Source organism: Drosophila tropicalis, unplaced genomic scaffold, assembly GCF_018151085.1.
Source record: "Drosophila tropicalis isolate 14030-0801.00 unplaced genomic scaffold, ASM1815108v1 contig_952, whole genome shotgun sequence".
In the NCBI taxonomy this organism is placed as follows: Eukaryota; Metazoa; Arthropoda; class Insecta; order Diptera; family Drosophilidae; genus Drosophila; species Drosophila tropicalis.
In genome coordinates this window covers 212,909-357,087 of record NW_027173453.1, presented here as the reverse complement: position 1 = coordinate 357,087, position 144,179 = coordinate 212,909, and the positions used below count along the sequence as shown (strand labels likewise).

General features: G+C 40.9%; 1 protein-coding gene across 2 annotated transcripts; it reads right to left on the bottom strand.

Moving 5' to 3' along the window:
• Positions 1-59,181: 59,181 nt before the first annotated feature.
• bi (T-box transcription factor bifid) lies at positions 59,182-119,056 on the bottom strand. 2 transcript variants are annotated; one of them, XM_068302255.1, is made up of 7 exons: positions 117,065-119,056; positions 92,812-92,925; positions 92,466-92,628; positions 67,003-67,149; positions 66,856-66,932; positions 63,056-63,312; positions 59,182-62,939 (listed from the first exon to the last, which is right to left on the bottom strand). In XM_068302255.1, exons 1-7 carry the CDS (start codon positions 118,150-118,152, stop codon positions 61,906-61,908), a joined length of 2,880 nt encoding a protein of 959 aa, XP_068158356.1. In that variant the 5' UTR covers positions 118,153-119,056; the 3' UTR covers positions 59,182-61,905. The 2 variants fall into 2 exon arrangements, with proteins under 2 accessions (XP_068158356.1, XP_068158357.1); XM_068302256.1 differs by having other exon boundaries at positions 92,475-92,628.
• Between the last annotated feature and the right edge of the window lie 25,123 nt (positions 119,057-144,179).

Here is a 144,179-nt window from a genome sequence, read left to right as displayed (position 1 = left end):
TCAAAGCCCTAGGCACGGGGCTTGCATATTGTTGGCTGCCTTTGTTTGGTGTTTGTTCAAAAGATTGTTTTGTTGTAAGGCACTGCAAAACAAAATGAGAAACAACAAAAAAATTGCCGCCATTTTGCAAGTGCATAAAGAGAAGTCAACCTCGGGGGGAGGTGGGAGGCTAGCATGCGCCCTTCGTGGCGTGAACATGGCACCGAGTCCTTAACAGCAATTCGATCGAAAAACGCAGTCCCTGAGCCACCCCTAGAAAGCCCAAACACGTGGCCATCATTGGAAATCAAAGGCGAAACAAACATAAAAGATTCATTCAAATATGTCGAACATGCAAAAAAAGGAATTCATCCTGCCGTACCCCTTAATACTGTCAAATTCTAGAACTTTTGCCAAGAGCAGTTACCAAAGGAAATAACTAAATGTGTATTTTAAATATATATTTCATGGAACAGATATTTATAGAATTGTATTCAGGAGTACCCAGAGTTTAGAATACATCTCAAGCACATCTTTTTTATACAACTCATTTATACTATCAGACTAATTAAGAAATGGCAAGAAATGGTGGTCTATCGACTTTACCTCTTCTCAACCCTCGTCGTTTACATGATCGGAACGATAGTAGTAACAATAACATCTGCGACAATACGGTTCTTATAAGGGACATCTCCATCAAGGACAATGTCGATATAGTTTTTAAATGACTCTAAAAGTATAAACATGTAATATTATTATCTATTGGGGTTTTGGCCGGCTTGAGGTCAACAAATTTTACTAATTTATACGATTTTTTATCATACGCAGCACAAAGTAAGAGTGATTATGGCTATTTCAAGAATTACAAAGTTCTATCATCAGCAGACTTGTCTTAAGAATCCAGAGTTGTAATGGCCATTCCATATATTCAACGCTAAAAGTAGTTGGGAATTCCCACTATATTAAAGGTGGAAATTACTTTTACATTGCACATTTCGATGTAATTATATCAAAGATGTCAGTGTGTCAGGTACCTGAAACTGTGTCCTAAGGTGTATTACGTCAAGTATAGTAGAGGTCCGGGGTTAACCTCGTCAATGTCAAAGTTTGTCCTTGCAAGTTTTTTGTTACTCTTTCCTTACCTATAGCCATCTATGTGGAAAAGAGTTTAATCTAAAAAGTCGAATGTTTTTGAAAGAACGGCCTACAATCTTTCCATAGCAAATAATGTTTAAAACAACGGCCATTGATTGTTCTTATGAAAGCTCTATGCTATAGTCACCCGATCCTGATCAAATTTGGTACAGTCATTGGCAGACATTTTAAACTGGCAAATGTTTTATTTTAAGCCAGTCGATTCTTCTGAACATTCACTTCTCATGAGGTTTGAGCCCAATACAATTCTAAACTGCCTCAAAGTCTAGTAAAATTTCGATATCCAAGAATGTTTTTCTTTAAAAAAAAAAAGGGGATTTTGTTGATTTTTGTATAAATAAAATTTCGAAGAATCTTAAAATTTGTAATTCTTATATACTCTTAACATACAACTGACAGTTGAAACCCTTCCCCTGCCATGTAGCCGATTATAATCTACTTTGCTTACAGGCAAATACCTCAAAATTTACTAAGCAAATACGTTTTTCATATTGCACTCCAGACTCGCTACCTCTTGACAGGATTGTTCCGTTTTTTATTAGGCACTCACTTGATGGCTTTTCATTCTTGCTCAATGGAATGCTCATTAATGAAGCTTTCCACTAGATACAAGGATTGCACACTGGTTGTTGGTAAGTGCCAATCAATATCCGGTAATGGTAAGTGCAAATCGAAATCCGCAACTAATCTTTCGTTAAACATTTCCCTAAATGGCAGCCCCAAAGTTCACAAATTAGATTGCAAATCAATGAGGATATTAACGCCACATAATAGTCATTAGTATCCTTTCGCTTCGTTTCTAAAAACAATGTCAAAACAAAAAAAGAGGAAAAAATTTAACTAGGAGAAAGTTAAACATATATACACACACACTCACACTCGCACTGAGGTGGAGAGGCAGCAATACGAATGCCATTGAGTTGGGAGTCGACGGGACTAATTAACAGGCATACATTATGCTCAAGTGTATTACAGGAGAAGGCCATCCATCATATGTTGGATGCAGTTGCCATTACCGCAAAAACTGGCCATGCGAGTTGAGAGAGAGTAACAGAAATCGACACTTGAGTTGAGTTGAGTCGAGTTGGGTTCAGAGTTGAAAGGGAAACATCGGGGGTGGTTGGATGGGGGCTTGGGTTAGAATATTCATTTCATTAAAAGTCAAAAAGGCGACGCTTTATGTTTTGCTCTCCCATACGGGTCTGCATACTACTAAACCTCCCAACCTACCTACCTACCTACCTATAGGCAGCTGTTGGCAGTTGCCAGTTGGCAGTTGCTTGTGTTGGCTACACGTGTCATGCCTCTTTTTCTGGTCGTCCTTATTCCTCTTTTTTGCCAGAGTTGCCAAGTCCTCGTCGTAGTCGAGTCGCAGTCGTCGGCATCATAATGGCGGCTTGGCCTGGCACTTCACTTTAGTGTTTTGTTGTTGTTTTGTTGCCCTTGTTTTTATTAATATATAATTCTCTCTCTCTGTCCGTCTCTGTCTGTTTATGTCGGTCTCTCTTCCACTCTCTCTCTCTTGCTCTTGCTTTCGCTCTGTCTTCTTTGTCCATGGGTGCGGGCCAGATTTCAACCCTGAAAGCTTCCCATACATATAGTGTATGCTGGCAACCCGGATGGGCGAGCATGGTGATGCCTTATGGTGATGGTGATGGTGATGCTGATGACGATGGTGATGGCGATGGTAGATGCGAATACGTACCCGGCGACACAACGAACGTGTTATTTACCAAACACTCGAGAACGCGGCACATAACACATAGTCAGGACCCAGAGTCATGTCACATACACACACACAGACACAGACACACACACACACACAGACATTCTTTTATATATTCAGATGTATGTACAGAGAGAGGAGAGAGCATGGGTACTTGGCAGTTCAACTGTGTTGTGAGACAGCCAACTTTCCGTCCGACTGTCGGTCCGTCGTCAGTTGTTGGTCCAACACGCGCCCTGGCACCCAATTGTATGGCACAGTGGAGCAAAAAGCAGTTAAATCTTTGCACTGTTTCATCCGCAAGATGTACGGATATATATATATATACACGTATATATGTATATCAATTAATGGAATAGTTAGAATCTCGCTTGGGACAGATTTCAAATAAAAGCTCTTTCAGTATATTACGATAAATCATTATCTCATTTACTTCCTCTTTGGATCGTTATCATCATCCCATATCATCTCATTACCTGTATGCCCTTACTTAAACTGAATTTTACTTACTTATACTGAAGTTTATTTATCTCTTTTATCTCTTTTACTATATCACTTAAAACGTAGGCGAATCCAAAGCTGTAGCATGGAGAATCTTTGCCCCCTAGAGTATGCAGCAAGCAGTGAAAAAAATGTCCTTTTAAAACAAATCGAGCAAATCCTTGAAGCAAATATTGATTATAGACAATTTAAAAGTTATAAGGTTTACGAAAAGTTATCCATTTTTCAAAATAATGAATACTTTTCTAGCCAATTGCATAGTTTAAGGGGCAAGCATGCCCCAAATTTATAGAATCTTATTCACTCAGTGTGTTTTTTATTTACAATTTTATTCTCTAAGTTATTTACTGATCTACATTTCTCTTGTTCTCTAGCTGGCTTTTCCCTTCCCCCCGATGACGCAATACTGAAAAGTAGTTCCGTCGGGGATGATGGAAACAATTGTGGTTAACGAATAAAGTCGCCAAAATGTATGTAACAGGCAGAAGGCAACTTTTCCGACCCCATAAAGAATATATATATTTTTGATCAGTATCAACAGCCGAGTCGATCTAGCCATGTCCGTCTGCCTGTCCGTGTGAATGCCTCGGAGACTATAAGATATAGAGCCACCAAATTTGGTATGTAGGCTCGTGTAGTATGCAAAGGGATTGAGTTTATTTCAAATGTTTGCCACGCCCCTTTCCGCCCCCTTAGTTTGAAAAATTTGAGTCGCGAGACGACTTACTTACTTGATTTCTTCTTTAATTGTTTTACTCCTTAATTTAGTATTTTGTTATCAATTTCTGCTTGTTTATCTCTCCCTATTTCATTCCTTGTTTTATTTAATGTTTAAATTACCATATGATTATTTATCACCATTGCTATCTCATTCCCTATTTCATTTCTTATTGCATTGACTTTAACATTTCTTATTTCATTCCCTATTTCAATTGCTGTCGCATTCCCTGCTTCATTCCTTATTTCTTTTCGTAATTTACTTTATACTTCAATCACTTTCTTATTATCTATCTAATGTATTATATCATTCCCTATTTCGTTCCTTGTGTCATTTCTTATATCGTCCCGAATTCATTCCTTATTTCACATAAAATATCAATTACTATCATTAGATAATAATTAATATCTTAATTAATCTTAATCTTATCATTTACCATCTATCCACTTCCCAATCACTATCTGATTATTTATCTCATTTACTAAATCATTCCCTATTGCATTCCTTATATCATTTAATGTTTCAATTACTATCTGATTATTTATCTCCATTCCTATTTCATTCCCTTTTTCATTCTTTACTTCATTCCTTATTGCATTCCTTATTTCATTTCATGGTTTCCATGTTTACTATCTCATTTACTTTCTTATCTTATCTTATCTTCACTCATTTGTTATCCCAATTACTCTTTCATCGACCATCTCATAATGGCATTACTTAACTAGAGAAACATTACTTTTGTACTTAAATTGACAAAGAAAAAGGTAATTTTGATATCTTAGTAATGCATTTTTGCCACACTGTGTTTGTGTCGAGCCGCTGCTGCTGGTGATGCTGGGTCCGTCCGGGTGTGATTAGCCAACGCTTCATGGCAAGAGCATTAAAAAAGGAAATTTGTAATGAATACAACAACGAAATGCGAATAAAAGGCAGCTAAGGTAAATGTCGAGAGCGGCAACAAAAAGTAAAGCACAAAAAGTTTGGTTTTTCTTTTTTTTTTTTGCATTCTTTTTCTTTCTTTCCATTCCCCCCCCCCCACTCTGCACCTCCGTTTGCCACCTTGTTCATGCTAGCAGACAGGCAACAACAAAGGTGTATGTGTGAGAGAGACAGAGAGAAAGGGGGTGAGTGTGTGGAGGGGTGAGAGATAAAAAAACAGACGGAGATACATACATCCAGCGGAAATTTGAAGAACGGAGAGGTGGCGGTGGTGAAGGGGGAACACATGTGCCATGTTGGACTAGAGCGAGAGAAAAGTTCTTTTTTTTTTTTTTTGCTTTTCCTTTTTCCTTTTCATTTGCCTTAACAACTACTCGTCCTGCTGCTGCTCATCATTTTGCCATGGGGGCAAACAATTTGGCGAGTGCTCAGCGCCAACTATGTCGCCAACATCAGCAAAGAGACACCATGAGAGAGAGAGAGAGAGAGAGAAAGAGCATGGTGGGTGGGCGAGGAGGCCTGCTCCACTCTGGTCCTGGTCTGGTCTTGTTGCCCATGTATATACACACACAGAATTTGTGCTGAAATGTCACCTCTGCCCATCCCATTCAATCTCTCTGTCCTTCATCCCATGTCTCATGCCTTCTGCCTTCTCCTGGCTTCATCTCCATTTTGGATGTGTGCTCCTTGTTTCTCCGCTCTTGAAAAATATAAGGGATCTTTTTGTGTAAATAGATTACAAACGACAAAACATTTTACGTCCTGTGCCTGCTCCCGTTCCCGATTCTGCTCCTGCGCCTGTGCCTTTTGCCTTTGTCCTTCTGCCGGGTGAGTGGGCGAATGTTTGGTACCCAAAACAGATAACAAATTGTAAGAATGAGCATACGGAATAATGGATAAATACCACGCTTAAGTGCAGACTTGACTTATCTCGATAGAACTTTGCCTTCTTACCCATATTAAAATATTTCCAAACTGAAATCGTAACTCTAGATTCGAATTTAAGACATATTTTATTAAACAACATTCGATGGTCATCCTCAATGAATCCATAGACTTAAATATACATAGACATGAAATCTTAACCAACTCAGAGCATCAAGAAAATAAGTTATCATCTGTCAGATGTACCACAAATGTTGTCAAGGTGGCTTAAGCTGAGCTAATTGAAAAAGTAGTTGTTTGTAAGAATCCTGGAGAATTCTCGACCTGAAATGACTCTTTAGCGCAGTTAGCGGCCAATTCTGAACATGCTCCAAAGAAAAGGACGAAGATAGCCATACAAAGGTTTTATATACTTGTCGAATCTCATAAAATAAGTAACTCGGTTAAGTGTCAATGCCTGGTAATGCACTAATGTACTTAAAGTACCTACTGTTATTATAATTTCAATGGTCAATACATCGGAAATTGTAATGCATACATACATTCCAATGAGAAAAGTATAATTATGAAGTAGGTTTGCCAGAAATACAGAAAACTTAAATGGGACTTAATATTATACTCCCCATTGTAACTACTTTTCGGTTTTGCCTCATCCGTTGGAAAAATAAATCATCTCCCTTCGGGCTTGAATCCGAAATCGTTCGAGTTTGAATACATCTTTACTAAGCCACCGACTAGACTATCTCTAGGATAAAGAACCCATAAATCAATACTAAAATCAGAAGTGGCATTCGAATGCATTCGAAACATAGGAGGAATTTACATTGTCTCGCACTCATAAACTCATTCGATTCATGATGAATTCATTCAAATTTGATTGTCATTTAATTCATATTTTTCATTTTAAGCATTGTCAACCCAAATTTATTATTATTATTATTAGATTGTTGTAAAATATCAACCTAACTTGGCGAAAACTACATCCATACACTAGCCCTAAGGATGCGAATCCAGATTCTCGTTGCTTAGGTTCCTAAATAACTAGGCATCATAGACACGGGCACTGGAAACAGCTTCCCAATCCATCTAATTATAATTTGAGGCGAATTTCTATTCAGTTGATAAATAAACTGCGACTTTTCCAAAAGTTTTTGTTTTTCTTTTGTAGGCCATGTTCTTATTGACTGCCCAAGGAGTATTCTTTGATTGGGTTTAGGTTTAGGATTAGGTTTTGAAAGCCAAAACATTTATTTATGTGGTATGAAGAACCAACCAAAATGAAAATTTGAATAATCCTTGTATTACTAAAGATAGTGAAAGTTTTCTTTTGTATATTAGGTACTTATATTTAGTATATAGATTAGATCCAATCACAAAACAAATTGTCTGAAATTCTTCAGTCTTTATTGTCTATCAGTGGCTTTGATAATTACTATTCAAATGATTGAAAAAAAACAGTGGTCAATATTGTCACGAAGTATTCTTTCCGGGCTAACTAGTTAGTAGCTCCTCTCTCCCTCTCTCTCCTGGGACGTAGAGGAACTTTCCTAATATGTGATTTAAAATTGGAAAATCGCAAAATAAATTGAATGGTTTGTTGTTTGAGTCTTCTATCCGATTGCAGGGTATCGTTTCGGAAACTCAAACACACACATGCACACACATCAGCACACACACACACACACACACACATAGTGCATTGAATGTTGTTCTGGTAAATCCCGTCAAAGCTTTAGTCATACATCGGTCTTTGGGGTGCAACAACAAGGCGAAAAGTGTTTACTTCCTTGAGGCCTATTGAGGACTTCTCTTTCGTGGCTGGAGTGGTGTACAGGGTGCCGGGCGCCGGGTGTCGGATGCAGGGTTGTTGTTGTTGTTGTTGTTGTTGTTGTTGTCGTTACTTGTTGAAAGAGGAAAATAAAAATAAGTAGATGTGGAAGGATGCTGCTATCCTGTATACTCCGAGGGTTGCAAATCGAAACTTGCTAACGTCAGCTTAGCGCTTTTTGTTGTTTCCTTCTTATTTTGCCCGTTGCCCGTTTATTGATAAAGGACTCTCCACCCAACTCTCTTGCATATCGATTTCAAGAGCCGTTGTCGCTGTCGTCGACGGTAACAACATCTCATCGTATTCGTCGACGTCGTCGTCGTCGTCGTCGTCATCATCATCATTATCCTCGAATGTTTTCATTATTTTTCCACTTGGCTCAACTCCTTGTCTGTTTGAATGCCGTCAATGGCCGTCGAGAGTCAGCCAAGGGGTGGTGAGGGTGGTGTAGTGGAGTGTGGTGTGGTTGCTGCTTGGTGGTTGGTTTTGTTGGTCTGGGTCACCATTTTGATCTAACTCCTGGGAATTCGACACAAGCGAAACGTGGTTGTAGTGTAATCTCTCGCCCATATCCATGACACATAAGTCCTTGGCGTGGCACATGTGCCAGCATTTGATTAAAAGCGCCTGCGAAATTAATTTCATGCCCGGCATTCAGCCAGGGTGGCTCAAGGGTGGTGGATGGTTGGATGGAGGCGTTTGAAATTGTCGTTGTCACCCTCCCACTTGAGCCCTAAATGGATGCCTTTGTTGTGCGTGGAGGGTGAATTAATTAGGGCGACAGTCTCTTCCCCCATCCACATCCATGGTTCACTCTGTGTTGAGTTTCTCGTCACAAGATGTCAGCCATTTTGGCATTTGTTGGGCTTTAGCCCTCAAGTGGTCGAGAAAATGTGGGTGGAAATTTCATTTGTAGCAGCATTTTATTACCTTTCATTCACCGACAAAACACTCTCGTCTCATCTCCCACTCACCCACACCATTCACCATTCCATTAAAGTGGACCGAACTCTTGTAATTAAAAAATAAAATGTTCAAAAAAAAAAAACTAAAACATCCCAGAATAATGGAATAAGTACATACCGTAGTAAAATAGGTGACCCCGACGCCGACATCGTCACATCGAACTGAAGCACTTGGAGTATATATGTACATATATATGTATATGTATTTTAATTAATGACCAAGTCTAAAAGGGAACTGTAGAAAAATAAGGATGAGTACTTCACTGGATTCTTGGCTTGGCTACGGTCCATTCCCGAATTGTCCTTTGATTCCGCAAAACCCCTCAGCAGTTCTACCTTAAACCTCGCCTACATCACGATGGAATGCATACTTATTCTCATTCTCATTAGACTTTTTGGTGGTGCTCATAATTTCAGTTCGAGTGGCACTTTCTGTGGCTGCAACTGCTGCAGCCCGGAGCAGCTGGAGCAGTCGAAGCAGAAGTTCGAGATGGAGCTGAAGCACAACCCGTCACCCGTCATTTATTCTCCAACATGCCAATGGCAGCCCACTTGTACCCAGTGCGGGCTTCATTTATGCCAATTTTTCAAACTAATTGGTCCTGTTGACATATTTTTTTACAAATTGTTTTCCCCTTTTTTCTCTCTCTCTCTTTACTTTTTTTAATTTTATTCAACTAAAGTTTTTTCCAGCAGGTACCACCCCACACGCGACATGGCGACATTTGCATGGTAATTGCCATTGGCTTTTTGAGTTGGGTGGCGATGCGACCATCCTTCTCCGCCTCCGCCTCCACCATCATCTTCATTTCCTTCTCCATCTGGCCGGATGCACCCAAACAACTAAAAGCACTTACCAATGAAATTAGTGCACATTGGTGTGCTTGGCTTTTTATGGAGCGACCGGTGATGGCGATGGGAATAAGAGAGGACGTCTTCTCAAGAAGATATGAAAGGAAGCCAGAAATCATACAAAATAGAATATATTCATCATTAAATCATAAATTTCTACACATTCGTAATGAAGAGAGACCATCTTAGCAACCTGGAAATGGAAATGGAAAAAATTATGGCATAAATAGGGAGTGCTCTTTGTCATCTTTGAAGGACTACAATTATGAAAATAGTGAATTATTTTACCATCCAAACAAATCCTCATTAATATCCCAAGATTAAAAACAAAATTAGAAGCGGACCCTTTTTGAAAAATATTTGTATAAAGTTATTCTTAAATGTTCGGAATATCAAAAGGAAAATGAAAAATTTTTAAATTTTCCAAGTTTTACATATTCCTAAAGATGCAGACATTGATCAGATATGTGTGTATACATATATACATATGTTTAAGCACAGGCAGCGTTAAAGCAACGAATTGGAGGGACTTTGCCCCTGAAAGTATGCAATAGACTAAAATTATGCTTTATATGCTTTATAATACTTAAAATTGTCTCTAAACAAAGAAATTCTTCGACTTTCTTTTTGAATAGTTTTTCAATCTGACAATCTACAATTTAAGAACCATCGGAATAAAACTTCTTATTACCAGAGATATCAAGTTTCAAAAATTCCTAAGATCGGATCGGTTCGCGATAGCTTTTTATACCATACACACATAATGGTATATGAAAGTCACCAATGTGGCAGAAAACATTTCAAAAACTCAGCTTTTTAAAGAAAGGCTGGAATGCTGGCGGCCAGGGGTCTCCGCTAGACAGGGGCGACAAAATCCCAAGTGTGGCCGTGCCGCTAAACTTATAAGGATGTGATTCATTCAGTATCTCCCATGATCCAGATACTTAAGACAACACCATTTTACGGGTTAATGTAAGTTATATTCCTTAACGAATCCTCTGAAAACCGTCGACAGAATAGATTATTACTGGGATTGAGTAGGGACTTTAAAGCCAAACATAGCTCATGGACGAATGTGGAAAATATTTTTGGGAAACGTCTGATCAAGAAACCCGAAATTGCACAATCTCTTCGAAAACTTTGATTTCGATGAAATGGATCTACGTCATGAGTATGAACTAAACTGTATTTAGCCAGATATACTTGAGTCCGTCCATTAACCTGTCCATAACCCCAAGGAAAGTCAGCTCAATGGAAGAATCGTCTTCGGTTTCTTTAAACCGAGCCGAACCGTGCCAATTGAAAGTCATTTGAGACCTGTCATGTCATGTAGTCCAGAATTGATGGTATTTTCGATTGTTATTAAAGTAAAGCGGCTAGAATCTAGAAAATTTAGCGAATCATTTTTTCATTTGCTTTGTTTTGTTTGGGCTTTTGCATAAAAGAAAAGGAAAAATCTGCATTGGAACCTGCGGCAATGTGGTGGAGTTGCAATCAGCTTTCAAATATTCCACACAATGCCCAAAAAGTAAACAATACGCGATATTTTTGTGTGCAACACACAGTATTGTGGGCCATGCGGGCCACAAAACGAATCACCGTGTATGCCTCGGTGCCTGTCCAATCAATTTTTGATGGACGTGCGAAATTTATGGTGAAAAATATTTGGCTATGCACAATGAACTTTGGGGCCAATGGAAATGAATATGTGGGAAGTGGGTTCCATCGAAGCGATGCAACCAAGGCGACCAATGTGGCTTGCCAATCTGTGTGTGCTCATCAATGGCATGTACCCGCCCACTTCCCCTCCATTTGCCACCGCCAACTCTATTCGCTACTCTGCCAATTCGCTAATACCATGCACCCCCACACACACACACACACACACACACACACACACACACACAGAGCATATTGGTGTAAAAGTGTGAGGTTTATACTCTTACTCCATTGTTAGTTAGTGATACGATCTTCACTTGAAATGATATTAATTTTCAAACAAATTTAGTTAAACGACTGCTCGGAGAGAGGGGTATTAACAAAATGCTGCTACATGCATATATGACTTCACGTCAGGGTATCAATCGTGTCTGAGTGAAAATTTGAAAAGTTATGCCAAAAAAAACCTTTTCGTTCACTTGTTGTTTAGCGCTCTATGGAGCGTTTTAAAGTGCTTCCAGGCAATTTGGCGATGAACAATCATCATCACCGAACGAAAATATACAAAAACATAAAATATTTAAAAAGTGTTCGAAAAATAGCCCCAACTTCTACCACCCACCTGCCTTTTACCCGGCGTCCGCATAGCATTCCATGAAGTTGGTGTTGCTGCCGCTTCGTTACCTTTAGCTGGCGCCCATTTGATTTGATTTATTTTGAATTTGCATTTTTGGCGCCCCAAAACGACCCGTCGTTTCTCTCTCTCTCTCTCTCACACGCTCCACACACTCTCTCACATCCATCTCTGTCATGCATCCAGTTTGGAGCCGTTGCATTGCGCCATGCGTTTGCATTTTTAAACATGTTGCATACTTTTGGGCACTCGGGGGCCCTCCATGCATACATACGTGAGTGAAGCGAATTCGGGATTAGAATTTAAATGGGCATTTTGATTAGATTTTTGCTTGAACTGATTGGGGCAAAAAAAAAAAACCCCAAACAAACTAGAGTATTCAGAGTATTCAGCATTGAGTTAATATATCCATCTGCCATACATTGCATAACTTGTTCAAAATTTGCAACTAGTTTATTCTGATCTAGATAGATAGCATGTTTGGATTAACTGCTTCTAGTTACTCACTTTTCGACATTAAAATTGATTTGGTTTCTGTCCCCCCCAATTTCGATTGATTGGCCAATTTATTTTCTTTCAGTTAGTTCCAGTTTGAGTCGTTAATTAACCAACCAACTCCAATCCATCCTTCCATCCATCCATCCATCTATCTATTCGTCCATCCAACCAAGTGCTATCAAGCATGAAAATCTACAATTATTTAAGCCATAGAAGGACAGCCTGAAACGTTTTTATCACTTCCCAATCAAATGGACTCCGGCAAATAGCATTCGAGCGACAGTTTAACTAAAACTCACTAAACAGAAAACATTGAAAAACAAACTGCAAATCAAATGAAAAAGAAAGAGAAACCAAATGCATGAATATCTATATCTATCTATGTATATGTACATATATAGAAAAACTAAAACTGCATACCTATGAAATAGATATATAAACAAGTTTATAAAATATTTGCACAGCTTTTGGGCATTGGATGGGAAAGGGGCCTGATGGATGGATGGAGGATGGAGGGGCAGCTTGTGGAGGCGGTCTTTCATATTGCATGCAGTTCGGAATTGGTTATTCGAATTGCATTGAATTGGATTTGAAACTAAAATATTAAAGAACATTTCGTTTGAGATCTGACAAAAGTTATTTACTTTGTACTTAGACACTTTGAATCAAGTGAGTGACCAAACCTAATAATGAGTACTTGTATTTATTCTGCGCGTTTTCACTTTCACAGGATTGAATCTTTTACCTGGCTGATGAGATATAGTATACATATATGTATGTGTGTGTGTGTGTGAATGTATTTCCAGTTCGTTGGGCTCTTGAAAAATTGCGCAATCAGGCGCAAATAACAAAAACAGAAAATGAAATGAAATAAAACGAAATAAATCTGAGTTTCCCCGCACCCCTGAACCATGGCCATGGCCATGGCTTGTCTGCTCTTAGATCATATCATGCTGCCCCCCCAGGGGCAGGCACATCAAACTGATAAAAGTATTTCAATTAGTGTCAGGAAATGGGCTCATCTTCGTCTGTTTTGGTCCTTCACTTCAATGTATGCTCGAATGATGAAAATGAAATCTTTTGAATAATTTGCAAGTCTCGCGCGGACCCGAAAAATGTGCCCAGTAGATGAACATTCATACATATGTATGTACCACTCTACTTATACACATACACATATAAGTATACATGTATGTATGTATAGATACTGTTTGTATGTCTGTAAAATAAATAAATGTGGGATGTGTCTCTCGCTCGAATGCCTTATTTTCACCCCCGGGGCGACAACGCCAACGCCAAAGCCAAAACAACATCATCAATAGCAACAGCAACAGCAACGGGAACAACAACAACAACAACAACAATGGCTGCCACTCCTCATGTAGCTACCTTTGCCACATCCACATCCAGTCGGCGACGGTTGACACGAGACCAAGCTGGAATTCGAGCAAAAAAAAAAAAAGAAAAAAGCCCGAGAAATGAGAAACAAGAAAGAACACAAGAAACCCCTGGTCTCTATGTGTTCACTAGGGTGTTCCTAATGTTTCGGTAGACAAACATCTTACACTTGAAAATCTCACCCATCCATCGAATCGTTTTCCTTTATGGGTATAAAGAAGTAGCCAATAATGTTTGATTACTACAAAAGATTAGATAAGAAACAATTACAACAAAAATTAATTTAATACTTTCAAAAGTTTTCCCAAATTTTAGTACTTTTTGTCAATTTAAACAACTTTTGGTTTAATAAAAGTACAAAATTTACGCTTATTTCCGTTTTCGATTCCAGAGAAATGATATCAAAGTTGAAATTAATATCTTCTATCTTCAAAATCTTTAGTTTTTTAGTCAAGGTATCACCTAATCCATATTTCGAAATCATTTTCTAAATCCAAAATGATTCAAAAATATCCAAATGGATTTGTATCTCAAATTGATTTGAGTTATTTTAGTACTAGTTAGATCAGTCAGCCCAAACATCCATACATACGTACTGTATATATTCTGATCTATAGATTAGATTAAATAATAATTTATACTTTTAAGCATTTCCATTACAAATCGATCAAGTCAATTTTAAAAAGGACTCTTTTATAATGATATTCTTGGGTGTTTCGGGATTTAAATATTTACGATAATAACACATTGATTAGGCCGATAAATTCATTCACTAAACAATGAATGCAAATAAAGTACAGTCTAAAAATGCAAAAACTTCTGGGGGAAGAACCCTCGAAAAAAAAAAAAAAAAAAAGAGAAAGAAACTCGCTCAAGCTGCTCACTGTCAGACTCTGGCTAGGCTGAGTGCGAAGGAAATGAATGAGAAGGAAATGCTATTGGGATGGTGGGGAGATGGGTAAGATAAGGACTGAAGGCGGGATGAGGGGGGAGGGTGATGACAGAAAGCCCCTTTAACTTGGATAGGGCACACGCTGCCATTTTATTAGAAAAACGCCATGTAAAACGACGGCGAAAGCAAATTCACCATTTTGTCACAAAGGCACACACACACACACACACACATGCAAGCATGCATGCAGAGGCAAGGGCCTTCTATCTTCTATCAACATCCAGTCAACGGCGCTGCCAAAACAACAACAAAACAGCAATAGTCGAAGTAGTAGATGAAAACGAAGAAGAAGCAGAACAAGACCTAACAGCAGAGGCACAGGCAGCGGCAGTGGCAGCGACAGCACCAACAGCAACACCACCAAGACCAGCAGCAGGACATGACAGAAGAGAAAAGGATACGAATGCGGATGAGGACAAATCGGCGGTGGTGACAAATCTAAAAACGTACGTCAACGTTAACGTCGGCAGAGCACAGAGAATGCTCTGCTGAGGATAGCGTAGGGCAGAGCAACCAACACGAAGGCAGCGGCAAAACTCACCACAGCAATCTCTCTCGCTTGCTCTCTCTGTTGTTCTCTCTGGTGGCGGGTGTCAAAACAACCCCCGCACTCTAACTTCACTCACTCACTGTCAGTCTGAGTCCGAATTTGATCTCCCTCTCTCTCGCTCACGCTCTTGCTCTTGCTCTGGTGTTGGCTCGCGCTGCCTCTTTCGCTCTAACTGTTCATGTGTGCGTGTGTGAGAGTCATGTTGTTGTTGTTTTTGCCGTCTTAGTTGTCCTTAGAATCGGCACTTAGCCAATGCTGACACATGACCACATTTGCTCAGGCCAGGGGTGGGCGGAGGTTGGTGATGTGTCTCTCTGGATTACGAATAGAGGAGAGTAGAATTGTGACAGAGATAAAGACAGACAGACAGACGGAGAGAGAGAGAGAGATACGCTAGTGTGTGTGTTTGTGTGTGCAGTTAACATACTTTCGTGCGTTTTATTTCCGTTTTACAATTAGTATAATTTAAATTCTTTTATTTGGGCCAAAACAAAACCATCAAAAAAAACACACACACACACAAGTTTGACCTCAACAAGTGGTTAAGATATTTCACCGAGGATTGAGCGACTGTAACTGAAGGGAATCGTAGGACCCACGATCGGACATCGATTTCAGCTAATCAGCTTAATACGTCGAGATCACTTTGACGTGACTTTCCACTCGTTTGAAGAGGCGCAGGAACAACCCTCTCACAATCCTCATTAACTTCAACCCTTAACAAGGGAAAAGGAGTTTCGTGGCAAAAGAAGGAGTCGGTTAAAAGAAACTTGTTAGTGCGAGTGCTTATCGGTAGATGGCGCCAGCTCTTGGTTAATCCACAGCTGTTAGATGGCGCCACGGTGGCGCAGGAAAAAAGTTTCCTTCGCCTTTGGTGTCCTTTGCTTTGCGCTACTTATAAGAAAAAGTCTTAACAATCCAACCAATTGAAGCTGTGAAAAAGTTAAAAGTCTTAACCAAGTTGACATGGCTGGGACTGTGTGTAAGGGATGGGCAACGGTAGATGGTTCTTGTTGTTGTTCTCGATTGGGGGTAGGGTTATGCACTAGTGCATAAAGTTCCCCAACTATGTGTGTTTGCGGCCATAACTGTGTGTGTGTGTGTGTGTGTGAGAGAGCACAACAAACAGCTGCCGGTCATATTTTCCAGTCAACAAGGCAACAACAAACATAACAAGGCACCAAGGCACATACAGAGATCCATCTCCTGCTATTCCCGCTTGCCCCCATATCCCTTCAACCAACCCAACAATTCAGCATGTCCTGCAGAGTTTTGGGCCATCCGGCTACTGGCTTTTAAGCAGAAAATCATACAACCTATATTGAAGCTGGGTAGGAGTACACACACGCACACCTAGCCTATGTGTGTGTGTGTGTGTGGGTATCCCTTGTTGGGTCTGGAACTGGAATTGGGAGCGACTGTTTATTAGACTGACCCGAAATGGAGCGCAATTCTTGTTAACATCTCATCTCTATGAACCTCACAGTGCACAGGGCAGTGGAAAAAGATATTTGGGTTCACTCTATACACGAACAACCAAAATGGCCGAACGAGTAGTGCCTCTAGCCCCAACACACACACACACACACGACACTCCCACATTCTGCAGCTCGTACGTTTTGGGGCTACCCACAATTTTCGCATGCGACACACACACACGTCGGTATATACACACATATCAGTATATATGTGTGTGTGTGTATGTGTCCGGTTCATAGCCAAAAGTTATGGATTCAACTTTTGGCCAATTTAATTTTCTCGCCTGAAACGGCTACACGAGAAACGGCCATAAGCCATTGAGGGTGGACCAAGGGGGTGGTCATTTTGGGGTTGCATCGCCACCCCTTTTATACGTTAACCTGAACGTAAATGTGGAGAATATGGGAAACGTTGTGGAGGGGAGGGAGCGGGGGCTGGCCCTACTCCGACCCGCATTTACAGATGATTTAGCTCATGTTTAAGGCCAGGACCAGAGCCAAAGCAGGCTTTCGGTCCACGTCTCCCACACTGTGGACACATTGTGCCCCATTAGTTTCTACGCCAACAACAAGAAAGCTGGCAAAATTTGCATGATTTTCCTCGATTGTTTGGTGCAGAGTGGTTGCGGAACGGTTGCCGGCGAGGAGAGGGGTGGTAAATATACATGTCCATGTTCATGTTCATGTGGGTGGGATGGTCTTGTTGTTGTTTTTGTAATAAGCTATGTTTTATGCACGCACTCGCATCCAGGACACATAGCAAACAGTCGAAACAGAGAAAGATAGAGAAAGGGCGAGAGATAGAGAGAGAGAGAGAGAGAGCGAGAAGGACCAAACGTCTGACTGTGTGACTGACCAACCAGTTTTCCAGTCCATTTAATTTTATACCAAGCCCGCAGAATTTTTCTTCTTTCTTCCTTTAGTTTCCTTTTCCTCTTTCCCTCTCTCTCTCTAGCTCTCTCTCTCTCCTTGTTTTTCCTTAGCTTTTCCTTTCTGACGTTTGCTTGATTTTGCACTTTGCCGGTCTTTGATGATGGCTTAATAAAATTAGTTAATGCCCATGTTCAAACTTCAGGATAGTGAGAATTGTGTGTGGCGGCTGTGGAGGAGTGGGCGGGGCTGATTGGGCGACTGGGGGACTGGGCGACTGCATTGGAAATTTTGCTAACAAATTGCATGCCAAACATCGTCTGCTTCTACCACTTTGGCCCAGATCCGAAATAGAAAAAAGGAATTTGCTTATGCATAGTTAAAAACTTTCAACTTGACATTTGGAAAATTGATTTTCAGATATATCCACTTACAGACAAATGAACATATCCACACACACATATGTATGTATATGTTTGTATGTGTGTACATATGTATGGATGGATACTTTTAGCCAAATTGTTTCAATTTTCCAATATTGGGAGGTAAATTCTTATGTTTTTGAGTTTTATGTTTATGTTTGCCGTTGGCAAATTTACAGAAAATGTCTTCTAAGTAAGTAAGAATTTTTGAACGATTTTGTTGGTAAATTCAATATTCAAAATGAAAATGTTCGATTTTCGTCTATATTAATCGGAAAATTTGCAACAATTTCTCATTCAATTAATGTGAAAAACAGAAATCAATGTGCTCGACATATTTTCACATGCTTGATTAAATTGTCACCAGGTTTGAGAGAGACGGACAAAGAGACAGAGAGAGAGAGGGAGAGAAACGAGAGTTAAGTGTCTCTACTTAAGGACATCCTGAGAAGGACACAAAGGTCGCTTTTCACTTTCGAGTGGGTGGTACTCGACGGCAATATAAATACACACACACACACACACACATACATACACGCATTTGTACGTATCTATGTGAAGTTCTCCATTCGCAATGATGATGTTTCACACCTGTGGACCTTTACATTGAAGACCTCCAAGAAATGGATGAAGAAGCAGAACCAGAAAGTGGCACTCATCCAGTGGCGTAGTAACGGGGGGGGTTTTGGGGATAAAACCCCCCCGAAAATTGGTTCATTTCTTATAAAATTGATTCAGCCAATTCAATATCTTTGATCCTAAAACATGTTAACCCCCCAAAAAATTTTCTGGCTACGCCACTGCACTCATCAAAAGATTATGGCTAAAAAGCGCAATAGCCCGGGCCAAGAGGTAAGGAAAATGTGTAACACACATGGCTATAGTCCTGTTTTTCCTTCGTCCTTCTGCCTCTGCTCCCATCCCTTGCATCTTCACATTCGACACACATCAAAGCAAGTGCACAAATTAAGCTAAACAAAACCAAACAACACCGAAGCGACCCCAACAAACACACACACACACACACACACTTACAATGTGTTGGCGGCATTCTTTGAATTGAAATTGAGAGAGCCAAGAGGGGGGATTGGCCAAGAAAGAGAAAAAAAGGCAAGAAATGGCGAAGCTTTCCCTGGCTAAAGTTTTCTCTCAAGTTGCAACCGGAGATGAAGTTGCCCCACTTGAGCGCAACCACTTGGGGAATGCTTGGTTACACATACATGCATACGAGTGTGTGTGTATGTATATATGTGTGTGTGTATGTGTGCCCAGCAAAACTTCAACTTGAATGTAGCAGTCAAATAAAAAAACGAAGAAAAATAGGGGAAAACAAAGGGCTTAGAACAACCATCAGCCGCATCCTAGGAAACATGCGGGCAACAAAAAAGTCTCGTCGAATATTCCAACAAAAACTATTTAGGAAAAAAAGTGAAACCGCCAAAAAGAGCGGTATCCAAAATTTCCCTGAAAATTTCTCAAAAAGTTATAAACCGTTTTTTTTTCAGTTTTTGTCTTATCAAATCTGTGTTTCAGGTCGATTGAGATCACTTCGAAGGCAGCACAAGGGGTAAGCAGGTTGTCTATAAGCTGGATTGAAATATCTCTTGTAATCCAAACTTGTAATGGCCATACCATATCTTGCACGCTAAAACTAGTTGGGAATTTTTACTACATGAAGCGAAAAGGGAATGGCAAAGCTTGAAACTACAGATTTCTAATGGGTTCTTTAAATACTTAAGGTAAAGACGTGATTTTACAATCAAGGACGTCGGTTTCACCGTTGACAAATAATCGTTATGGAATAGGAACAGTTGACTTCGAGGGCTGTTCGATTACCTTGCATGTGGATGTCGATTTTACAATTCACAACATTTTAAACAACACTTTTTAAGGAATTTTAAGAAGAAAACTAACAGCTAATTGCCTGAACGAGGTTTTAAAATCGTAATGATACATACGACGATGTAGATTTAATATGGTTTATGGTTTAACCATATTGGCTTCTAAAAATGATATGAAATTGGGGAATAAACATGGATTTACTTTACTATCTTATACTTCTTATACTTCGCGTTTTAGTTTGGTTATCTAAAATGACAGTTGTCCCTTCGATATAATCAACATTCTTTGTTTGAAAGATTCCCCAAAAAGCCATTTTCTAACTCTTTCATATATAAATAGATATATGTATCTATGATCAAAAGCGATATCAAGTCACCTTGATAAAACATTAAGTACCCGAGATGGTAATCTTCTTAGGATAGAGATATAAATTTCTCATATTTCCAAGTTTTCTTATCTTCTATTTTCATATAACTGCTTGAAGTGAATTTTGTGGTGAAAACACTTTTTCTACTCATATTTCCTTAAGCAATTACTCGCTCTTAACTTTTGACATCGAGCTGCTGTTGCTCTTGTTTAATTAATGCAAAAATCTTGTTGACAAACGGCCAGAGGCGAGTTTCATGGCCGGAACTTGAACAATTTCAGGCTATTTAACTTGGCTAGCAACAGGATTGTAAGAGAGATAGAGAGAGAGAGACACAGAGAGAGAGAGAGAGCGAGTCGGAAAGAGTGAGTGGGGAGTGGGAAAAGTTTGCCACGCTTAGTTGACAATAGTTTCACAGCAAATTAAGAAAAGGTTGGACCGCCGCAAACAGTTTCTCTCTCGTATGTGTCCTTTCATCCTCACTCCAACGTCCCGAAAATTTGTGGCGACACTTTCTATGCAAATTTCCACACACATACACACACACACACACAGAGACACACACATATGAATTTCGGTTACGGTCAGAGTGGGTGGTTGGATGGTTGTGGAGAGATTATCAAAAAGTACAGTCACCACTACCGGACGGAAGTACAGTCAGACACATACATAGATACAGATACATTTGCAGAGATACAGAGCAAGTTTTTTGAGGAGATGGTGGAGATGGAGGTGCAGGTGGAGGGAGGTGGCCAAAACTCTCATAAATCTTCGTTTTACACAATGTTGGCGGGTCAGTTTACAGTTTGCTCCTCTGCCTCTACCATGAAAAACACACATAAACTTTCGGCTGTATGTGTGTGTGTGCATGTGTGTGAGTAGTGTGTGGGCGGCAGGAAAGTTTTGCGTTTTCCCATTGAACATATTGTCTAAATAAGTACTCGATTGCACCAGCCGCGCCGCCACCCAAAACTAGCAAAACTTTTCGGACCAATTGAAATTAATTATGTTGGCGGTGGGCCCTTTGGAAATTTATGCGCCATAAGTTCAACCCACAAGTGTGCGGCATAGCTGGCAGCACTTTGTCCCCTCTCACACCACAGCCAACCCAATTGTCCGACTACCGAAGATGAAGGCAATTTTCATAATAAGCGCGGGGCCCAATTGCTGCCAAACGTTGACGCATTTCCAATGGCTCAGACATTGTGACAATTTAAACGGCAACGGATAAGAAAATTATCTGAAACTAACGAAAATTTCATGTGACACATTTAACTCAAAATACAAAAGAAAAGAAAAAGAAATCAAGTAAGTGAATCGTCTCGTCGACTTTGGTATACCTTGCATAACGTAAAGAAGACAATCGTTTTTTAGATGCCAAATTTGATGTATTTACCCAGAACCGTCTTTCAGAAACTCAGTTTCAATTAGTTTGAAGGGGTCGGAAGGGGGGCGAGGCAAAAATATGTAATACCCTTGGTCACCTTACATAGTAAACGGGGCAACTAAATGCCAAATTTGGTGTCTCTAGCCCTAATCGTCTTCGGACGGACGGTCAGACTGAAATGCCTAGATCGACTCGGCTGTAGATTCTGATCAAGAATAAGTTAAATACTTCGTAGGATTGGAAAAGCTTCCTTATGCCTGCTTCCAGAATACCAAAGAGGTCAACTAAAGTTTATATAATTCTGGATCCTTTGGCCTTTGGTAAATAGATACGTAACAACTTGAATACAAACTCTCATTCCAGAGTCGGCTTCTCATGCTGATTAAGAAGATACAGATGGGTCTTTCAAAAAGTCTTCTTCAATGGGTTTCAATTTTAGAATACCCTCTGCACAGGAAATAATAAGGACGGCTGCAGGAAGAATTGCTTCAGTCAGTAGATATTGAAAGAAATTCATGAACTGCGTTCTTTGTTGTTTTTTGAGGCGTCACTGCTTTTTATGAATGACAAAACCCCGTCGACGTGACATCCACGACCCGTGCCACTTCTTGGAGTTTTCAGATCGATTCTTATCAGCACGTTGTCGCTTTCACACCAAGACTCCTCTAGCCTGATTTTGTTAGCTACCCCGCCCCTTGTGATGATCGTGATTGGAACAAGTAGATACACTTGAGTCGAATGAGCCCATTCACAGTTTGCTTTCTTGGAATTATATCTGACACTCATAATTGCGCATAAATTTGAAGCCCCACATTGGGCGTGTCAGGGCGTTTGAATGAGTTTCACCTGGGATATATTAGTCAATACACTTTGATTCCATCAATCGAAGGTATTGGGTTATCTGAAATATTTGTGGATAAACTTTTGTCTGTCTCTCCTTCTCTCTCTCTCTCTCTCTCGTCCCGCAAGTGCTTTGTAAGCAATTAAAACATTTTCGTTTGCATTGCATGACTTGAAGGCATATTGTTCAACCCACACAAACACACACACCCACTCATACACACACACACAGACACATGCATGGATGTGAGACACACGTGGCTAGCTGATTAATCACGTAAATGCGTAGTGAAGTAGTTTTTGGAGACCCTTTCGTGGATGTTGTGATACGTGCAGCAAGGCAACATTTTTGCTCTAATGAACTAAATGGCGGCAAACTGTAACAGTAGCGGTAACAACAATAACGGTAACGATAACGGTTACATCCACGGACATCTCTATGGGGTCGAGTTCCGTTCCGTCCGGTTCCCTTCAGAGTAGAGAGCACAGAGTACAGGTCGGTTCGGTTGAGTTCAGCTCAGTTGGCACACGCATGCGAATGATGACCACTCTACAATTCCGCAAACTATACTATGGTACATCCATCTCCATTACCATTGCTCCATCTGGTGAGCTGGCTTACCCGGTAGCCGGCAATCTGGTACACCCGGCGGGGCTGCCAGTTCGTCAGTTGTGGCACAAAACCCCATTAATATGCCATGCGAACCCTCAAATTGCAAGCCATCCTTAAAATGTCTCGTCCTCTGCTCCATGTGTGTGTTGGTCTGTGTGTGTGTGTGTGTGTGTGTGTGTGTGTGTGTGTGTAGGCAACTGCAACGGAAATGTGTCCGGATTCTGGCCACTCCTACAATGCATACACAGACAGATACGCTGTCCCGTTCTACCTACCCATTATCATCATCATTATCATCATCATCATCGTCATGTGATGTGGCAAAAGTCCCTCAAATGTGCGTCAGTTGCACCATCAGAAGGCATTGGATGGCATCCTGGTTGCCGTGAATCGAGCAACGTGAATTGAGAGCTGAGCACAAATTTTTGGCAGCATGGCAAGTTAACTCTTGCCCATGGTCGCTCATCATTAACACATACACACAGGCAAACAGGCACTGAGACACACACAAGAGCACACACTTACTCGGTCGCTCACTAGCATTCGGACTACAATTCAAGTTGAACCAATTGAGTTGTTTTCCAGTGGACATGGATCAGAGATGGACATGCAAACTCCAAATGGTTTACGTGCTTCTTAACCAAAGACAACAACAGAATCGACCCGGGCAAAGGCGCAGGCACAGCATCCAAGGAATGGGACGGGATGGGATTGAAGGGAGAAGAAGAAAGACCTCTGGATGGGTGGGATGTAAGCACTCTGTGGTGTGTGAGTCATACGAATATTGGGCAAAGGAATGACAGATAAATGGATATAAGCCAAGGGACTCATTAATAAATCTGTTTGTCTGTCCATACAATACAATATATGCGCATATACTAACATACAATGTAGTAGGTTCAATCAATTCTCTGCGCTAAGCAGTTCGGAATTACAGGTAGCAAAAACAATTGAATATTTTTCGTTGCCTACTTTTTTGGAATTTCTTCTCTCTCTATTTCTCTCTCTGTGCTCGAAAAGCGCAACGTTTCATTGGGCACAGCATGTGCTCCATCCGCATCTGTTAGTGGATTTTGTGGGTGACAAAATGCCATGGTAATTGTTGTAAACGAGCCACCTCATCACTTGGTACAATCAGCTGCTTTTGTCCTTAGCGTTATTTGGTTAGGCTTTAACTTCATTATCTGAAGAAAGTTACCGACAAAGCGAATGAGAGTTGGCGATGAAGATGGAGAAGGAGCAAAGGGAAAAACGAAAGCTACTGCGGTTTTTGCGTCTCAACCGCAACAACCCCTTTTGTCCCTTCTTCCTCCTTTCCATTCTCGTCCACCTCGTCGACTTTGACTCCGAATCTGACTTTCAGTCCAAGTCTAACTGACTCTGTATGTGTGTGTGTGTGTTTGTGTGGGGTAGCTGTGATAATTTGGGTGCAGCTTCAGTCACCACGGGAAATGTAATAATACATCCGAAAATCAGTTGTTATTATTATTAAGCGTAAACGATACGCACACTGAGACACAGATTCCGGTATCCCAATATTCGCAGCAGCTCTCCCCATCTACGGAACGCACTTCTGACGGCGCATAATCACTGTAATCATGAGCCGCCAAAGCCAAAGCCAAAACAAGAGACAGAGACAGAAGCAACCCTCGGATTGCACCAGATAGCTCATACACATACAGCGAAGCCTGGACCACAGAGCACCCCATCGACTTAAGATTTGTTTTTTAAGCTGACTCAATAGAAATGTTTTGTGCAATTGCGGCTCATAAAATCACAGCGGGGTTGCGTCTGGGTTGGGTTTGGGTTTGGGTCTGGTTTTGATTTTGGCGCGATCCAACCAAGCCGAACACGACGCAACGCGACGCGATGAGTTGCGATGTGACGAGGGCAGCCACAAAGCGATGACAACAACAATAAAAACAATTCCATCCATCCAGAACTGAGGGGTGGAGCGGAGCACCCAATGCTGGGATGGTCGGATGGATGGGGAAAAAGTTTAAATCAATGTTATGCTAATTGAGTGCAAACGATTCAAAACAATAAGAAAAGTGAGGGGAAGGGCGCCATAGAAAAGCGTTCATAAAATGCTTTGAAGCTTCCTCTTTTTCACATAAATACATAGGTAGATACAATGTATTATATTATACACATACATATATATTCTAGCAAACACTTATTCCTTTCCTTATATTCTCAGATCAGTTTAGATGAAGTTAAGTTAAGTTAGGTGGACACCCAGCGGGATTTTTCCATGCGAGAAGTTAGTAGATTTACGTATGCCTCATCGATACCAAGGAGCATTCTTTACCTTCTCCTATAGCTGATGCAGTCCATTCGATTAAGTTTCCTCACATGAATTCCTGTCAGCATCCTGCAATCCTTGCGGTTTTGATGAATTGTTCATATGTTGTAGGATACCCCGTCTTTTGAAAGAAAGATATACATTTTCTCTGCACCTTGAAGATATTATGAAAGATGCTTTTGTGCAAATAAAAGCCTTTCTCTCGTCTCTCTGAATCAAACTTCCCGTTGCAGAATTGGTTACCCTCCCCAAGAATAGACAATTAAAGTATTAGGATGAGGGATATCAAATGGTTTTTCGGTTCCATACAAAAAAGTCATTAGTATGTCATGAGATGCTTGACGAAAAGAGAAAAAATGAGACTGGACAGACCCAGGGGTTCGACGATTTGAGGCAGGACTTTTAACTTTTTGAAGCACTCTTGTGATTTAACTTATAAATCAGCGATGATGTAGTTTTAAACGAGATTTATTAGAACAATATATAATAGGGCAGAGAATTATTCCACACAACTTCACAGCATAAGAGAATCGCTGATTCGCCAACCTAAAGTTCCATTTGTTAGCTAGGGGTTTTCCTCTGCTCATTTCGCACATTGCTGGAAGTTCTAGCTTTAACGAAAGTGATGCGAAGGAGGTTGGCGGACTTCCAACTACTCCGCTTTCTCCTCCAGGTACTTGTATGAGAGTTGGATAGGTGCTCCTTCCACTCATTATGGGTTTCTTGACCAGTCTCCCAGTCGTTGTTAAGATTTCACAGGAAGAATTTAATTATCGGAGTCTGTATTATTGTATATAATGTGTAACCTAGGTCCTTACTATGCAGATCGACCGCCTCCACTATCCCCCTGGATCCTTCTATTTCAAACGCAGGGTTAATGGGTTAACATGTTAATACTCTTATTTTATAGTCTTTTATCGAATTATGTTTGGTATTACTTTGAAGAAATGCTTAATCCTTAATTATATTGTGATTTCATGTTTATTCTGATGCTTCAACAAGAACAGCAACTCCTTCAGCTGGTCCCATCAATATTAATCAGCATAAGTTTCAGTTTAATGGTTGCTATATGGATGGGTGTTGACACCATGGCCAGGCTCTGACTTCAGTTTCAGTTCGAACTCCAAGTACAATTCCAACTTAAGCTTAAGTTTTGCAGTTCCAACCACAGTGTCACAGTGTCACAGTGTGTGAGTGTGTGTGTGTGTTTGGTGGAAGGAGGGAGGAGTTCCACCTACATGGAAAATATTTTGGAAGAACTTTTTGCTGCTGCTAAGTATGCGTGTTTGGTTACGGTTTCTGGTTTTTAGCTTTTTGGCGATGTCACCGCCGCTTTGCATGTTGCAGGCACACAAAGGACAAACCAAAAAGAAGGAAAAGGATTCATAGATACATGGATAGAGTGTGGGTAAGTGAGAGAGAAAAGAACACAGACGAAAGAGTTACAAAAGTTGTCAGAGTTGGGGGGTCCAGGGAAGAAGTTTCACAAAAATTAACGGAATAATAAACAGGCGCTGCTAACGACACGCGGTCCTAGTTGCTGTTGCTGTTGTTGTTGTCGTTGTCGTCGTCGCCATCACAGAAGGAAAACAAAAAGAAATGGGAAATGGGTATATGGAAATATGGGAATCACAATGTGAAAGGCTCCTGCACGAATCGTTGTGAATTAATTGTAATCCATGCGCCGCAATTATCACATGAAAGCCAAACAAGGCGAGCTGAGAGATACAAAAAGGACAACCGTCCCTCCATAACACCCAACCCTCCATAGAAAGTTGAAGGAGTTGGGGTTCAGTTTTGGTAGAAGTTTGAAGAGGATTTTGCGCTAAGGGGAAGGAGGAAGACGAGGAGGGTTATGAGAATGAATACGATTGGGGGAGATATTTGGAGGATCCACGTAATGTCGCTACGTTTCGAAGACAACTTGCCAACTGTTTTCGAGGTCATAGCCTAACAATTTATTTTGCCTGCGGTAACGCCACTGGAGACCAAAACGGGTGCCCTCCGCCCAACTACTCTACCCCCCACCCATCTGCGGAGCCATCGTTTTCTGATGAGTGGGCGTGGCAATAGCTATGAGCGTTAAAGTGAGCAGCGCCGGCGAGGCATGACATTTGTCAAAAGCTACGTAGCTATCATTTTTCGGGCGAGTTTTAATCAGGCAAAGACCCAGGCCCAGACCCTAACCCAGGCTAGGCTGCGGCCCCAGCCAAAGGGGGCTGGGGAGGCTCATTGCTTGGCTCGGTGCCTGGGCGTGGCATTGCTAAAAAGGAAAGGGAAAGGAGAGGAAAAAACTTTGCTCCCTCTTTACCACTTTCCTTTCTTTTTTTCAAAGAAAATTATGTTGATTGGCAGCAGTTTGTCATAACGTAAAATGAGTTTGTTGTCGTAACAAGCGCGGCGCGTTTAACGGCATCCAAGCCTACCTGCCCCCTCCACCCTCACCAGCCCCTATCACAAAGTAACCCCCCGCAGTAACTCGCAACAAGAATTTGTCGATAAAAACAAACAAATTAACATTAAATGAAAAGATTAAGTGTTTAAGTTTGCAATTTGTTGTGTTGCTTTCGCTGGTTTGCCCTTTTCTTGCCTGGCACGAATCCCACAGATCGCCCACATTGGCGTGCGCCCCGTGTGAGGTTATGTAAATAACAAAATGGCGACCGACTGCTTATGACGCGACTGTACTTAAACGGCTATATGTAGAAATATTCAAGTGGTGTTCTTTAGTGCTCACGAGAAATTATACCAATTAGGAACATTAAGTCAACATCTACATAGATTTAGAGCGGTATATGTATATACCTATGTACATATATATTTCTGATCATTTCTGAAAAGGTTAGAATAAAGTTAATGCCACAAAGTCGTAGTTTTAGCTATTTACATTATATGGGCATTCATATAGTTAGTTTCTTTGGTCGAACCCCTGAGTGCAATCGCTTCTTGGAGTTTTAGGATCTTGGGAACTTGAAAAAATATGATTCCATCCCCCCATTGGGTTTTGACTTAGGTTTAATAGTATTGCAAATATTTGAAAGGATCAAATCACATGTAGATAGTATGGAGGCACTACTAAAAACCTCCCATCTCATGCATTCTTTATCTCATACCCAAGATGTTTTTTAATTCCTCATGTAAAGATTTCTAAATATAACGTCTCATATCTCTGTTAGTTCTAATCGAGTTTGAATCTAAGAATATCGCATTTGACACAAAATTTCATTCACTAGTTATTTGTTGGTAAAGGAAATTATTATTTCCAATTGATTTGTGTTGTGAAACATCATTAATGTTAAAACGCGTGATAAAAACCGTTGGAGTTTTAATTTCAGAAAACATTGCATCTTTAAATAGAAATATCTTTTTGCATTCAAGCTAAATAATTAAACTGACCCTAGCCCAAAAGAACTTTTTTTGATTAAGGGTTTTTTCGAAATAATTTTAGTGATGTGAAAGAAAAACCAGAGGGCGGGGGCTAACTTCGACCGCGTCAAAGTGCAAGTTTTTTGTTACTCTTTCCTTACCATTGATCTTCAAAATGAAAAAACGATTTGAAGGGTTTCTTTATAGTCTAATGTTTGCGAAACGGTTTACATACGACAAAACGAAGTTATTTATCAGAGTCATTGTTTTCCGCCGATTGTTCCTATGGGAGCTATAAGATACTATATCTTATCACCCGATCTTGATCAAATTTGGCACAGTCGTTTACAAGTGTAAAAAGATTAATAATTTACATAGCTTTGCCTTTGTTTATATTAACCCTTAGAAGTGAGCATCTTTCGAGTCATCTCGGAGTAAATCAAACTCCTTACGATCGTAGACACACTCCTTCTCTCCCCTTCCGACCCAAATCTGAAGATAGTCAAGTTAGTTTCAGTTAACAATTTTTTTTTTTACGATTTTTTTACATTGCTCAAGTGTGATTAATAATTTTGAATGGATTCCAAATGTGTGGGGTAGTAAAATGAAAATTACACAATTACATACATAATTTACGTTAAATAATTTCAAAAGAAAAGAAAAATAATAATGATGATGATGGCTTCCGGTAAATTCTTAATAGAAACGTTTGATCTTCTTCGTCAATTTTATTTTGGGGTAAGTAGCCTCACGAACCATGACTGGAATACGCGAGTTCTGATCGTCCTTGGAGTTGCTCGACTTGCCCTTCGCATCAAAGAAATCAAAATCAGTCTTCATTCTAGTATAGGTCGGCTTGATTGTGGGATCCAACAAAGTCTCCCATTCGGTGTCGTCCAGCTGCTCCTCCGACTGTGGCGCATCGTTGTGAATGCACATTGAAAAGTGCTTCTCCTTCAATGAGACTGAAGTCTGGGCCGAAATCGTGCGTTGATTTCCGGCCGATACGGCATCCTGGTTCTCGTCAAGTTCCACTACGGACATACGGTTCATCTGGAACCAGAAGCTCCTCCTTATGTTGATTTGCTTCCCTGTCTGCAACAAATAACAAATTTGTGTCATCCCTCTCTGTCTCTCACTATCTCTATCTCTCTCTCTCTCTCTCGGTGACCGACAGCACTTTGCACTTACCCACTGCGTATATATCTCAAAGACGATCCAGCCAAATACGAATCCGAGTACGAATATGTATCCGAATACGTACCGAGTCGTCTCGCCATCAAAGTGTGCTAGTCCGAACCAGCATTTCTCCAGGATATCCTCAGCTTCTTCAACAAAGGACTCCCACCACGGTTTTGGTTCTGGCTCCACAGCGCTTCGAAAAATAGACAAAAGGTTAAACATTTTATAAAATATATATTTTAGTTTGTGTTTTTCAGATTTTTCTCTGCTGGTTCCTTAACTTAGAATGAATATTTTTTTCTGGCATGCCTTGGGGTAAACACTTTTTGGTCATAAACCAGCCTACTTGGATGATGTTTGGTTTTTTTTCGGTTTTAAAATTGTTTTTCCCTTTAGTCATCCGCCTACTTGAAATCCGAAGGAACAAAATTATACAGAGTTGGTGCCATGATCCATGGGTGTATGGGCGGAGATGCTTCCTTCTATGCGTAGCACACTTCTGACCAAACTAATATACCCTTTTTGCAAGGGTATAATTATATATAACGAATAATCGAAGGTGCGCGATTATTAATCACGATTAATCGAAGAAAAATTGAAGGAATCGATTAATCAAATGATTGTTTCTTCAATTTTTGTCCAATTTTTAATGTGTGACAATTTAAAGGAATAGCAATTGGAAAAGAAAATTTAGTTGTTCTGTTTACTAATCAAGCAAGAGTAGTATGGACAAGTGGGTAGTCCTTTATCAATTCTATTGTTATCAGTTGAAAAAGTGTGTAAAAAATTTTAGATAGTCACAAATTTAAGAAGTGTTATCGAACCTTCATTTGTGTGCCAGATGTAAATAGTAGTTGGTTAAATTAAGTTAAACCTGGTCAGTAGTTGAAGCATCTTTAAGACTTAAATTTGTTTTTGATAGTAAAATGACAGATGTCTTAGCCATCTTAGTTTAAGCTTAAACACAAAAATCGATTATTGTCGTAGCATTTTCATCAAAAAATAAACACGCCCTGTGAATAATGGTAAACAATGACTACAATATTTTGAATCTAATCAGATATTATACCGATTCCATTCTATAAAACCAGGGCCAGTTTTTAGATTCTGGTCAAAATACTTTTGTCCGTCACTCTTCATACTTTTGAGGCATATCAGCCTCTCCTTGAAAACCTCAAAGAGAAAATTGAAATTATTTATGTATGTAGAAATCATTTGGTGCCTGAATAAAACATATAGAGGAACCAACAACAAATAGGGAGATGAAGGTTTTGACCATCCCGACCCTTTGTGATTTTTATATTTTGGCTTTTGTTAATCATAACTTAAACTGTCGATGATGGGTCCCTTTTGCAAATTCGATCTGCGATCCCCACTCCCTTTCCGATATTAAACCAAACCAGTCTATGCCTTCACCCTCCCCTCCCCTGTTAGACCTTTTGTGATGCCTCAATGATTGCGATGAGCCCTGGCGGTTCTCTCCCTTCTCCGTTGTGAGGCCAAAGGCTTATCGCGTGATGCGATCGCATAGCCGAATGTCGTCTTTGTCTATATATTTCGCGCGCACATATGCGTCCGTTACGTGCGATCCTCGGAGCGGTGATCGGTGATCGGCAATCGACCATTTGGAACCGATCAATTAGTTCGAACATTCAAAGGCAAGGGCACGCAGGGGAAAAGGCAAAAATGTTGCGCCCGATCGACGATCGACGAACGACGCTTGAGTGACTGAAAGTGTTGGTCCTAATGGGAAAATTGGTTTGGTTAAATGCTTCACTGACTCTGCCACTCAGTTGCTCAGTTGGCTAGACATGGTCGACGGGCGGATGGGGGGAGAGGAAAGAGAACTCGAAGGTAGAGGCCTAGAGGTCAAAGTCTCCTACATAACTTTGACCGTGGCTGCACCTGACGTGGCCGTTCACACGCCCAATTCGAGAATACCTACTTGTTTTTGCGGTTATGTCAGTTGGCAAGGCCTGGCCTGGCCTGGCCCAGCCTGGCGTGGCTATAATTTTTGGCACGAAAGCCTTTTTTACCCAGGCGATTCAACTGTCAAAGTCTTTTGCATTCGCAGCTCTCTTTATTTGCCTTCTTGTGTTTTTCCTGTTTTTTTTTTTTTTTTTGTTTTTTAATCAGCCAAAGCCAAATAACAAGACCATTACACTCTCTCCTGCTCCCTCTCTCTCTCTCTCTCTCTCTCCATCTCTCTTTTTGTCGGGTGCGCGGTCCATTGAAATTGAATTGGTATTGGAATTTCTTGCAGTTGTTTGGTGTCAGTTTGATAGGTTGGCCGGCGCAAATATTTCGCAATGCTTCCAGAACAATGCCTCTCCGGCCAGGACACTGGACATAAGCTCTGCCTGCGAGTGTGTAGGAGGAGGTGGGGGAAAGTGCAGGGGTTAATAAATCAATCAATGGTCAGATTCGATTTCTTTTTTTGTCGGTGTTATTGTTTCTTCTTCTTGTCTCTCGTTTTTTTTTCTTTATTCTTTTATCTTTTTTCCTTCGTCTTCTAGTCCTAACGGGGGCTCAATTAGAAAATTGCTGGGCACATATTGAAAATGCATTAACTTGATGGCTTAATCCCATCCGAAATCGAATCGAAATCCTGGCAACCCCCGTATCGATATGCCATTCATCTCCCCTCGATGCCTTGGCCCTCTGTTTAACAGTTTTTCCTTGGCAAATCGTTGTAATTTACGAAATTGACACTCGAAAGATTCCAACCCCGTCAATTAAACTGTGTGGGCACATATGTAAGGTTTTTGGGCATTTCGATATCTAGGGTAAGGGTGCATACAGTTCTGCTGGCTGTGTGGGTGGGGGATGGTGCACAATTTGTCACACGAATCTCACATAAAAAGTGCCAATTGCAGTAACCTTCTGGTGGTCACTCGCTTCCTTTTTGGTCTCTGCTATCACAGGGTCAGCTGCTAAATTAAATAAACTCTAATGTCTTTAATTTGTTTGAGTTCTCTCCTCTGCCTCTTCAACGCGACCAAGTATGTGTGTGTGTGTGTGTGTATGCGTGGATCCAATGAAGTGTGTGAAGTCCCAAAAAAGAAGTCAGCAGTCAGCAGTGAGCAGTGAACAGTCGACAGTCAGCATGTCGTCGCTAAAGCTGGTCATAAATTTCGTATTAAATTGAGTGTTAAATGCTGGACGCTGCAGCAGCAACAACAACAACAACAACAACACCAACAAAGGGCACCACCAACAACATTGAACAGCGTTTCCCTTCTGCTTCTCTTCTTGGATTGTTCGGGGTTTTTGGGGTCTCGATTCGGTCTTAGCAACAAATGCGCCCAATGTGCATCCGTGCGCGTAGTTCTTTGCGCCGCTTCTGCCCTCTTCATTCTCCCCCATCCTCCTTCTTCTCCGTGTTTAGTGTGTGTGTGTGTGTGTGTTTGTCCACAATCCGTCAGTTGAAGCCAATTTATTATGCCCAATTCTTTGTGTCGTTATATCGGCCTTTATGGCTTGTACATATTTCTGTTTGGCCTCAAAATCAATAAGTTTGATACATCTATTTCAGATTTCCAGACAATGCCTTAAAGTTTAACATGAAACAAGATGAAATTGAACCAGGACCTTAAAGCAACAGTTAATTTCTTCTCTCTTTTCCTCACAGGTGTCTCTTGGATGTGACATCAATACAAGTTGGCCAAGTTAAGTGTTGGTTTTCTTTAGATTATTGTTGGGCCAATAACTTTTTACACTAATGAATAGTCATTATAAGTTTTCCACGCCATCATTTCTACGACTCAAGTATGGACAAATTTATCATTTCTTAGCCATCTGGAATCAGACTTTAACTTCCACACCGAAGGATGAGAGCATGTCAGAGCTAAGACTTCATTTTATTTCAAAACATGTAAATACTCTTGATCAGCACGACGGAATAAGTTAAAATAGTCCTGTTTATGTGTTATTAGATCAATGTCCTTCTAGAGCTATAAGCCTAAAGTTCTCAAATCTAAGAGTTGTATAATATACAGAAAGTGGGTGAGGAAGGGTTTTTCAATCCATTTCATTTTTATGAATTCAATGAACTTAAACTATTTCAATCCACTCAACGATCGCCGCAAAAGAAAGTTATAGTTAAATTCTATCAAGTCCATGGGAATCCCTATCTCGTCCTCATGGAAGTCCTACCGGTCGCAAATGAAGTCAGAAACCAAAACTAGAGCATATTTAGATTACTCCAACTTCATATCTGAAATTTCAGAAGGAACATTTTATACCCTTGCCTAAAGGGTATATTAATTTGGGTGAAAAGTGTGCAACGCCTAAAAAGAAGCACCTCCGACCGTATAAAGTATACATATATTCTTGATTAGTACGACAAGATTATATAGATACGTGTTGTATATTTCGGATTCAGCCTTATATATATAGCTCCAACGAACAGTGAATTTTTCCAATAACTTCATTACTTTTGACGCAATTGCATTAAAATTTAATATTTGTCCCCTCAATACATCTATTAATAACTATGCCAAATTTCATCAAGATCGAATGACTATATTTAATAGCTGTCATATAAATATACGATAAAAGGGACCTTATTGCTCCAGCCTAGAATTGTAGGCCGTTCTTTCGCGAACATTGGACTAAAGAGAGAGTAATAGACGAGCCCAGGCAACAAGGTAAATTTCATGGGTGTATAAGGCGGTTTCTCTTATTGTTACAAGTTTAATCCACATCTAGTGACATATGAGATTGTTTGAAGTCAAGGAATTTGTTAAAATTTCTAGTTTTGTCAGATATCTATAATATTGATAATACTTCTTTGAGTTAAAGTTTAGCTTGCAACATCGATTGTCCCTCGCGTGACATCTAGAGTCGATCAGATGCAGATGCAGATACAGATACACAATAAGCACTGTCCCACTTTCCACCAAGTCATCGAGACTTTGAGATCTCAATTTCCATCTCAATCTCAATTGCTTTAAGTCAAGTTGGCATTTGGCCAACAAGAAGAGGAGTTGCAGCAGCAGCAGCAGCCACAATTGCCGATTGCTGACAACACCCAATAAACAGCAAACCAATTACATATAAATGCAAGTAAGTATATATGTATGCACGTAGGAACAATCAGCCAAAAGGCTGACGAAATACCTCAGACATAGTTAAGACGACAATGACATTGGCAGCAGGAGCAGCAACAGCAGCGGGATGAGGACCAGGAGGTGGACAAGGCGTAATTTCCCACAGAAGTATTTGAATGTCGTGTAAAGTGTTAAATTGTTTTACATTTTTCCATAGTGTTTTCACGGTTTCTTAAGTTGTTGCTGTGCTGAAAAGCCTTGAGTCTCCATATACACACATATATATACATTTTTTTTTCGATTTTCTGTATGTGTATATATAGGCACATAAATCGCCACGGCAATGCGATAATTTGAATAAAATATGCAAACTCTTCGACTCCGACAGCAGCCCATCCCATAGAGAGCGAGATGACCAAGAAGGAGGAGCAAGAGGAGGGGAGAAGCTAAGGAGATTCAAAAAGATTTCGCCGACATTCGGGTGTCGATTGGAATTTTAAACGGAGTCACAGCGATAAAGTTCGATGAGGGTTTTTGTTGCGGATTTTGTATTTCACTTCCATGCTGGATCAATTAGATAAAGAGAGAAGGAAGTTGAACCAAAGACAAATGAAATAGAATTGAACTTGAAAGAGTCTTTCACATCCCAAAGGCAGTATCTCAGAGATCGTGATGACTTAGTATATTAAGATGAAAACAACTAAGTCTAGCAGCGCTCTTGACCTCTCACAATATATTCAGACATATTTAGGTTGAACTAATAGTGGACGTTGACGATACTATGCGCAGTACGTTCAAGTGGCCCCTACGACACCAGGACAAAGCCTGTTACGCGCGAGCCCAAGCAGATAACTGGCCACCTCCCACCCGACCGACCGAGGGGTGCAGCCGTATAACGCAAGGCAGGAATCGCGTGGACAAATACACAATAGAAACAACAGACAAACAAATAATACTATAGCTATCTATTAACTAAATGGGATAGGATAGACGTTTTAAGTATATTAATAAGTATATATCTGAGCCGATTACAGGGAATAGAAGGTTGTAATCAGAGCAGAGGACCCTAAAAGGTTCATTCATGGCATAGTTAGAAGAACAACGACTAATGGATAAAGGTATCAAAGGATGTCTACTCCGTCTACATGGTACCGACAGATTTACCTGAGCTAATAACTCAGGCGAGTCGATATCACCAATTAGGAGCTTGTGCATAAAAATAACACCAAGCATAATTCTACGGTTAGTTGGGGAAGGAAGGTAATCAAGAGAAGTCTACTAGAATACGAAGGCAAATCGATCCCCCATAAGTACGCCCAACATTTTCTAATACTTTGACCTCTATTGCTAAAGGTGCTAGGGATATTTACAATATTCCTTCTGTATTCCAAATACAAAGAGTTGATGAAACCAAAACTCCTTTAACCGCTTCCCAGCAACCGCATATAACTTCCAACTACATAGTTAGTTTTTTAAAATGAATTTTGATAAAAAACACTTAAATTGATCGTACACCTTCGGACCATAAGAAAAGGTAGTTGATCTACTAAAACTAAGATAAACTGTGTACCACAAAGTTTCAATTTGGTTCCAGGATCCAATTTGGAGTCAGTTAAGAAACTCAATTTTCTATATATTCTTTTGGTCTCTCTGCTTGGCGTCAATTTACGCCACTAATTCATTTCTAAGTAAAACTACTCTTGAACTACGAAAGATATTGAATTCAATTTCCCGTCGAGTGAGATATTGTTCATCAAAATCTGATCGTTGCCTCGCAGAAAAGATACTTTTACCTGCTCGTCCCTTTTACCATGCAAAAGAAAGAGAGGGAAATAGTTTGCCTGTTTTGCCAATTATACTATTAGACTTTTTAGATAAAACGCTTTTCCACTTTTCTCGGCTATAGGTGACTCCACAGTAGCCAAAAATACTTTCAAGGGTATTCAAATTTCGGCACAGTCGAAGATAGCCCTAGGTTTTCTTTGATTTTTCTTTACACGCAATAATTATATCTATGAAACTATTTCCTTAGTCGGTTTCTATATATAACACTATATAGAAACGTACATGAAGTTTTTTACTTTAAAAGTTACTAACTAGATCCGGGCGGGGGTTGAACCAGGATTTCTTGACTTTTAGGCAGGAACTCTACCCCCTTACACCGCCGTGCTGCTTAAAGACCACTCGGCGTTTTACCTATAAGTCACCGAAGCTATAACTTTAAACGCGATTTTACAGGAAAATATAGAATAGTGCGCCGAAATATTTCACACAGCTTCAAATGACGATGTATTCTACAACATATCCAAAATTCATCCAAATCGGTGATTCGCATACCTGTAGTTCCCCTTGTCAGTCATTTGCCAATTGTGTTCAATAACTGCACAGTGGGTCGAATCACCAAATATTTAAAATAAAATGCATAAATAAATTTCAAAAGTTTGTATTAAGTCAAAATTCAAATATCAAAATTGTTAAGTTGATTTGACGACAGAGCGTATACGCAATCTGCAATTAAAGTTTGAAACAAAGTGAAAAACTGAAAGGTAATGAAAAATTTCCTGTTGTTTTTCAAATATCGTAAGTAGTGAAAATTATTACATCATTTGTTTTACATATCTCGACATCCACCTAGACAGAAGGATAACACGGCATAAACATATCGCCGAAAGTAATCCCCCTTTTGAATTTGGTACATAAAACCGATCTGGATCCTGCAACGATTCCTAGAGCCTCTTGGTACATACGAAACGACAAAACGGAACGGCTTAAATGGGTTTAACGGGGTTTGACTTACATTTCAAAATGATGAAATGAATGCGCTAGCCATTTTCCTATGACAGACCAAACCAGGAGTAAGTGGTAAGGGCTGTTCACTTACATACGTCTCCAGGATTTGGAGATAATAACTTGTTATGAGAGAAGATTCAACACTTAAAAAAATGTTTGTTGCGAACTTCAAATACATATTTCTTAATTATATATAATATTATATATACATTTCGCTTCTCAGAGACACAATTTGAAATCTACAATCTACTTAATGTGTATTTTGGACTTTATGGCAAATATTTGACGTTTTGTCCCAGTGTGCAAGGAATTCGATGATCTGTTCACCAGCCACATCCTTTTTTATCACAATTCAATGCAGTTTCAGGCGCTTTTCTCTGATCACTGAGGATCGCACATGAACTGGCAAGTATCCTTGGAGTTGTGGAGCCTTTTGAAAACTGTTGGATCCTTTTGTTGTCACATTTGATTATCGTCTGAAGCGCAACCAACTAAATAAATAGAATGGGGAAAATGGCAATTGTCATCCAATACGTGGAAATTTCTTTTTTCAATTTTTCAGCCCACAATGGACATAAAAATACACACGCACACACACCTCTCTCTCTCCGTGTGTGTGTGTGTGTTTTGTGTGTTACCCCAAAGGGTTAACCATCAAAATGCAAATGCGCGACCATAAATAATGTGCCCACAGACTGAGCAGACACACACAAGGCAGCGGTCCCGGGCCCTAATAAAAACCACCCAGCGATTTAAATGCTGCCAAAAAATAAAAACAGACAAAAAAAGAAAAAACCAGACGAAAAATAAAAGACTGAAAGAAACCAACAAAATTTTAACAAACGACACAGTAAAAAAGGGGTTCTTGCGGGGGTGGGGTGACGATAGCTGAGCTGAGGTGAGGTGAGGGATATATCCAACATCCAATACCAAGCAACGCAATACAAACTCAACGCTTCAATGGACTCAAACTCAGACGTTGATGGCCCAAACGACGTAGATGACGGGCGTTAAAGGGTTGCACTATGGTCGCGTTTAAACGACGCGACAAATTAAAATTCCCTACATCCGGCATTGGCATTGGTGTAGGCGTTGCTCTACAAGTTTAACCAAAAGTCATGCTCGATTAAATTGCCTTTTGTTTAGTTTTAGTGCGGCGGCTGGTGCTGGTGCTGCTGCTGCCGGAAGTAGAGTTACCCAAAAAGCAATCGCAGTAACCGCTACCCAACAAAAACCAATACGCAATGGCCCCATCCACCCCCACCTCCATCTAAGCCATCCATCCACTGAGCTGTAACGCTTTCGAGTAGGTGCGGCAGCAACAGCAGCAGTTCAATTTCACAGCGAACTACCACTCGCTTGTTCAATGGTTTGGGGCGCAATTTGAAAATCAGTTAGCGGTCAATTTTGGTGGCTGGCCACAAAAGAGCCCCGAAAATAATGTGGTGTCCATGGTGTGGCATTGTGCCCGGTTGCCCACCCAATCTAGTTGGTAGTTGGCAGGCCCATCAACATCATCATGGTCGTCGTCATCGTTGACAGGCACATCCATTTACTTATTAACGTTAAAATTGGATGTCGAATGATGATATCTGAGCCACAGTCAAGTCCCAGACCGGACCGGGCCGTATTGAGCCGGAGCGGACCAGGTCAGAACTGTTTTGGTGCCTGGTGTTTGGTGACGGAGCCTACAGTTGCAGCCTGATTGGGTTTTCCATTCGGCAAATTGCTCTGCCTGCTGTGCTTTGAGCTCGCACCCCTCGCACCACATCCCTCACTGCTACACCATGACCATCAGTGAACGAGTGAGTGACCGTTGGGCTGCCGCTGCCATTATCCAATTTCCATATGCAAAGCCAGTTGACATTTTGCGGCAGCAGCAACAACAAATATCAACCTCCATCAGTTTCTGTCTCTCTATATCTCTCCCTCTCTCTCTTGGTCTCTCCATCTGCCTCTTTATCCCCATCCCTGGGTCACCCACTGTCCCACTTGCATAGCAATTTGGCCAGCGACGTTGTCGTCACTTTGATTGATTTGCGATTTTCGTGTCGATTGCAAATGGTTGGAGGAGGAGAAGAACGTTTTCTTGCAGACCTCATTCGATCGATGGATATTTGATTCTTTATTTAATTTATTTAACTTTTTTTTTTGCATACCAAGCACATACATACATTCAGTCGGCGAGTCGATTCGAGTAGACTTAGATTCGGCTGAGATTTGAAAATGTTTTACCCTTCCTATATGTTCCTTCAAGAACATTCTCTCTGGATGTGATATATCCAGCCATGTAAGTTTATGTTCTAGATCACAAGAAGACGACTTCTTATGGCCAAATCCGTTCGTCCATCTGTCTGGATCAAAGCCAGCTTTTTCTAGACCTGTGAAAATATGTTTTGTTTCTTTCAGGATAATCACCAAATTCTATTATATACATCAGTCCATATGTAATACAGAATCAGATGACATTGAAGGGCACACATGTTTAGTAGAAAAGGATATATTTTGCACTTGAAATAACAAAACTGAGGTAAGTAGGTCGTCTCGCCGACTTTGGTATTCCATGCACTAGGTGAAACAGGACCAAATGTATGTTCATTAAATTATTTTGCATGTCTCATCATATCATATGCTATCTCGCTCACTCTTGCAAACACAAGTGCACTCTAGCGCCACCACTAGCCTACGGCCAAATCCGGCCTTTTGGGCCGTCTAGTAATACTCGTTTATACGTATATCTCACGTGTTTCAAGTCCGATTTCAATAAAATTTGTTAGATCGGTAAATATGAATAAGACTAACTAAAGAGTAACAAAAGAGAGATATCCTGGTAATGACAAAGCGTTTTTTCGAAAAGAAAACTCACCTGGTAATCCATAGGCAGGGTCATCGAGAGGGAGGTGATGGGTGGGTTTTCCCCGGGCCCGCAGTTTTCAGAAGGGCCCGTGATACATCACAGTCGAAAATAGCGGACTTATTTGAAGGGAAGTAGAGCGCCCGAACATGGTTACCCCCGGGCCCTGATTTTCTCTCTGCGGCCCTGTCCATAAGGGCCGAATTGGCCGTTGGCGCTGATGTAAAGCTAATATACATGTAAGCGTGAGCGAGATACCTTATTCTTACCTTATTCTCCGACTAGTTCGAATAGCCATGTCCGCCGTCTGTCCGTTCGTCTGGATCAACGGAAACTCCTTCTAGACTGTAGGAGCTACAGAGCTTTAATTTTGCAAGTAGGCTTGTATATACTGCAGGGGTTGTATATTCCGGATTCGGCCGGATCGGACCACCATATCACATAGCTCCCATATAAACGCCAAAGTCACGAACAATGACTTTTCTCAATAACTTTGTTATTTTCTGTGCTTTTATCGTGAAACTTAATATTATACAGTTTATTACGCCTATAAACGAGTGTGCCAAATTTGATCAAGATCGGGTGACTATATCTCATAGCTCCCATAGGATTACGGCGAAAAACGGTGACTCTGATCAAAAATATATATACTTTATGTGGTCGGGAATGCTTCCTTCTATGCGTTGCACACTTCTGACCAAAATTAATATATTAATATATATAATATAAACAAAAGCAAAGCTAAGTAAATTATTAAACGATGTGTTTGTCTGTCGATATTTTTGATTTTTCTCAGTTATCTTTGGTGCGATTATTCATCTTGTCCAATAAGTACATACGGATTCAACCCTTAATAGACAGGATTGGGCCAGGAGTTGCCCTTCCCTGCATGGACCACCTCATGGATCATAAGACCAACTCTGTATAATTTTGTTCCATCGGATTTCAAGTAGGCGGATGACTAGAGGGAAAAACAATTCTAAAACCGATAAAAAACCAAACATCATCCAAGTAGGCTGGTTTATGACCAAAAAGTGTACCCAAGGCATGCCAGAAAAATATTCATTCATAGTCAAGGAACCAGCAGAGAAAAATCTGAAAAACACAAACTAAAATATATATTTTATAAAATGTTTAACCTTTTGTCTATTTTTCGAAGCGCTGTGGAGCCAGAACCAAAACCGTGGTGGGAGTCCTTTGTTGAAGAAGCTGAGGATATCCTGGAGAAATGCTGGTTCGGACTAGCACACTTTGATGGCGAGACGACTCGGTACGTTTTCGGGTACATATTCGTACTCGGATTCGTATTTGCCTGGATCGTCTTTGAGATATATACGCAGTGGGTAAGTGCAAAGTGCTGTCGGTCACCGAGAGAGAGAGAGAGAGATAGAGATAGTGAGAGACAGAGAGGGATGACACAAATTTGTTATTTGTTGCAGACAGGGGAACAAATCAACATAAGGAGGAGCTTCTGGTTTCAGATGAACCGTATGTCCGTAGTGGAACTTGACGAGAACCAGGATGCCGTATCGGCCGGAAATCAACGCACGATTTCGGCCCAGACTTCAGTCTCATTGAAGGAGAAGCACTTTTCAATGTGCATTCACAACGATGCGCCACAGTCGGAGGAGCAGCTGGACGACACCGAATGGGAGACTTTGTTGGATCCCACAATCAAGCCGACCTTTGCTAAAATGAAGACTGATTTTGATTTCTTTGATGCGAAGGGCAAGTCGACCAACTCCAAGGACGATCAGAACTCGCGTATTCCAGTCATGGTTCGTGAGGCTACTTACCCCAAAATAAAATTGACGAAGAAGATCAAACGTTTCTATTAAGAATGTGGGACTGGGGTATTGTATTACGAATAAACACAGTCCCGGTTATAGTTTTATATTAATTTTATTTAATGTTAAGATAAGTATTGATTTTTAGTTAATAGTAGATATAATTATAATTAATTGTTTAACTTCTTTCGCGTTTTCGTCGTGTGTACGTCTTACACTTTCGGCTTTTCGTCTTAAAACTCCGTCTTTTCGTCTTTAACTTTGTCTTCTTAATGCGTCTCTGTCTGACCGGCTTGCCAGATTGTCTTCCGCTTTTTCGAGTCAGCTGACTCAACTAGGGCTGGCTGAATAGGATTGCCAGACCATTCCCACAAATCGGCCATCCTACACTTCATTCGCCCCGAATGCATCGTCGTCGTCGTCGTATGGTACCCATGGTTTCATATACTCAGCGCAAGTGGTCGTCTGCCTTGGGCCTTCGCTGAATACTGAGTCTTTTGCCACGTCGTAGGTGTCGTTGAATTTTACCCTTATGATCCGGTATGGACCAAGATATTTCGGCTTTAGCTTTAACCCAGGACCAAGTTGGGTTCTCTTGATGGCAACTAAATCGCCTATCTTATACTTCGATGCTGGTCTTCGTCTTAAGTTGTACCTGTTTTTGTTTTCATCTTGAATTTGTAGAATATGTTGTTTTGCTTCTTTACGTTGTTTATCTCGTTCATCATTAAAGTGTTGAATCATTTCGTCTTCTATCATTTCCTTGATTTTGATATCAGACTTTAATCGCATCTTTGTTCCCGTAAGCAGCTCGAAAGGAGTTGTTCTTATACTTCTACTAAATGTTGAATTGATGACTTGCTGGACATTATTTACAAATTTGTACCATTTTCTTGGATCTTCGCTTGAGAGTTTAGAAAGAACTGCGATGATTGTTGTATTTAGCCTCTCTACTTGGCCGTTCGCTCGAGGAAGTCCCGTCGTGATGAGATGATGTTTTATGCCTTCGTTTTTGCAATACAAGTCAAATTCCTCCGAGGAAAAAGCTGATCCTTTGTCCGATATTATTTGGGATGGATTGCCAAAAACCTTGCTCTGCTCCTGTAGTCGTAAAACTGCATCTTTTGTAGAAGTCGACTTTGTTGGGTACAGCCAACAAAACTTGGTGAAACTATCGATGACTGCCAGGATATGTTTATACTGTTTATGCGTTGATTCCAGAGGTCCTAAAAAATCGATATGGTAGGTCATTAGCGGTTGTTCATCTTTGTATAATGGATGAAGCTCTCCTTCTTGTTTTCCTTGCTTGCGGTTAGTAACGATACATCTTATGCAACAGCTTATACATCTCTTTATTTTCTCTTCCAGATTCGGTATGAAATATTCTTTTCCAATGATCTCTCGTGTCTTCTTGATGGAAAAATGACCATGATCGTGGGCCTCTTTTATTAGTTCTCGTTGCATACTAGTTGGTACGACAATAAGTTCGTTGTCCGAGATAAGTTTGTGCAGAACTCCAGCCTTTAAAAAATAGTTATTGTGATTCGTCTTATCTACCAATACGTCTATAATAGCCTTCAGCTGGTCGTCCTGAGCTTGCAGATGCTTTATTCTGCTATGCATACTGGTTTCGCTGATCATCATCATTGGTACACGACTGAGTGCATCAGCATGGCGAATTCGAGTGCCCGCTCTGTGTTCGACGTCATATTGAAATTCTTGCATTTGGAGAATCCAACGAGCTACTCGTGTGCACAGATCCTTTTTCTGAATAGTTTTAGCTAGAGCATTGCAATCTGTAACAAGTTTGAAGCGGAGTCCAAGTAAATAAACTCGAAATTTCTTTAATGCTTCTACAACAGCTAAGATTTCTAACTCGTAACTGGTGAACTTCTTTTCGGCATCTGTCGTTTTCTTGCTCATGTAATACACCGGATGAAACTGCATGTCTTCTGGCGACTTCTGGAGAAGGACAGCGCCAAATCCGTCGATCGAGGCGTCTGTATGAAGCTCCGTTTCGTGTAGCTGATGAAAAATTTTCAAAACTGGCTTCTCTGTAATAAGCTTCTTTAATTTGTTAAACGCAGCTAGCTCTTTCTCACCAAAAATAATCAATGCATCATGTTTTGTCATATCCGTTAGAGGCTTTGCAATCAGAGAAAAATTTATTATAAACTTTCGAAAATATCCAACTAACCCCAAGAAACTCTGTAATTGTTTTAGATTAGACGGGATAGGAAACGATGACACGGCTTGCGTTTTCGATGTGGATGGACTTATACTTTGGTTTTCAATTACGTGTCCTAAATACTCAATTTTCGTTTTAAGGAACTGACATTTTTTGAAATTAATCACAAGCCCATATTCTTCGCAGTGTTTGAGTACTTCTTTTAAATTGGCTACAGCTTCGTCTTCAGTTTTTGCTGGTATTATTATATCGTCCACATATGGTATGGCTACTCCTTTCCTGGTTAGATCTCTGAATATAGCATTGACATGCCGTTGAAAGACGCTGGGAGAGTTCGAAAGACCAAATGGAACTCGAAGAAACTGGAATTGTCCATTATGTGTTACGAAAGAAGTATACTTGCGGCTCCCTTCTTCAATGCCAACATGAAAAAAACCATTTTTTAAATCAATGGAACTGAAAATACGTGCATTTTGAAGCCTGTCTAACTGATCTTCTATTAAGGGAAGTGGAAAATGATCTCTAATGATTACTTTATTAATACGTCTGTAATCGATGCATAACCGATTTGATCCGTCCCGTTTTTTCACAAGCACGACTGGGCTTGTATACTCAGACTCTGATATTTCAATTATGCCATCCTTCAGCCATTGATCGGTTTGATTGTCAATGATGCATCTCTCTGCATATGAGAATCGTCGAGGTCGTGAGTATATCGGTTTATCATCATTTAGAACTAGTCGCATTTGAATATTTGTTGACTTTTCGCTTACCGGATGGTAATTCTGTACCAAATTTTGAACTGCTTCTTTAGCCCTTTTACTTGCTGCTGGATCTATGTCGGCCTGCTGTTCACTGGAGTCATCCACATTGATTTTCAAAAAGGAACTTACTTCGGATTCTAAACATTGGGTTTTTGTCACCCTTAGACCTTTGTAGCTGATTGTAACCTCCGCTTGCTTACAGAAATCCTCGCCAAGAACAATTTCCACATCCATAAATTGTTGCTCCACTGAGAGAAATGTCAAACAGTATTTCTCACCGTTAATATCGACTGTATATTTAAATGAACCCGATGCTTTGATCTTGTCTGTGTCTTTTTTCTTTCCGAAACCGATTAAATAAATGTTAGAATCACTCAACATTGGATTATTCATGTTTTTCAGCATTGCTTCAGATATTAAATTGTACTTGCTACCAGTGTCTAAGAACGCGTTATAATTAATATTATTGATTTGAACTGGAATAGACATAAAATTTTGAGATGACGTAATTTTGCATATATTGGCTTTATCAGTTTTTGCACTGCTTGTTGGGCAATCTTTGGCAATATGTCCGAAATTATTACACTGAAAACATTTTCTACCCTTATTTTTATAATCGCAATTAACTGATGTATGGCCCTTGGCACCGCAATTAAAACATTTGAGTTCTTTGTTTGCACTTTTCTTTTGCACTGCTTGAAACTTATCGTCGTTTTTCGGATACTGCTTGCCCACACCATTGTTATATTTGTTTTCATTTTTCGATTTCTCGCGCATAACTTCAAAAATTTTTAGCTTCTGCTTGAATTCATTTATATTATTAGACCCGTATAAAATTGATTTGTTATTCACCGTATCGTCTATGCCATCGATCACATATTGTATCAGCGAAGAGTCTTCAATATTTCCGCGAGATGACATTTCTTTCATACACAAAAATACTCCTGCAGACTTTCGTTTTTCTTTATTTTTCTATCAGACATTGACTTATGTAACTGTGCGCTATTTGTTGTTGATTTAAATTCAGCAAGAAGTGCGACTTTTAGCTTAAACCAGGTCGTTACATTTCGCTCACTATTAGCAAACATTTTTGCTAGGCCTTTTAATGATCGTTTGGCAAAAATAAATTTTTGTAACTCGTTCCAACACATAACAGTTGCCATATCTTCAAAATCTTGGATCCATACTTCGATAGATAGATTATCTTCGCCACTAAACAAACGGATAGAGTCTTCTATATCGCGAAAGTTTAAAGCGAACCTCGGAACTTCGGAAAAACTGCTTGGATTTTGCACACTGCTTCTATTTTGCACACTGCATGAATTCTCGCTTCGCACGCTTTCATTTTCACACACTTCGTCGTTTTGTGACTCTTCGTCTTCACTTTCATCGTTATTTTCCGTTTGAAAATCGGCATCTTTCAGCAAAGAATTCTTTTTTAAATTGCAAAATATGTGTTTCGTTAAATCGTTTTTATTGTGAGGCAATCGAAGCAAATTACAAATTACAGCCAGGTCCATATCTGACAGATTTTCAGCAATATAATTTACTTTGTCATTATACAAATTGTCCGACTCAGCAAAATCATAGCCCTCGAACTCGCGCACCCGTTTTCTATTATTTCTATCTCCTTCTTTTCCAAAAATAAACTTGTGCAACAGAACGATATTCTCTCTCTTTTCCTGCCGAAGCATATCACTAATACACTGAAAGTCATTTAACTGTGCCATTTTTCGTTTCGTTTTTTTCCGTTGCTGTGTGTGTATGGGTAACCGACGCGGTAAAAACGCGGTAAAATGTGGCGTCTCTTTTTTGGCTGATGCAATTTCCAAGAAATTGTGAAATAAAATTGTTTTCTTTTATACCGATTCGACTGTTATTGAACTTTTAGCATTATTCACCATTTTCATTAAACTTTTAGAGAGACTCGTATTAGTTAATTTTGCACCTTTTTACACTCTATTTTAATTTTCCGTTACACTTTGTTTTAGGTTGAGTTCACTTATAGTTTTTTCACGTAAAGCCTCAATATGTCTGGGCTACTTCTTTACACTTTTAAAATCTTTTTCACTTTTACTTCTTTGTGTGTGTCACCTCTCTTTCACTTTTTATTCTTTTTTAAGTTGAGCCCAAATGTGTGGGTCACTTTTTTTTCACGTTTTTTTTTTTTTTTTTTTTAGGTTGAGCCCCCAAAATGTGTGGGACTGGGGTATTGTATTACGAATAAACACAGTCCCGGTTATAGTTTTATATTAATTTTATTTAATGTTAAGATAAGTATTGATTTTTAGTTAATAGTAGATATAATTATAATTAATTGTTTAACTTCTTTCGCGTTTTCGTCGTGTGTACGTCTTACACTTTCGGCTTTTCGTCTTAAAACTCCGTCTTTTCGTCTTTAACTTTGTCTTCTTAATGCGTCTCTGTCTGACCGGCTTGCCAGATTGTCTTCCGCTTTTTCGAGTCAGCTGACTCAACTAGGGCTGGCTGAATAGGATTGCCAGACCATTCCCACAAGAATTTACCAGAAGCCATCATCATTATTATTTTTCTTTTCTTTTGAAATTATTTAACGTAAATTATGTATGTAATTGTGTAATTTTCATTTTACTACCCCACACATTTGGAATCCATTCAAAATTATTAATCACACTTGAGCAATGTAACAAAATCGAAAAAAAAAAAAATTGTTAACTGAAATTAACTTGACTAACTTCAGATTTTGTTCGGAAGGGGAGAGAAAGACTGTGTCTACTATCGTAAGGAGTTTCATTTGCTCCGAGATGACTCGAAAGATGCTTACTTCTAAGGGTTAATATAAACAAAGGCAAAGCTAAGTAAATTATTATTCTTTTTACACTTGTAAACGACTGTGCCAAATTTGATCAAGATCGGGTGATAAGATATAGTATCTTATAGCTCCCATAGGAACAATCGGCGGAAAACAATGACTCTGATAAATAACTTCGTTTTGTCGCACATATGTAAACCGTTTCGCAAACATTGGACTATTAAGAAACCCTTCAAAACGTTTTTTCACTTTCAAGACCATAGGTAAGGAAATGCAAGGGTATACAAACTTTGACGCGGTCGACGTTTTTTTACAGGTGCGTTTGAACAAAAAGCCCCCTACCAATATTCGGTCAATAGTTTAGCCCAGTCTCTCCAAAATCGTTAGACATGTGAATTCTTTGAAGAAGTTATAGATCTAGGTAATCTAAGATAAACTGCATCCAAAAAATTTTCATTTTAGCCCCAGTTTATTTTTTGGTGTCCATCGAAATTTTGGGTTTTTGTATGAAATTCTTAAGGTCGTTTGGTTTGACGCCTTTTTACGATAACAATTTCAGCTAATATACTTTTTTCTTGATTAACATATGAAAGAAAATTAAATTTCTCGTCAAATGATACAAGTTTTATAAAATTCTGACTAAAATTAGATATGATTCATATCTATACGAGATGGCTTATGCTTACTATGCAAAACGTTAATTAAATTTGAAGTACATATACATAGGTACATATTTATGTATGTGCATATATTTGTTATTAAAAAGTAGTTTCAATTGGTACAAGGTATAACGAAGTCGGCGAGACGAGTTACTTACTTCATTTGTTTTAAAACTTTGGTTCTGATTTTCTCTGCCCCCAAGTAACTCATTGAAGATGTTTGTTTAGTAATTTATTAGTCATAACATTTAGATGATTTTTAAAACATTCTTTCTAAAATCAAACCGAGTTCAATCTTCCAAAGGGAGACACAGAATGGTGAGCAGGTAGTCCGTTCAAGAATCACCAAGTTCAATCGGCAGCAGACTTTGCTAAAGAACTCCTGAATTCGCAGAAGTTTGCGTTGTCTTCAACTCTTAAACTAGTTGGGAATTGCAACTTAATGAAGCGGAAAAAGAATGGCGAAGCCTACAATACCAAAGTCCACCTTTTTGTGCATACCCTAAGGGGCTATTTTTGTTGAACTAGGTATGAAAGTGAATCGAATTATCCGTCTCTACTGATGCTTTAAAATTAAAGAAGTGAAAGGGACAATTACGGAAAACTGTAAGTGCCTTTTGCCTTAAGAAATCCATCTTCTTTTGGTCTGACTAAGGGCGACTAATTTCAATTTCGGACTTTGTAAAAGGTAAGATAGAGTTGGAGTACCGAAATACCTATCGTGTGAGTTAACAGGAACAACATTGGTAAGTGACCCACGGAGTAGCCAGCTGCAACTGTTCCTGCGATGGTGTGATGGTGTCTGGTGAGTACCATAAAATTCAGATTCTGGATGTATCATATATAGTTGTATGTATGTGTGTGAATGAAATGCTGATCGATTATTTAAATTGTCACATTCGTGGACATATTGCTGTGCAATATTATTAAGATTTGTTTAAATTATGGCCAGGCAAAAGGCACAGACGAACCGTGTTTGAAAATTTCAAAGAATTTCATAATTGCCAGTCGCATTCCAGCGACAGACTGGTGACATTAGCATTCAAAAATGCACACGACATGTGCCAGGCTCGACTCGTCATCATCCTCTTCGTGGTGATGATCATCATCATCATCATTATCAATGCCATTGTCATCCATTTTTGGACTTTTGTTGCTCACAAATCAAAGTTTCGCAGGGTGGCAGGCTGGCGAACTGGCGGACTGGTGGGTTGTCGTGGCTGCTGGCGGTTGCAATGCGTTTGCGTTTGCTTGTTGACAAGTTGAGCATTTTAATTGCTGCCGTGCGGCCGCTTACGCCAAATGTCAACAGCAACTCCGCCCAGTTGAAACTCGTCTGGATACATGTGTCTCTCTCAGTCTCTGTGTGTGTGTGTGTGTGTGGGCTACAACCCTTTCTGTCAACGTCAACGACAACGACAACGACAACGCGTTGTTGCACGCAAAGAGTTAACTTCCTGTGCGTATCCACAAAATGCGCTAATAAAATATGCATAACAAACTCGAACCAAATCGACATACCCTACCCCCCCCGCACATACACACACTTACTCCCCCACCAACTCACTATACCTCTCACGCAATATACGCAGTGTCATGCGAAATATAAAAAGGGGTAACAAAATCGAAAGTATGAAAACAATTTCATCTATTTAACCCGAATGTTCTTGTTTTGGTCATAAGTTGTGGGAGCATTTTGTTGCCTGTTTGCTGAATTACCGTTCGTTCGTTTCATCGGGTCGTTGTCGCTGTCGCTGTGACTGTGACTTCTCTAACCCGTAAAACTATTATTATGATCATTATGGTTGCAACACACAAAACTTTCCCAACCCATCGAAGGCCCCACTCTCCGCCACTCCGTCCTCCTGAACGAAATGTATTCCAAGCCCTGGGAAAGGGAAGTCGGCGGAAGGAGGTCCTGTGTAAGAACTTTCAACACGCACTTTGCTGCGTTAGTGTCTTGTAAATGTTTTGGCAGCAAAAGTCGAGGTTATGATAATGCTTATTCATAACAGAAAATTGGAGTGGCGGGATTAAGGCGGAGTTGGGGGGAAGAGACGCATTCACAAGTAACAAGGGAACATCGGTAAAGGGTTAAACATATTTATTGACTTCAAATGACACAGGAAAAGCTTGTCAATTGTTTGATATCTTAAAAGTGATAATGTTACACAGTTAATCGTCAATTGGTGTTACTCTTCGTTACTCTTCGAAAGTGTCTTTAAAAAGTTGTCAATCGATTTAAGAATGTAGGGCATTTGTTGCAGCTACTCGTTGCTTTAACTCGTTACTTTTTACAAATGACATTTAATTAAGCAACATATTCCAAATCACATGAACTATAATTAGTTTAATGAAGTATAATTACTTACTCATCATTGTATGCACATGAACACTTTTTGCACAATGCTGTCAGGATAAGGATACTCACTACTTATAACAATGAGTATGGCTGGATGCATAGGCACTTGTCAGTCCACTAAATTTCCTTGCTGCCTGGCAATCGTTACTCGCTATTTGCTAATCGTTACTCGTTACCTTTTCCCAAATCGCACTTTTAACCTACAATTCATGAGATCATCTCGTTCGTTTGACATTTCTTTCGTTTGTTTTGCCAGGTGCATTGATCGAAAAGGTGTTGGCACTCGTCAGTCCACAACATTTTTCAAATCACATGAACTAATTATACTTACTTATCATTGTATGCACTTGCACACTTTTTGCACAATGCTGTGAGGATAGGGAAACTCGCTACTTTTAACAAAGAGTATGGCTGGATGCATGGGCACTGGTCATAGGCAATCGTTACTCGTTACTTTTTCGCATATCGCACTTTTAACCTACAATTCATGAGTTCCTCTCGTTCGTTTGACATTTCTTTCGTTTGTTTTGCCAGGTGCAATGATCGTTGTTGGTGGAAGGAGACGAAAAGGGGTTGTAACTATCAACAACTGGATACGACTTCTGTAACCCTTTATCGAGCGACTTAGTGGCAATAGTTTGGCGTTGCTGGTGACACTGGGCGACATTTGGTGATGGCAACGGGCGGCAGCAATTAATAATACGTAATTTATGTTCCCCATTTCTATTTGACTTTTGGGCCCAAACACTCCAACTTATTGACAGTGCGTGGCCATAAAACCAACAAAACTGAGACCAGACAAAAAGGGTTACGCTTTTTTTTACCCTTTTATTAGTGCACTTTAACTCTTTTGCGCCTTGCTAGTGAAGCGTTACAACTTACAACCGAAATCGTCAGTCAAGTGTAACAGAACTACACAGTTACCCCATCTCCCCCCTCTACCGAAAAATGCCAACGATTCGCTCTCCTTCGTCGAACGTTTGCCAGGCTAATCCACAATTCGTGCCAAATTCTATTAGACCAGGAGATAGAGACCAAAGTGCTTAACGCTTGGCTTAGCTACCGATAATCTTAATCCGCAATCCACAACAACCACAACAGGAACAACAAAAAATAAAGTGAACGTACACTTTATTACTTCCGTTTTTTCATTTCTTGTTTGCCCCAACAGATTACAAACAAAGTTTTTTATTGAATTAAATGTTACACCTACCATATCCGCCTGGCTCTGGGTCTGCTCTGTTGAGGGCTGGACAGCGGGCCAAAATTTATTAAAACCAAGTTAAGAAATTTGTTAATTAATAGATAACGAACTTACAACACCTACGATATAAAAAAAAAAAAATGGTATCTCATATTTAGATCAGCATCCACAGCAATAACAACATGGAACTCCGACTACCAAATCTGTTTAAGAGGCTTTGGCGGAATATGCGCCCTAAAATATGCAATATGCAATCCAAGAACTCACTCTTTGAAACATTTAACAAGATATTGGAATGTTTTGAAGAAATACTTTTTCCATAATTCGTAATTATAAGTTCATATGGATTAATCACAAGATGGAATAATCTGTAAGCTATAGCCAACTTAAGACGAATACATTTCCAGCCCATTGCATACTTTTAGGGACAAAGTTCTTCCGAACTTCATGTTTAAAGAACTTTTTTTTGAATGCTATAATAAGTCTTGACATGAAGTACTTGAAGATATGTTAGTGCCCAATTAGTTTGATCCGATTCCCAAACTGTTACTTCATCGTTTGACTGTGTATGCGCTTATGGTATACATGGACTGACCATTTTGGAAATTCAGAGACTGAAGACCCATCCGGGGGACAAATACCAAAATATTTCGTGTTTCGTGGATGCGTAGATAATAAATACTTTCAAGTTAGAGCAGAAATTGGATCTACCGATGAAAAAATTATATATTATCTCCTTACGAAAGACCTTTTTATTGGGTTTTGGGATTAGGATTTATCCCATAAGCCAAGTACAATTACCGAATGCTCTTTCTGTGTATAAATGCCTCATCTCAAGTCAACAAGTCGTGATCAACCAAGGAGTTTTTAAGGCCTTACGAGTAACCTTAAAAACTCATCAAGTAAAAAACAAGTCCTAAGAAAAGGATCAAGGAAAAATACAATAACTGAGAAGGCCTTACGAGTAACCTCTCAATTTTATCAGACAACAATAAGTCCTTAGAATAGGACTAGAACACCGTACCCAAGCAGTCATAAAGAGAGAAATGTCAAGCGCCTCCAGGACGATCCATAGCACATTGGAAGGCACGAGGACATATCCTAAGACAAATCGACGTTCAGGAGATATTCTGAAGAGGGAGGTACAAATCGAGTATCTACGTTACGAACCTGAAGTAGTAGCCAGCGGAGACACAAGTGACAAGAGAAGGACTGGAGCAAGCAACGAGGGACCCACACCGTAATCAACGCTGCCCAAGTTCGAGACTTCTCCAGAGAAGTTAATCATACCTAGCCGAGCCCAAGGGACGAGAAAGGATCGTTACAACTGAAGAAAACTTTTCCAGTGTCGTTTTATAATTTGAGTCTGCTGATCCCAAATCTGCGTTCAGTTTTATGCCAGATACAGGTACCATCTTGAATGTTGATGGGTAAGTAAACAACATTAAACCGATTTCAATTATTCTTTGGGTCAGAAAGATTGTCCTATTTTGTGATGTGCTCTGCTCTTATCACCCTGACCAAACAGTTAAACAACAACAGTGTGATAAAGATCTAGTATCTGTTCACTAGTAACTGGAATGGCTCAATGATTATTCAGCACCTCCATCTCATTTTGTCGTTCTTGGCTAGTCGGATTGTGCCAACTGGAAAGAAAGCATATCTGGATGCTTCAAAAATCTAAAGCCAAGCTCTTCAGAGGACGCCTACTCCTGGATCGGTCCATTATAAATCGTAAAATTTGTAAAGCTGCTATGGCTTTTTAATGATTATGCCAGACTCAAAAAAAAAAGTGTCTAAAAGCACAGAAAAGGCTTATAAATGGTTGCTTAGTGACCCTGAACAAAAGATGCGCCAATAACCCTTTATACTTCTACCTCAAAGACCAAATGCTCTCTCTGTTCGTATCAAATTAAAGCCAAACATATTTAAACATATTTGAGTTGCCAAATCTAACAACTAAAACATTCAAAATGACACTTTAAACGTTTTCAATGTTTCTTCAGTTCAAAAAAAAGTAAAAACAAACAAAAGCAGAAACAGTTTGAATCCATTTTAATATAAAAAATATCAAAGGAGCTATCTTTGGCTATGCCGAATCTGGAATATGAGTTTTTATATCCAATACTATCATAGTAGTAAATTTAATGGGGATACTCCAATTTTTATGAAACTGTTTCTTCTAGAGCTATATGATATAGGAGGCCGATCCTGACAATTTTTATACTATATCTGCTCCGGGCTATAAGTAGCTCAAATACCAAGTTTCATCTCGATAGCTCTTAAGATGGCGGCGTGAAGTTGATTTGCACAGACGGACGGTCGAACGGACAGACGGACATGGCTCAGCTTCTTATGCTGATCGAGAATATATATACTTTATGGGGTCGAAAACGTCTTCTTCTGTGCGTTACAAACATCTGACCAATTTTATAATACCCTCAGCAAGGGTATAATTAGATACATATGTACGCTTGACAGAGACCTTTTTAGAAAATTTTGGGTACTTTATTTTATCCTATTTTTATACCCTTGCAAAAAGGGTATAATAATTTTGGTCAGAAGTGTGCAACGCATAGAAGGAAGTATCTCCGCCAATACACCTCATGGATCATGGGACCAACTCTGTATAATTTTGTTCCTTCGGATCTCTCTCTATACATGAGCGTCAATAATGTGTGTATGCATCTGTTCAAGTAGGCGGATGACTAGAGGGAAAAAACAATTTTAAAACCGAAAAAAAACCAAACATCATCCAAGTAGGCTGGTTTATGACCAAAAAGTGTACCTCAAGGCATGACAGAAAAAAATATTCATTTAAATTAAAGCAAGGGGCAAAGAAACAGCGGAAAAAGACAAACTAAAATATATATTTTCTAAAATGCTTAACCTCTTGTCAATTTTTCGAAGCGCTGTGGAGCCAGAACCAAAACCGCGGTGGGAGTCCTTTGTTGAAGAAGCTGAGGATATCCTGGAGAAATGCTGGTTCGGACTAGCACACTGTGATGGCGAGACGACTCGGTACGTATTCGGGTACATATTCGTACTCGGATTCGTATTTGCCTGGATCGTCTTTGAGATATATACGCAGTGGGTAAGTGCAAAGTGCTGTCGGTCACCGAGAGAGAGAGATAGAGATAGTGAGAGACAGAGAGGGATGACACAAATTTGTTATTTGTTGCAGACAGGGAAGCAAATCAACATAAGGAGGAGCTTCTGGTTTCAGATGAACCGTATGTCCGTAGTGGAACTTGACGAGAACCAGGATGCCGTATCGGCCGGAAATCAACGCACGATTTCGGCCCAGACTTCAGTCTCATTGAAGGAGAAGCACTTTTCAATGTGCATTCACAACGATGCGCCACAGTCGGAGGAGCAGCTGGACGACACCGAATGGGAGACTCTGTCGGATACCACAACCAAGTCGACCTTTGCTAAAATGAAGACTGATTTTGATTTCTTTGATGCGAAGGGCAAGTCGAGCAACTCCATGGACGATCAGATCTCGCGTATTCCAGTCATGGTTCGTGAGGCTACTTACCCCAAAATAAAATTGACGAAGAAGATCAAACGTTTCTATTAAGAATTTACCAGAAGCCATCATCATCATTATTATTTTTCTTTTCTTTTGAAATTATTTAACGTAAATTATGTATGTAATTTTCATTTTACTACCCCACACATTTGGAATCCATTCAAAATTATTAATCACACTTGAGCAATGTAACAAAATCGTAAAAAAAAATATCAAAGAAGTTAAATTCGGCTATGCCGAAGTTTATATACCCTTGCAGTCCTTGACAATAATAATTTCACATGTTCAAAATTTCTTTTCTGCAACTCAATTCATTAATATACAAACAAAACAATTTTACTCTTCATACTATGTACAATTTGTTCTTCTTCTTCCCTCATTCCCTAAGCAAAGCAACGCACGCATACACATACAGTTTATGTAGCGTTGCGTCTGTGTGTGTATGCATGTGCTCTGTTAACAGATGGTGACGTAGTAGGCAGCAAGCAGAGCTGCCGGCAGCGATTGAACCGATTTATATAGACTGTAACTTGTGTTCTATTTATCCGATCAGGGTCAAATTTTGGGATCTGAGATTTTATATCAAATTCTATTATATGGGTAAATTTCATGGGGATACTCCAATTTTTGCAAAAATTTTTGTTCCAGAGCTATATGATATAGTAGTCCGATCCCAAAGATTTTCATACTTTATCTCACCCGGGTAAAAAAAAGCTCCCAAAAAAATTTCATCCCGATAGCTCTTAAGATGGCTGAGTAAAACGCGTACGCACCGACGGACAGACGGACAGACGGACATGGCTATATCGACTTAGCTTCTCATGCTGATCAAGAATATATATACTTTATGGGGTCGGAAACGTCTCTTCTGTGCGTTACAAACATCTCACCAATTTTATAATACCCTCTGCAAGGGTATAAAAATTGTTAACTGAAATTAACTTGACTAACTGCAGATTTTGTTCGGAAGGGGAGAGAAAGACTGTGTCTACGATCGTTAGGAGTTTCATTTGCTCCGAGATGACTCGAAAGATGCTCACTTTTAAGGGTTAATATAAACAAAGGCAAAGCTAAGTAAATTATTAATCTTTTTACACTTGTAAACGACTGTGCCAAATTTCATCAAGATCGGGTGATAAGATATAGTATCTTATAGCTCCCATAGGAACAATCGGCGGAAAACAATGACTCTAAAAAAATGACTTCGTTTTGTCGTATGTAAACCGTTTCGCAAACATTGGACTATTAAGAAACCCTTCAAAATGTTTTTTCACTTTCAAGCCCATTGGTAAGGATATGCAAGGGTATACAAACTTTGACGCGGTCGAAGTTAGCCCCCGCCCTCTGTTTATGTTTTAGATATAAGTTACGAGTCATGAATGCGAGTCTGGTCCCTAATCGGGAGCCAGCTATGAGTCTATCATACGTGTCTCCAAGTCGGGCTGTGGCATTACCATGATCCTTCGAATACGCATGGGAAATGACACATAAAACTCTTTCTTTGCCATGAAACCATGAAACTAATTACACAGAAGCTTCGATTTAAAGTTATAATTTGTTTATTAATCAATTGAATGTACTTCTGGTTCCGAGGCCAGACTAATATTAAAACTACTCCAGAGATCGGGGACTTAAATATACCTCAAGAGGTCTAATCAATGTCTATTGATCGTACTATAGCCGATGTTGAGAGTATGTCACTCTTCCGGTGAAGTCAGCAGGAATGGGTTGAATAGAAAAGTGCTTATGCTATGTGATAGGAAGTTAATATTGGGTCAAGCGTTAAAGTGCTTACTCTAGGTATAGGAAGTCATTAATAGAACAAGTGGATAGTGTGAATTAATATGGGTCACAATGTACTTCCTAGGGTTATGGGATGTGTGTGTTGTCAACGTGACTTTTAATGAGAAGGGGTATACTACCCGGAACTCATTCAGCAGTTTCTGGTATTGCGTCTCGTCTTGCTGCATCATAGTGGGTCGGTGTGCAGGGCATGGTTTTACTTGTTCTGTAGGAGTATATCATAGTAATAAACTCCTCTTTGATTTGAGGCTTTGTGAAATATTTCGGGACACTTGACTTGGCCCCGGATGTCTTCCTGGACAACAGCTCGAATCCTGTTACCGATACCGATGATTGAAAATGGAGTTTTGGCTCTGATTTTGATTTTGAAGTCGCGAACTAAACTAGTTGGACCCAACTCAGCTCGGGAATAAACATATTGTGAAGTGTCACAGTGCTCCGAAGATGAGTTATCCTTGCGCGAATCCGTGGCTAGTGTATGAAAGGATGGGCATTTTCACAAAATTCTCCGTTAAATATATTCCAGGATATCAAAATTTCCATTTCCATAAATGGAAATGTATAATTATTTATTGAAGCATGTTATGAATGCAAATACACACACACACACATACATCTGTGTATATGTGTCCATGTCCTGGTGATGACTTAATTACAACACGCGGCTGCGTTTTTGGTCTGCAAACTTTATTATTTACTCGAATTTATTTGCCTTCCTATATATAAATATATTGTGACACGTTTTGTGTTTGTTTTTTTTCTCTCTCTCTCTCTTTTTCTGGGTGTCAAAAACTGGAAATTTTATAGGTATATGTCATTTAATTGATTGATCAGACTACATACAGATAAACTCAGGCTCTTCCCCTTTTAAGAAAGTCTGCGAATTGAGATATAGAAGAATTGACATTGGGGCTAAGGAAACTATCTATTTGTAGAATTATCTCGACAGCCACAGCAGAAGATTCCCAGAGAAAGTGGCCAGCTTTCGGTGGATAGCTGTGTTCCCCATGTCCTCGATATGGCCTCATTCATGTCCTTAGACATAGAGTGTAGCCAGGTCGGTGTGGATCCCGCCAAGTGCACTCCTGTATTTGTATTTAAATTTATGCCATTTTGTTGCCAACCTTATAGACAAAATAATAAAACGCAAATTTCGGTTGCACATTTGTGTGTGTTGATTTTTGTTTTTGTTGGTTTTTTTTTTTGTTTTGTATTTTTTTTTTTTTAGTAATAATTTTTATTTAATTTCCTTTGTTTTGTTGTTGTTGTTGTTTAATTAATTTTAATATAATTGCAGTGACATGAGGTGTTGTTGCTTCTTCATTAATTTTATATATATATAAATGTAGATATATATATATATATATATATTGATCTATACATATACATATGTATATATATGTACATACATACATATATAGATTTGCTTTATATCTTGTTTTTGTTATATTTGTTCGCATTTTTGTTTTTTGTTTTTTTTTTTTTTTTTTTTTTATTTTTTGTTTGTATGTTTTTTATGACATTTGTTTAAATTTAATTAACTATAATTAATATTGCTTTTGCGTATAATTCATTCAAAAAACAGCTAAACAAACAAAAGAGAAAGGTATATGTAGTTGTGATGTATGTATGTATGTATGTATGTATTTGAGATGATGTTGATGTAATGTTGATGAAAACAAACTGCTACAAATATTATGATCTCTTTTTCGGTTTTCGTTTTGTTGTGGTTTTTGTTATCTTTATATATATTTTGTTTTGTTCAATCTTTAAATATTTTGTTTTTTTTTTTTTTTGTTACATATATATGTAGGGAGAGAGTAGGGAAAGGGCGGGGTGTGGTGGGGCGGAAAAAGGGATTTAGGGCTGATTTTTCTTTTCTGTCATTTGCCGCGCTGCTTTTGTTTTGTTGCTCTCTAAACTTATGCGAGGAACATGCGTTGAATTCAACTTTAATGCTTTTTTAATTCTTAAAAAAAAAACACAATAAAATAATAATAATAATAAAAAAAAATACATTCATATACGTATTTATATATATATATATATTTTTAATATAAACCTATACAACTCTGAGGCAAAGAAAATGTTGCAAATGTTACACACCAAAACTCTCATGCCCTTTCCTTTCTTCATACATATATCCTTTCCTTTTCAGTGTGTGTGTGTGTTTCGATAGTATACAATATTGCATAATACTAACAAAAAATAGCGTCTGCAAAATGTGCCAAGTGCCCCAATCAAGTCTGTTCCAGAGGAGAACTACAATACGACTAATAATTAAGAAAAAAAAAAAAAAAAAAAAAAAAGTATCTTGTTCTTTGGTTTTAGAACTTAAATATTAGCACAAAAAACTACACATACATAGAGACATTCATATGTATGCAAATCAATAGAATTATAGATTAGTAGATGGTTCAGGTTGAGAGGCAACTGCCATGCAAACTGGCTCAGGACCGGATCAGTTGGGATTCTGCCATGGGGCAAAGGGGGTAATCGAAAATCAATTCTATTGAAGGATTAACTCCACTTGGGCTCTATTTCTCGTTCACACTCTTCCTTCAATTTCACATAGGATGGGCTGAACCACTTGGGAACCACTTTGGAACCAGTTTGCCTTTCTCTCTATTCTCTTCATTGTTATTTCTATGGAATTCGGATTGTTTATGAAATGTGCGTCTAGTTGGGTAAATTTAAAATTCAACTGGGTTTGTGTGTGTGTGTCTACTAATTGTCTAGACAGAAATACGGGGGAGGGAGTCGGAACTAGTTCCAATTGAAATTTGGTTATTCGCTGGTTTCTTTTATACGCTATAGGAAAGTGCGGACCAACAAAAAAAAAATAATAATTATAATAATAATAATTGTAGTATATATATATCAATTATAGGTTACGTTCTGTGTGTGTTTGTGGGTTATCGGAATGTGTTTGTGTGGGAGTAGGGAGGGAGAAGGTGGGGCCTGACCTTACTTAGGGACTACATAAATTAATATTTTTTTCGTTTTATTTTTTATATTTTTTTTGTTGTTGTTTTATTTATCTTTTAAATATAGTTTGTTTTCTTTTTGTTTTATTTTTAATTATTTTTAAGAGTACTAAAAAAAAAAAATCTTCATCCTAAGACTAAGAAAAAAAATGTTTTGCCTTTTTTTGTTGGGGTTTTTCATGTTTTTGTTGTTGTTGATTTTTAGTTTTTGTTTTTGTTTTGCTGTTTTGTTTTTTTTTCTTTTTTGTTTGCTTTTTCTAAGGTTACATCGTACAATTTATATATATATATATATATAATTAATATATATAGGCGCCATCTTGGATGTTGCATTATCAATATATAGTACATACATATGTATATAAGTGTGTGGGTGTGTGTGTGTGTAGAATTTGTTTTTGTTTCTTATTTTTTCTTCTTATTTTGTTGTTGTTGTTGGTTTTTATATATTTGTGTGTGTGTGTGTGTGTTTTTCACTGTTTCAATAAGTATATTAGAACTTACCAACTAGAACAAAAAGGTTTAAGGATTCCGATGAAAATATATATGTATATATAGCTCGCAAGAATACGTACTTCTAAGACTTCCAAGTTTTCTCTCGCTCTCTCTCTTTCTCTCTCTCTCTCTGACTCCCTGGTTATCTGGTTATAAACTACTTTTTAAAAGCTGATGGGAGCAACACTTTGCCTCAGGCCATGCCCCATGGACAAGTCCTATCCCGATCCCTTACCCAAGCTAAGTAGATTCAAAATTGAATTAAGACAAAAAAAAAAAAAAAAATTACAGCCTACATTCTTAGCATGGCCAGAGGAAAGTCTAATCCACCGAAAGAATTGTATAAGGAGTTTGCTATATGCTACAAAGCCTATATGCATGTGTTTGTGTGTGTGTGTGAGGGGGTGTGAGTGTGAAAGGGTGGGTGTGGTGAGATGGGAATGAGGAAGGAGGAGGGCTAGTCCTATTTACATTGAGAAAACTTGTCAGCACTTTTATTTGCGGCAACTAAATTCGAGAAAATTTACTAAACCAGGATCAGGGAATGCTGCTAGAGATGCGGCAGCTGCTCCGTTTGCGGTCAGACATCAACATCCAGATCAATGACCGAACTGCGATCCTGCTCATCATCATTGTCATCGTTTTCATTATCATCGATAATGTCATCCTCCAAGTCTAGATCTAGGCCGCCCTCCTCGCAATCGGAGCGACCGTCCAGTAATTGTCACTGATCCGCAATTGTATTCGATTGCGGATGCGAATGCGGATGTTGATGTGTATGATGCGGATGGGTATGATGATGCATTTGTCCCGCTGCTGCTGCCGCGGCTGCTGCCGCCGCCGCGGCTGATTCCTCAGCTAGAAGGACAGCCGCACTGCCATTATGTTGGACTTCCAAACCATTGACCATCTTTTCCATGCTCTTCAGCTCCGAGGGCGAATGCTGTGATTGACGCTTCAGGAGCGACGGCGGTGTCGTTGGGGACATTGATATGGGCCTGGTTGGTGGCGAATGCGATGAGGCCCTTGGCCTGGGGCTTGAACTAAGGCTACGCGGCCCATTCTCTAGACCGGCTCCGGCACTCGATTGACCCATTAGGCCAGCTGGTGGCTGCGGCGGGGCTGCATCACCGCAGCCGCCGCTGCGATTTGCATTTGATCCAGGGGTGACCGCATCAAAGGCCGAGCCCAGACTTCCGGGCAGGCTGTACGGCGAAAAGCGATGACTCTTGAGCCCCTGAAGCGGGGACACTGGTGTGTGGCCCGCTGCCGCGTAGGCATGACCAAACAGAGCCGGATGTTGGGCGGCTAGAGCCAGCTGGGCATTGAACAGCAAGCCCGGATTGAGGCCAGCCGGATTCATGGCTGCCGCTGCAGCCGGATTATGCAGCAGGCCGAGATGCGGCGGCGGATACAGTCCGTGCGGATAGAGGTAAGGCAACAGATGCGGCGATGGGTGTATCGGTGGTCCCACTGAGATATTTGGCGAGGGATAACTACTGCCGGGCTGCAAACCAGCGGCCGCAGCAGCTGCTGCCGCGCCCACTCCCTCCTTGGGGCTGCCCGTCGATGTGGGCCGGAACGCGCCGCCGGTACTACCGCCGACACTCTCCGAGCAACTGGAATCGCTGCCATCCCGCTCCACATCCGCATCGGCCTGCAGACGTCTGCGCAATGCTTCCTCCGCACTGGCATTAGCTGCAGCCGCATGCTCACCGGCTCCAGCACCAGCCAAATGATTAAACCAGGCGGCCAGAGCTGTAAAAACCAAAAGATAGAGAATATGACAGTTTGGATTAGTTTACAATTGTTTCAAATTCCCATTGATTCATCCATCCATCTCTTCTTCGATCCTAGAATCGAGTCGGACTCACCCGAATGCTGATGCGCATGCATCTGTTGCAGCGAGTGGCTCAAAGGCAACAGCGGACTCTGAGGCGGTCCAACGACATCCAGCAGCTTGTCATCGTCGTCTTGCTGATTGTCCAGCAATGCAGCCGCATGGGGATGCAGATGGGGCGGTCTTCCAGCATGCCCCAAATGCAATGGGGCCCGGGAGCTGCTCACATGTGTGGGATTCAGTTTGTCCGAATCGGACCCTCGATTCGACATCAGAGCTTGCCTGTAACAACAGTTGTACGAGAGACACAGACACAAATTAGAACATCCAAGTGTCAGATTGGTGGTTAACTAAATATTATGTTCTCATTCCAATCCCCATCCCAGCCCATCTATCTATCCTTTGCCCTATCCAGTCCCATTTATAAAATTCCTTTCATAGTTTATTTGCAACAACGAACAGGAAAAAAAATATAACCCTGCTCAACACAAATACCTATCTGTTAAATGATAAAACGACGCTGACGGGGCTTAGGTTTACGTTTAGGTTTGGGCCTGGGCCTGGGCCTGCTAGTAGGCCAGAGGGCCCGGAACCTTAATTGAAATGTAACAATGCCGGGCGGAAACAGAGTTGCCAGTTCGTGTATGTGTAGAGATATGTATGTGAGTATGCCTGGGTGTCTGGGCCGACAATGAAATTGAAAAATAATTCAAAACACGTTAGTGTAATTTAGTGCCAGCTCTGATCGCCCCAACGCCCATCTAACCCCTCTCCATTCACATCCACATCTACCTCCAGCTTTACCACGTCAAATGCACAGGCTCGTCCTGGTTCTGGTTGCTGGTCCTGGTAATTTTTTTGTTCACACATCAAAGAAACGCTGGAAAACGTTCGGTGGCGGCTCAGAGCTCGACCTCGCAAATTGGGCAATTTAGTTTCACACACACATACACACACACATGGCAAGAGATGTGGAGTGGGGTGGGGTTAGGTGTGTGTGTGTATGTATCATTATCACAGCAACCACACCCAGACCGTAACCAACCCCATCCAATTCAATGCTAACTCACAGGACCTGGTGGTACAGCATGGTTGGAATTTCGCCACAGGCGTCTTCTTTTACACTTAACTGTTTTTCCACGTATTTGCAACGCCGCAAAGGTGTGTCTGCATTCTCCATCCCTCTCGCTCCCTCTCTATGTGTGTGTGTGTGTGTGTGTGTTTTGTGGTGTGTGTGTACATATGAGCCTAATTTAATAGCAAATCAATTTGTGTTAATCCAGGCAGTCTATCTCTGACCCACCCACTTAACTACAAAGGCCAGGATATAAAGAAAGAAAGAAAGGAAGAAAGGACTCGTCATTTCGCCATTTAGATCTCATAGTCCAGTCCTGTAATGGCGCCCAATGTGGGGCCACTTTCAGGGTTATCTAATTTACGATTAGTTACTCAATTGACTTCCAATTTTCAGTCTGTGATGGTTAGCGAAGAAGCTAGTTTCAGTGTCACCCAGTATTCTTCCCTTTGTGTTTATTGAATGCGCTCCTGTGTGGGTTTCCTTGCTTCAGACTGTAGACGTTTATCTTGACCTTTTGTCTCATTTTTGTGTGCGGTTTTCATCGTTTCCTTTTTTCGTTGCAAGTGTTTCCATGGAGGTTGCTGCTCTGTAATTTTTGAATTACGTCTTAAATTTGCAAGCCACCGACTACTAGAACCACACCCACCGCCCACCGTTTCCTATGTTCCCCTGCCTCCGTCTTTTAAGCCAAGCAGTGATGGGGCATGGAGAAGACAGAAAAAAAAGAAATTCGCCTATTGTCAACTAACGCCTGCGGCTATTTTGCCTCAAACAGGGTTGAGTGACACCCAAGGGGGTTGGGGTAAGATGGGGGGAGGGGGAGAAGTTCACTTTAGAATTTCGCAAAAAAATTTCAATTGCTTTCGACTTCCACTTTTATTTTCCGCAGCTGTGGCTGCTGCTGTTAAAACGTTTTCACTTTAGATTTCCCTTTTGGCCTCCGGCCTTCTGGTCACAGAGAGATGCGAGAACTTTGAGGAGTAAGTGAATGAGTTGAGAGTATGAATATCATTGCGATTCCGGCGGAAGTTGCGCACTGAGAACTGTGAACGGAGACCCGAACTATGGAGAGTTGCCACACCAATTAGCGATGGCTCTAACTGTGAAGGGGATTAAACACAATGTCGACACCCAAGAATGTCACTCACTCGACTCTCAATGATGATGTTGATGATGGTGATGATGCCACTAATAAAGGAGCGTCGATAGCTGTTGCGGGAAGTGAGGGGATTGAGGGCTAAGGGGTTGAAAGTAACCACAAAAGCAAATATGCTACTTAAATGCCGCGTTTGTGTTTTGTTGTCCTTCTCCCTCTTCTTTGCCTTCCCCCATCCTTCTTACGTTCGTTCTTCTAGTTTTTCTTTCTGTTTTATTGTTAGGCAAAGAGTTGACTAAGTCGCATTAATTACCCAAGGATTTGTGACCAGACTAATTGAGGATGTAAAGGATACAAAAAGAGAACGAAACCGAGAGAGAGAGAGAGAGAGAGATCAAAACTCTGTAAGAGGTTTAGCATACTTTTAGCGTTTTATGGCATTTAATTAATAATTGAGCAAAAAACTTTGTGCCAAACCGCCATTCCAATGGCAAATGACAAGCTGCTGTCACATCAATGACCAGGAATATTCTCTGATTTGATTTCTCTAGCTCTTTGTGTTCTATTGACTGCAGAGAGGGTGTGTGGGCGGCGGGCAGAAGCAACCACAAGCAAACAGAGAGACTAACAGACAGACAGACCGACCGACCGACAGACTGACTGACAGACTGAACACGCTAATGCCAATCAATTTCCGACATTGACTTGAGTAAATTGTTTGTGTCAATGCCTGCCGACTCTGATGTGGTGGAGGATGGCAATGGAAATGGGTACGGGAATGGGAATGGAGATGGCAATGGAAATGGATTCTTTCTACGATGTTATATCCTCGTCATTGTGGAAAATTGATTTGTAACGTTTAACATGTCCAGTCAACTATTAAATGTCATTCATCATTATGCTAAGTCACAGTGCCACCCACTCATCCGCCTACGCCACAACCAGTGGCCGGAAACCGGAACCACTCCAACCACGTTCCTCGTTCGCCCTCTCATTCTGTTTACTTTTCGGTTAGACTTTGACCAACAAAAAAAAAAACAATTGCCAAATCCTCTAGCCCCCCCACCTCACACACAATCCGAGGAGTTGAAAAGTCTCACCCCGCTGTAACTTTCGTTCTCAGCATCATCAGGAAGCTAACAGGAAATTGAAATCAATCCATCAATATGGATTACATATCTATCTAGAGCTAAAACTGAAACTCTATGCTGAGGCCGAGGTGCCGCCAGTCATCATCATCATCATCATCATCATCGTGTCCATTGGGGGTCTATTGACTCCTGCCACTTTTTGTATGACTTTGCAATTGGCCAAGGGCTGCAGGCTAATTAGTTCCGCTTAGATATCACAAAAATTATTGTCCGTGCTAATCAGGACACAGAAAAAAAAAACACCACAAAGACTCAAAAGAGATTCTTATGCACAAATCGGTCAACAGTTGGACAAATTAGTTTGTCCAGATTGAATCTGCCGACTGATTAGTTTGTCATTTTTTTCTTTGGTTTCAAATTGAATTCTGTCAGTCAATTGCAATTCGTAAGCAAATGATAGGTTAATAAAAGTATTTACTTAGTGTGTGAACTACTAGTTGATGTGTTGTCCCTCCCCCCCGCTAAGGATGTTTTGACTTTCGTCTACAACTCTGTATTTTGATACTCACTTCTTTTCCCTCTTGCCAGCTCCAGTATCACGAAAACCCTTTGCAAAGGGATTGTTGTCAATTTTCAATTGAGTTATCTGCAGAAAGTGAAACGAAAATGATTAGAAACTTTGTAAGAGCAATTAGCCGTGGCTTTTGGTGGCTTACCTTTTCATTTTGATATGCAGTTACGGCTATAAATTCCGTCTCCTTGAATACATAAGTGCGGAACGTAGAATACGGTAGCTTCAGTATATCGTTGGCCCTCACCAAATGAAAGCGCGGCTGATACTTATGCATTGAGTTCAATATGGTCTATAGAAACGATAGAATAATGATAAGGCTCAATAGATTAGTTCCTTGATTTATAGAGATTTGTTGATTACTTTTTTTCTCTTTTCTATTTTCAGCTTACTTTCGGCAGCAGTAACTTGACCAAAACTTGACACACACACACACACACACACACAGATACAAAACCTGACTCCTACATCGATACATTGTCTGACGACCACCCACCAAAATGCACGACGAATGCACCAGGACCAACAGGGGACCCAAACGAAAGAGCGAAACGCAAAAGCAATGCCAACTTTTGTCATAAAATATGAATTTGTCTATCTGTCGCAGACTGAGAACTAAACGCGGACCTCCCAAGCAAAAAACCAAAAACCCAACCAAACGAAAAGAGACAAAGCAAGCAACGTGGCTTGGACTGTTGCAGAAAAGGAACACCTTTTTAATTACCATAACTCGTCGACTCGACTTCGATTAAACGACAAGGCTGAGACCAAGAGTGAGTGAGAGCCGGCTTAGGTCTAGGCAGTTGCCGCCGTTTCAGTTGATGTTGCTGTTGCTGCGTTTGGACCTCACAAGCAGCTCCCCGCCAAAAGTTGCTGTCGTCATCATCATCATCGACGTTGTTGTTGTCGTCGTCGCCATTTTGTTCATGTAATTTAAAGAAAGAAACAAGCCCGAAACGGCAAAACAACAAGCCTGACTAGAATGTGTATCTTATAGTACGAGTATCTTGTATCTAAGCTTGATTTGCACGCCTCTCTTGGACCACCAATGGCGATACGGATGGATTTCTTTCTTCGTTTTGTCAAATTTCGATTTGAACACACATTTATACAAATATCTAGGTGTGACTAATCTCATGAAAAAGCATGGAAAACCCATTTTCTATCACATAAGTGTTTCGCCATTTTCAAAGGAGCTTGGACGGGGCAGGGCAAGGCAGGTGACTGCGAGCCTCGTCGAAAGCCAGATTCAACTTTTTTAGCCTTTAAAAGGCAACCATAAACTTTTTGTTTGTTTTTTGTTTTTTTCAGTTTTCGGTTTTCGGTTGGCAATATGCGATCATCAATCAAACATTCATATGGAGGGGAACGACGACGTCCGTCCGTCCGTCCGTCCGTCCGTCCGTCCGTTCATCCGTCCAAATGTCAGTTAGTCCATAAATCGCATCGGTCGTCGTCTACTTAAAACGTCATTTGCTAATTTGCTTTAAATTTATTGACACATAAATTCATTTGCCCCAGCAGCAACAGCAACAACAGCAACAACAGCAATCATCATAATTACATTGTGCGTTTTGTGTGTGTGTAAGTGTGTGTGTGTGTGTGTGTGTCTAGAATTTATTGATAAAACAGTTTGCATTATTACGTTAATTTTTTATTTTTCCATTTATTATTATAAATTGTTTTTTCTTCTGTTGTTGTTGTTTCGTTCAATTTGTTCGCCCATTCCGTTTGAATTTGTAAAAGGCGCAAAATTGTCATTCAAAATGCCGAGTTTGAATTGCAATTTAAATGAATATAACCGTGAGGATAGGAATACAAAAACAACAACAAAAAAAATGTTATATGTATGTGCATGCAACAGCAATGTGTTGCTGTTGTTGCTGCTGCTGTTGTTGTTGTTGCTATTGTAGTTGTTTTTCCAAATGGGCATAAACAAGTCTAATTAGACATGAAGTGCGATTACACGGACGCCAGGCAGTCGTCAACTGTTGTCGCTGTTGTTGTTGCTGCTGTTGTCACTCAGTCACCCATTAGCACAAGCAACAACAACAGCAACGGCGGCAACAGCTCGAGTTGTTTTAGTTGACTTTTGATTGAATAATGCAATTATGCTTGAAATTTAGTTTTTGAGATTTTTGTTAGATTCGATACGAAATAAGAAGCATTTCTGCACGTCACCCTCAACAGCAACAGCCAACAGCAACGGCAATTGCAATTGCAACGGCAACGACAACAACAACAACAACAACAATTGGTAGTGTCAAGTCTTGTGATTGCTCTCAAGTACAAACCAATCCATGAGGCACTTAATCACTCTATATATCGCCCGGGTGACAACTGATTGAGCTGCTGCTGCTCCTATAGTTGCTACTCGTCATCGTCATCGTCGTGGTCGTTGTCGTTGTCGGTCAATACCAAAAAAGGTGCGACAATTTTCGTTGGGCTTTGGCTTTTGGTGTGCATGTTGCTGGCGGGGCATATTACGTGCAGTTACTTGCGGCAACACGTTTATTTTGCGACTTTTGCGTGTTGATTGCTTGCTCGCTGGTTGCTCTTGCTGCTGCTGTTGCACACTCATTGTTGGCATATTATCACATAATTTAACTGATGATGGCACTGCTTATTGCTGTTGCTGTTGCAGTTGCAGTTGCTGTTGCTGTTGCTGTTGGTGGTGCTGTTCTTGTTGCTGTTGGCTTGTTTACTCAGCTTTTGTGTGTGATTACTGACATTGGCTTTTTGTTGCTTGTCTGCTTCTGTGTTGCTGTGTTTCTGTTGGCGTGCTGTTTAATTGAATGATCACTCACACTTTGCCTTGTTTTGTCAGTCAGCAGCAACTCCCAAAGCCCAAGCCAAGTTAACGGTGATCAACACGTCAGTTAGATGAAATTTTACTCTAATCGTGAATGAATGTTGCAAACCAAATAGGCATCCACTTGACCACATTTGCTTTTCTGTCAGTCAAGGATTATCTCTTAGATTAACTTTGATCAATGAGGAGAATTAATAATTGTTAGGCCCTTGATTAACTCCTGGCTAATCTTTATCTATATTCAAGCTGTCTTTTCTCTGCCTCTGTCTTTCTTAGCTCAATTGGGTCATCGTCATCGCGTCGATCGCGATCGTCATAGCCGTTTTCGGCTACCTGTTGACCAATTATGGGCATAATTGAAGCGCCGTCGATTCAGTCACTTCAGACATCGACGAATCTCCCAGACTGTGTTGACTGTGTCTCACTCGCTCCCTCTCGCCACTCTTTCAGATATTAAGCCGTTTGTTGTTTTTGGTTTTTGAAAGTTAAATCGATATGCATATTGAGCGATCTGTATATACCATAAATATCAACACGAATCCAAGCCAAAGAAGAAACATGTCTTAATTAAGAAATAAGCCGGCGGATCAGGTAGACATAGACATAGTCCCAAATTGCCGGCGGCAACATGGACCCACCATGCAGCAGCAGCAGCAGCATTATTCGTAATCTGTAAATTATGCATAATTTTATGGTCGAAAACGAACAAGAGAAACAAAAAAGTGGACATTCGATATCGATCCATGTGGCACGGCGATTTGCCACCCAAGTAAACTATAATTTTTTTTGGAAAATGTCAAAACTCCCCGAAACTTTGCCCCAAAAAATTGTATTTACAATAAAATACAAATTCTTACAGAGAGTCAAAACCAGATTCGGACAGAGAGACACTGAGAGAGAGAGAGAGAGAGGGAACTAAAGTTAATTAAACGGATTTACATTTTAATGACAACACGAAGACAACAGCAGCAACAGCAACAACGGCAGACAGATTAAGATACACAGCAGCAGTCAGCAACATAAACTGAAACAGAAACACATACATACATACATATGTATATATAGTTGTAGTTGTAGATGTAAATGGAGTCATGGGCGCCGTTTTCGGTGGGGGATTGCAATGGCTCCTCCCATTTGAAAAGAGAGAAATTGCAGCACCTACAACCATGTCTGCAGTCGTTACTTGTTTTCAACTCCTTGAAGAGCCATCGCAGTGCGGGCCGGGGGCGGAGGGGTCAGCCAATTGCAAATTTGCTTAACAAAATGGGCGGCGGAAAAGAAATCGTAACTAATGATGCCTTGCGACGGCAGCAGCAGCAGCAACTTCGCCTGCGGTTTTGTTATATGCAAATTGTTTCGCCTTCCTCCACATCCACATCCACCTATGCACCTATCCACCTACCTACCCAGAAAAGGGGCGTCACAGTCGATTGGCCAAAACAAAATGCTCAATTCCCTTGGTCTACATGGCTTTTTGCACTCTTTGTTGTTGCTGTTGCTGTTGGTTGTTGCTGCGGTTCGTTGGAGTCGAACGGGCCGATCAATGGGCCGAATGATCAAATGCGAGCTCCAACAACCGAAACCAATCGGTTCTGAATCAAATATCATCGATTTCACCTTTCCCTTTGGACGATGACGATGATTTTTGTCCAAACATTGTCATAATAAAATTGAATTATGGACAAATGTATATATATATCGTCATTTAAAAGAACTAAAAGTAATAAAAATAAAACTTTCAAGGAGTTGCCTCTTTTTTGTGCCGACTTTTTGCTAATAAATGACTCAGGTTACGAACAACAAGGCACCCAATAGATAAATGTGCAAAGTAAAGTGTGGAAAGAGAGAGAGAGAGAGATTGAATAAATGATGGTTCTTATATAGCTACGGCTTCTACTTTGACTCTACTTTGGGTCTATCAAGCTGAATGACAAATATTTCAAATGATTTCAACACTTTGGACGAAGCCGCTTTGACCAAAGAAACGATACCAGAAGCGGTTACTTAGAATGGATAGGAATGAACTGAAACTGCAACTAAAAGCAATAGTGAGAGAGGGACAGAGGGAGGCGTATGATTTGCGTTTTATTGCAGCTAATAAATTGAATAGCGACCCACCACCGCGAGGTGCCACGCACAGAAGGTGCACATGGAGAAACGAAGTCAGAGGCGGTGGCGGCGGCGGCTCAACTATTTTTGCGTTGACTATTTGTTGCCGATAAGCCAATGGACTTGGACTTGGACCGACCGACCGACCAAATGAACGAACGGGTGTTGCATGCAACATGCAAGTTGGCAGGCAGCGGCGCATGCGTGTGTGCATTTCAATGCAACACTGATAAAGGTGTTCAACGCTCGATGACATTAGCACCATCCAAAATGCCGACGCCGCAATCAACCCGCAGCAGCGACCGCTTTGCCATATTTGTCGGCATCTTTTGTTCTTCTTTATTAAAAAGGCGAATAATCATAATAAAGAACCAACAACTTGGTCGTTGTCGTCATTTGACGTTGTTGTCGTTCATTTAGCCACTGACTTTTGGATGAGCAACAGCAGCAGCAGCAGCAGCAGTAACCGCCAACCAAGCGAGTTTTCAGACCACGACAACGAAAACGACGACGACGACAACGACTCTGGGTTTTGGGTTCTGAATTCTGGGGTCTGAGTTCAGGTTCAGCCGCTCGTTCGGTAGCTGCTAGACTTGGACATTAATCGATAACACTTGAGTATTTTTTCATGTTTTGCAGGCGAGCCATTAAGCGATTGTCCACCAAATAAAAAACCCAAACCGAAAGAAGAGAAAAATGTAAAAAACAAAAACCTAAAACTGAAGCTGAAGCTGAAGCTGAGAAAACGTCGGTGTTGCTCTTGTTGTTGATTTTTGTGTATATATTTAGTCATATAACTTGTGTTTCTCTCACTCACTCTGATCGGATGCTGGCCATGTGAAAAAAAACAACTAACAATAAGAAGAAGAACATGAAGTTTATATTCTAATGGAATAAATTGAAATGCATTTCAAATAAACTAGCTAAAATAATCTCATCTCTCTCTTTTTGAAAAGACTTTCTACTTGCCATATTCTTCAGTTGCCTGTCATTCTCACTCTCATCCCCTCTCTCTCTCTCACACTCTCTTTCTCTTTTTGTTGGCTTAATGAAATTCAATTTTAAGTTAAAGCGTTAATGATGATGCCAATGCAACGACGATGCAACGATGTTGCAATGTTGCTGCCCTGTGTATGTTGCTAGTCCAACAGCAAGAGCAACACCAACACCAACACCAGTTGGGCAATTACCAAAAGACAAATTTATTTGCACGCATGCAGATGCGGGTTTTGGGGTCTCTGGGATCGAGTTGAAGTCTTGAAGCGGGCTACTGTTCACAAAAACGATGGCATCGACGACATGGACAAGTGTTAACCATAATGCAGACACACACAAAGGAGTTGGAGATGGAATCGGTGGTCGGTGGTCGGTAGTCGGGATTCTGGATAGCTGGGTAGGTAGATATAGGAGATTGCCTGGAATGCCTTTAATTGAAGTGCAGCCGCCGCGCATCATTGACATTAAGTGTCGATAAATTAAGCATACGCAATGTGCGCTTAGCTGAACTCACAGCGGTTTTTATGAATGAATAGCAAGTGAGAATGAGATAGACTAAGAAATGTGAAAGGTTCAGGCTGAGGAGCATAAATTGCCGATAATTTACTGTATATAAAAATCAACACAAAACATTTTATGTTAATGAAAATAAGAGTCGGAATGGGCAAATGGAATGGGCTATCAAGTGAAAGCAGAATAAACAGTAGCCACCGAGATCGCTAACTAAGAAGATAGGCAAAACAGATGTCCGATTAATGGGCCAGCTAGATGGATATGGAATGAATATTGTTGGCTAATGACCTGGATTCGAATCTTGTGCAATTTCAACGACCGATGTCCACACCAAAGACATGACCCCTCTCTAGGGGGTTCTTCTCGCTGTCTTTGATCTCTCCCGCTATCTTATCAGGCTAACCCGCTGTCCCGCCCAGCCAACACTCCAAACCGCCTAGTCACACCATTAACATTGTTTTATAACTTAATTTTTGTTGCATTTGAAAAGAAGACCAACACACACACTCTCACACACACAGACAGTAGTAGAAAAGTAAGACAAATCGACACTTGTTTAATATTTAAATTTTTATTTTATTTTGTTTTTTTTTTTCTTTTCAGATTACACACAACATCCCGCGCTTTGCTTTGTTTTTTCTATTTTATATGTTATTCTCTCTCTTTTATTTTTGCTGTTGTAAGTTAATGAATGAAATTCGAAATGGAAATGAGATTTAGAATGTGTGTGGGATTTAGCGTTGTTCGGACATTGCCACACGCTGTGAGACACCAGAGACCGAGTCCCAAGTATGAGCCGAAGTCCGGGCCACAATTTTTATGGCTGTGCCTCTGCCACACACACCAAAAAGGGCAAAGCACCAATGTCTAGTGGAACAGGAATACGGTTAGGGGCCGACAGAGAAAGATAGAGAGAGAGAGAGAGAGAGCGAGAGAGAGGGATAGGGCGATTCTATAGCTATTTAAGTTCTTTGCTTAATTAACGAAAGGAAAAAGCAAAGCGTAGCGAAGAGTGGGACATAAAAATTAATTAGCAGACCCCCAAAATACAAAATGCACGAATCTCTGGAGAAAAAAACATGTACACACACACACACACACACACACACACACACCCAAAGGAAACAGAAAGTAAAACTCAAATTGAGATTTAGCCAAATGAAGAGGAGAAGGGCAATGGAAATGGACTTTTTGAAAGGACTTTTGTAGTTTGTTAACAAATTAGCGACCACTCTCTCTCTCGCTCTCTCTGTCTCTCTCTCTCGCTCTCTCTGTCTCTCTCTCTGTCTCTCTCTCTCTCTGTTTTTGCTTAAAAAGTTCAACAACTTTCATTCACCATTTGATTTTAATTTCTTTTCTTTAAGTTACCTGCCCCGCCTCCCCCTACATCATCGGCATGCTCATAATTAAGTGTAAAATTATGTAAATTATCAAAACGAACAAAACTAGAAAGATACGAAAAATAAACGTAGTCTTTTAACCAAAAATCTCCCACTCCTTCCTATAAAAACGTTTGTTCTCCTTCCTACCTGTTGTGGATGTCGTTGTTGTTTGTTGATTGCTTTTTGTTGATTGAGGAAATTGTCGTTGTTTCGTCGTTGGTTGGTTTTCGGTTCGGTCCAAATTGGCAGCTAATCAGTGGGTTAAATGCAACGGAAATCCCAAATGTATGCCATAGGCCATAGATAGATAAGTAGTGCCAAGTGACCACCGACCACCGACTACCCACAATTTCCGTCTGTGTGTGAATGAATTTATATATATACATATGTACATACATACATATGTAAATACTAATGACCCACAACGACGCTGGTTTAGCCCTCGATCGATCGGAAAAGATGGATCGATTGAATCGAAAGACAGAAAGAAAGAAAGAAAGTCGAATTCATGAAACAGAAAATCAAATTAAAACTACAAGCATTAATTTATAAGGTGGCTAGCATAGGTCAGGCTTTATCTTCACCATCTCCATCACCTGCCTATAAACCAACATCATCGTCATCATCGTCGTCATCGTCATCATCATGGTCATCCTCATCAATGCCATAAAAATGTGCGTTAATAACATTGCCGCCAAAGTGAAGTTGGCAATAAAATGGCAGATTCATGTGACGACAACGCGGATGGCGCTGCTACCGACGCTTTTGGTGGGAAATACGAGAACCTGGGGATCTCTCTCTCTCTCTCTCTCGCGTTCTCTGTGCAAGGCATAAAAATTTACGTGCCATAAATTTCCACACAAGGCTGCTGCAGCAGCAGCACCAGATCCACATTTATGCATTTAAAGATAAAACAGAATGAGACAGAACTGCAACTATGGCAAACAGTAACCACCACCAGGTCCGATGATGACGATGACGATGACGATGACGACAACAACAAGTTGGCATCGCGTAGTGCTCCTCAAGCGGTAGCTTGAAGTGCCAAAGTGGCCTGGTTAAGTGCCGCATTGCGTTTCGCTATACTCTTGATGGTTTCTGTTTTTGTTGTCGTTTTCGGGGTGCTGGCCACACAACAATCTGCTGCAATGTTGCTCTCGATGGTGGTCTCCCCATTGCATCTGCAGTCACTGGCAACTTTGGCGAGAAGGCAATAAATGAGTCTTGATACCATCGATAGCGCGATCGCTGGCGATAACTGGCGCCTCCTGTGACCACCGACCGCCGACCACCAAGTAAGTGAAATGCCAAGGAGAAAGTTCTTCTTTGGTCCTAAGGTGAATATGCATTTGGTTTGTGGTAATTAGGAAATACTGTTAGAGGAACGACCTTGTTCGGTCGATCTTGTTCTGTCGGTTCGCTTTGTTCTGCCACTCGATCGCAGCATGTTTGCCTAATTAACAAGTCTCATCTACAAGTAATCTCCCCGTCCCGGACAAACCAAGTGGGCAAAATGAAACACAATTGGCGTGGATTTGGTCACATTTGGTTGCCATGTCAAGGCACAACAACAACATACATACATAGTTCCTGTTGTTGTTGTTGTTGACGGCACGCACTTGCATGCAAAGCAGAGGGAAAAGGAGTAGAAGAGCGGATTGCCAGCAAGAGAAGAAGAAGAAGCTTGTTACAAAACGGCGGCTGGGCCGGCGCCTGTGACTCCCAGACCCCCAGCTAACCCCTCCAACTCCCCACTCCAAGAAGATGAATGTGTGTCGTTTGTGTGTGTGTATCCGTCTGTCCATTCGGCTGGTTGTTGTCTCTTGTCAGCTCTTGTATTTTTGTATGTAATTGGCTTGGCTCTTAATAGATGGAGAGCGCACTGAGCACTGTGGCGTCACCTGTCGCCTACTTAAGCCAGCAGCTCCTGCAACAAGCTGAAGACAACGGCGACGACTAAGACGACAACGACAACAACAACAACATCGGCAGCGGCAACCAAAAAGCCAAAGACATTTGCAAATCTTTTTGTTTCTCATGTCCCGATCATTTCTCATATAGAGGCGAGCAGGCGACGACAAGAACCCAAGACGACAAAGGCATACCGCAGGCGCCAGCCCAAAACCAACGCAGAACAACAACAAAAAAGAAGAAAAACGAGCCAGACGACGACGAGGCCACCGGCCACCGGCCAGCCTCAGTCTTAATCTTTGGGGGTACCAGTTAGCAGGAGAGAGATAGAGAGAGAGAAAAGGAGAGTGAACGGGGACCCCCTTCCCGAAGCGCACACACATACACAGCAAACGAACGCACGAGCTTTTGTGAGAGGCGAGCGCCAGGAATATATCGCCTCCACCTCCTCCTTCTCCTCCTCCTCCACCTCCAACTTCTCATCGTCGTCTTCGTCGTGGCATTGTCTTCTTTTGTCCGAGCGACATTCAAATCTTAACTTGAAATCAACTGGCTGGGACGGACGCGGGACGCCAGCGCCAAACAAATTCGAGCTGCCAAAATAATAAGCAAAAGAAGAAGACGACGACGACGACGAGGACGAGGACGAGGACGAAGATGAGGATGAGGACTAAGACCACGATGAAAAAGCAGAAAGAGGGGAATATACACCCCCGCCGTCTATGCCTCCCCCAGGCAGAGTTTTTATGGCCATCGCCAAGACCCTCCACTGGACAAATGCGTCGCCGTTCTCATCTTATTCCTCTTCTTTGTCGTCGTCGTCGTCGTCGTCGCGTTTGCTGGTGACGCTGAAGGTCGACTGGCTAACACCGTTGTCGTTGGTCCGTTGGTTGGTTGCTTGGTCGGTTGGTCGCTCGGTGGTCGCCTTTGCCTTTGCCTGCCATAAAATTTTTGAAACAAAACCAACAGGAATTGTGCTCCAAGTTGAAGATAAGAAATTTTTTCTGAAAACTCGTGCCCGTGCGCAGAAAAGGAAGCGATGACAACGGCAACAGCAACAGCAACAACGACGACGACTTCGACCGGTTTAATATATTGATGACGACTACGATTTTGGAGGCAACTCTTTTGAGCTCCTGCCTCGACTACCTCCGCCCTTCGCCTGCATAAAATTTGTTTGTCGTAGAGTTCCAGCTTGGTCGGCATACAAATTGGCTTAGGCATCGTCGTCATCGTTGTCTTCGTCCTCGTCATCGTCTTGGTTTAGCTTTAGGTCTTTGTTGCTGCTGTTGTTGTTGTTGTCGCTGTCGCTTGGTCGGTAGCCGCACCAAGCACATTTTAGATGGCTATCAGTAAATAGAACACAAATGAAATTCATCGATAGAAATCGAAATCGCATCGCCAGCAAACCAGCCAGCCAGACAGCCAGACAACGGGGGCGGTTTGCCAAATTAAGGATAGCTCCGCTCCAAAAGGTAAGTAAGAACCACTGTTGTCGTGGCAACCCATGTGATGGAGTACACATGTTTGTGGCAACAGCAATGAATCAGACGAGAGAGCGAGAAGGCTCCATAGAGAGAAGAGCTTTAAGTCGACAACGACGACACTGTCTCATAGTCAAAGCCAGTGGGCGGGCGAAGCCACTAAACAAAAGAGCTCTGGGCTGACCTTTTGCCAGCTAGCAGACGGCAGCAAAATGGCAACAAAATACAAGCAATGCCACACTTAGCCACTGTCTCTCACAGTAGTCGTCCTCCACCTCCGTCTCCACCTCCATCGCCATCTCCACCTCCATTCCTATGGTCTTGTTCTTCTTTTGCATTTTCTATTCCACCTATCAGCGGTTGTCGTGAGCAGCGGGCGGCCGCCATTGCCTCCTATTTTAAGGCTCACACACACACACAGACAGACAGATTTGTGTGACATTTTGCTTGATTAAATATAGTTATAGGATATCGTTTGTTCCAAGAGAATGCTAGCCATTTTTTGTATTTAACACCTAGGTTTTTGGTCTCACTACTGTAATTTCGTAAGGGAAATATGCCCGCATTATCATCTAACTGGGACCGAGACCAAGTAGCTCCAGCAAGTAGCTAGCAAAAGCAACCACAACAATCTCTCTGTGTGTGTTTGTGTGTGTGTGTGTGTTAATTAATCAATAATGAATCGAAACACACATTCAGCATATGGCATAATGAATGGAAATCTCTGACCCCTTGGCGACAGAAGCAAACAACAGAAACAAAATCATCATCTAATGATGATGATGACAAACAAACGACAGGCAGCAGCCTGGAGGTCTGCGGGTTGGCTAGGCAGGCCAAGGCACCCAAAAACCTACACAGACAAACAGACAACCAACTGACCAAAAAAGGTCAAGCGGGGCAATCGGATAGAGGAGAGGAGAGAGGAGAAGCCAAAACAGATGAAAACAACCAAAGCCAAACCAAGCCTGTCCACAGATCATTCTCACATCATTAATTACAAAATTATTGTCAGAGAGAGGCACTTGGAGGCAGGTGGATTATCTGTCCGCCGCAGGAACTGTAACAAGCGTCTCGAAAAATAAAGCAAAAACACACAAACCACAAAACAAAACTTACAACAACAAAACAACAAAAACGACAAACCCCATCCCAAGCCAAAGCTCAAGTCAAAGCCAAAGCAAAATGTTAATTTTCCAAACAAACTTCGAAATCTTCGTGGGAACTTGAAATTAGTATAGACACTCCGAATGTGAATCTCTCTCTCTGAGCTGAGCTGACCTGACCTGCTTGGCCTGCGGGCGGCCTACACATATTAGCATTGTTGATTTAAAGAAACAAAAAACAAAACTTAAGTAGTTATTGATATACGAAAATTGCGCACAGCACGCTCACCAGCTTCCAGGTCCCATCTCAAATTTGGGCTACCACAAAACCGAAAAGAAAAAAAAACATGACATTGATAAAAGCACGACCAAGCTGTACCCTGTAGCAAAAGTCATTGAAAGTTGAAAGTTTCAAACAGCCTCATCTATTACTGGGTATGAGAGAAACACCAACGAAAGATAAACTCATAAGGGTCCATCTATCTGTCCGCGATAATTGGCCCTAACTGAGTCACTGCGCGATGATTGACGAGAGATCTCTTTCCAACCTATACCGATCCGATCCAAACTGATCGGATGCTATCCCTATCTGATCCGACGATCCAACGATGAGATGATGATGAGATGATGATCGAGCCAGCAGGCAATTAAACGATTTCGTGCATGTGTGTGTGTGTGTGTGTGTCTGCCTTAAGATCGGGCTGGTCGTTGGTTTAGCTGACCAGCTGGGGATGCCATGATTAATATGTTTTTGAGTAGTTCTTGGCTTCAGGCCGGGTGGGTTTTCATTCTGTCTCTGTCTCTCCGTCTATCTGTCGTTTTTGTGGGTTTGTGTTTTTATTTTGGCTAACAAGCCAAGAGTTTGACTTGGCCAGTTGACAAATTGTTTGTAAATGGCTGCCAGACAAAATTGGAACACACGCACTGTGGCCGGCGGCTGGATAAACGATTAAGAGTTGAGTTGCTGACCAGAAACCAGATCTCTTCCCCCCGGCCACTGATGTGATCCAACCTGAACCAGTACACTTCTCTTGCTCTACATCTACTTATCACTTATCAAAAAGAAGGGTTTGTTCTTTCCCCCGATCGATGCCATTTAAACATAATCGAAAGCTTTCGCTTAAGTCTATTATAAGCCTCTCCAAATTGACGCTGATTCTACAGGGAGTTAAGGCTTAGCCTTGGGCCCAGTGTCGGCTACAAAACACCTGGCAAATGCATTTCAAACACTTGACGGAGAGCTCGTTCGAATCGCATTCGCTTAAATGGCAATCCTATTAAGTCAAGGCGCAGAGCTTTAAGAAATCCAATTAAACAACAGTGAACAAAATGAGAAATACAAAAAATGTTGATGGAGATGGAGATGCATAATAATACGCTAATAACGACCGACGGACCAACTGACTAACTGACTGACTGACTGAATGAAAGAATGAACGATTGACGACGACGACGACGACTGAAAAACTGAAGAGTGCGAAACACTCCAAAGACATTAGCGTACTTGAACCTGATGAACGGTTAGGACGGACGGACGGAGAGTACCCGGAGAGCTCAGAGCTCGGAGCACGGAGCACGGAAATGCGACTCTGCCACTCATTAAACGGAAGTGTTTTATTTTACCAGGCTAATGAGCAGCCATTAAGAGAGCGAGAGGCATATTGAGACTGACAGAGAGAGTGAGAGAGCATATCAATTGACTGAAATCTGTCAATTGTTGACACTGCTCTATACAAAAAAAAACAAAAGGGGGAAAGGAGAAAAGGAGAGGTGAATAAAATGCCAAAAGCTTTCACTGGGTGTTTGTCAAGAGCACAGCAAAAGACTCCCATCTCTGGCTCTGGCTCCTACTCTGTTCCCTGTTCCCGGTGGCGGTTATGCTCCAGCTGAAATTCGTCTTGCAAACTCCCAACTCCAAATCTGTGCAAGCGAGACAACAATATATATATATATATATGTGTGGGTATATGGCAATTTGCATATTGCAATGAACAAATGAGCAGAATAAATTAAGAATTGAGGCTGCAAAATGTATAGAAGAAGCAGAGACTAAAGAGTGAGAGTGAGAGAGAGAGAGGGAGAACGAGAGAAAGAGAGGTAGAAGAAGGATGAAGAATGGCCGCTGCCTGTGACAAAAGACACTTGAGAAGAGAGTTCAACATAAATAAAGATGACGAAGCTTTTCGGCCCAAAAATGAGAGTGAGAGTGAGAGAGGAGCGCGCGATTTAAGTGTCCAGAAGGTGACAGAAAGAGTGAGTGAGAGAAAGAAAGAGCGAGCAAGCGAGGGAGGAGGCTCGCCAAGCAAGACAGAGAAAGGGCGACTCTGTGAGAGAAGGAAGAGAGCTCAAAATTGCAGTCATGGCTGTGCCCAGCCAGCACACACAATGGCAAATGGCGGAAATGTGTGAATGCGAGCAAAAGACAGAGGGGGCAAACAGGCTGACAGGCAGGCAGGCAGTCAGCCTGTCAGTCATTCAGGGGGTAGGGCAGCAAAGAGGGAAGCCATGGAGCGTGAGTGTGTGTGTGTGTTTGTATAAGTATAATTAGCACGCATTCTCTCTCTCTCTCTCTCTCTCACACTCTCTCCCCTCTCTGTCTCACTCCCCATGCGTGCGTGTATCTTGGTTTGGCTTGGGATCGCTTTTTGGTTTTGCAACCTTGAATTGCATTTTAATTGCCTGACCATATTTCATTTTTCCACCAAATCACTATAATAATCATCAGCGTAATAAAAACTATATTTTGTACTCTCCCTCTCTCTCTCTCGTTCGCCTTCCTCCTTCTCCAGCGCTTGCTCCTCCTCTGTCACCTTATTTTATTCTTTGGGGCCGTCAAGGGTTAATTGCTAACCTAGTTTTTGGGTGGGGCCTTTCGCCTTCGATCGTTTGCTTAATTACTGCAAAAGTGACCTCTCTCCCTCCGCCGCCCCCACTTCTCACGCCACCCACTGAACTCATCGAATGGGTGGGTCAATAGTTGTTGACTTGTACAAATTGCTTTATAATCGTCATCAATAAATGAAGCCAGTCATTAAGGCAGTTAGTTGGTTACGAATACAAACACACACACCAAATCGCTTCTCATCGATATATGCATATATCTATGTATACATAGTGTGTGTCAATAGATACCAATTTGTGAATAACTAAAACTGTTGGCCAAATAAAGTTATTAGGTTCAACGCAATTACTAAACCATTGGGATGGCAAGTGAGAGAAACACAAAAAATGTATTCACTATCGATCATTTAGCAAAGGGAATTCCATCAAGTCCAAGGACTATGAATATATTCGTTTATCAGATTATTCATTACTTTATTCGTATCGAATCGTTAGTTGTTCAGCCGTCGGAACTTGTCGCCAATATACCCCGACTATCTTATGGCTTTCTTCCTCCCTCCCACTCTCTCTCTCTCTCTCTCTCTCTCTCTCTTTTCTCTGATATGACCAATTTCATTGGAAATCAAATACTTGATACGTAATGTACGTGTCACAAATTATTAATAAATTCTATAATAAAAAGTATAATTTCATTTAATAATGAGACGCGTGTAGCAATGCCCCGTCCCAAGAAGAAGAAGAAGAAGATGATGAAGAAGAAAGGGTTACAACCAGCCAGATCCTGGCTTGGACCTTTACCACAGAAATTTGTTCATTTCATAAATCATCAAAAAAATGAAGTTGCCAACGCAGACGCATACTAATTTTATTTCTCTATATAACGATATAAAGAATATATAGAATTTGGTGTATTAATTTTTTGTTTTTTTTTTTTGGTGGTTGGCCACGTTGCGCCCACTTTTGGCTGGTATGTTGCCTCTGTTGCACTGCATGTGTCTCTGTCTCTCTCACTCGGTGTGTGTGTGTGTGTGTTGTGCCCCGTGTGTCCGTTTCCAACTGGCGCCAGGCGTTGCATGTGCGCTTCTCGGTTGGTAGTTAAATTTTTGTTGTTGTTGTTGTTGTTGTTGCTGTTGGTTTTTCCAACGTGACGCCTGTCAGCTGCTGTTGCTGGTTGCTTGTTGACCACCATCCAAAAGAGCCAAGAGAATCGAGACAATTAAATGCCTAATTTTGTATTTTGGCCTGCTCCCGCACCCACTGCCATTCCCGCTCCCGCTCCTGATCTCGCTCCCGTTGCGTGGCCTGGCCCTGGCGTTTGTTTTTCCAAATAATTCATTAATTTTTTCTGTTTTTTTTTTTTTTTTTGGTAATTATGACGAGCGGCGCTTGCTGCCTGAGTTGCATGTGCAATGAAAGGGACGGGGAGAGTGAGAGCGAGACAGAGTGGGGGGAAGTGAAGTGCTTTGTTGCTTGTGTTTGCCTTTTGGACCCAGGTCTATGGGTCTTTGCGCCTCATTCGTGGTGGGCGTACTCCAATTTGATGGTGGCAATTTCATGCGCTTTTCTCATTAAGAGCTGCTAATTTATCAACAAGCTGGAGAGGAAAACAAAAGGTAACTCCTAACTAGCTGTTGGAGCACAACAAATGCCATAATCTGATTAGAAAAATGGGAAGCATTTTCATCACAGAACTCGGATAACAGGCATAACTCGGATGGTAATTGTTCATTGGAAATTGTTTCAACTACATACATACACAGCACACCCCACGGCACATGAATAGGGATGCCTTGGCTTCGTGGTAATGGGAAAGGATAAAACTGTTTCTTCTCAATTTGTTGCAGTTCAATCTCATTAGATATTTCATCATGGTTAAACTAAAGTGCATTCAATTCAATTCGATTTTGTGAGGCTCAATCCGAAAAGAAGAACCTTCTGGTTCTCAAATTTGTCAGATCCTCAAAACATGATAATGTAGCAGATAATCCCTTCCAAACCCAACCCCAACACCAACCTCTTTTCCGATGTCGATGATGATGATTAGTGAGGTAGTTTTCGCATTCCCCATTGACAAGCCCTCGGCGGCTGCATTCACTCATCATTTCGAGTCGATGTTGTAGATCAAAACTGACGATTAGTGGCCACAACAACAAGATTAAACGCCCCTTTTTGATGGTTGCGCCCCTTTGTCTTTCTCTTTTTCTCTGTCTTTGTCTGTGATCCTGTCTGTCTGTCTGCCTGCCTGCCTGCCTTTCAACAAGGACTTGCTGAACGAAAAGAAAAGGTGACTTTATGCATCGAGTGCAGGCAAAAGACGCATCCCTGTCCTAGTAACAACATAATTAACAAAGACTACGCCTTCCATTTGTCCTGCGCCTCGAATGAACGACAAACAGAGCGCCACATCTTTCACTGTTCCTTCAGGTCTCCTGTGGTGCTAGCAGCCACAAATCTCTCCCCGTCGCCGTCTACTTGATTCTCTCTGATGTCTAAACAAATGCTTAGATTAGAAAGACCCCTGACAACAGCTGAAGAGAAATTTTCCTTGTGTTGAAAGGACAATACCCACAATAAAGAAAGCCTACATGCTGTGATATATAGAAAAACCCAAAACGATTAAGTTGTATAACACACAAAAAGCCTTTTCCCATATATGCGCATACATATAAAGAAATTATATGAAAACCATCTTCAGCAAAGTGAGCAACAACAGCTGCTGCTGCTGCCACCCACCACACAATGTTGCCAAAAGAAAAAAAGAAAAGTAAGGGGCATTGTAGTTGGAGTTCTCAGTCACAGGGTAGCAGACATTTCCATTAGGCCAAAACAAATAGACAAGCTTGACTTGAATTTCGGCCCAGAGGCTCACCGAGAAGGAGTCGGCAACTCAATTCTCACTCAAAACCCATCAAAACTATCAATGACAGAAATACAAGTTTCGAAATTACATTTAAGGAATCGTTTATCCTTCAGCTGTCTGAGATATGTAGATACTTTTAATTACATTTCTAATCATTTCCGAAATATGTATCTATTTGTGTATCTTACCCAGATGTTGCCGCTGGCTACGCCCATGGGTGTTTGAGATTAATGTTGCAGCGGAAGTGCAATATTTGCGGCATGCAAATAGATTTCTAAACGTTCAGTGTTTCATTCAGTTTATCTCGCATCGTTCGCGTGTGTCGTTTATTTGCCAACTAACAAATACATACATATGTATGTACATATGTGTGTATAGACACGTTTCTATGTATGTACATATATCTATCCAAGTTTCGTTAAGCGCCACTTGTCGTTGGCTGTTGGCATTGTCGCTGTCTACTTAAGTCTTAGGTGACAGTTAAACACCTCAAATATGCTACCACATTTGGTTTCTTCCCTCTCTCTCTCTCTCTCTCTCTGTCTACTTGGTTTTTTGTTTTTTAATTTTTCGGTTTTTTCGAATTTTGATTACATTTACATTTACTTAATAAAGAGACAGAGAGTCCACACAGTCAAAGTGGATTCTGCGGGCCAACAATAGCAACAACATTTTGTTGTCTTCGTTGCCTTTAGTTGACTGTCGTTCGTTTTGGTTTTGTTTGTATGTTTGCCTTTGTTTCTATTTAAATTTCAAATATTTGTCCATTCGCTCGCTTGTCTCGGCTGCCGTTTGTTTGCCCAAGAATGGGATAGATAGACAGATAGATAGTCTACTCCATCTCTAGACTAGTCTAAAGGGCCCTTAGATCTAGACAAAAGGGACAAACGGAAGTTCTGATGCTGTGGCGCCTAAAACTTAATCTATGTAATCGTCCAAGTAAATAGAAAACTTGCAGCTTAAATTTGTTGTTGTCAGCAACCGTAAATTATGCCTAAGCAGAATATGCAGCCACACTTTTCCTTAGAAAAAACTTCAGTCACACTAATTTACTCAAAAAATACAGCTAGTTACCTGTTCTACCTCAATTTCTCCCTCCACACATTGTTCTCCTTCTGTTTTCCATCTATTTGAACTGCATAATGGATTACTTATAGATAATTTTGTATATTTCAACGCCGTTTTTCCACTGTGCTGCACAAGCGGACTCCGTAGAGGGGCATTGTGTCTATGGCTAATACTATTCCGCCCACCTCTTCTTTATGGCTGTATCTATCATTCACTATGTGTTTGGGCCTCTGTGGCCCGGGCAGGTAGACGAGTGGAGAAACAACTTCTTTAAATTGAACTTGTTCAAGGCGCGAGTTAAACAATATCGTCGAGAAATAATGGACAATGCAACGCTCCATTTGTTGCGCTTACAGAGCAAATTAATTAAATTAATTAACACTAATAGTTTGTTTTCTCTCGCTCTCTCTCTCTCTCTCTCTCTCTCTCTATTTTAGTTTCTGTGTTGTGTTGCTCTGCTTAATCAAGTTTTATTGTTGAACGAGATACCTAATTGCATGCACAATGGCCATACTATTATCAGCTTATTAACAATATCTATTATATATATATATATATATATATATATATATAGAGAGAGAGAGGTGTGTGTATATATAGAATATCATGATCACACATGTATTTGTAGGTATGTAAAATTGTTAAATGAAAAGAGAATCGCTGTTGACTTTGTTGTCATTTGTTGCCATGTCACACGCAAAATGCATGTCACATCCAACGACAACTCGGGTATCTATATCTATTAACTATATATAAGTACAAACTAAATATACACACATGTGCAGGTATTCTATTCTATGGCAACGCGCAAGTTTTCCCTAATGAGCCAACATGAAATTTGCGTGCCTAACTAACTAAATGTCACATTGTTGCTGCTGCTGCTGCTACTATTGTTGTTATAATTGTCAAGACCCTCCTCTTCCTGCCACAATGAAAACCTGACTGAGACCAATAATCAAATCATGGCAAACGCATTTGGCAATTTGTCGAGTCAATAAAAGTGTCAGACTGCATTAACTTAAATAAAACGTTCGCAGAGACCCTTTCCACCGCAGCGACTTTCACTTGTCTGTCGTCTCGTCGTCGTCGTCTTTTGTCGTATTTGTTCAAGAACTAAAGAGTCTTGACATTGGGTCACAAGATAAGCTCAACAACTAAACAAATTTCCGTTTAAGTCAAAACCCACAGAGAAGAAATATCCAAGAATGGATAGCCTATGTTTAGGAGCATTAGAAAACTTTCGAAGAGTTTCAATTTTTAAGTCAATTGTTGGAATTTTGTTTTACTATTTTTTTCCTTAAAGGCCAACAATGTGTTTTTCATTGTTTTTCCTGTTGGGTTTTCATCGTTTTCGTTGGCGTTGGCGTCGTCGTTGGCGTTTCCCTTTCTCGTTTTCTCTCGGCTTCATTTGAATATTAAAAAATTCCAAAACATAAAAGGTATTTTTATTTGTGATATTTTGTCGCACCTTTGCGACAACCAACTTGCCACCTTTGCGAGGCACAACAACGTCAACAACGATGACGATGAAATTAAGTCCAACAAAAAAATGTGCCACCTACCCCCCCGCCACGCGAAAAAGAGAGAAAAAAAAGAATATTTAAGGCAAGGGCGGGCATTGGAGTGGGAGAGCAAAAGAGAAGCATATCCTCGATTTAATTTAACATAAAAGCGCGTTCGCCATTAGGTGGTTAAACCACCAAGGACCCAAAGAACCAACCAACCAACCAACCACCCATCCACCTCTCGCACCCTCAATCCTCACCCCTCCAACACCGCAGCGACTTTTAGCGCTGGAAATTTATGAGGCATGCTCAGGTTTTTATTAGATTTTAACTAGCCTAATATGTATATACAACATAGAGTAGGTACATACTAATGCCAGGGTTGGACCAAACTCCAGGGATAGTCACTCGAAAACTAAACGTGCCAAAAACATTAAATATGTTAATTAGTTTCAACGCCCCTCCCAACTGACCTCCACCCAGAAAAAACACACAACTGACCGAAAATTAAAATCAAGCGCAAAAACTAAATGTTCAGGTTTTTTGGCACGAACCCGAAGTATGTGTGTATGTATGTGTGTGTGTGTGTGTGTGTGTATATGGTATGTGCCTGTATTTTTGGCCAAGTTATTTTTTTAGTTGACACATTTGGGCCCGAAAGCTGAGAACAAAACACACAGGGTTGACCGACCGACTAAGTGCCACTGGTCACGATAACTTCAATCTAGGCACCGAAATATGCAAATACTATCAAACTAACATATACACACCAAGAAATGTGTGTGTGTGTGTGTTTGACAGATGTCCTTAGGTCAGAGGGTAGAGTTGAGTTGAGTTTTATCTACTTGTAGCAAGCTGTACACAATTGAGGCTGACACTTACTGCTGTCTCCCCACCCCCCCGACTAGAAGACTGAGGAATTCTTAGTTGCCCCTTTTCGATAAGAATAGGCGAATATGTACTAACTAACTGAATTTTAGTCGTCGAAAATTGCGTGCAAGTTGGAGAGAGAGAGAGGGAGACAGCTTAACAGATGTATTCCCGGCTGTTGCTTTTTTTCCTTCGATGGAACAGTCAAAAAGGATGCGCTTAACTATCCAACCCATCGACAACAAGAAGAGGAATGAAATGATTGCAACCGATAGCTCTAGCTGGAATATTTATTATACCCTTTTGCACTCCGGCTGTTGTGCTGGGACCATCAACTGGTCCTGTACGTGGGGTGCGTGTGTGCCTCTGCCTCGTCATGATACAGTCAGCGATAAGTGAGCCGCAGTGCCGCAATTGATGGCATTAGGCATTAGATAAGAAATCAGACATTTATGGGATGGACATTTGCTGCGAACCGCACCGAAACGAAGTGAACCAAACTACATGGAAGACAACATCATCCAGGAGCAATGAAGGTAGCCCAGTCATTAATAGCTTAGCTTAACCCCGAGGGTTGGTTGCCTTTCAATTGAGGCAGCCATTGATATGGATAGATTTCTCCTAGACTCCTTTTGTTCAAAACAAATTAGGCAAGAAGCTACCCTATAGCCAACAGTTCGTTTTTTCAATAATTATGCAGAGCGAGAGGGGGAGAAAGAGAAAGAGAGAGAGAGAGAGAGAGATTAGCACAAAACCAAAAAAATAAAAAAAAAAAAGTTCATCTTAAGAGAGACCTAATGACAGTCAGTCAATGGGCCTTTCCCATTTAATTGAGTAGGTTTGTATCTATTAGATATGATCCGTTTGGGCTTAGTTTGGTTCCGGTTATACCTTTTGTCTTTGTCCTGTTTGTGAATGGATGTGGATGTTTTCCAATCCACGAGCCAAGACGACTTCAAAAGAGCCTTTTCAAATTGTGTTTTTGAGCAACACCTAACTACCTGCCTGTTTGCTAGTCAGTCAGACCGACAGCCAGACAGCGAGTTTGCCTGGCTATGACAGACAAATTGGCCATATCCCAGCACACACTGACGCACACACACTCAAACACACACACTAGTGTATAACGGGCCGCCGCCTTTGATTTTCTAATCGAATTGTTTCAAGAAAAACCACAAGAGAAACGGATGCTCAGACTAGAAGAAGGATGAGAACCAGCGGGGCAAAAAAGGGTATACAGAAACCGAAAAAAAAAATACGGCCCATGTCAGGATATGTGAGCTTCAATTAATTTGATTTGCGTTTAAATGTGCTATGTGCCCATGTGTCCGGAAATGGAACTCCACTTCACTTTAGTTTAGTTGTCTATCAACTTGGCTGTGATAAATTTTTTGCGCTTCGTCTGCCATGCAAGAAGGGCGACAGCAACGATGGCAATGGCGACGACGACGACGACGACAAGGACCACTTGGCATGCCTGAATGCTCACAGGATAACGACGCTGACGACAACGATGGCGAGAAGATGGCCAACTATGCGGCTATGCTTTAGAACTATGATGAAACTAATGGCAAGCATACCTCAATTCCCAATCTCCCCCAGTCCATGGTCCAGACCCAGACTCAAGCCCTGGCCCTTTATGTCCATGCCCCTTTTGGTACATTTCCATTTATATTTACCGCGTTGCCCGGTACTTGAGAAAACGCTTCACTGAATGGGGCATTTCTGAAGTAGAATTGAGTCAAATAAGGTTATACAAAGGACTAGTGGGGCGGTTAAGGGACGAGGGGAGCGGCGAGTGTAAAAGGGGGGTTTTTTTGTTCGTTTTTGGGAAGTCTTTTGCTAATTGGCAAAGCTTTTTGCTTAGCTTCAACAATTAAACGCATTAAGGCGACACCTACCACCAATTCCCTATCTGTTATAGTCCTTGCCTCATGTGTGTGTCTCCCTCTCTCTCTCTCTCTTTTTCATTCGCCCCAGCAGTGTGTGTGTGTGTGTGTGTGTGTACCCACCCTTTGAACCAACGGGGTTGATTGCTCAGCCCGACCGCAACATGGCCGACAAACACGCACAGATACTTATACACTCAGGGAAGAGGAAAAAAAAGAAAATGGGAATGAAATAATACACGGACAAAAGAAAAATACACCAAGTCCTAGGCAGAGTCCAAAAATAAAAGAATGGGGCGTTCAGAATTGAGCGCATTTTTTTGTTCACTTCGTTTTTCCGTTTTTGCATTTGACCTTAAGTGCATTTCAATGTACGTAAACACGTACACTTACCGACGATCTGAAATTATTGGGCTCATAGACTCCGACTCCGACCCCAAACCCAAACCCAACCCCGACACCGACCCCGACGACTACGACGACTTTCTGTTGTTGTTTTGACACGCAGCCAGCGACCGAAGTCGTCACCTGGCACCTGACCAAATGTGAACCCTCCAGACCCGTAATCGCACCCGCATGTGCCACCACGCTAGACCGCAAAAAGTGTTAAATTATAGGACTTGGTCATCGTGTTGGCTATATAGTCGCTAGCTTTATCATGCGATGAACGATGGAACTCTGAGAACGAATGCAGCTGACACTCAACTATTCGACGAATGGGTCATCCATTTTGTAGTTAGTCTCTTTTAAAACAACAACAATAATAAGTTAACCCAATTTTTAAACTCCAACAACCGAATACATGTACTGATTCCGATTCCAATCCAAATCCGAATCCGTTTTCAATTCCAATTGAATCCTGGAACACACGCAGAGCTTTCCTTGCCTTTTCTGTGGCAAGTATATGACGAGGCGGCGGCATGCAACGTTTGAACTAAAGCAAAATTAATGGCCAACACAGGCTACTTAGCAGAGGCCCACGCACTGCTCAGTGCGAGAAAGAGATAGAGAGAGAGACAGAGAGAGAGAGAGAAAAAATGGAAGAACCCTTTATGCCACCAAGTCGAACTCAAAGTCGCCAATCGTCGGCGTTTCGGCTTGTTCATTGTGCGATTTATGACTTGGCATGCAAAAATACAAGAGGGAAGGAAGAAACAGAAACAGAAAACAGTAAAAATAAGCGAGGAAAAGGCGGACCACAGACATGACAAAAATATATATACATACATATACACATATATATTAACAAAATAAAATAAGAGGAGAAAAAGGCAGCAACAACAAAAACAACTGCATGGCGCCCGCCAGCGTCGACGCCATTATCATTGCAGGGGCATCATCGTAGGCAAACGAGGCGCAGGCACTGGGCAGAAGAACCACGGGTGGCACAATCGCTCGCCGCCTGCCGCTTACCACTCGCCACTCACCACTCACCGACGCTGACTCTCAGCCGGTGCCGATCAATAAAATGAAAATTTTTGCCCAGCAGTTGATGAAATTTACGCGATCGGCGTCGGCAAAACTACAAAGTGTGTGTGTGTTCGGCTAAAGAAGACCAAAAAGAGACTAACTAGAGACAAGAAGAAGAAGAAGAACCAGGCACCAAATCCAAACGAAAACCCCCAACAAGAGTACAAGCAAACAGCAAAGAAGGAAAAATTAAAATTAAAAGCCAATGCCGCCAATTTGCTTTGGCGCCCCCGCCGATCTTTCCACAAGAGAATGAGAAAGTTGTCGTCGTTTCCTCCAAGAGGAGTGAGTGGTTGGTGGGTTTCATCCACAGTTCGTGTGAGAAGTTTTTCAGATAAGCGCAGAGGCGCTTCATTGCAGCACTTCAAAGTGCAGTACCGGGATCCCCGATGGGTAGGCAAATTTATATTGATAACGACTCTAGATCCGATCCTCTCTATCGCCGTCTCCGTTTCTAGACAGATTGCAAATAGACCGTAAATGGGCACGGGCCCATGGCACCACATCCGAGAGCTAATGACGCATCTTTTCTCCGTTTGATCCACTGATATACATAGAGCTACTTTAAAGTTACATGCTTTCTGGAGGACCTCGAACCTCGGAGGTTCTCTAAAGTTAATCTGTCGTGCAAGTTTTTGGTTCGGTTACTCAACTTTTTTTGCCGATGAAAAGTTAAATAGAATTCACAGATATGTTAAATAGGTAATGGGGCAGCATCTTGCAGGAAGATGGGTACGCACATATGTAGGTAGATAACTTAAATATCTAATGCGGTAAACAAAGAAGACGTACAGTACTTACAAATCCATGTTTATCACTAATATTGTTGGTCAATTTTAATTTGTGAAATGAAACAACTTTTTGCATCCATTGCTCACCCGTTGTGGGTGAATCTGGATGAATATACATGCGTTTTGGCATTTCAGGATCCGCTTTACCAGCGACCATCCAACGACTGTAAATAAGAGAATAGTATTTGAGATTACAAGAGAGACAAACAAGAGGATGAGGATGGGAGTGATATGTGAAAGGAATGTGGCCTGGGATGGGGTGGAATGAAAGTCCCACCCAAAAGCAAAACACACATTCCATTGGACCCCATCTTTCTAATCCTGGGATCGCTTATCCCTATGCTTACCTATTATGAAATTTATAACGATAATCATCCGCCGCAACGATGTCCAGTAGCAGTATGTATTTAGCCTTGGCATCCAGTCCCGAAACACGAAATTTCATTTGCGGAAACATTTGTCTGCAGAAGAGAAAGAGCCAGAAAAACGGGTGAGTTAGTGACTGAGTGAATACAAATGGTGGCAAGAGGGGCAATCGGGGGGTATGGGGCACAAGTCATTTTGCTTTGGTAATCAAATAAAACATTAATCAGCACAACATAAAGCCTAAACACTGCAACTCGCTTCGCCTTTGCTTATTCTGGGTTCTTGGTTTTGGATTCGGTTCCGTTTTATTCTGTTTTTGTTGTTGTTGTTGTTGGTTAAGCTTAAAGCCTGAGGTTAAGATTGAGATTGAGACTCTGGATGGCTGCGGTGGTGTGGAACGTCGAGGGAGAGAGAGAGCATGGTTCTCAGGGGCCCACCAGTAAGACGATGGGTGGAGAGTGAGTTGAGTTTGAGTCGCCACAATCATCATCATCATCATTATCAGTTCGAGAGAGTGTGGAACTAAAGCAAACAAAACCCCAAATCGCCTCGACTTGGACTTGGACGAGTCGGGGCCAGGTTATCAAGTGGCGCCAAGCCTCAAATTGTTTCGGCCTGGCCTGGACTGACTTGTCTCGTCTTGCCTCGACTCGAATTCAAATTGGCCCTGTTGGTCGAGTCGATGGTAAAAGAGTCGAGGCGAGTCTTCAGTCTTGAGTCTTGATTAGCCTTAGTCCATCCATGCTTTCTGGCCATGTTGGTGGCAATGTGCAAACTCGAAAATTACATGGGACCCCAGAGCTCCGTGTGGAACACACATGCGACGACCTACAACACAGACAACGACAACCACAACGACGACGACGACGACGACGCGGATCGACTAGGACCGATGATGGACCAGTTATAAAATGCACTTAAAAAAAAGGGGGGGCATTCGTTAATAATTTATGTAAAGGAAAATCCATTCTATTAATAATAAATATTCTTCTACATGGAGAATATTCGGTAGTAAAAATGATTTCTTTTCTGTAAGTGTACCCACCCAAAAAGTGCCTCACCCTCAATATATGAAACTCTTTTTACTCCCTTCCCTACCTCATCCTGATCTGTCTTTCTACCTCTCACACTCACACACACACGCACATACACACAAATATGAAAATTATAACTTTAAGTAGCAATCACTCAATCGCTGCGACTGCGCCTCCATCGTCAAGTCCAGCGCCAGCGCCTGCGCCTGAGCTCCAGCCCGAACCTCAGCCTGGGCCTCATGAATCAAATTTAACGAACGTCTTGTTCATGTTCACAGATCATCATCAGCTGCGACTGCATTTTTGATAAAAACCAACAAAAAGAACAACAACAACAACAAAAAAACACACACACAAAAATGAAGGTGGAGAAGAAGCAAAAGGAGGGCCTAACAAGACTGAGTGATGTCTGACGGACCTGACGAACGGACAAATGGACTAAGCGACTCACTGACGGACTGGCTGGCGGGACTCCTCGTCCGAGGATGTTTCTATTTAGAGAAGAAGGAGAAGAAGTCAGAGCATCTCCCCCTCCTCCACCACCACCTCATATACTTCTCTTGTTTTGGGGCTTGCCTTGGGTTTTTCTTCGTTTTTTTTTTTTTTTGACTGCAAATTATTTTTTATTTGCGGGGAAGCGAGCGAGCCAGGCACGTCTGCCTTGGGTTGTTGCTGCTGCTGTTGTTGTTGTCTTAACTGAATAGCTCGTTAACATTATTGAGCACTTGGCGCCAGTTGTTGGCAGCTTGTTATGGCCAGGCGGCTGGCCTGAGCATCGCCTCGCCTCGCATAGCAGCTCAGTTCAGTTCAGGCTCAGCTCAGCTTAGTTCAGTTCGGTTTCGGCCAGTCCAGTCCAGGCCAAGTCGCGCCATAGCCCCAAGCCAACTGGAGCCAGGTCCCCGGTGTTTGGGTGCCTCGATGCCCCGGTGTTTGGGGGCCCACCACACACGCTAAGAGAATCTTGTTGCGACTGCGCCAACGAACGAAAGACTGACTCTTCCGGACAACAAAACGATTTGCTCTCGTTTGTGTTTGAGGTTGAGGTTGAGGTTGAGCTGCTGCTGCTGCTGCGGCTGCCGGTGGTGTAGCGGACGGCGGTGGTGTTGCTGCTGCTCCTGGCTGTGTTCCAGGAGATGGAGATTGAGAGTTTCGTCGTGCAAATCGTTACGTGTAAAACTTGCACCTTTTGACCAAAGTTGTTTGTTTTTTGTTCTCTCTCTCTCGCGCGCTTGCTTTTGCTGTTTTTTTTTTTTTTTTTTTTCTTAGTCAACACTAGTCGAAGGGCCCACACATTATAGCCAATTCAATTTCAGACTTCTTTCTTCTGTCTCTCTTTCGCACTGAGGGAGTTTTTATTGCCTGAGCAATAACAAACAACACACAACAACGAGCTGTTAATGTGGCTTGAAAGTGTTTGGGCCAGGCTACTTGGAATGAAAGAGAGGGACTTTTGGTAACCCTGGCACCCCATATTTAAGCCTAATTAAAGCCGAGGCGCTGCCACAAAGTGCGTGTGCCTTTGTGTCTGTGTGTGTGTGGGTAAAGGTGTCGCCGTAGTCGCTGCTTTGTCCTTAGCATCGTCATCGTCAGCCCATTGGGGTTAATGGCTAATCAATTAGCCTGGCCCTGTTCCTGGTTTTTTATTTTTCTTTCTTTTTGCCTTGGTAATGAAATGAAATGTTCACCAATTGAGTTGTAATTGGCCACAGAAACGAAGAGAAAGAGAGCACAAAGGGAGGACATAAAGGGGAAGTGAACCAAAACTCTTAACGAAGCGTAGCAAGTTATGGACAGAATGATCCGTATTATGAATAGATAAGTAAGCGTCACAAATGTTTCTCTTGCAGTCGCTGATTCATTTATGAGAGATCGCCGATCGGAGGGGTAATTTATCATCGATATCTGTAAGAACAGAAAACGAAAAAACCTTTAAAGCGCAGCTGTGTTCCGGCTTGTCAACAGAGTCATTCGCGTCTGGATTGCTATCAGCTAAACGGCGTCTATTAACGCACCTGTGCGCCCTTTTTCTTTCTTTCCTTCTCAATGGTCAGTCGTAGAGTGAGTGAGTGAGGGCTATTGGTTTTTGGGAACCGGGAACCTGCCATAGAAGCGTCAATGCATTATCTGATAGTCAATCAAACGGCAGCAGCCCAAAACAAAAAGATGCTTGCACACACAACCAAACTAAACTGCGCTACGTCAACAGCTGACGACAAAGACCGGAGGCGGAGACGGTGACGGAGACGAAGCTGGAGATGGAAATGGAGATGGAGTTGGGCCCCGTTTTTGAAGACTAAACATACAAGCAAAGGTAAAGAAGAAGAAGAAGCAGACAATGGATGATGACAAAAGAGCCCGACGTTTGCCCATGTGCCCGGACCTTGCAAAACGCGATTGTGTAGTGGTCGCTGGCGGTGGCGACGCAGTCATCAGTTTGTCAACAAGCGTGGGGATTAAAGTAGCACCTGCAGTTATTTTGTTTTTTTTTCGGGAACAAACAGTGAGCGAGAGCAACGACGACGACGAAGAAGAAGAAGAAGGTATCAAAGTAGCGCAAACGGAGGAAGTTCTTGGAGAGAATGAGAATCGGCGGAGAAGGGGCAGAGATACATACATATGTACATAGGTACAACGGCTGTTGACAGTTCTCCTTTGTGACAACAAAATTGTTGTCGAGTTTTTGTCGTTTGTGTGTTTGTGTGTGTGTGTTTTTGGGATATTTTTTCATGTTTCGTATTTGTTGTTTCTACCGAAGGGGCAAGCCCTAATCTTTGGCAATTCGATAACTCGATCGATAACTAAATTTTCGGTTTCTGGCCAAATGGGGTGCATATGTTTGTATGCATAATGCAATCGCAATGACAATTGTGCAATTGTCGAGTGAATAACCCCCGTGATAATATGCTAATAATGCAACAATTGCACGTCAAGTGCTCTAAGGACTCTGCGTCGCGGATAAGCAGGAGGACACCATCAAGGACCATCTGTCTGTTGAATTTAATTTGAATTTTATTGAATGACAATTACATGCAAATTTCCCTCTTCGCGATGGGGAAAACCAACAAAATGTATTTATTTGACAAATTCTTTTAAATACTTTTCGTCTTTTCCCTCGCGTAGGAGGGGCAAAAGAAAAGATGGGCAGCTGCAAAAACAAAAAACACACGAAACAGGACCAAGGAGCGGGGGAGCAAAACAAAAAACTGGATATACTAATTACCCATAAGCCAGATGAAGAGCCCAAATTAGTAAAACCAATAAACTGACAGCATGGATATGCCATATATCAAGTCTAAAATATAATAATAAAACAATTTATGAAGGGCTAACAACTGCCCCAAGTCCATGTGGACCATGCCTTCGCCTTTCCCTTTCCGTATTACCTTTTATCCTCCTTTCATTTATTTATTTTATTTCTCGTTTCTTCTGCATTTTTCGACTGTCAGTTAGCAGGCAGAAAAACACGCCCACACATCTCACAGGCCAAAATGAATGGCCATGTCATTAACCAACCGAAGACAGTCAGCGGCCAAAGACATGGACAGGGACCGAATGGGTCCCTTCCCCCTCACTCACACACACACACACACACACACATGATCACTTGTATGGCATGAAGAGATGAGTGGCGCTTATTTTATATCCTTCTTCTCGACTCTTCACTGTGTATCAACTGTGGGAATTCAAGCTGCATGTAATATAAATCAAGTCTGTGCATCTAATTCCAATTGACCGCAGGAGAATCCATGAAATGAGCAACGAAATTAGACTACGAGGGCTAACACAAAAGTCATGAAACATGAACGAATCGACGAGAATGTTTAGTGAACATACTTTAAAGGTGCTCCTTTTCTCATTTCTCTAGGGGTTTGTATGTATGTATATATATTCATCACATTAACATTACGCTTATCAGAAGGCCCCTCGGTAGATAAGATTTGTGTGCGCCGCTGCTGTCAACAGGCAGTCCAAGTGATCATGTTTAGTGGCAGGTTCAAGTGACATAACTCAATGCCTGATAAAGTCCGGAGTCCCATGGAACGTGGTCTAGTGCGACAGCATCCAAGAGCAACCCTTTGGCCCCCTTTCTTTGTGTGGTTTCCTATTTCGGCGATTAAACAACATCAAGACCCAACTGAGACGGAATTTATTTGTTTTATTTTGTTGTACCAACATAATTGTTATGAATTGAAATGCAGTTGCTTGCTCTGATAACGACGACCTTTGTCTGGTTCCATAGTTTTGGTTTCGATTTTTTCATTTGATTTATGGGACGTTTCTTGTGTCACTTGAGAGCCACACGAGGGAAAAGGAATAGAAAATGAAACAAAAACCGAAACCGAAATGACATTATCAATTTTTAGCACAGACTCAAGATTTAAGATTATGGCGAAATTGTTTAACTAGAAATTAATAGACTAATTCGACTCTACGTACATACACATAGAGCTAATAGACGACCATCTCAAGTCTCTACATCATATATATAGACATTTATATCGAATATATCAATACGATATATAAACGAGACCTGAAACTAGCCAAAAACTTTTCATTTCTTAGATATGTATACGAAGAGGGGTGTGTGTGTGTGTGTGTGTGCCTACTTGGGAAAGAGTATAGAAAATGCGACTTGTTGTTCGATTAATCATTTTCGTTTTCGTTTTTTGGCTTGAATTTATTTTGTATTTGTTTGATATATTGTTGGATATTTTTTTGGTCATAATTGCTCATAATTGCGGCTGCTGTCACACACACTCACACACACACACACTGAGTAATGTGTATTCGCCATTTTCGCAGAAAATATTTGTATAGTCGCCATCATTTTCGGTCAATTGACCCATACATGCATATGCATATTCCATTCACCTTCCCCTCTCCATCCCCCCTCCCCACCCCACCGTTTTTTTCACTGTTCATTTTTTGCAATAATGTCCCCCCCCCCACACACACCCCTCTCTCTCTCTCTCTGTCTAATGCCACAAAAATACATCCCCGTGCAAAAGGCTTGTTGTTGTTCTTTATTTGCTTTGTTTTCGGTTTTTGGGTTAATGCTATCTCATTCGTACTTAATGCATGCTTCATCAGTAAGACTAAGCGAGAGCGAGATAGCTGTCACCCACGCGCGCTCTCTACACATACATATATGTACATACATACATGTATGTACATAGGTATGTGTATCTCTCTCATTCTAGGTGTGTGTGTGTGTGGTGGTATTTTTGCGCTTTGCTTTGCTAAAAAAAAAAAAAAATTGTTGTTGGTTTTACTTTTTTTTTTTTTTTGTTTTCTCTCTTTTTCTGCTGGTCAGTCGGTGTTGGCCCGCCCATCTGTCTGCCTGCCTGTCCGCCCTGTTCCACCCGTCCCACCCGTTCCGCAGTCCCTTGCATTGCTTTCTTCACATGCCGTGTGTTTGCTCATTTCACTCTACACTTGTCACGCTGTCGCTGTCGACGTCAACGCAGCAAATTCTGCCACTGGCTCTGCTGCTTTTCGCTTGTTTGCATGCAAAGCATTAAGCAGCTTTGAAGCCTTTTGTTCGTTTGTGTTGTTGCCATTGTTCACATACCCTGCGGGCCGTACAGCCGAAAAGGAAGGGTATATTAAAGTCCATACTAACCCAAAAGACCAAACGATATATGTAAGAAACTCGTGTAAGACGACTGAGAAGACCCATTCGGATCCAAAATCCTATTGCGATTTGAGCCAAATTTGTTTGGACCATCGTCATCGTCATCATTGCAGGGTATTTCGAATTCAACGCTTTTGGCATGTGACTGCGTTTCTTTTTTTATGATTTTGCATGCATTTATGCCCACTTGTCGCTTATTTACAGCAATTTATTAATAATTTTACAACCCATCCCATTGCATGGCCCCACTGCCACCCGCCCCTTCGGCCTAAGGGATGGCTTGTGTCTCTTTTGATCTGAACTGGAACTGTTTAATATGCATGCCGCTAGCTGTTGTGCGAGTTGTGTGATTTTTCGCACAATAATCAAATAACAATAACAGCAAAAACGCAAAAACGGACAAAAAACAACAACAAAAAACATTATTAAAAAGAATATACATACATATGTATATATGTATGTACAGCAATTTTTATTTCATTTTTGCTCTTTTATTCAATTTTCAATTTAACAAACGAAAATTATATATAATTTGGTCACAAGACAACAAAAACCAGACAAAAAAAACCATTCGATACGTTTTAACAGTGGAGATGGGAGTGGGAATGGGATAACTATTCAGTTTTAGATTTACTTTAAAGAGCAGTGCTGATCTGGCAACGCCAAAACACGCAAAATGGCGACAGGACAATGAGAATGCATTTCGAATCAAAGCTCAAAGAAATGGGAAAGTTCCATCAAACTCAATTCGATATGGCAACGCCAACAAAATGGCGCATACATTTGCTCTTTCACAACACTGGTATTCCTTGTAGACAGTCAAATTCTGTATTATTACATGGAAAGTGCCATAAATCGATAACGAAACTAACTAAATAAGTAATTCATCAGCAATTCAATCTTAATTGGCTCCGATGATCATCACCGAATTGTGACGGACTCGATCGTAAGAGCCAATGGAAAGAATATTTCATACCAATTTTCAACCAAAATTCCGAATCTCTGTTGTTCTTTTCCCCCTTTTTCTTTCTCTTTATGTGGTGGTTGGTGGTTATTGTTGTTTGTTTGTTTGTTTGTTCGAGTTTAAAGTGCGATCTGGCTGCTACTGCTAATCTTTCAACGAGAACAACCCACAAAAGAAGCAGAGAATCGAATGCGCAACAGGTGCCACAAGTTGGCCAAGGAAGAAACAAACATAGAGTGAGAGAGAGAGAGAGGGAGAGCGAGAGAGAAAGAAGAAAACGAGCAAGTAAAACTTTTAGTTTGGCGTTGCCGGCAACTTGAACTTGGCTGTGGGCCTTATCAAGGGTTTCACAGTTTCTGCGAATCGTGTTGATTTGATTTATTTTTTTTCGAACAAAACCCAAAAGCCACATTCGCAGTCAAGTCAAAACCAGAGACCCAAGACCCCCGACCCCGACCCCGACTCTGACTCTGGCTCCGACTCCGACCCCGAACCGAATCTAGCCAAGAGGCAAAACGCAAATACGCGAATTTATCGCTGCTCGATCATAAATAAGAATTATATAAACATGCGTTGAGGATTCTGCCTTTCTTGCACCACCCATGAATGGAGTCTCGAGTTGCCAAGACCCAATATCCAGATACAGGTACAGGTATGGTAGAGGAACAGGTAAAGTAGGGGAATCGGAATTGGAATCGTATATTTATACCCTTACAAAAAGAGCATATTGATGTTGGTCAAAAGTACGTATAGGTGAGTTTATATGGTCGGATCCGAACACTATATCATGGGGCTTGGGAAGGGTATACAAACTTCGGACCGAACGAAGTTAGCCCCGGCCCTCTATTCGTATGTTGTCGTGAATCGTTGTTGTAGGAAGAAGAACAAGTTGCTGTTTGTTCTTCGTGTGGATAATGATAATGTCGATGATGTTGTTGTTGTTGTTAATCATCATAGTGATGATGATGATGATGATGATGGGTGTGCGCTGTGTGTGGGACATTAGAAATGCTTGGTCTGGAGACCAGGCCACATCCTGAGAGAGCCAAAAGAGAGATTTGCAGGCCTTCATCTTGGCGTCTTGTTAACAACATTTAAACGCTGCTCGTTTAGAATCATCTGATTGTTTGTCTTTTTAAAAGCTGCCTTGGCCTAGCCTTGTTGCTATGTATGTGTGTGTATGTGTATGTGTATCTTCGAATCACAGGGCCTTCGCTTGTTGAGTGAGTAGGATTTATGAGTGTCTGACGTGTGTGATGACTGTTATTAGCTCCAGCCACGTTCAGCAACATCTACAACCGCGCATCCAGCACATCATCATCATCACCAACGCAGTTGTTGGTTGTGTCGATAGCTTTCAACGGATGTCTGTGCGTGTGTGTGATCCCTCACGGAGATCATAATGAATTCAACAATGATGCTGATACCAAGATAATGACGACAATCTTCTCTCTGTCGCGCACTCCCTCTCAATGTATGTATGTACATGCACATCCTTTCGTTCAGATCCTCAACTTCTGGGCAAAAGCAAACAAATTTTGCCTTAATGGCATCTTGGACCATAATTTAGACATTAAGAGAATGGAGCATACCTTCAAAAAATATGCAGCCACACTATTTTTAGACATCGCTCAGCGCTCATTGAATCAAACTGAGACTCAAGCTCATTGACATAATTACATCACTTCCATCAAGTGCGCGTGCCGCCATCTTAAGATATTTTTAGTTTTATCATTGCCTCATTCTTAAGTATTTGATTTAGCTGCTTGTTTTTGCCACTATTTTTGTTGGCTGTTTTCTTTTCTTTCAACTTTCTGGCAACTTGAGCGCCTAAATGCGCGCATAAATTACTTACACTTTGGCAAGCAAACATTGACAGCAGGACAGGCGGGTCGAATGGAAGGGCAGAACCACCAACGACAACACGACGACGATGACTAAAAAGAAGCCAGGGCTAAACCAAAGACACGCCCCATCATATAGCCTCCCTGGGTCTAGTTGGCCAGCAAGCTCTTAACCATTTTGGCCGCCTTCTTATCCTTCTCTGTAAAGACCAACGAGCTGCAAACAAATTGACGCATAATTTAATTAAAAGTAAAACAAACATACTAAAAGCCCACCATAGCAAAAAGTTAAGTCTGGATGGATGGATAGATATACATACATAGATAGATAGATAGATATGTTTTATTTCAAAAGTTATCCATTAATATTTAAAAACCAAATTGAATAGTTTCGTTGTGAAGGCTGATAACTATAATTAACAAGGGCAAGGAGCGGGAGGACAGTCCTTTTAATAGTAGCTTTCAAATGGACTTCCTCTGATATGAGAACATTTGACTGCAGATTTGCGATTGTCCTGACATTGAGCCATTCCTTCATATGGCATTGCGTGCCTAGAGTGTCTCATCGGTGGTGGCGTTAGCAGATGGGCTCAAGGACTCGACATATTTTTGCTTGTCAAAAAGGCAAAAAGGACATGATCCTTGAATTCTGGGCAATATACACGCATATTCTTGCGGTTGCAGACAGATGAGCAGGATCAGAAGGAGGAGAAGGAGGAGGAGGACGACGGAAGAATGCCCAACAAGAGCAACTTACAACTGCTGCCGTTTTTTTTTTTTTTGTTTGCTTCTTCTCCGTTGGTTGTTTTTTTTTCTGTTCCTTCATTCTTTGCTCTTGCTGCTGATGTTGTTGTTTAGCCCAAAGCCAAAGTCTACAAAAGGTGTTGACCAACACATACAGGGGCACTCGATACACGCGTCTTAACAAGAAGACCAACGACACAACAAGCAAGAAAAGCCGAAGATGGTCAAGAAGAGGTGTCTGGCTTGAAGCTTTCTCTCTCCCTCCCTCACTCCCTCTGCCTGCTTTGATCATATCTCCTGCTCTGTTTTGCACCCATCCGTCGTCGTGAAGTCGCTGAAGTCTTCTGGGCCAGAAAAGAAAACGTTATAAATAACACGCTCGAGCATTTAACGCGCCAAACATGTGTTCCACTGTCCAATTTGTGGTATGTTTACTTTTCATCAACTTTATGTACACACACGGACGTAGATGATGACCCAAAACCCAATCAAAAGCAAAAAGCACCAAAAACGAAGGATGACCGATGATACTAACGATGACCATGTTGAATGATTAAAGAGATTTCAGAGACAGAGTGAGAGAGGGCGAGAGTCAACCTAGCAGCTGATAAGATTTGCGAACAACGATTGGATAATGACATGCAAGAAGTTCAACCTTAGAGGTATGAAAGGTCTAAAAAGATGGATAGATGTTTGACTAAACGAGGGCATCCAAAAACACACACACACACAAGGTTTGGCCAGAAGAAGGCGATGAAAGAAAAAACTACGAGGCCCTAAACTGAACTGAGCTGCAGAGGCAGACAAGGTAAACATGAATGTGGTTTACCTGGCGCTCCAGGGCTCATTTATTGAACGATCACCGGCAGCAGCAGCAGCAGCAGCAACAGCAGCAAAAACAAGCAAACAACAAAAGCAAAAATTTTCATACATCAAGTGGTGGAGGAGGGACTTTCAGTACGACTTTCGGATGTTCTATGTTGGCTTAAAAGGCTGAAAAGTCCTTGAGTACAAACCAGGCTAACTGGAACCTTAAACCCGATTTGGGTTTAGTTTCTTTCTCTCTCTATCTATCGCTCTGGCTAAATCCCTGTCTGAATTCATTCACAAGAAACCATTTCGGATGTTACAAACAAATTGACATACTCAATATGCTTTTCAATTAAACGATTAGTATAGAGCATAACAAACAAACAGGGTTGTTGCTGCTGTTGCATGAGGGTCCTAGGGACAGCTGACTGGGGCAATACACAAACACACACACACACACCGCATAAAGAGGCATTTAATGCCTGAGCCCCGAACAACAAAGACAGGACTTGAAGCAAACTGAGGAGCTTAGGACAGGGATCTGCTGGCGAGTTGCGTTTTCGTTTCGTATACTCTTTCTTCCTTATTTCTGTTGCTTCTTTTATAAAGACTTTTGTTGTTCCTCCCTAATAAGTACGCATTTAGGCGCCGGAGCCAGGTTGAAACAGGTTGAGACCTAGAGAGCTGCATATGTATGTGTGCGGCAACAGGCAAAGGCATTGTATTAGAAGGCAAATTTGCTAATTGTTCTGACAAAAAAGATTTTGAGGCAAATCCTTAGTGTCTGTCTGTTTCTTTGTGTATTCCTCATTCCGTTTCCTGCTTCTGAATTTCATTTCAAATTAATTAGCATATACAAATTTCAACGAGTGTCACAAAGGACAAGGCAAAGAGGGAAAGAGGATGAGACTTATGATATTTGGCTAATTTGGTGTCAATGTGTAGAGGCTTTTGAATCTTTTCATCTCACTCACTCTCTCTCTCTCTCTCTCTCTCTTTCAGTCTGTTTCTTTCATTGGCCAGGAAACGGATTGCAAACTGGGTTTTGGGTTAAGGGACAAGTGGCTTCACTTGGCTAAATCAACAACAATCACAGCAACAACAACTAGTTTCACTTTGCCCTGACGCCCTGTGGTCTAACGATGGCCTCCTCCATCACCCCCACCCCATTTCCATCCTGCCCCTAACCCAACCAACCCATCCAACCCAGAGGCTGGCTTTCAATTGCACACTTGCACTTCCGTTGCAGCATTGTCGCTGCCTGTCGTTGCCAATTGGCAGTGCAACAAAATAGCTATTGACAAATTATGACCAACTAAAAGTAATTACACGCGACGAAGCATACACACACACACACTGAGATAAATGGAGAGAAATAACGAGTTATCGACAACGCGTTAATAGTACAAATAATCAACGAGTAGAGCAACGGTGCAGTGGGGCAGCAGGCGAGAGAGAGAGACAGGGAGACTGCCAACTCGACACTAAACATACACTTAATATTAATTGTTTTTTATTAACACAGTCGTCGTCTCCGTGTTGCTGCCGTTGCTGCTGCAGCAACTGAGATTCATTAATAATTTAAAAACAAAAAAACAACAACAAAAAAATAGCAAAAAGAGGAAAATTCACATGGCCGGCGGCAGAGCAGTCGCAGCATGTAATCGAGTTGTTAACTCAAAGTGACAACGAACGAACGAATAAACGAACTAACCGGCTAACTGACGACGACGACGACGACAACAGCAACAACAGCAACAACAACTATGGTGACGACGACAACGCGCACAACAATTAAATGCAGTCAACACACACGATCACACCAGCAACACCAGCCAAGTACAATAACAACAATAACAGCAACATCAACAGCAGCAGTCGACAGGGAGTGTGTTGCTGTTGTTGTTGTTGCAGTTGCAATTGCTTTTAATGAAATCAACACTTGGCCAGAGAGAACTTTGCACGCAAACCTCCAACTGGAGCGTAGATTTATTTTTGTATGTGTGTGTGTGTGTGTGAGCTTTTCTTTTTTTTTTTTATTTATTTATTTATTTATTGTTGTTGTTTTTATTCTGTTTTTGGTTTTTGCGAACGCTTAATTAAAAGCCAAAACATATTTCGCGCCTTTGTTGCTTAACAATTAAAATCAACAATAACAGCAGCAACAGCAACAACAACAATAACAAAAGCTACCAACTTCACACTCAATTAACACGATGCAGACAACAGAAGCACCCACACACACACACACACACACACACACATTCGTTATATGTATGCAAATACACACACACATACAAAAATCAAGCTGGAAAAAGTTGGGCCCTTTTTTTCGTTGTATGCAGCAGCAACTGCTGCCACCCACTCTAATGCACACACACACACACACAGTCATGCAGTGTGAGCTATTGTTTGCCGTTAATTGACTGCACAGAGAGTGAGAGAATGCAAAAATAGAAAGAGAGCAAGCCACAGAGAGAGAGCCGGTGGAAGTGCGAGTGTGAGTGGGAGTGGGAGTGGGAGTAGGAAAACGATGGGTAAAGAGCCTAGGCCAGGTTGTTGTTGTTGTTGTTGCTGTTGATTTTTTTCGCAAAGTAGTTTTGCTGGCTTACAAATACATGCATATGCATGTGTGTGTATGTGTGTATAGAGACCGAGACTAAAGACCGAGCATGAATGAAAACTGATAGCGCACGTCATTGACACCTACAAGTGAAGGAATGACTACACTTACACACACACACACACACAAAATGGAGGCATATGTATGTGCATGTGCGTACTTGTCGACAACGACAACGACGACGATAGCCGAGTGCACGAGTCAATGAGCGCCACACCAGCAACAAAAAATTTAAGTAAGTAAGTCGTCTCGCCGACTTGGCAATACCATGCACCAGGTGGGACAACATACATACGCCTTCCCGCTGTCTCCCTCTTATCTAAGCACTTTAGCGCCACCTATTTTCATTTCAGTTATATTGATAGATATTGCAGCATACATACAATAAAAATCGCAAGAGGCGGAAGAGGCGTGGCAAAAATACTCCAAGTCTCCGAGATACCCTTTGGCGACTTGAGCCTACAATTTTACCCTAAGAAAAAACTTGGCGGTCTATCTCCCTCCCTTTACTCACACCAACACTCGCCCCATTACACACATACATATGTATGTACATACATAACTCCTACTCTTACTCCATTGCACTCCACGATATTACGTGCGAGCGACCGTGTGTGTGGACCTTCGAGGTGGCTACATAAATTTGATTTTTATATTTCACAGAAAAAACTGAATTCCTCTTATTAATAACAATAAATTTATATGTGTTCTCTCTTTCGCTCTGTCTCCGCTGTGGGTCACTGGTAGATGGTTCTATCTCTTTCTGTCTGCTCCTTTTTGTGATACCCAAAAACGTCTCTCATCATCATCACTTTATCATCATCATCGTCATCATACTCATGAACGATCAGGCATACAAAACACGCAGCGCCAGTTAAAACAAACGAAACGAAAAATGCCCCAATACACAAAATATTAAATAATGTGCATAAGTGTATGTATGTATGTGTGTATGCGACAATAAAAACAAAATAAAACCAAAGCAGGCTCTCTCGTCAAAACACTCATACATACAAATAAACCACTCGTCGTACATATTAAAATTCATAAAGCGTTTTGACGACAACGACGCGTTTCATCGCTGCTTGGCTGATCGAGGGGGGCGACGCGAACGGACGAAACGGAATGGGATGGAGAATGGTTCTCCCTAGAACCCGTCAGAAGAATTGCAATGTTGTGGTCGTGAAACTAAGTCAAATCTCTATATGAATCTAATCAATATAAACCGTGCCATTAAGCCAAAGACATTCACAATAGAATGTCCTTTTCCTTTACGATCGCTTAGATCAAAAGCTTGTACACATCTGTGTGACTTTGCTACGAAAATTTCCCAGCTCAATGAATACACAGAGACAGAGAGAGAGAGAGAGAGAACTAAAAAGAAAGAAGAAAAAACCCAAAATCCACCACAATATCCAGGACATCCTCTTCTATCTCTCTCACTCTCTTTGTTGGTTCCTAAAGTCCCCAATTAGCGTTCTAATCAAGTGTAAACTAATGCTAAAAGCCAAGCCGGGTTTGCGCTCAACGCGTGAATATGCCACGAGACACAAGAGACGATCACTAGAGAGAGAGAGAGAGAGAGAAACGCAAGGATTGTGAAGCAGCAAGCAGTGTGCTAATTTGACTAATTTGCTTGCATCTCAAAGCACAAAAAAAAAAACTGAATGGCGCACCAAAAAACACACACAAAAAGAGAAGAGAGATAGAGTCACACAGACACAACACAGGGATATAGAAACAGGCGACAGGGACAGGGACAGAGACAACATAGCGCGAACATCACATCTTGAAAATTGTCTGCCTGAATTCAGATTTTGTCGTCGTCGTCGTCGTCGGGCGTCGTCGGTCGTCGTTGTCGCTGATCGCTCTTTGATCTGCCAGCGCACATCTAGGAAATGTTTGTCAAATTCATTGGACCGTTCTCATTGTTTTTGACATTTCTTTTACCATCGTATTTGCTGTACGTTGCCAAGGGTGAGAGGAAGATAGAGAGAGAGAGAGATAGATAGAGAGAGAGCGAATCCAGTCCATGTAGCATATCATGCCATCACTTTCTCTGGGCCAGAAGCTTTTCACTTTAACGCAAATGTTTAAGAAATCAAAGTAAATTGTAGCGTTTCCTTCCACAAGGCATTGTTCTTCACCCTTCTGCTTCTTCTAGTGCGTGGTGGTGTTTGGTGGTGCTAGTGACGATGGTGGTGCTACATCTTCACTTATTCATCAGGCATTGTCGTTATTTTTCTGGCGCCAAAAAAGACGCCGTTCATGTGTCCTCCAAATACGACAACACGACGCTGGACTTTGTGGTTTGGCCCATGTGCAGCCAGGCTTTTGCCATCTTCTTCTTCTGCTGCTGCTGCTGCTTCTTGTTGTTGCCCCATTCTTCGTTTTTGGGGTTTTTGTTTCTTCTGCTTCAATTCTTTGTGTTATTCTTCTGCATTTTGTTGTGTATATATACATATATATATTTTTTTATTATTCCTTTTTCGTTCATATTTTGTGTGTAGTTTGGTTTTTTTATTTTGCCTTATTTTGGGTTCTTTTGAACTCATGTTCTTCATTATAAAAGGCCTTCTTCATCACATTTTCTTCAACATTCGTCGTCGTCGTCGTCGTTGTCATAATTTTTTTTTTTTTTTTGTGAGACCTTTTGCTTTATGCATTTTGAAAAAACATATACAATATGCGTTTAATATTCAATTCTTGTCCATTGAAAGCAAAAGTTTCTCGTCGCTTGGACTAGATGAGAAAGAAGCAGCAGCAGCAGCAGCAGAATGAGAAACGGAAGAAGAAGAAGATGGAGATGGAGTACAGTTTAACTGAGCAAAACTTAGTTAATTGCTCATCGCTCATTCAATTCTTATCAATTCTCAGTTTGCCTATCACCATCTGGCCATCTCTTTCGCTCAATGTCTTAGTTTTGGGTTAGGCTTTAACCCTCATTAGGCTAGCGGAGCGTGTAAACAGCGGAATTCGTTTTTCGATACGAACCACTTAGCGGCACTTTGTTAACAATCATGAATTTGAGTTAAAAGTAGCAGCAGGAAGGCCATTCGAGAATGATGATTGCTGTTGATTTATTTCGTAAGTTTCGTTTTCTTCTTCTTCTTGGTGGTTTGGGGTCTCTTACCAAATTTAGAAGCCATTAAACCCCATGAACCCCAGTAAGCCAGGCTTTGCGCTTCCGCTTCTCGCTACGGTGTGGGCGTCGCAACGGAAGCGTCCACTTAATTAGCTGAGCCAAAACTTTGTTTGTTGTTTTATTTTCGTCAAATTAATTTTCATTTAATTTTAAGTGGGCGTAAATGCAATTTAAATTAACAGCAAGAGCCCGTCCAGCCCAAACTCAGTGGCCGAGCCGAGTTAACGTTTCTTTCTTGTAAAATCATTTTATGACATTTTTATTGTAATTTCACTCAACTTAGACGACGACGACGACGAGTGGTGCTGCAAGTGCGGATTGTAGTTTAATATTTTGGGACTCCCATTTGACTTATGATCATCGTCAAATTGAAATGGCCACCTTCAGCAGGTGGGGAGATCGGACAGTGGACGGCATTTCTCTTTGATGACCCTGGGAGATGAGTCTCTTCACCTTTTAACTAAGCTGTCGACTAATTGAATTAAGTTTTCATTAGTTTGCATAGTTCTAGAATCGATAGAGTCCTTTCAATGTATGTGCATTGGCATGTAGGGATATTTGTATTTGCCTCCCTTTCTGGTTCGAATCAATTTCACAACAAATTACGCACAAATTACCCTAAAGGCCTCTCTCAGTATGAATTTTGCAGGAGAAACGAAAAAGGAATGTGAAAAAATGCAATTATTATGCATTTTTTATAGAACACAAATTGTCCAAGCCTGCGAGGACAACAATGCAAATGGCATAAATGGGAGAGAAAATGAATGAATAAGGAATATCACATGTTCTCCAAGTTGTCCCATGCTAAATTACGTATAATTTGCAGTGCAACTGCAGAAAGAGTTGGCCACATACCTCTATCTGGCCTACCGTCACGTATTTGTCAACTTAGCACATCGATAATGTTCACCAGCCAGCCACCAATCCACCCATCCTATCATAAGAGACCCATAACAACCCACACACACACACACAGAGACACCATCCCTAGGAGACGACAATTTGAGTACAATTATGAAAAACGCTTTCCCAAGCGAACAGTGTTTTTTTTTTTTTCCTCTGTTATTTTTCCCCCCTTTTTGCAGTGTTTAATGTAACAAAATTTTCTTGAAAAACTTCTTTGCCTACCACCCAAACCACCCACCCACTGTAGGAGTCATTAGGAAACGCATGTGTAGGGGGTAGAAACTACAATTCAAATATACAAAATGTAGAAAGAAGCGGAGGATGGGGGAAGAGCAGGAGGAGCATAACATGGAGGCAGGCAAGAAGGAAGAAAATGAAACGAAAATACGATACGCCCATTTAATTGAGCCTGTGGGTGGGTGGGTCATGCCACTGCACTTTGATTGCCTTTACCGTCAGCTGAGCATTTACCCAAAACGCTGGAGAGAAATAAAAAACACAAAAAATAACCAGAAATTCCACCTCTTCCCCCGTCATCCTGCCACGCCATAACCGTCAAAAAAAAAAAAAAAAAAAAAAAAATGGTGGAAAACCCGGGAGGTTGTGAAGAGAGAAAATTTGTATTTATGAAAATTAAACAAGTGAACTTTGACAGACGGTTGCTCGGGGGTTGACCTAAGGAATTGCTAAGAATTGAAGGCGTGCTGTGTTATACTGGGCGATGCAGGGGCGTATTCGAAGGGGATTGCAAGGGGGTGGGGATGGGGAGATAGAGAACTGCATGAAGTATGAAACTGTTATACAAATGCAATCTATTGCGATTCATTCTAAAAGCAAATGTGTTTCTGTTATACAGTTTGCATATTGTGTTATACAGTCTGTTCTGGGCAGTAAGTCTCCAAGCTAGAATCTAAGTCCGTATAACAGTTATATAGACAATTGACTTTAGAGCAAACTATTATATCAATCATTGCATTACATAGAATGATAGAAATAACATTCAGTATAACAGTTAGTTTAATAGTGTAATGAATACTAGCTATTACTCCAAGTTGTATGCTGTTATACTGTTATACAAACTGGTATTCACACCTATTCCTATACTATCTCTTGAACTTGACTTTGCATTCACTGTTATACTAGCTATTACTTCAAGTTGTATGCTGTTATACTGTTATACAAACTTATTGTTATCCACACCTATTGTTATACTATCTCTTGAACTTGACTTTGTATTAACTGTTATTCCTGCTACTATTCCACGTGTTATACCAACTGTTATACTGTTATATCAACTTTATCCATTCATTCCACAAATTATATCATTGCCCGCTTGTCCCGTCCATAGTTTCCAGTGCCGTCCCTGGCTTCCGATTGACTTGTGTAGAACGGACCCGGGGGAAGGAACGGCCAACTTTGTTCGGGTTCTGTCTCATGACCTGACTGTGTCATTAAATGCGCGAGTATTTTGTCTTTGTAAAGGTCTTTCCTTTAACACATTATCGCATGCATGGTTAAATAGAAAACACACAACCTGCCACCAATTAAAGGAAAACATACGGAGAAGGGGTGGAAGGCGGAAGGTGGGAGGAACTCGTGGAAATAGGTGTGGGTATGAGAGGATTTTCAACGAAATTTTCAATTAGTATCAAAATGCGCAAAATCAAAGCCGAAAAATCAGAGCCAAAGCGATTGGGCCCAGCGGGGAGGGGGGCGGCGGCGGCAACATAAAAACCGAAAATTGTTATAGACGAATTTTTATGTGCTATTTTTTTTTACACACTTTCACGCGCCAAAGTGTCGTCAAGTGGGGCCCGCGAACGCGACCGAGACCGAGACCGGGACCGGGACCTCTAGAACCAGACAGTCAGACAGACAGACAGACAGCCAGCCAAGCAGCCAGCCTGCCTCAGTTTATTTATTTGCGCGCTTATTCAGCAATTTCAATTAATTGATAAGTCAAAGCAGCAACAACAACAACGTTTCACGCAATTCGCTTTAGCGATTTAATTGCCAGCGACATTTTGTCGCAATCTAAGACGATGCGATGGAGGAGGACCCCCATCCAGCTCCATGGAGGATAGGGGAGAGTCGGAGAATTAAATGCGGGCCTCCACTCTCTGCGCTAATTGAATTTGCAAGTAATTTTCAAGTTGCAGCAAATTGGAATAGCAAATTGATGACCACCACAACGAGAGCGTTTTGAAAATGGAAAATCTGTTTTCTTCTTGTCCATCTGTCCAGGAATAGGCGAAGCAATGGCTGGTAGTTGGATAGGTCTAAGAGGAGTTAGGCTAGAGAATTATGGATTGAGCATCAGAGAGTCTAGTTTCCGGCATACTCTCAGCTAAGAGACAGAACACAGTTTTCTAAGATTTGAAGGATATTTGTCTAGGTGTAAAATCCCCACGACTTTACGGTCTATTCAAGTCTGCCCAACGGAAAAACTTATGGGTCAGAGCAAATGGAGTGTCATTTGATGTTGAGGCTTGATTTGATTCGATTTGAAATATGAATAATCATATTCATCCATCAAAAAGACAAGTATTGACTCTTCAAGGAAGGAACAAAAGGTATAAATAAACATAATTGACTATTTTGGATGCAAATGAATGTCAAAAAAAGTGGCAAGGGTTTTGTTTTTTTTTCCATGGCAAACAACATTCAAGTGGCCTAACGAGTGTTTTTTAACACTCACATACTGACACTTCACTTGTATGGTTGCTGCAACTGCTGGGGAACTGGCGGACGGAGTAGGTGCTGCCGGATTATGGTTGCTGGCAATAACAAAACAATCATTTTGACATTGATGATGATGGTTGGTGCAAAAGCAGCAGCAGCAACAACTACAACAACATTAGCCACATAGTCACAGTGGTTTATTCGCACTAGGCAAAACGGCACTTGTCGGCGGCTCCTGCTCATACGTTGCATGCAATGCCACAACAACAACAACAACAAGAGAGAGAGAGAAAAAACAACAATGTTTGTGGCGTGCAAAAAGTTGCAACTTACATATGTGAAATGTTCGTCGGGTGGCAAATAAAAAAGAAAAAAAAAACAAAAAGTACGAGAATGAGTACTTAAAACTTTTACAAGCCACTCACTTGCACTCACTCACTCATTCACTCGCTCACTGACTCATATTGCCCCACCCACCATCTCGTACCCATTCCCCATCCAGGTTGCATCCAGCTGAAGCTGCAACTCCAAGTGTTCTCTCTCTCTGTCTCCCTCTCCCTCTCGCTCTATAAACTCATTTGCACGCGCGCATTTGCATTAAGTTTGGGTCCTTTTGGTCAGGAGGGGTTGGAGAGTGGATGGTGGAGTTCATGAACTCCATTTTAGACACATTAGCTAGAAATTTGTTAGCAGGAAATAAACCGCACTAAACAGAGAGACAGAGAGAGAGAGGGAGAGTCTCATCTAATCAAATCTCAAATTTGTATTCACCTATTTAAAGGATTTAGATATTCATTTTAACTAATTCGTGTGTTGTGCTTAGTCAATCCTTTTCAAGGGTATAATAAAAGCCCATACAGGACACTTGAAATATTCTTCCCGTCATGCAGTTGTTGGTTATGCCAATTTGGCAAGTGTAGATGGCCACTTGGTTTAGTTTCACACTTAAGTCCACTGCTTTGGGCACTCCTGGCTAATGAGCTTAAGGATTAGGTGGCGGCACACACCAGCACCCACCCATCCGCAAGTCCCGACTAACCCAGCCAACTACTAACCAACTTTTCTAGCCAAAGTGCGAACAACTACAACAACTTTGCCAACAACAGAAAAATATAAATAACTGAAATATATATGTACATACATATATAAACAGTTGGCGCGGAATGTTGAATGTAAAGTTACATATTTAGCCTGTTGTTTGCCGGCGTCAAGGATGTGAGAGAACGGCAGGGAGGTGGGCAGGTGGCCTAGGCGTGGCGGGGGCGTTAAAGGAATGCATCTACTTCAAGGAGTGGGCCCAGACGCCATGCCAGACATCGACATCGACATCGACAACCACGTCGACATCAGACCAGGCAGCAGGCACTCACAACTTTTACCGCTTGGCAAAACTATTTGCAAATATTTGTTTTCGCCTTTTTCTCTTTCTCTCTCTCTCTCTACCTCATAACCGTTTTCTATTGCAGTTGGCCATGAAATTGAAAGGTAACACAGAAAATGCAGCTTAATGAGAAGGCGTCAAACAATTTGTTTAACCTTAAGAGCACAGAAAGAAAAACAAAGCTTATGGAATTTGTTTAGTTTGGTGCGTTTGAAAATGGAAGAAAAAATAATATCAAAATTTCCTAACAGCAAAAAAGAGACTTTCCAAGAGACTAAACAGGTCCCAAGGACCTTTTATGTAGAATCTTTCATTGATTTGAGAAAAACTATTGCAAATTATATTTTGAAATATTCAGTACGAAAATTCTCAATGAACTAAGAAAATATTTCGAAATATTTGTAGAAAGATCTTCAAAATTGTTTCTACACCTCTTTAACCCATTTTGGACCACTGTTTGACTTAAGTTTTGTAAAAATATCAGAATTTGAGCCCATTTTTCATATTCAAAATCTTATGAATATAATTTGAATTCAAATCAAGTGTTTTTTTATTGCAAATAGTGCAAAATATTCCCTATTATCTTAAATATTGAAAACGAATACATCGAACCATCAAATAGACCTTTTTCTGAATATTTTTGACCACAGATTCGGATTCCCTTTCTAACATTTTCCAAATGGAACTCCAAAAACAAGAAACTTGAATTATATTTTAACATAAAATTAGCAACATTTATTACGTTACGTTAATCATTTACTAATAATTATATTTAGGAAAGTTTTAACTGAATTGGTAAGATATAATTCGAGGTTTACTCCAAAAGTTAGATCTTTAAATCTTTAAATATACAAAATTAGTTGAATTTTCAACACTGAGTAGATCTGAATCAAAATCATAAAGTTTCGAATATTATTAAGTTTAGTCGACTTGGTTTTAGATTATTAATTAGATTATATATTTAGCAACAGAAAGCAAACTTTCGAGTATATAAAGAATATGCCATCAGTCAAAACTCTGAAGATCGAAATGCGAACATAAATCTAATATAAAAATAATGATTCTCTTGAGAAATTCGATTTTTAGGAACCGAAAATTGATAAAATGGAAGTTCTTGATCCTGTTAACATGTATTCTAAAAAGAGTGTGAATGGAAATCCTGATCCAAAGCTAAAATATTGAAGTTGAAACTTGAATATACAGTAGCGGACACGAATTTAAGACGTTTTTTTTTTTTTTTTTTTTTTGATTTTCTCGGTTCCTAAATAACTTAATGGAATAATTTCTTCTGTAATTTGTTGGTTATTGTGTTCAGATTACGAACCGTAAGAATGGTCATCATATTTTTATCCGTTTTTTTCACATGTGCATTTGAACAAAGAAAAGTCCGTTTTTTGGGGGGCATATATTTAAGACGTTTTTTTCCAAAATTTTAAATATTACAGATAGAAGTTTAAACTCTTTAAAGAAGTTGTAGATCTAGCAAAACTAACGTTAAAAAACGTCTTAAATTCGTGTCCACCACTGTATGTCTTAAGAACTGAGAGTATAAAATTTTGGCTGCTCATTATTTCGATTGGTTTTTAGATTCAATCACAATTATGTTTTAAGTTTTAAAGATTTGCTATATATATAATGAATTAAAATGAATATTTTGTTTAAAAACCGCTCTGAGTCTCTAAAGATTCGAATTTTAGAAGGACTTGATGAAAAGAGTAAACCTTTTGAATTCTTGAGTGGTCTATCGATATTGAGGAATATGGAACAATGAATGAATGATAAGAGACTAAAATTTATGATTCGGATTTGAAAACGAATTGGCTTAGATACAGTTTGATGATTATTTCGAATATGAATCGATTCGAGCACTCACTTGAAAGGTTTTGCAATAATTTTCACTTGTTTTTATTTAAATTGCTTAAACTTTTTATTCACTTGCTTGAACACATTCACATCTTGAGAAGAAGAATCCTTGGTATACACAGTTTATGTCTCCGTCTGGGAGCTCTCTCTGCTCCGCTCTTGGAAGAGGTGTGAACGCATTTTCACGCGCCAACTCAACTTGAATGTCAACTTAGGTAATCTCGAAAAGGAGCAGAAGGAGGAGGAGGAGGAGCCAGGGAAGAGATGGGGTACTGCAGATTGAGGGTTATGACTTGAATGCCTATTAAATAGACTAAAAGGGGGGGACAACGACGCATTTTTCACCTACATTTTGTTGTCCAAAACTTGAGACTTGAGACGATACACGTGCTCAAGTATCCTTTTAGCCAGGACAACGAGGAGCAGAGCACACACACACACACACACACACACACAAATACAAACATGTGGGGCAGAAGGCCCATCCGATGGCTTATATGCGACCTTCGAGCTAGGCGAGACTAGGCAGTGTCATATAGGAATCCTCGCGTTAAATTTAGTTTGTGGTTTTTGTTTTTGTTTTTAACTAATTTTTTTGCTCACCTGCCACTTTTGGTGATGACCATTTCGGTGCCGAGCTTATGAAATTTCTCCCACAAATCCTTGCCTTCGAGCGTCACCTTGGGATCATCGACAACGCCATCGTCCTCGGGTTGGAGGGCGCGCAATGGTCGCATTGCCGGATGCAACTGATGGGCGACAGCCGAGGCGAGGACAACGTCTTCAGCTGTTGTATAGGCCGTTCCCAGTGGATGGTGGGCGTGCGGATGTGGATGTGCAGGATGTGGCGGGAAACGTAGGCCGCCTCCGGGATATAGACCAGGATGTGGTCCAGCCGGACTGCCAGCCAATGCGGCCAATGCAGCGGCGGGAAAATACGGTGGAGGTGGTGGCTGTTGTTGTTGCTGTTGCTGCTGCTGCTGAGATGTTGGCGGCGGTGGCCCAGCTAAATGTGGCGGTGGTGGATGCAGATTTTGACCCACTGGCACGGGGCCAATGCTGGGTGAATGTTGTTGCGCGGGATGCGGTACAGTTGTAGATGATGATGATGATGATGCAGGTGCTGAGATAGGCGCAGGCGGTACTGATGCTGATGATGACGCTGATGATGATGATGTTGTTGTTGTTGTTGATGATGACGCTGATGATGATGACGAGGATGCTAATGAAGGCGGCAACAGCGGCAACGGTGGCAGCGGCGGCGGTGATGAGGCTGGTGAATTCGGTTCGGTGGTGGTCAAATGTGACTTACTGTTGTTGTTGTTGTTGTTATTATTATTATTGTTGTTATTATTATTGGTGCTGTTGTTGTTGTGATTACTATGATTACTTTGGGGCGATAACTGAGACGGCGAACCCTGAGCAACAGCGCCGCCGCCGCCGCTAATATTATTATTATTATTGTTGTTGTTGTGATTGTTGTTGCTGCTGCTGTTGTTGTTGTTGCTGTTGTTGTTGTTGTTGACTGTCGAATTGCTGTTGCTACCCGCCGTCAACAGCGACGAGACGCTGAAGTCAGTGGGTCTTTGCGATAGCTGCAGAAATGGATGATATGCCATCCCATTTGCAAACCTGGCGAATGGATCCTCAGCAGACTGATGAAGTAGCAGCTCCTGGACGTCGTATCTCATTACATAACAATTTCATCAACAATTGTGCGTCATGCAGGAAAATATAATTTGACAACAAAAATGTTTAACAATTTTTTGTTTGTGTTTGCGTTTCTGTTGCGTTTCCAATAATTTTCAATTTAAATTGTTTTTATTTATGTTTCTTGTTTAGTTTTGTTATAGTTGTTGTTGTTGTTGTTGTCACAGTTAAAGTTGTTGTTTTTGTTCGACAGGTACTCGTTACTCGTACTCTTTTTCTTTCTTCTTCGTCACTTTCACTTCACTTTTTGGGTTCTCTTTTGTTGTGGGCCCAAGTTTCAGAAATTTGCATCCTTTTTTTCTTTTTGTATTTTCTTTACAATTTTTTATAGATTTTTAGCAAAAATTTTTGTATTTCATGCTAAAACAAAAAAAAATAAAAAACAAATTTAATTGATTTATAACTTTTTCTTTGTTGTTTGTTGTTGTTGTTGCTATTGTTTTGTTATTGTTTGGTTGTTTCCTTCTGTTTCACACACACTCTCTTGTATGGCGCTTTCGTTTTGGCGGCGGCAAAACCTCTTTTTTTTCGAACGCACGCGACGCTTCAAACAGTATTCCCTTTTTGCTTTTTGCTTTCTGCTCGTTCTTCTTTAGCGAATTTTGTTTGTTTAATAGTTGTTGTTGTTGTTCTTTTAACACATTTTTATTTTATTTGTGCCAAAATCAAGAGAAAAAAAATGTTATATATGTATATATATATTTAGGTATATACAAAAACAAAAAAAAAAAACACCGAAATCAGGTATGGATATTGTATTGGCAGGAAAACCAAAACAAAAAACCCAAAAAGCTAAGAAAGAAAGAAACGAAGGCGACGACAACAAACGACGACGACAAAGAAATGCAGTTGTTGGAGAGGCACACAACACACACGACAACAACGCCCGATACGAACTACACGCCGGTCGCTTTCAAACTGTAAACCTCTCGCCGTAAATTTTTGCCCTCTGCCGCCTGACTCTGCGCTCTGCCGACGGCGACAATGTCTCGGCTGGCCAACGAGTGGCAAGCGAGCAAGAAAGAGAGATAAAGAGACCGACAATGCGAGAGAATGGGAGCGAGCGAAAGAGAGAGAGAGATAGTGAGAGAGTATGTATGTGTGTGTGTGGTGTGTGTTGAGTACGCGCAAGCTCTGCCCTGCTGGGTCTAACGGCGGGCGTGCGAGTGAGTGAGTAAGTAAGTGAGTGAATGAGAATTGTCGTTGTATGTGTTGATGTTGGTGTTGGTGTTGCCGTTGTTCCCCAGACATGAGCCCTGAGTGAGAGTGAGAGCAGGGCAGGCGCTGTTCCAATAAGAAAACCCAAAAACTCAAACCTAAAGTGTTGAGTTGACGCTTCTCGCGCTAGTGTGAGTGTGTATATGTATATGTATATATATGTATATCTGTGTGCGTGTTAGAAGTAACAAGGCAGCTGACACCACACAAAGTGCGCCAGAAAAATGGCTAAAAATGTGAGCGACAATATCATAGCAGCGGCAAATCACAGCCCAAAAAATGTATATGTATGTATGTATGTAACATAAAAAGAAAAGAAAATGCCACCCAACTCTAGGGGATTTTGGGGTTGGGGTAAGGAAGAGTCGAGTTGACAAATGACGCGCAAGCGAAAAATGCGCTTCAATGGTCAAATGCTGTGATGGAATTGGAGTTGGAGGTGGAGATGGAGATGGATATGAAGATGGGTGAAATGGCAGAAGACTAACGGAAGCTTGATAAATGTCCTCAACTAGGACACCGACACACACACACACACACACACACACACACACACACACACACACTACAGGGGGACAAAGCCGCTGTCTAGGTGGTATAAGAGATAACACTTAAAATACCAAAAGTGACCTACAGTGACCTTTTATTTCAGCCCTTTGCAGAAGGGAAGAAGCAAGAACAGACTCTATTTTAAGACTCGCATGAATAGAAATATTTCAAAATACTCTCTCAACATTTTCTTATAAGAAGTTTGGCAGATTTAATCAAGTCTCTGACTTTAATAATTTTTGCTTTTTGTCCAACTTAAAGATCCTTTTGCAGTAGGAATAAATCACTTTTAGTGTCTTATGCAATCTTAATTTGAAAAGACAACCAAATCCCAAACTCCTTTATGTACATATGTACATAGGATGGCCTAAACGCGTGTTAGCCACTTTGGCAGCTTTTGTCCGTCCAAAAATGAAATGCTAGAGATTTATGTATTTTGGGGTCTTTCTATATGGACGAGACGTCGCCGATGCCTAAGCAATATATAGACTCTTACACACACACAAACATCGAGACGAAAATTCGCAAGTGCGAAAAAGCAGAAGAGCAGCAAATAAAAAAACGAAAAAAAATTGAACGAAAAAAAAGGAACAGAAGAAAAAACGAACGAAGCAAAACTGACGCTGTAGGTGCCGCTTGGTGAGCGTGTGACAAACTTGACGCTAAGTTTGCGCAAACACCAGTTCCCTCGCGCTCTGGTTGGCATAAGTGCAAAAGAGATGGCGCTATGAAGACCGAAGCGTGCAAATGAAAAGCAAAAAGCTCAAGCAGAAGTCACACACACACACACACACACAGCCACATTGAGAGGCAAATACAGCAACACTCACACATAGAAGACAAAGAAGCGACGGCGCCAAAAAGCAAAAACGGCAACGCAAATGTATTTTGTCACACGTTTTCACACACACAAACACACCAATACCAATACAATATTTGTTTGCTCTGCGTGTGTGTGTGTGTGTATGAGTGTGAGCTGGCTGGCAATATGGGTTGGCATGTGCGTAAGAAGAAGACGACAGTCGAAGCGACGACGACGACGACGACTACGAAGATTTTACCGAGGCTGAAGTCGTTGTTGTTGTTGTTGTTGTGCTCCAGCTTGTGTGACAAGTTTAACCACAAATATACACACACACACACAAACAGGTACACACATTTACAGAGAGCGACACCTCACAATGGCGGCGGCGACGGCGAGTACGTCCCTAAAAACCACTGTGTATGCCCAAGTGTGAGTGTGTATGAGTGAAATGGCAGAAGTAGCTAACGAAGAAGAACAAGAACAAGAACAAGTAGAAGAAGAAGAAGCAAGAGACCGACCGTTCGTCTGTCTCTAGTTGTGTAGTTGTAGTTGTAAAAGGTGACAACATTCGGGCATTTGTGTGTGTTTGTGTTTGTGTGTATGTGTGTGGTGTGAAAAATTACAACAGCAGCGTCGTCATCGTCATCGCTGTCGCAGTCGCTGCCATCGTCAGCTTCGACGTTGTCGCCACTTGCTACTGATGCTTTGGCTTCTGCGCCGCAGCGCTGCTTCTGTTGAGCTTAGCTGTGGTGAAGTAAAGACAACGAGGATGCAAAGGCTCTGGACTCTCGTCCTTATAGTAAGGTGAAAGGCAAATTTGGATTTTGATACGATTTGTGTGTGTGTTTTGCAACTGCTAGAAATGAAACGAATCAAAGGAAATTGCTTAATTGATATCCAGGTAGCAAACCAAATATCAAATTGAGTTGATTTTGGATTCGATAGAATCAATTGATTGCTAAGAAAAAGGTTTTCACTTGCAATAGTTTACATTTAATTTCTTCACACAAACACACTCTCACACTATTATGAATGAAACATTTGCATGACAGTGGGTCATGATCACATGCAAATTGGATATAATGGTGGTATTTACGAATCACCACCAAGAGCAATGCCAAGCCAAAGCGAAAGGTGTTAAAAAACAACCAACCAAAATGCTGCTTGACGCCTTTTGAGCCAACAAGCGTTACAAATACAAAACAAAAACGTTTATACTCTCCAAGAGAGCAACTTTGCGACGTTGTCTTAACAGCAAAAACAAAAACAAAAACAGAGGCAGCATCTGCTCTTGTTTGGTGTATTGATTTAGTTTGCCTGCATGTGTGTGTGTGTGTGTCTGTGTGGTGTATTTAAATTGTAAAAAGCTCTCGCGTTCACTCTCTCTCTCTCTTTGTCGACGTCGCTTGCCGTTCCCTCTCTCTCTCTCTGTAGCATCTCTAGTTCTTGCTCTCTCTAGCTCCTCTCTTTTAGATGACTGATTTTTTTTTGGTTGGCGCTTTGTAGCTAATTAAAAGTTTATGTATGTGCCCAGAGACATACACACACAGAAACACCTCCTGTCCCCCCCACACACACACACACACACACATACACATGCACACAACATGCCGGTGGCTGGCTCATAATTATCAGAAAAACTTTATTTGTCGGCATTTATTTGACTGGCTGCTTTTTGCAATGAGCAAGGGGGGTGGGGGGAGGGTTACGTGTGGGGTTAAGCGTGGGCGGCTGCTGTCTCTCTCTCTCTCTCTCACTCTCTCTCACTTGCTATCTCTATGTGTACTTGTGTGAGTGTTGGCATGTTTATTTGCTTAACATGGTTTAGTTGCCCTGTTTGTTTAGTTCTTTTATAAGACTGTCTGTGTGCGTGTGTGTGTGTGTGTGTGTGTGAAAATTTACGAGCAACGCGCGTTAAATTATCTAAATATGTTTATGGGAAGGGTTTGGCACAGGTGCAGCGGGTTGCAGGGATTGGCGAATGGAACGTTAAAAGGTGACGACAAATGGGAATGGTTTAACACTTTGACTGCCTTTCCATCTTCATCTCTCATTTGCGGTTAACAGACAAGATTGTTGTGAAATATTTACAAAAAAAATAACAACTCCATCCATCTACCTCGTTAAAGCTGTCCCAGGGGATCCATTCGTGATTCCGTTGCCCATTTCTTCAAGTTTATAAAGACTTTAAATTCAATTCACAACTAACAATATGTTTATCTTCAGGGACTTAGAAACAATTTTGGCCTACTTTGGTGAGAAAAACACACATCCTCCCCCCCTTTCCCACCTTAACGACCATATTTCTCTCTATAAAACAGGAAACCAAGAAAGGTTTCAATCATTTTTAAGGAATATATTTGAATGTATGCTAAAAAAACTTATAAATGGATCACTTTTCGCACTTTTTAGTGATTAGTTTGAATATTTTTCAAGTGAAATTTGGAAAATTTTAAGGCGTTTGGGGAAATTTTATTATAGACAGGTCGACAACACGCCCCCAAAGTATTGGGTTCGGTTCCTTTTACGTTTTGGAATTGAAAATTCGAAATTCATCCCAAAATTTTTTGTCTTGATGCGAAATGGAAATGATATAGTTAATTATACCAAGATTTTCTAATGTAATATTTTGTATTAAGAATCAAATAAACATACATAAATATGTATAAGAAATTGTATGTAATTTGTCTCTCGTGGAATGAAATGGTTGAAATTCCCGGGAGGATTTCGGGTAAACCATTTTTTTCTCACAATCAATAAAATTAGCATAAAATGAAATTCAATGCTGTCAAAAACAATGAATGGGATGTTTACCCAAGTCAAAGTATCAGCCTACATGTGTATGTGACGTGTGTGTGTGTGTGTGTATATACACACATGTGTCAAGTAAACATGAAGGAAAGAAAAGCAAAGAAACTCTACGTAAGAAACAAAAGCGATGTAATAAATGTCTAGCCTTATGTAAACCCAGACTGACACATACATACATACATATGTATGTACATACATACATACATACATACAGTGGCGGATCTAGCTCATTATTTAGATGGGAAAAATCGGTCATGGGGGGGACATTTCGAAGGGAAAATTGACCAGTTTCAGAGGTTAAATCCTGATTTCTTTTTATTGAGATCCCCCCCGAGAATCCGCCACTGTTCAGATATAGACAATGTGTAAATTAATACAAGTGTATACATAAGTACATACATACATAGACGTTAATACATATGTACATATGTATGTGGGTGGGTGGGTGCTTCTTTGCCATTAAAGTTGGAGGCAAATGTTGAACAGGCCTGTTAAATGTGAATGTTTCTTATATAAATAGATTTGCAAGATAAATATACATATATGTATGTATGTACATATGTATGTATGTATGTACATAACTTTAATTAAAAGCCATAAACTACCGAAGCCATTTGGGTATGATTCTGCTGATTGGTTTTATGTTTTCAAGTTCAAAATCCTTAGCCAATATTAAATTACTATTTAATTCCACAAAAGTAGTTGTTTTTTTAGCAATTATTTTCCTTCATTTTCTGTATTCTTTCCAAGCTTGTTCAATGGGGAAAGTAAAAGAAGTCATGTATCAATCGAAAAGAGTGATAAGTAAAAGTTGTTAGAGCTGAAAGTTCATTTAGGGAAACGTTATTCATCCAGGACTCAAGGAAATTGCCCTCCCCTGCCCATACCTGGTTGCGCCCACGACTCTTAATAAGCCTATTCCATTCCCATCCCAGTTGATGTACTTGAAATTTAGCTAATCGTTCCAAAAGGTGCAGTTGTTTTGCTGTTATCCTTTGAGCTGCAGCCAGTTCCATCAAGATATTTTGGAATTAGTTATAATCGAGGGAAAAAAAACAACATCTCATGCCTCCGTAATAATAAGCAGCCCCAAACATGCTTTTTGATCCTGTTTCTGTTTACACAGAACTAAATAATTACCGTTAGCAAGCAGCAGCAGCTTCCAACAAAGCACACACACACACACACGAACACACGGACACGGACACTTGAAAAGCTTCAGCTCGCGCTCTCTATCCTGCTTGCTCGCTCGCTCTCTCGCGCTCTCTCTCTCTCTTTCTCTCGCGCGCGCTCTCCGTGTCATAACGTTTCTGTCTCTGTCTCAGTCTGTCTATGTGGCTGGATGTCTGGCTGATGAGTGTTGCCTACTTTTGAGCGTCAAGTGGATGGGCCCGACTGCAATTGCTCAATTACAGTGCAACAACACACAGACACTGCATGCATGTGTGCATGGGCATGTGCATGTGCATGTGCATGTGTGTGTGTCTGTGTCTGTGTATGTTTGAGTGTATTGTGTTGAATTTCACGCCACGCTGCCAAGTGTAGTCCGTAGTTTTTCGCCATTTTTAACGCGTCTCTTTCCATGTGTGTGTGTGTGAGAGAGTGTGTATTTATTGTTTAATTAACTTTACGCCTGTCTATCACACATACACACATAGCCAGACTCGTTGTCTGGCGCTCTCTGTTTATCTCTGTGTGCAAGTGTGTGTGTGTGTGTGTGTGTGTCTGTTTATATTCGCCACGCATCCTTTGCTTGTTGTTGTTTTTGTTTTTGCAGCTCAACACACAAAAGTTAATCAGTAAGGGCAATGTGTGAAAAACAAAGTGCATTTCCCTTTTGCCCTTCTCAGCCATTCCACACATGCATATGTACGTATGTATGTATGTATGTACGTATGCTATTTGTTTTTAACTTTATCTAACTTTAGTTGAGCACTTGCAACCGAGTCCTTAACAAAATAAGAACCCGAAAGTATGCTGTACCTATATATATAACAAGAGGACAATATGACAAGGTCTATGGTTATTACTTTTTCGAAAATATGTCCAAATATGTGCGTAGGTTTGTAGAAAACTGCATCACATGTAAAGTATCTAAGCCACTTGTGGGAAAAGTGCAAGAAATTGAAATACCATGGCATACGATACATATTGACATTATAGGAAAAATGAGTGGTAAAAATGATTTGAAGAAATATGTCATCGTTCTTATAGATGCTTTTACCAAGTTTGTTTATTTTTATCACACACTAAATATAGATTCTGAAAGCTGCATTAAGGCTGTAAAATCAGCCGTATCTTTATTTGGTTTACCCACTCGAATTATAGCAGATCAAGGACGTAGTTTCGCAAGTAAAAAGCTATGTACTTAATCGCAATGAGTAAATCTTATCTAAAACTGCATTTCGTTACTCATTTTCTGTTCTGTTCTGTTTCTTTTTGGATTTGGAGAGAAAACAACAGCTAAACAGATTTGTATTGTTAGAGTATTTTGGTTGGCGCATTCTTTGTGTTTTATGGTTTTTATGCAACTAACAACTTGGTCTCGCATGGCAAATGTTGGCTGGAAAGTATGCTATAGTTTTTTGTTGTGTGTGTTTCTGTTTTTTTTTTTTTTTTGCCAGTTTACAATGGGAATCAAGCTAGTTTTTCTAATGCAAACGTGTTAAGATTTTGATGGGCATTAAGAGTTTTTTGAACACAACACACGCACACACGCACACCACATCCATTGAGAGCTAAGGCCCATGGAAATTGAGAAACGTGATAAAGTGGCCAAGTGAAGTTGTTGCCGAATCGAGGAAACCTCCACTCAAGTGTCAATGCTTGCTTATGGCTCCCTCCCTCCCCTCGATTACCTGATTTTTGGGTCAGTGAAAGAACAATTTGAAGGCATTTTCTGTTTTGCTTGGCTTTATTTTCTACATTTTTTTTTTTCTTCTTCACTTCTGGTTTCTTTTTTGTTTTATTATTATTTTGTTTTTTTTTTTTTTTTTTTTCTTCTTTCTTTGCATTTTCCATTGAAAAGCGCCGCTGCTCTTCACAAGCAATTAAACACACAAAAGCGTTTTGCTCGCCGCGCCGCAAGCGAAACGAACAGAGCAGACCAGACCAGGCCAGACCAGACCAGGGAGTCAGTGGGTATGGGGGGAAAATATGGGGAGGATGAAATGGAACAATGTGGCAAGATAAATGGATGGCAAACTCCAAGCTAAAGCACAAACTGCAATATGAATAATCGCTACGACTAGAAAGACAGTGGAAAAGAGAAAGAGAGAGAAGAAGAAAGAGAGAGAGAGAGAGAGCAAGAAAGCTAGCTATGTTTAGGGCAAGGGAGATGTGGTACAGTTGAGACGTCGGATGAGGATGAGGACAACACTTTTTGTGTGAAAAGCTCTAAGGGCACATGCCAGAAAGGTGGGATATGGGTATGTAGGGTGTCGCTGTGCCACTGTATGTAAGTGTGTGTGTGTGTGTGTTTACACAAGCGATTGGCCAAGACGACGATTCGCACTCAGCCAGCGAGTGGGAAGTTCTCGCTTCTCGTTGTGCAAAAGGAGTGGCCAAAGTACACAAAATTCACACCCAACACCAACACTTGACAATTTTCCCTCCACACACACACACACACACAGACACAGACACAACCATCATGCCTGTGTATACATAGAGACAAGTTGACTGGGGAGTTGTCTTCCATCTCCACGTCGCCATCAAGTCGCCTACGCTTTTCATTCTTTTTTTTTTTTTTGCCAATGGGCAAACGGCAAAATGTCTTGGTTGTTGTGTCTGGGCTCTGACTTCAGTGCGCTAGTCGTTCGTTCGGGGCCCTGACGCCCTTAACTTTCACAAAATAATGGGTATGGACTGGACTACTGTACATAAATGGGCAATGGCGCATCTTTGCCAGAGCTCACACGAAAGGCCATGTTAATACATACGAGAACATACACACACACAAACAGTATGAGCATATACATATACATATGTATGTATGTATGTATATAGTAGAAGGATTCGCCCATTTGTAATTTGATCTTTAATTTGTTGGTATACAATGATTCGCGCATTAAATTTGCAAAAGATTCACAAATTGAAATGAATATCTCAAATACACGATAGATTGAATCACCTTTAAACTTCTTAAACTAGAAATTTCATTAAATTTAGTCAAATCTACATATAAAGACATATATAATAGGCGGAATTAGCCAAGAGTAGGTCTATATACAATGTCAAATGCTTATCGAAAGCCTTTTTCATGGTAAACTTCTATATCCTTAATGATTCTCATAAGTTCAGCAAGTTCTAGGATCGTTTGAGTTTGAATTTGTGACGTCACTCAGTTGGACTTCCCCCACCAGAGGTACTTGCCTCCACTCTCTAAGTATATTCTTGAAATATCCAATTACCTTTTGGTCACTTAAACCATTTATTATTCATTAAAGAAAATATTTAAAATTGTCTCATTATTGATTTCAGAATTTATTCATATAGGAATAAGTCTTAAAGCAATTTACCTCAAATGAGTTTGAATATAAAACACCGAATAAGGAAACTTTCAGTTCGTACTCTTGTGCTGGATGTAGCAACAACAACAACAACCAGCAATAACAATAACTAAGCTACAACTAGTACAACTATTTTTCTCTCATAAAACTCACTGGCAACTATAAGAAGGTAAAGTGTAAATGAAAACATGACACCTGGCACAACTTTTATGATGCGCTAAAAAGCAAACTTTACGTTTATTATGCAAAAAGCATTGGGAAATGGAAAAGCCAGGCAAGGTGGACGTGGTGGGGGTGTAAAAAGCAGACAGAGAGAGAGACAGAGAGAGAGACAGAGAGAGAGAGAGCGAAAGAAAGGTGAGGAAAATAGAGGAAAAACTGAGCATGGCTGACCAGCTCATTATAAAAGAATCCTGCTGCAATACACACTGTGCATGTTTTTCCTATGTATGTGTGTGTGTGTGTGTGTGTGTGTGCGGGAAACATTGCAATAAAAAAGGCGCCAGCCTGACGAGGCGTTTCAGCAATTATGCCACACAAAAAGGCAACCCAGAAACTGAAACTTGGGGACGTTCTCAGGTCAACATTCTCTTGCTCTATCCATCTCACTTATATTTCAACTCACTATTGCTGTCTTTGTTTCACTTTGTTGTAGCTGGAGTTTTGCGTGTCCAGCAACAACAACAACAACTGCATTTTGTGGTCGACCCAATCAACTAAATGCCTGACCGCGCCAGCGGGCACATCAAATGAAATCGAGCGTTAACCAAAAAAGTAATTCAGAACCGAGGCAAATGTCAAAACGCACAAAAACAAAAATCAGAATACGTACGCAACAAAGAGAAAAATCATCAAAAGGAAATACAAATGGAAATTTTAGTTACTTGCTGAACTCGAATTGTTGGATACCCTTGCAATAGTTTGACATTCTGTCTACTATAGTGCCACTTCCCCCATCCGCCCCCCCCACTTGGACATAAACATGCTCATTAATGTAAAAGTCATAGGAATGTGTGTGTGGGTGTGGGTGGGTGGTGGAGGGTGGGTCCAACAGTAGTTGCAACAAGAACAACAAAACCCACCCATCCACCCACTCACCCTTTTCTCCTCACAAAACCAAAGACTTCTGTCAGCCTTTTGTCCTTCTTTCGATTCCATGACCATTATGGATATTGCATTGAAAGTGCCAAGAAAAGAAATTAGAATGGAGTTGCTTTCTTTTCCTTTTCTTTGACATTCTATATTCATTTTGCTGATATTAGATAAATTAGTAAGTTTTGCATTAGAAACGGTAGTGTATACAGTGGAATCCGGCACTCAAGGGACCTAACCGGAGGCCCTTTCATATAAGTTTGTCGCTATAACCGGACGGACGTTATAATCGGATTCTACTGTATTCGTTGTCTGTTCACATTCAAAGCCAACGAATAGAAAAGTATTCAAATTGTGTTTCCATCTTTAGTTTGAATGCTTGAAAACATTTTGAGCTCTGACCAAGTTGATTTTCTTTAACTTTACAAAATCCTATTTCTATTATATAGAGTTTGGATACCCTGACAAAATGTCTAAGCAAAATTCAATAACTTTTTTAATAGCCTTTTAAACCACTGTGCGAATCGGAGTCAGTTTTAAGCTATATGCGAAGTCGAAGAAGTTTTTAATCTTCTCTTTACAAGTCTATTCAATGTTTAAATAAATCTAAACAAATATGTACAGTATTCCGTCTTTCCGACTGTCCGTCTATCCGTCTGTCCATGTGGATCAATGCAACCTTCGGAGCACAAATTTAGAAGACATTTTATATCCAGGATTCCGATTAATCGGATCACTATAGAAGACAGACTTTATAAGAACGTTTCGATTATAGATTAATTACTTAACTTGTTGTCACTTGTTTTCTCTGATGAAATTTATAAAGTTTATTGTGCTTTGACTCTATTGGCAAGGACAAACTATGCTAGTTTATCGGCTTATTGATATCCTTGTCAGGTATTTCATTATATTTTTACATCAAACATCAAAAATAACATTGAACTAGATTGGAAAACTAACAAATTTCTTTGATATAAAGTTCCAGAATCACACTGTGGTAGTCGAAAAAGGACATGGCCAATCTCGTTGGTTTTCGGGTCTTTTGAAACGAACATCATCATTAGTTATCACTATGGTTTCATATAGAACACTTTTTGTGCAAGTTTTTGATCAAATTTGCCTTTTTCCCCTACTAAAATATTCACTTTCTCTACTTTCCATCAGCATCCATCAACATATTTCCATCCAATCGGAAGCTTTGAGACGAAATGGCAATAAAATATTGGAAATTTTTCTAAAACAAATGCTTATATTCAGAAGAGACATCAAACCTATCTAATATATGTAGGTACTCTTTATGTAGGTTCAACTGTTTGTCCCTCAGATTGAAATCGGAACCTCTTAAGAAACACATTGTCTATATTTAGCTCGCCAAAATGTATGTAACAGGCAGAAGGAAGCTTCTCCGACCTCATATAGTATATATATTCTTGATTAGTATCTACAGCCGAGTCGATCTAGCCATGACCGTCTGTCCGTCCGTTTGAACCAGCAGATCTCTGAGACTATAAAAGATAGAGTCACCAAATTCTGCATGTTGACTCGTGTAGTTTGTAAATTGGTCAAGTTTATTTCAAATTTTTGCCACGCCCCTATCCGCCCCCGCAATTTAAAAAAAACTCAATTATCTCCGGTAATTGTATGGTATACCTAAGTCGGTGAGACGACTTACTTCATTTAAATTGAACCTTTGAAGAAACTTTTATCCATCTACCCCAATTTTTTATCCAATTATATTTCAAATATAATATTTTTACCTGAACTTGATGAGAAATACTATATTAGAGTGGATGATAGTTATAAATTCTATAAAGTTACGAGTCTTGAGTATGAGTCTGGTCCCCAGTCACGAGTTTTACCATGATCCTTCGGATACACATGGAAGAGGACACACACGACTCTTCCTTTGAACTAATCACACAGAAGTTTCGATTCAAAGTTATAGTTCGTTTATTAATCACTTGATTGTACTTCTGGTTCCGAGGCCAGACTAAACCTTAGACTGTCATTCTTCTAGGGATCGGGGCCTTAAATACACCTCAAGAGGGCTGATCATCGTCTATTGATCGTAGAAACGGGTTGGTTACAATGGGAAGTTGGTATTGGATCAAGCGTTAAAGTGCTTGCTCCAGGTATAGGAAGTCAATAAAGAAGCAAGTGGATAGTTTGGGTTGAGATGGGTTATGGGAGACTTCTAATGAGAGCGGGTTTCTGGTATTGCGTTCCATTTAAATGGTCGATTACTTTCTCTCCACAAGTAAACTTAAAATCGAACATGTATAGTATCAAGTCGATAGTCGAATGGGTAAATCAATTAGCATAAAGACGGAAAAGGAACTTTTCTTTAGTTTTCATCGAGTGAATCCTTTTTGTATATTGGCTCTTATTAATCGTGTAAGTCTTACATGGAAAATATTAATCTTTAAGCGTTTTTGAAACCACTTTTGTGTGGATTTTACAATGGGTTTGTCCAACAAAAGGAGATCATCTTAAAATAACTGCACTTGGCAGTCTTTTTTGCTTGAGTTTTTCAAAAATTTGCATAGCAATTAAACCGAAAACTGTCTCTGTCAAGTGTTTCTCATTTCTTTCTCTACCTTGAGAATTCCTCCGCCCATTCCCCTGTGTGTCTGTGTTTTTTGTTGGCAAACAAATAGAAATAGCGTGAAAATGCGCCAAATTGTCAGAGGAAAAAGAAAAACCGCACACTTACAAAAAATGTGAAGAAAACGTGTAATTTTTTTCTTCCTTATTTTTATTTACATTCTGCGGGGCCGCTTAGAGGCACAACTTTTGTGGCCAAATCATTTCAGCAATGTCAGGAAAGAAAGGAGGCAAAAAGAAGGAGAATTTTTCCTCTTGGCATCTCTCTGACATTGTCAGACTGTTAACTTGGGTTGGCTTAAAACGTTGGGGATGAGGATGGGGATGGGGATGAGGATGAGAATGGTGGGCCATGTGAGATGCTTTCGATGATTGCGTTGACTTGACAGCAAATTGAAAGTTTCATTACAAAAGCTGCTCAAAATGAAGTGCTCCGCCCGCAACGAACGAACAAAGAAACCAAACACTCGGGCCATGGGGCGCAAAATACATATATGTACATATATATACTTGAGTCTGAGTTTGATATTTTTTGGCTGTTGCTTATAAAATCAATATGATCGCAGCCACATCTCCTCTCTCTCTCTCTCTCTCTCTCTCGCTTTCTGTGTCCTTCTATGTGTGGTGTGCTCCCGCATTCAATATTACTTACACCCACACCCACACCCACACCAATGCCATATACAGGAACAGGAGCCGGTCTTAACCCTCATCACCCCGAAGCGTTTCCATCTAAATTTTGTGCTTCCTGTGCACGACGCTCGCGCTCTGTGTTATAAATTAAATTCGTAATTGATTCCTGAATCCGCAATCCTGCAAATGGGATTACAACACGTTGGAAAATCAGCAGCAGCAGCAGCAGTGAGAGTGAGTGGGGTAGAATAGGAGCGAGAAAGAGAGCACACTAACCTCCCCACCAAAAAAAAAACAACAACAAAAAACCTTGCGACCCAGGAGTATCTGCCACCCCGCGACGGCCAAGAACAACCACCATCATCATCATCATCATCATCGTCATCATCATCATCATTGGAGAAATTCTATAGATACAAAATTGCGTGTGCTTGCCTGTAAATGAAACTGAAGTGAAGTGAAGTTTTCATGTCAGTCAGTCGGGCAGTCAGTCGGTAGATTGGCGCGGTACGTCAGCTGGCAATAGACAGAAGCAGCACTCGCACAGCTCGTCCTTTCTGTCCTGTTTATATTTTTAGTTAAGTGAGTGCGTCGTCGCCAGTTGAGCTCAGTTCGGAGTTTAGTTCAGTTTCGTTTCAGTTTTTCAACCCTCGTTTTTGTATTTTTATAAGTGCAACAGCAGCAGCAGCAGCAGCTCCGTAAAAAGCATCCATCCAACAGCAATTCCATTCTTCCGCCGGTAATAACAACAACAACAGCAACAACAACAGAAACAGGACACAAACAATGGAGCTCTGTTTGGCCCTTTGGTTCTCAATTCTCGATTCTCGTTTCTCGTCTTGGGCATAGAACAACCCATAACACTCTGAATTTTATAATAGTAAAAGTCTCATCCCTTGGCCCATCCAATGGGCCGCTAGCTGGCTCGCTTAACGGCTTACAATACAAAATTCAATGCCAATCTCCCTTCGCCTGCTTCCGTTGTTTCTTGGTTCATCTCCTGCCACCAACCACTTCAATCGTCTCCCCACCCCCATCACCTTGCGAGTACGTTTAAATCTTAATAAGTCATGGCATTTTTAATGTTTCTGTCCATTGATATGGGAGATGGCCAGCCAATTTATGAATTAAGCCGTTATTACAGGCTTAAAAAGAAGAAGAAATTCAACTCTGAATGAAATTTCAAAATGTTCCATCCATTTATTTTGATTAATTTTGGTTAATGTGCAAATCGATCATAGTCTCACGTCTTCACGTCAACCATATACATTAGCTATGAGATCTCGTCAAGAGTTCAGCTTAACAACGTTAACAAGTTGCGCCCACAAGAGCTAATAATCGCAACAATCGAGTTCTAGCCAAAGACACACCAAAAACAAGTCTCTTAAAACCGGACTGGGAATGCTTTTGTTTTTTTGCCTTTTCCATAGTTTCATTGTTGTGCTGTGTGTGTCTGTGTGTGTGAAGGGGTATGCTATTATGTTTTCCACAGCTGTCAAATTTGATTTGACAAATGCAAATAATATATGATAGATGGATAGATAGACGGATTGATTGTCAGAGACAGCCACTGCGACTGAGACTGGAAATCGAGTTGGAAATTCTGAGATTTCATCATCTTCTGGTCGGTCCTCTTCTGATCGAGGCAAAATGCAAAGTTCATGCTTGAATGCCTTCTTGGCCATAATGGTTAGTTGATATGGCATTATTAGCTGAAAGTGCGGTTTGAGTTAAGAGGCGATAAGTGGAGTTACTCACGAGAGGGGCTTTAGCAATTTGAATTTCTATTCGAACCTTATGACTAATTCAATTCTTTTTAGAAACCTTTTGGGTAAGGGCAAACTGTTTGTCGCGAGATTTTGTAAGATTTCCGATCCAAAATATCCAAATGAGACAGTGTGTTAGAAGGATAAACAACCTTGATCCTGTATGATGTCGATTTGATAGTCCATTTACTAAGTTTATTAACTCACACACACTATATACTCTTATTTAGCACTTGTTTTCAAGAATTTGGTTATTAATCATTATGATTTTTGTGAAGAAGTACGAAAAAAAAAAATAAAATACGAATGTTTATACTAAATTTAAACATAGATCGACAACACGCACGCACAGAACACGGCGAATAAACGAAATTCCTCTCGTCTCTTTGTCAAAACGCATACGCCATGCAATCAGGACATAATCAAGGACCAGTGCGTTGACTGGCGCGAACGAACGCGGCGACGGCAAAGGCGCAAAAGGCAACGCCACTGAACGGCTACGGCTACGGCAAGTACGGACTCTCAATAGTGGTACAAAGTATAAAATAATCGACGAAACATCCAGCACTGAGAAACGAATGTGAACGTGAACGTGACAGCGACTGCTGCAACTGCTGCTGGCCGAAAAACGTGTCCAAGCCAAAGCACCAAGCAGGCAACACAAACGGGCCGGGTTAAGACAAGTCCAAGTCGGCGCAGATGATGACAGAGCGACAACGACCACGACGACGACGACGACAACGACGACGACGACGTTGGCAGCGAAAGCTGCGCGACAAAAATCACCAGCAAAAGAGAGCAAAACAAAGTCAACCAAAGGCAACGGCAACGGCAACCAGCAGCAGTTGTCGCTACTTTGTTGCTCTGTTGCATGGTTAGAGGATGGGAGGAGAATGGCCATGAACGGAGGTGGAGGACGACGACGACAACGACGACAACGACGACGATGATGATGGTGTTACCCACAATCATGTTTCCACCACACGTCGGGGCAGAAAAGCTTAGCCGAGCTTAGCTTAGTTCTTTTTGCCTCTTGCTTTTCTTGTTGACGTTGTTGTTGTTGTTGATGTTTCTTCTTCTGTTGTCTTCGTTTAGCGTGGGCTTTTTAATGTTTGACAAGCATTTTGACACCGTTTTCATTTCGTTTCGCTTTTCCTGCTGAAAACAAAATGGCGCAAGCTTAAAAGCTAAATCTTTGATTTCAATCTGTATTTTAAGTTGCCTGCGTTGATCCTTCAATTCGAAGCCGAAGCTCAGCCTCAGTCTCGGCCTCGCGTTCAATGCAAAAATCCTTCGAGCGAGAGCATCGTGCGTTCGCTTGTTCGTCCGTCCATACATGCCGCACTTCGTCTGGGCATCGAACCTACACACGCACACTCACACACATGCATACATACGGGTGCGCGCTCTCTCTCTCTCACTCTCCCTCTCTCACATACACACACTCGAACAGACAGTCAGGCATGGGAATGCTGAGGAGAACAGAAAAAATCTCACCACAGCAGCGACGCCAGCAGAGCGACGGTGTTTGCCGAGTTAATTAGGCAATGGCGGTCCGTCGCGTCGCGTCTTCGTCGATTTGAGTGAGTAAATGAAATCCACTCAAACAAACAAACATGTTTTTCTCGCAGGATAACAGCTCATGCACATCCTTCGAGACACAGTTTGGTGTGTCAGTAGCATCATTCGCAGCAGATGAAGAATTCAAAGATTTTTGCGCTCTGGCAATGCAAAGTTGGCCACCAAAGAGGAAAGGCAAGGGAATGGCAAGGAAAAAATTTAAATTCAATTTCTGTTAGTAATTCATTTGGATGTGAAAAGTTACAAAAAACAAAATGAAGAACATTTCGTTTAGCATTAGTCCTACCCCTCAGCCTCTCTCTCTTTCTCTCTCTTAGGTTCGCCTGCTCTCACACTATCTGTCTCCAGAGACAGAGTCAAGATTTCAGGTGACACTTTTAGTTAAAAACCAACAACAGCAACAGAAACACAAACAAATATATTAAAGAACAACCAAAAGCAAAAAGGGGGCACAAGAAAACGAACAACAATTGCTTAAGTCGTTTCAGGCAACAGCAACAGCAACAACATTCCATTTTCAATGGCCGAATCGAGCACTCTGATTGGCCGACAGCTGTGTAAGTCAATGGGTGGAAGCGAGATGGCGCCTGCCAGCAGAGGAACATGCCACCATGGCCTGCCATTGGCCAGCACATTCGAACGGCATTTACAGTGAGCTTTAATGTTGTACCAGCTGTAAATGTCCTGTTGCCTTACAGTGAGCGGCAATGTGGTCCTGCACACAGTCAATCAGCTGGCGTTCCATAAAATGTGCAAAAAATATGCGATCCACTGAACTAAAGCCCAGAGTACGCAATGAAATCAAGCTATTTATTTATGGAAAACAATTCCAAAATCTGCCGTTTCTCTATGGTTATGCAAAATGCGCAGATAAATGCCGTTACCGTTGACGTTGCCGTCGCCGTCGCCGCTGTTGCCACATTTCTCTCTGTCGTGGACCGCCGTGTCCTGTCGGCAAACGGTTCAAATGCCAAATGGCAATGGCAGCTCGAAATCAGACAGAGAGTTAAATTGAATACCGAAGGCATCCCGAAGTTGGCCATGCAGCGAATTGTTTTCGTCCTTGCCTCATGCTGTGTCCTTTTTTCCAATGTATCCACACAAAACGCACACACACATAATAGAAACATATCCATATAAATATACATATATTATAAGCTCTGTCTGGCTATTTTTTTGGCGCGCAATTCGTTAGTTAGATTCGCTTTACGAAACCAAAACAAATTAGCTCCTCCAGCATACTTAGGAGTCCTCTAACTAACATGTCTCAGTCTGTTTTAGATTCTGTGACTAATTAAGTTGCCATCATTCATATATTTCATTTAAACATCACAAACATTCGTGAGGTTAACATTCTAAGGATAATATATTTATTTGCTTCAATCTTCAATCAAGGGATCTTGACTTCATTGAATAGAAGAATAGAAGTCATTTTAGTAAATTGAATTCTATATTTAATATCAGAAATTAAAGAGTCGAAATTTCAACTATCATAACTATTAGCAATGAATAAGTAAGTTTTTTATATTGTGATATGTTGAGCAAGCTAAAGGATATGCATTCATTTGAGATGGGAATGTATCCAGTCCAGACCTGAATATATTAGTCATAGTTTATCTCGTAGATCCTTTATTATAATTATAAGTATTTGCAAGATGAATAAAAATTTTAAGAGTTTTCATTAGATTATCTTCTGAAAACAAGGAAATGTGGAGAAAAACGTTTAATATAAAGACTGAACTTAATGAATTACCTCAATTTCTTTGAAATGTATTGAACTCAAACAATCATTTAACACTTTTTCTAATTCTCAACTAGTTTTAGCGTTAAGATATGATGCTTAGCCTTTCGGGTTTCACATGATAATTTAGTCAATATTGAACTTTTTATATGCTAATTTCGTCTGTTTTTAAAGAACAATATCAAATATCTAAAATATATACATATATATGTATATACTATATACGTACGTACAGTGAAACTTTATATAGAACGTACTTTTTTCATTCATTCATTCATTTATTCCCTAATATTGATATATACATTTGATATGTGTGAGTATAATTCCAAGGGTTAAGAGTTCATTCTGCATTGGCATTTTCTACTTAAACATATAATAATTTGCTAGACATTGATGCTTAACGGTAATACTTATATTATGAGATAAGTTGGGGAGAAAATTTAATTAAAAAACCCCTTAAATATATATATTTAGATAAAACTTACGACTAAAATTAGAAATTATGCTAGGATATACGTTGAATACAAACATCTATTTTCAAAATTATTAAGGAGACGTTGGAGTCTCACCACCAACTCAACATTCAACATACCTAATACTTATATGTATGTATGTATACCTACTATATACCTACAGTGAAACGTTATAAAGAAAAAGTCAAGATAAATACCAAGAATAAGTACGCTAAGGACCTACTTAAACGAAAAGTATTCTGGGTTGCCTTCAGATTCTTTATATCGAGGTTTCATTGTTTTACTAGACCTACAACTTTGCCAACTATTAGTACGTAAGTATATTTCTAGTTCTAAGAATTGAATAATGTTGATATGAGTGATTAAAACTGATCTATAAGAACTACTCATCTTCTCCTGTTAATTTGAAGGCACAGAAAAAATGAAGAAATTTCGAATCCAACAAACACATACAGTGAAAAAGCATTGTTGTCATTGCCATTGAAAGTTAATGAATATCTTTCATTCAAAATCAGATGATTGTTATTTCATTGTGTGTGTGTGTGTGTGTGTGTATCTGTTCTGGAGAGTGAGGAATCCCTTCGGATGTTGACCAAAAAAGTAAATTCATTTTAGTGTGCTGAACATTTCAACATCAATTTAGCTTGACGAATACAGAGACCGACCAAAAAGGAAGCCAAGGAAAAGGCAAAATGCAGGGAGCAACGAGGAGTGGGAGTGGGAGGTTGGTAGGGAGGCAATTCGCCCTGCCATTGACTGTTCTGTTCCAAACAGAGGCGGAAAGAATTAACTGTAAAATGTGGCACAATGTGCAATTGTTGATAATGAGGCATGTGGCGCGCATATCCTACCGTTGTTCCAACTCGCAACTCGCAACTTGGTCTCTCCGCTCTGAACTCTGGCGCCTGCGCTCCCCCGTTGAATCCAACTAATTAGTCCGAAAATGGAAGAGTTTGAAACTGTTGAGCCGATTCAGAGCGGGCGCCTTGCTTGTATTTATTAAACTTTGCATTAAATTTTGGCGCTGCACAGGCGGCAATTAATTTGGAGGCGCAACAAGCGTTGAAAGCGTTGAAATGATGTGTGACAAGAATTCAGCCATCATCATCATCAAGCAGCAGCTCCAGAGCATCGATCTTGCCTGTACTTCTTCTGCCATGGAGACAGAAACAGAAGGAGAAGTTTCTTGTTGTGTCTCTGTGTGTGTCTGTGTGTGTCTGTGTGTGTCTCTGTGTGTTTGTGTTTTTCCCACCTTTTTGAATGTTGCGTGACATTTTGGCTTCTGTTTCTGTGGCTCTTGCACTTTGTCTTCGTTTGTTGTTGTCTTTCGTCGTTTGCATCATTCAAGCATGACAATAAAGACCATGTCCATAGAGGATCTTTGGTTGTTGCTGCTGTTGTTGTTGTTGTTATTGTAGTCAAACACTAGGCAACAAATTGTTGTAATTATGCCCAGTTGCGTTTCGCTTGTCGCTTCCCGATGTCATAATGTTGCTCCGTCTCCGTCTCTGACTCTGAATCCAACTCTAACTCCTATATGTCTCTTCTGTCTCTGCAATTATGGTAAAAGTTGCATGAAACAACCATCCAAACACACACACACACACACACACACACAGTAATAATAATAACAACAACAACAATACAAAAGAAACAAAACGTTTTATTTTTAGTTATAAACAGAAATTCATTTGGTTTTGGTCTTGCTTTGTTTTGCTTTTAGTTTTCATTTTCTCCCCCTCCCCCACCCCATTGACCATGTGATTTAGTGATTTCCTCATCGACTGATGCAATGCTCTTTAATTTCCATCCATATAAACAATGTTGAATACCTTATCTGTGGTGACAATTTGATTAAGATTCTGTCTAAGAGACGATTCCTGTTTACACTTTGATAAAGTGTTGCTTAATTTTTAACTAACAATACATTGTTAAAAGCATTTGATATATGTATGTATGTGTGTATGTATGTACATATGTGTGTGTTTGAATTGGACCCTTTCACATCTGGCCCACTCGTGAGTTAGGGAATAGCGTGTAATGGCTTTCATGGAGGGACCACAATTGTGACCACGGTGACATGCAACAAGCATAAGGTGCTCTCCCTCTGTCTCCCTCTGCCTTTGGCTCTTTCTATCTGTGCTCGTCCCCCCCCTCCCTTCTTTTATAGTGGATGGCTATTTTTATGATTATTAAACTGTCTCCGCAAGTCTTCACAATGGCAGCGAAGCGAGGAGATAATTATGAGATGGGCGCGTTGAGCTCTTTTTGACCTGGTCCAAGAAGACTCTATGTGGCTTGCATGCCAGCAACCGTATGGTCATATTCCATGACCTGTCCTCTGGGTGTTCACTGTAGGCACACACTCACACACACACACACACACACACACACGCACTCATACACGTATTTAAAATGCAAGTTAGCCAAAGTGCCTCTAGACGTGGCAATTCTACAGCTTCCTCCCTGTATCGCAAAAATTGTACATTCCCTCTACTCTCCCCTCTACCCTGTTGCCGTATCCTAGTGGAACTGCCTCGATTAGGCTTAGGTTGCATACATATGCAAGTTCCGTTGATGCTTCCGCCCAAAAATGTCACCCAGGTCAGAGTCCGATCCAAGGCCCAGGCTCGTTTCTCGTTTCTCGAGTGTTGAGTGTGTCGAGTGTGTTGCTTGAGTGGCCTCTCTGCACTTGTGCTCCCGGCTACATACCATCTAGCAAACTCCCATCCACCAGTCCACCAATCCATCCATCCACCCATCCATCTTCTTCTCCTGTTCCTTGAAAGCCATCCTGTAATGTGCTAATAATAATCATGATGGAGTCGGTGAAGTGATGGCGAGAATGAGCTAGCGAGCGACAGATGGAGGGAGAGAGGGGAGGAGAGAGAAACTGTGTCTGGACTGGAGCGACATCAAATGGCATGCGAAATTTTCGCTTTACCCGGATATATTTTCCACTCGTCTACTTCAACCATCCGCCCAACCCAACTGCCATTATTAGCTCTCATTTAGGTAAATCCCATTAAAAACCAGAAACCCGAAAAAACACAGCGAATGACGTTTGGTTGGCTGCTCTAAGGGTGTTTGCTGGTCGATTGGTGGTGCAATGCAGCTGAATCTGGAAATCTGAAATCTGAAATCTTTAAGCTGGCTTCATGACAAAACGACAAAGTTGGCCTTCCTCCTCATAACAATGGGTTATACCTTTAAGAAATCTATAAAGCATTTAGCAATGGAATTACGGACAAAGTCTTTAAGAGCATGGATAATATCAATCCCGTTTAAAAACTTCGAAGGCAATTTCAAGCTACAAAACTAACTTTGAATAGAGTCTAAACCATTTCAATAGTTGCCTCTAAACTTTAGGCCAAAATAAAGATCTTTAGTTTAGGAACTCTTGTCCTTAGGGTGAAAGAGACATTGACATCCGTTTAAGTATGTAATATTTGATTTATATTTAAACTGACTCGTTAGGCCACTTACTGTATTATGCTGTAGCTGAAAGGGTATTCAACAATTCGCCTTAATCAGAGGGAACTCCGCCTCTTTGGCATTCTAAAGTCCTTATCGATATTATGCTAATTATATGCATCCTTTTTTATGTCTCTTGATGGCATCCTTTGATACTGCATCACCGATTTCTAGCCATATATATGTACATATATGTATGTTTGGCAAGCAGGTGTAGAAAGCGTTGCCTTTTTGGGGTGTGGAATTATGCATGGAATTAACTAGGAGTAACTTTGGTTGACTCTACAATTCTCTTTCTCGTTTCTGTTTGCTCGCGCCTTTCTTTAGGAAAAGCCGGAAAAGGGTTGGAGGGCGGAGCAGCAGCAGCAGCAGTTGGAAATTGTGCAGTTGCAGCCATAATTATTTTTACGGCACATTGCGTTGGGGGCCGTGTTGGTTTGATGTCGACAACAACAACAACAACAACAAATGTTGCAAACAAAAAATGAGGTAAGAAGATGTTGGCGGAGTCGACGACATGGCCACCACACAGTGGAACTTCAATATACAAAAGGTTCCATATGTTCTACATCCAAACTCAAGACGTCATGTGAGGTCCAATCTGGAATACCTCTATAAGAATCCGTCAACTTTGAATTTTTGGATAATTCGTTTTCGAAACCCATCAAGTCAATGTGCGTGACAATGAGGACAAGGACTGGGACGAGGACGAGGACGATGGCTTTGGAAAATCATAATAATAAAAATAATTATGCATATGCCACCGTCTGTGGGAGCCATCAACTGGCAGTTAAACTGAGCTAGCCAAGCAAACTCATGCCCGGAATATTCCGGGAGTACTCCCAGACCCGGCTCCAGGCCATTGCCTCGCCCCCGTGCGCCCATTCTGTGTAGCTAATTTAGATGAGCATGCTCGACAGTAATTTGCATGCCAGTTGCAGTTGCAGTTGCCGGTTTGCCAGTTTGCCAGTTGCATCGACCTACCGACCCGAGAGCCACTTGTCTCTGTCTCTCTGCATCTCTCTTGCTTTTCTATATGTCTTTTGCAAATTCTCTATGCCTTTCTCTCTCTCTCTCTCGCTCGCTCGCTCGATGGGTCTCATGTATTTCTCTAGGACTGGCAGCAGCGTTGACAAAGCCGCCTCCATGTGTCGTTGTTGTTGTTGTTGTTTGACTGTTGTGCATATGTCGCCGGTGTTGTCTTCGAAGCTGCCGCTGGCTGTGCCATGTCATTCACACACAAAGTGTGTGACTCTGAGCTAAAATGGCATACACTTGCACACTTTGCTTTGATTCGCCATCACCCCAAGCTCTAAGCTAAAAGTACCACCCCCCAGCCAACCCAACCTACCCCACCCCGCTCCACAGAGAGGCGTAACCCCCAAACCCAATTCCAATCTAAACAATTCACAATTCTCAATTCTCATCCTCATCTCGGTTGGCATACGTACCATATGAATGCATAGAGGAGCAGAGCACGCCGACCGTTGGGTGGAGGGGGGGTGTGGGGGGCCTGCGCTTGCGCTTCTAGAGTGCCACTAATTGAGGCACCCAACTGCATCAGCGGGTTGTAGTGGATAGGTTGCACAGTTCCACTTCAGGCACAACTGTACTTCAAGGCACCCCAGGCGTCCTCTCTAGCTTGACATCGGGTTGACAGCTTTGTAAAACATCTCCACATCTGTTTACTAACCTATATAAGCCCAAAGAAGAAGACCTGCACTTCTGCACTGTATAAACTAGGCATAAGTTAGTTATTCACTCTTAAAGACTCTCTCTGATCTCACATTCCATGTGCCAGTGGAATGTACTAGGCTCACTTTGCAAACCCTGCTAAAAAGTATCTAATGGCTCTAGCCTGTCATTCAAATGGCCAATGACCATATCACCAAATGGACCAATCAAACGGAGCAATCTTAGGGCAGTTTCTAGAGTTTCTTGGGGCCAATCAATACATATAAAGCAGGGCAGATTGAAGAATGTCACACGACTCTCTCTCAGCCCTTTTGTTCACGTCAACTAAAAAGAAAGGTAATTTCTTTCAACTTATCCCTTTAATCTTTAGTCATTAGGATAACAACTTGTTATTTGGTTGGCGACTCTTCCTGTTCCCTTCTCGATTCCTTTAGTTGGTATGCATTTCAAGGACTTAAATCAATCGCTGGAAATCTGAAGTGAATAAACATACACAAAAAGCCCCATTCCACCCAATTTAGCCCACTGGACATGGACACTCAAAGGTCTCCAAATGTTAGAAATGAGTTAGATTTGATTTCAAAATGATTCTTGCATATTAAGACATTCTAGCACTAAGAATTTCAAACCTTTTTAATTACTTTGGTAGTTGGAATTACAACGTAATTACAAAGTTACATTTAGAATCGAGCAATCAAATGAAATACAAGTAATTTAACTTTATTAATACCTTGATTATTTTCCAAGTAGGTCTTTAAGTTTTGATTCTGAAGAAAAACTTGTTGAAATTTGTTTTCTTTTTTTCGTCTAGAAGTTGCAAATTTCAGTGTGACGAACGGATATTTGGAAGGATCCTAAATTTAGTCCAACAAGATACCAAATATCTTATGTATAATGCTATTTGGGGTGATCAACATTCTATATACATATCTAGCCATCTAGGTTTAGTTGGTTAGGTTTAAGAGATCGCAAAGTTCAGGAATAAAGTAAGTACTTGGTCATTCTATGAGCCATGCCAAGTAAGTTATAAGCATCGATTGATCCAATTGGTTTGC

Bases quoted from the DNA above. Each gene is read 5' to 3' on its own strand.
- bi (XM_068302255.1), bottom strand. From the start codon at position 118,152: ATGAGATACGACGTCCAGGAGCTGCTACTTCATCAGTCTGCTGAGGAT. The intron at 92,629-92,811 runs GTAAGCATAGGG...TCTTATTTACAG, and splicing joins CGTTATAAATTTCATAATAG to TCGTTGGATGGTCGCTGGTA. The intron at 66,933-67,002 runs GTAAGCCACCAA...CACTTTCTGCAG, and splicing joins CTGCATATCAAAATGAAAAG to ATAACTCAATTGAAAATTGA.